Here is a 144,179-nt window from a genome sequence, read left to right on the forward strand (position 1 = left end):
AGAAAATACTCCTTCATACTTGGATATGAAGGATAGTGATATTCTACCCTGGAGATCACAAAATTTTGCAAAACCCGAGGGTTGAACCTTGACATTTTATTGCAATTCTAATACTATGATTTTCCGCCATTTAAAAAAAAATCGAAAAAAGGACTGCAAGTCAATTCTCCATACATGAAAACTGAGTGATGTTTGCAATGCAAATTTCGTTGCTTTTATATCCTGGTTAGTTTCTGAAAAAAGTAAATGTTGACGCTGTGACGTCACGTGGCTTTCTTGCATGGGTAGCCATGCAATGCAGCTTCAGTCGACATGAGTGTATTGTCCAAGACAAGCCAGTATTACACGTGTAGGTATGGGAGAAAAAATACTCTATCATATATGGATAAGAAGAAAACAGGGATGTACCGTCGAGTAGAATATCTCTCTCAGTCATTGAATATCCCTGAATATCGCGCTGTCCCCTCAATGATATTGTGTACCAGACGATTTCGGTAAATGGTAATCAATTAGAATTTCAGCGGAAAATCTAAGCGTGATTTCGTCCATGAACATCACAAAATTCTACAACAAGTCAAATGTCAACATTTTTTTATTTGACCTTAGAGTTACAAACAATTTAAACATTCAATATTCGCGTTAGTGATGCGTACATGTACCTGTAAACAAAAACATAAAAATGTTTACCAACAAATAAACAAACAGGTAAACAAAAACATCAAAATTTTTACCAACAAACAGGTAAACAAAAAACACCAAAATGTTTATTAACAAACAAACAGGTAAAAAATATCAAAATGTTTACCAACAAACAAACAGATAAAAAATATATCAAAGTATTTACCAACAAACAAACGCCTCTGGATCCTTATCACTCACCTGGATAGTGCTATGATTGTATCAAATCACCAAGTATCTACAGAATTCCGGTGATTTCGAGGAGTTATAATGGTACTAGATATAAGACCAGTTCCCATGATTCAAGGATTTAATGAACTACATCTACTGTTCGTATCGGCTTCATCCTCTTGTCACAATGGGGTCAAAGTCAATATTTTTACAAAATCGTTTTCCTAAGAATTTTTCTAAGATTGGTTACTACAGTAACCGAATACTAGTTAAGACATTTTGTATGTCTAGATATAAGGTCAGTAAACTCAAAGGCCTACTCTACATGCTGTATGAATGGAATTCTAATGGTGGAAAGTTCGCCATGACGATTCCCAGGTAGAAGGTCTTCTCAGATATGACTTTTACCATTGGAAAGGTCGGTATGGTTCTTTTAAAAAACATCATACACGGCTATACAAAGTGCCCAATTAAGGTGATACCACTCTCATTTTAAAAAAATCTGACTCAAAATTGTCCTCAACCGAGTTTTGGAAACCGACTGTGTCACATTTCCATACAATTTACCCGGTGTGTCTCTACCAAATTTTGATCTAGATCTATGAACACCAGTAAATTGCAGAAATGGTTCAAATCCCTGTAAATATATAAGCTCTAACTAATGTTCATATCCCTGTAAATTACAGGTTTTAATTATGTTGGCGATGACACTTAGAGCAACAAAAAATGTCGATTATTAAATTCGTAATTTCAATTATACACAACAGCTTCTATTTTATGGATTCCCTGCTCCAAGTTTTCATATTGATAATCAAATGTTTTTTTTCTTTTTAAATTTTAATGTTGAAGCCTTGGCCAACTTCTGTCATTCACATTAAGTTACAACATATTCTACTAATTTAATAATCCCATTTGACTTAGTATCTTAAAGTATGATTTGACATATCCTTGATATTTTAATTGAAATTAGTCTTGGTAAATGTGAATTTTGTGTCTCCTATTTGATAAAGTGTCTTCATCTTATTCCACTACAATGTATGTATGGAGTGGTCAGTCATCTTTTTCATTTTTTTTTCTAAATCTTTTAAAGATTCATTGACAACTTTATGACGACTGTGATTCAAATGAAATATCTCTAATTACCCATTTCTCCTAATGGAACTTCAGAAATACCGATTCCCTTGCACATCAGGCCTGCACCACATGGACACGCGTATACCAACTCATTGGGTGGATTCACTACGCCTCCGCCGTACCGCACCAGACAACCTGAACATTAACAAATGTCTATTCATAGACATATTTTTGTACCATAAAGATTCACACATAATTGATTCCCATTAATAAATATGTTAATTAGTCCTAATTTGATTGGCCATAGGTCACTGACCGCTGTAAGCCCCATAGTAGATTTATACGTCTTCTGATTGGTCAAGCCCCTGATTTAGCCCTTGTAAGACAAAGGGAGTCCCCACTATAGAGCCCCATCCATACAGCTTCAGACGCCATCTTTGAAAATTGAGAATATTCCTAAAAATGTCAGCATTTACATACTGTTTTAGAAGGTAGAAGAAATTTAAAACATCCCTCCAACCAACCCCGTCCTTCCAACCTTTATGTGTGAATTTATGGTTGTTTTCATTCTTATTACTATATCTTTGTATCATGCATATTGTAATCCTCATCCTTTGTTTTCGTTTAAGAATATATGTTTGTTGTGTTATTTTCGCTCAACGGCGTTATTTTCGCTCACCTTCGCTAAAATTTTTCAAGAAACTTAAAATCATATTTCCTTATAATATAAATCTAATAAAATAAACGGCTTCCCCGCTTTATCAGGGGTATGCCAAGATTTAAGAGCCATCCTATTGTTTAGTCTTTATTTCATGAAAATTTTGAGCAAACAAAGCTCGAGGTATGGACCAAGAAGCCTTACTGATTTGAATGTAAACATGTACCGCACCAGACAACCTGAACATTAAATTGTATTGAATTGTACTTTTTTGATACTCTTGAAAAAGATGGTGATAATATGGAAATGTTAAAATTTAGAAAATTGACCTTATGTACAAATTTAGAAAATGGATATTCATGAATACACTAGTACATGAAGTCAATTTTCTAAATTTTTACATTAAGTCAATTTTCTAAATTTTAGTTGTTGGCATTTGTAAAAAAAGTTTTCAACATACTCGCTTGTGCTATATGTGCCATTGGTATATCTAACATTCACTTTGTTTTCCGAACACACGAGTTATTTATTCAGTTTGACAATGCGGTATAATCTATCTGATCCCTACATGTACAGTTACCATAGAGTTTGACTTACCTGATACTTTTTGACCGTAAAGACCGTAACGGAAGTACGCACCTTTTCGTGGTTTATGCAGTTCCATAGAACAAATAATTATCGCGTTCAATCCTTAAATACATTAATTTAGCTATCTCTGCTGGGGAGTAAATTATTTGAATTATTATCGGAGTAAATAGTAAACAAGATATTTTATATCCATGTTCTACGTACCCGATCCCTGATGACCGAGCGTTTGACAATGTCCAGCTGACATGGACATCCGTTTTCCCCTTGGCGGGTTGTTGGTGACACAACATTCATCTGACCCACAGTCTTGTTGTGTATTACAGGCTTGACATGTACTAAGCTACAAAACAAGCTTGATGCAATAAATGTGTAAATGTGTCAGAATTTCAGACTCATTTTCATTGGACAGAAGTTTGAGGTTATTTTTGCATAATCTGAAAAATTTGAACATTATACTTATAAAAACGTTTTAGCGGGACATTTTAAAAGCGGCACAATCATTGGTCAAAATAAACTACTTTATAAGATATCACTGCACCATAACTGCATTTGTTTTATTGTAAAAACACGTAAATGTACGAGATTTGTGTCTTATTATTATCTCCCTTCTCACTTTCTTTTGGGTTTATGAAGTCATAGACAAAATCAGAACTTTCTTCATTGTAGTGTATCTATTGGGTTGATAAAGTCATAGTCAAAAAACGGAAGGACATTCTTCTTCATTGGTGTTTTGCTCTATGAAGAATGTCCTTTCATCTCTATACAAAAATTCATTTTTTGTCCATGACTTCATAACCCCCTCCCCCGCAATAAAAAAGTTAGTCTATGACTTCATCAACTCAAAAGATATTACAATAAAACAAATTCAGTTGTGGCACATTGATATCTTATGGCCAATTTGGCCAAGTTTGGCCAATGACTGTGCTGCTTTTTAAATATCCCGCGAAAACGTTCTATATGTATGCCATTATAATATTTGACGTGTAATTCTTTTGAACTATGCAAAATCATCCCAAAGATCTAACCAATAGAAATTAGTGTAACACATGAAATTGAAATTATTTACATAAACAAAAGAATTGTAGCAAAAGAAATCAAACTACAAGCCAAATGACAAGAAAATAATATTTGTGGAAATACCATTGAATGGACATAAACAAACGTTTGGTGTATATAGATGAGACAGTGGAAGAACAGAAAATAATGCAAACTTAAGAAGAATACTCTAAACTACTCATCGTAGGAGACTTCGACTACAAAGACATAAACGGGGATATGTGGAAAACACCAAAGGAGGCAGCAGGGAAACGCACGAATACAAATTTGTGCAATGTTTACGGAATAATTATATGCTACAAGTTATTAATAAACCTACAAGGTGGTGAGGAAATGACACCACAGACTTACTGGAACTTGTTTGTCCAACAAAGACATCTGCATCTTATCACTAGAATACCAGAGCCTATTAGGACAAAGCGACCGCGGAGTGATAGTTATAGATTTTCCATGCAACAGTAAAATGCAGAAAGTACAAATAAATGTTGTACTAAGGCGAATATGGAAAAAAAATCTCAGAAGAAATCAAGAACATCGATTGGAAAAGCAAATTGAACGAGAAAAACACTACAGTACTAATGTTAATTAGCAGACATTCATAAGGAAAATAAAAAAAAATGTATCAATTAAAATAATTCATACTGAAATAATCGTGTTTGACCGGTAAATACTGAATATGAAGAACAACCTACCGATAAAGAAAGTAGCACCAGTACTACTAAACAACACCTTGACACCATGTTGGAAGGTGTAATATGGCAACTGAATGTATTCTTATCAGGTATGTATTCCATTTGTTGTAATAGACTGACCGTTATCACTGGCATTTCTGTCTAAAGTGTCCCTGAACGGTGTCAAATATTTGGGCCATCATTCACAACGATATGCTTTCTGTAAGAGTATCGTACTGAATACCCTTGGCTAGCGAAGTTGAGTTGCCACAAACCCAGAAACAATGATATTTTTGTAAGGTGCGGCTCCGAGATCAATTTTTTTTTCAAAACCTTAGCGATAGCTCGTCTCTTAGGTTTGTGTCCAGCAACGATTTCTCAAAACGCCCACTTTATATGTAAAAACAAGTTATTTCCTGATGTGAATTGTTTCCAATTTTCGACAAAGTCCAATTTTGACATACTTTTATTTGGCTGCAAGGATGGTATCGCGTTGGGTCGTTTATACCTTTCGCTACTCAGTGTTAGTCATACTAATTAGCATGCAAATACATGAACCTAACAGAACATCAGCGGGGTTTTTTTCTGGGATCATTTCAGAGATCAAAAGGTGGAAATTGATGTTTTCATTGTCATCAATAAATTGAATACAAGAGTGGAAATTATATTATTTGCATTTTTTTTTTTTGTAAATCATGAATTTGTGAATTTCTGTTAAAAATGAAGAAGTAGGTTATAATAGTCGGGCAAAGGCCACAGTCGGTAAAATTGTGTTAATATATCCAATATAATATCTTATGAAAAATAAAATTTCCTGTCAAAATCGCTCTGCAGGCAGAGAAGTTAATTTATATTATAGGAATCCTAAAATGTCCTCCCGGCTGGCTATTTCCGTGTTGACGTTTCCACGCAGCCTCGCTTTCAAAGAATGCTTTTTCATAATTTTTTTCATAATTTTGATGGTCAAAATAGTGGACAACATAAGCAGAACTTGACCGTTGTTTTGATATGTGAGGACTTTTGGAAGGCTAATGAATGCATTAAGAGTGGGGTTTTATTTGACCAACTATTCACTTTAAACATCTGTTCTATTTTAGCATTAGAAACTATAATGATTTTGCTGAAAATATTTTACAACGTTTGATAGCTTGAGATTGATGTTTAGTGCTGAATGGTCATCTTGATATAACCTGGTTAAGAAGATTACAGGGTTACATGGACTGGATGACGGGGGTTTGAAGTGGTAAATTGGGTCACATTCAATAAATAGCATCGTTTGTCAAAAAAACATCTTCTAGTTCCTGTTTTTCAAAAGTTTTTACATGAAATAATCTAAAGCAACACATATACTGCACGTAGGATGTTAGAATTGTACCTGCTGCTAAATTGCATGATTGCAAAAGGCGACTAAGTTTGGGATGTTAATTAGGTACGTATCTTGATTATCCATAGGTAGACGTATTTCATCTAACCCACGTGACTTGAATGAAGGTCTGCCCATGGTAATCCATTTGAACATACTTAATATATTCTTTTCTTTCCACAAGCTACTGGCACAATATCAGCTTTTCAGCTTTAATTCCTGGGCTTCTTGTTTTTGACAATGGCCTTGAGCCAGATGAACCAACTGTTAGTTTTTTGTTTTGTTTCTTGTCAATACACAGGGAAATAATCATCTATTAGGCACATTAAACTTCTATTTCTTATATTGGAAATTGGCAAATAATGTATTATCAACTCAAAAAATGTGTGCCAACTTAGGCCATGTATAAATGTTTGTCTGGTCCGCTCATTCACAGACTACAAAAGTTTACATTATTCAAGTTTCATTTCCATCTTGTTCAGTAAAACAAAGAAAGGAAGGCATAAATATTTACTTTATTTTACACAGTACGTTAAATGCAACAATAACCAAATGGCAATATCGTATAACACAGAAAAGCTATCAATAAATACAGACATTTGCATCAAAAGTACATTATATCTGGCAAAAATAAATATATAAATAAAATCATGAGCGTACCTTCATGTTATCATTTCAATACCATGAAAGATTTTAAGGGTCAACACGTCAAGAAAGTTTTCAAAAGTACTTCTATATTTGAGTAGGTATATGGGTAGTATTAGTCAGATACACTGTAAAAAAGGAAAACCACAAATTAATTTTTCCCATGCTTTTGAAGATACTCCACCGCCGACAGAGCATAAATGATATTAATCATTTGAACAATAATTGGTGTTTATTCGTGTATATATATGCCTAATAAACACAAAAAATAATGTAAAATAATTTATTTCGCCTTTGGTGAATGCACAATCAGTACTTCATTCCATATAGGATAAAGTGTCACGGATTTTTTTCGGGATGCAATTAATTATTTTTCATATTTTTAACTTGAAGTAAAATTAGAAGCTCAAACTTTTCAATGGTGGTAATGGTGTAAAGTAAGGAACTTTTGTAACTGAAGAAAAATACTTAATCGTCTGCTCCTGTTTTTGATAGTAAAAAAATACCATTTGTCAGCGGTGGAGCATCTTTAAAAATATTTATCAACGGTGAAACCTGCTTTAACAATGTAACTAGTTAACATACATTCAATATATCATGTTAAGTAGTATATTTTCACACAATAATTTCTAAAACTTGAAAACTGTTAAAATAAATAAAAATGTAGAAATTGAAATATTTTTACAAAACAATGTATAGATATTCCCCAACAAGTGACTGTTGTTTATCAGGTTACATGTATTTTTCTTTCAAAATTTGAAAATTTATGAGGTTTAGTGAGAAATTTAAATATTTAGGATAAATGTAAGGTCATGTACTTGTTTACACAATAAAATTACAGTAACTCTAAAACAATTGTCATGTCAGTTTTTTTTCATGTTAAAAGTGATAAAATATAGAAACATATATCATACACACAACCTTGCACATATTTTATCTCATCTCCCTGGAATTTCATAATGGACTGGTCTAGTCTTTGATTTAGAAGAGTCTAAATGTGTCTTCAGGGGTGAATGAGTTTAAAGGAAAACAATAACAAAATAAAATAGGATTCTTCCTTAAGATATTGGTATAGTGGTACATTGTAAGCAATATTTATTTTTTAAATAACATGAAAGTAAAAATAAAAAGTAAACAAAACAAACATAGTTTTAAAATAAACAAACATTTAACAAAGAGATAAAGAGCTATCTTCAAGGCCTTCTTCAATAGTGACATAAGTTTTTGACTTATTGGCATCTAGATTGACAACTAATCTGATGAACATGAGAGTTTGAGAATCAAAAATGCCATATTAAATAATGTCAAGCAGTAACATAAGAAAAACTTTTTTAAATAACGACATCACTAAAATGAAAGTTATGATTTTTTTAACTATCTGTTAAACTGGTAAAAACAACAGTTATAAATAGTCTTATTGCAAGCATGTTTACATGTATTTACAATACTTTATAATTAATTGAAATGATTAATTCATTCACCCCTGGAGACACATTTGAAATCTTCTAATGCAAAGGTTGGCAGAGTTCACTATGAGTTTTCAGGGGTCAATGGGTTAACATTGTTTCTATACTATAAGTCAACAAATCATATACTGCATTAGAGACAAGCTTTCTAAATAAGTAAATACAATTTAAATTGAATATCATGATGTAAACACCACTGTATATAAATAAAGGCAAAACAATATGGCCACAGGCGAGATTTTGATTTCCAGATCTGTAAAATAGATTCTTTGTATAGTTATCCAAATGAACAAGGACATTTGTAGAACATAACAATTAAGAAAATATATACATTATAACTCTTTCTGTGTGGATATGAAGGATAAGGATATTCTACTTAAGGGTCACAAATGTTGTAAAACCGGAGGCTTGCCAAGAGATTTACAACATTTTGTGATTTTTATCCTTCATTTAAGCATTGATGTCACTATTATTTAACTTCATCGGGGTATGAAAGAAATTTCGTTTGCAACCTGAGTGAATCCGCGTAGCTGATTCTCACAAAAATTTGCAAACAAAACTTATTTCATAACCCGATGAAGTTAAAATAGTTACATCAATGCTTATAATTAATTTTTCATGCTTCTTGAGAACATAAAACACATTTAAACGTAAGATTTCATTGACTTTCCAATGGATTATTTTTTTCTAAATCAATACGCAACATCGACGTCTCTATTGTGACGTCATAATAACGTCAGGTTTTCGCGCCATTCTCAGATTTTTTCCTTCATAGTATTTGTCCATCAGGAAGTTGGATTTAGTATGAAAACAAATAAAAAATAATTATATCCATCTATGAAAGAGTATTTTTCTTTCATCTACCTCATATAACATTTTTTATTACAATTTTACAATTAGATCTATGAGATCCCACCATTTTGAAAAAAGTTTTAATTGAAAAATCCACATTTGCAAGTCATTCTCCATACATGAAAACTATATCAATATCTTTAACACAAATTTTGTTTCTTGTGTTCTTTATAGCAAAACCAGCATAGTTTCGGAAGATAACGTTGAAATAATGAGAAAACAGTGATTTTATTCACACAGTGACGTCATGAAGTTGTATTGCATAGGTATGGCCATGTTATACAGCGTCAGCTGACATCATGAGTGTATTTCATGGCATAAACCAGTATTACAACTATACGTATGAGAGAAATATATATATCCTGTCAGTAATTTCTAAGACACATTGGGTATTGCTGGAGTAATACAGAGATAGAGAGACAAATTCTAATAGCCCAATATGACTGGGCTGATATAAAAATAAATCAGATCATGGATTCATAGATTCTATATAACTAAACAAAAATATTGTGACATATAAAGTAAAAGAACAATGGACAGTTCTCATTCCTTAATGTCATGGATCTATAATTTCTCTAATAAAAATAATTAACATCTTATCAAATCATAATTCATTGTCTATGATATTACAATAATTAATGTCTATAACATTACACGTATATTGTCGATTAAAATGTGTTTATCATTATACAATGTTTTAGGCATTTATACAATATCTATAGCACTGTACAATGTGTCAGCCATCATACAATGTCTGTATCACTATACTCTACAATGTGTCAGCCATCATACAACGTCTGTATCACTATACTATACAATGTGTAGGTCATCATACAATGTTTGTCCCACTATACAAGGTGTCTATTCATCTCCAGCGAAGGATTCTACCATTAGCCCACTGATGAATTAGAACTCCTCCTTACGACGGAAGCTGATGAGGGGTTCCGTTTCACTGCTGCTACGCGACGCTGAAGCATGTTGTTGGCTCTGTGAGGCATTTATATTACTGGAGTCCAGGTACGAGTACTCACTCAAGTGAAACACGCTGTTCCAGTTGATCGCTCCCTGGGGCACACCCCAAAACACCAGGGCCGAAAACAACCCTTGTAATGGGTTTAAAAGGCCCTGAAACATGCAAATAAATTATTTTACAGTTACTTGCCCTTGCAGGTTGGTATTTAACATAATATTTTTTCAGAAAAACAAAAAAAACAAAATAACAAACAGTATAATTTTCATTTACAATCTAATGACATCACAAACAATACCTGTCCACAAGGCCAGATATGCACTGACACAAGTAAAAAGCATCTGTTTGTACAATTTGGAATCCGCACATGATAAGGATGCCACCAATGAAGTTATTTACATGGAAATAGCCAAATTGATCCATTTTGGCCCCAGTCCGACAAGTGGTTATGAAGAATAATGTAAATTGTTGACAGACAAACAGATGATGAACAGTTGCGGTATTGACTGTGTTAACCTTTGACATTTGGATTAGGTGAACTAAAAATGAGCCCTCCTCTCTATTATAGACATAGAGGTTCCCCAACAAGTGACTGTGTTTATCATGTTTATCAAACTCGAGTTAGTTAATTTTCAAATTTTGAAAAGACACGAGCTTTAGCGAGTGTCTTTTAAAGATTTGAAAATTAACTAACGAGAGTTTAGATAAACATGATAAACAACAGTCACGCGTTGGGGAACTTATTTATCCCATAACTTTAGCCCTATATTTATACCGTGGTGACCATTTTCTCGTCTTCATTCAGGGAAACTTACCACCATACAATGTGTAGTGATATCTTCCCGCCATAAAATATAGTGCCTTAATAGAGAGCCAATAACCTATTGTTTAATACTTTGAATAAGCAACTACCTGTTTAAACAATAAATACAATGCTATTTAAAAGAAAATGCCCTATGAAAAGTAACCCAAATTTGAGAGCCAAATCTTGAAGTTGACCAATCAGAAGCGCCGTAGACTGGAGTGTGTAAACATAAACGATAACCAACTGCTATGGAATTTATCACATGGGTTTTCCATTGTGAAACATGCATAGTTATGGGATAAATGTTCTTATACAATTAGCTGTGAAGCTTTACACTTACCATGAACACGACTGTAGTATATACGATGGAGGTGGACAAGGCAGGATTAGCCATCATGATAGAAGAGTGTATCAGATTTGGCAGCCAACTGAAAAAAAGACATCAGTTTAACTACCACAAACAAATTCCATTAATTGTATTTTTTATCCTTCTATGCTATTTTTTCTTTCCTAATTTTTATGCTCAAAGTAGATGTAATTATTGGGTTTGTACCCAGAGGGTTTTTAACATATTAAAGATGCTCCACTGCTGACAAATGGTATTTTTTCTCTAACACAAACAGGAGCAGACGAATCAGTATTTTTCTTCTGTTACAAAAATTACTTACTTTACACCATTACCACCATTGAAAAGTTTGAACTTCTAATTTTACATCAAGATAAAAATATCAAAAAATAAGTAATTGCATCCTGAAAAAATTCAGTGGCACTATGTCCTATATGGAATGAAGTACTGATTGTGCATGCACCAAAAGCAAAATATATTAATTCATATTGTTTTTGTGTTAATTAGACATATATACACAATTAAACACCACTTATTGTTCAGATAACGAGTAACGTTTATGCTCTGTCGGCGTTGGAGCATTTTTAAGAGATCCCAAATGGCAACCACTATAAAATTACCATACCTAAATCAAGAGGGTAAATGAAAGATAGATTTTTTCTCTGCTTTTTCTGTCTTTCCCTCTTCTTTTTTGAAACATCATAAATTATGTATGGGATATAAGTTGAAAACTCTATCATAGGAAAAGTTTAAATAGTCTGTGGCGCATAGAGAAGTTATAATTAGGTCAGATGGGTCCCAGTAAAAGCTAACATCATTTTAGTCCCCTATGTATACAATGATGTGTCTCCTTGTGATAGTAGTTATCTTACCAGACAGTGAAGGTGGCCATGATTAAAATGAACTTGAGGTGAATGGCATCTACAAGTTTCCTCTCTGTGGATGTGTACTGGCCATAATGCCATATCAAGGCCTTCTTGGCTGTAATATATAATTAACATATCACATGACCAACATATACCATATCAACTTATCACATGACCAACATATTATGACCAACATATCATATGATTAAAATATCACATGACCAACATATCACATGACCAACATATCATATGACCAACATATCACATGACCAACACATTATGATCAACATATCACATGACCAACATATCATATTAACATATCACATGACCAACATATCACATGACCAAACTGAACTGATTGTATTATATGTATAGAATTAATCCGTAAAAATGGATATTTTTCATGTGGATTTTTTCCACTTAATATAGTTCTATAATGATTTTTTTGTCATATGTAAGTTGATAACATAATTGTGCATGCATATTTGCAGAGATTCAAAGAAAGTGAAAATTGCCATATACCCTACTGATGACATGTCGTTGCAATGGTAATCCTGCTCAGTTCGAGAGGAATTGCAGGTTCAGACATTTGGTTTATGTGCTTGGCTGATAATTCCACTTTAGTAGTCATAAGAGATACAAACACAGTGAATATGAATATACTATTATATATGAATATATTATTATAATGTATTAATAAAAGACTGATTGATTGATTGAAGAACATGGTAACATAGTGTGACATAGGTGATGTAGCACTATACCTACCCTCCTTGGCCGACTTGTAAAAGAAGAAGGGGCTTATAATGATAACAATGAGAGCTGGACCAAGGAACACCAGGTAGTTGAGATCTCTCGTCAGCCTGTCTCTAAGTAAACACCTGTCAAATAATATAAACAAATAGATACAAGGTATATTGAATTGTTGCTAATATTTGTAGGGGTTTAAATTCGCGAAACTGAACACCTCACAAAATTGATCAAAATCATGATTTTGCATATCACAGCCTGTCGTGTAAATGCTGAAAAGGTTACAAAGATAATTAGCTAAAATAATCCCCTGCGATTATTCCGTCTTTGCATATAACAGAGTTAACTCCCTTGCAGGTAGGTATCAATTGTTACGTCATTATTTTGTGAGCGCAATTCACATTGTTTTCTCAGAAACGTGTGACGTTAGGCTCGCAAACACATGACGTCACAATCAATACCTACCTGCAAGGGCAGATAACTCTGTAATATGCAAATACAATATGTAGTAAATAAAGAAATTTTACACCCAATGGAAAACTACTATACAGTATTCAATTAGTTATTTGCTATTTGCAATGTATAATCTCTACAATTTGTTCTAATATACTTCAATTTCAACTATATATTCAATTCAAATAGAGCAGCATTTCAAAATATCTTAATTCGAATTTAAGAAGTTCCAGTGTATTTCTGTACAAAGCATTTACCTATCAATTCCATTGAAGTAGGTGATAGCAGCACCTCCAATACAAAAAGCACCAGGAAGGAACCAACCACAAAAATACTTCAATGCCAGGTTACTGAAAAACACCAAGGTTCATCAATGTAGATTACAGACAAGCAGTATTTACTAATAAGTAAACTCATAAAATAATATCAACCTCAACGAAAGATATACTTACAGTTCCTTGTTTTTTGAGACCAAAAACGCTTCCAATGCATAGAGTATGTGCCAGAAAAAATTACACAGGAAAAAGTACTGAATCCACACCTGGAAATGAAAATACACCAGGATATATACATATATTGGTCCTCTTGTTATGTGACAACCCATGGGACATACATCAAGTGGTCTTATAATAGTCAATAACAATTGCCATTGAATTCACTTTAGTGTAATCTGATATTGAAACATTAATGTATTACTAAATTCCATAAGATTTTCTACCACAATAGGCGGTGTTATTCAACTCTTAGGGTATCAAATAAACGATGCAGCTGTTGATTACCAATTTGTTTATACCACACGAGATATAAACTCTGTACGCATTCTGATTGGCTGACATGGTGAACTTTAACCGAACTACTTATTTCTCAGTGTCATGTTATCATTTGTCAAGGTCATCAATAATTGAGTGATGTCATGCTGTGCTGTGATCGCCACTTGATGTCAAAGCTGCTGTTGGATAGCGTACTTATCCTTGTTGTATTTCTATCGGCTAAAAGCGGGTATAGTTGTGGTAGAAACAGTTCACAGGACTCGTGGTTGTTGGAAAGCTCATGTTTTTTGTAACTTCAAAAAAATAACTCACTCGTGTGGAATAAATTCCATATCCAACAACCACTCATTGTGTAACCTCTATTTAATTCCTTTTTACTGGTAGATTTACTTATTCTCCCTTGAAATTTAATATTCAATGGACTTGTCTAATCATTGATTTTTTTTTTCATGGGTGACAAAAGTTAATATTAATAATTTAGGTGTACAACTACAGACAGGAATCTACATATAAAATTTCATAGAGATCACTTTACTACTTTTTAAGATACATGCATGTATAATGATCACAAACTTCAATTGTCGAAATCCAAGATGGCTGCTTGTCTGCCATCTTGTTTTCTGATCAATTCAAAAGAAGTCGACAAATTTGAGACAGATCTCTTTAGTGCTTTCCCAGAAATAGCAGTAACAAACTTCAACTATAAAATTCAAGATGGCTGCCTATTGACCACTTTGTTGTCAAATTGGCCCTTAGAAATGCAATATGCATTACTAGGGCAAGCCTGCACAAGAAACTTGAGATAGATCATTTGAGTACAGTACTCTACGTAGTACTGCAGAGTTATATGGTTACAAACTTCAACTATGAAAATCCAAGATGGCTGCCTATTGTCCATCTTGCAGTTTGATTGGTCTAAATTGCTATGATGCACAACAAGGGTACAAAGGGACCTATGCATGAAATTTCATTCAGCACTTTCTAAGAAACACCGGTGACAAACAGCAACTATCAAAATCCATGATGGCTGTCTGTCAGCTATTTTGCTAACGATCAGTCTTTAGATATGCACAACTACGGTCAAAGGGGAACCTTAAATTTCTATAAAGAAATATCTGAGAAACTGTTGTAATAAGAATCTGAAACGGATGAATGATGGATCAAAGGCAATCAGATGATGGGCTAAAAATCTAAGAAACTTTTAATTGAGGACTTACCGTAGTTATGATACAAAAAATATGTTTACCATCCAGACCAACAGAATGAGGTGAGGGGTATTCTTTAGCAAGCCATGCAACACTTCGTGCCAACAACCCTGAAATCAGTATAATATAGTAGATAAATTTGTCAGCAACCCTGAAATCAGTACAATATAGTAGATAACTTTGTCTGCAACCCTAAAATCAGTACAATATGGTAGATAATTAAATTGCAGTCACACAATACCAACAACCCTGAAATCTGTATTGAGAAAAGGGTTTATTGTGATTGAGTTCCAGTTTCTGGTTTATTATACAGTCCAGTTATAATCATATATCCTTAAATAGTAAGAAATGACGACGATTGTATTTGCCGTAAGAAGCGTACGTCCCTCTCCCTATAAATGCCCCTCCCCTCTCCTAAAAAAGAAATTGAAGTTATATAAACACCCCCTTCCCTCCATGGTTTTAACAATGTTTTACAATTATGATTGTATCCGATATCATATGAACTTCGGAGTCTTTGACAAGTGAATCATATTGCCACAAAGGAAAGAAGGCATATGCATGTTAACTGTGACAGATTAATGTGTCATGATTACAGAAAAAGTTAAAATATGGCTGATATTTTTAGAGGTTTTTTGTTTGTCCACATGTAACTTTCATTTTGGTTTCCTGATAAGCATCCCCCTTTGTTATAGATTTTAAGCACTCTGGGTGGTAATCAGGGCGAATACCGTATACTGAGGTTTCATTTAGAACAATATATTGAAACATAATTTATATGATGTGGTTGTAAGAATTAAGTCTTAAAGTTGCTCCACCGCTGACAAATGGTAATTTTTCACTATCAAAAACAGGAGCAGACGATTTAGTATTTTTCTTCAGTTACAAAAGTTACTTACTTTACACCATTACGACTGTTGAAAAGTTTGAGCTTCTAATTTTACTTCAAGTTAAAAATATGAAAAATAATTAATTGCATCCCGAAAAAATTTCGTGGCACTATATCCTATATGGAATGATGTACTGATTGCGCCTTTACCAAAGGAAAATAAATTATTTTTTATTATTTTTTTTGTGTTAATTAGACATACATATACACGATTAAACACCAATTATTGTTCAAATGATGAATATCATTTATGCTCTGTCGGCGGTGGAGCATCTTTAATCATTGAAATTATCTTTCATTTATTGAAAGACTTACCCAATGTAGCTAGCAAGTTACAGGACACTATACATCTAATGATGATGTTTAAGTTCGGTCCGGCTAACAACCGATTGGACGTGTTCCGGAATAACGACGATCCTGGGTATCCCCTTGGTAACACCAGATAACACACGCCCACAATACAAACAACACACATCACCATGGTGATGATCAACATTATCTGTCCAATCAGCATTGCATCCTCCAGTTTCTTCGAGTCTGTTTCAGAAACATTTTTTACACAACAAACGGACAAGAAATCTGGAGAAGACATCTTGATTTTTGTTTACTCCAGATGTAATTCAATGACTGGGTGACTGTCTACTGCATCTGTATTCTCATAAATAAGGTAGTATATATATCCTGCAGAAGCTACCGGTAGTGTAGCCAGGTGTATGATGCTGTTACATAACTGCAGTATTGTACATCCCTTCAGTATAGTTGTTATATACTTCTTGTTCAAGCTATCAAGAGCATCAGAAACTTAGAGAACATGTAGTTGTGCTCAACTTTGATTCTGTCGCATCACTGTTAAAAGGTTCTTAAAACTTTTATCCATCACATTGACATTTTCTTTCTTCTTATGTGTCCCATAAAAAACCTGTAAAAACAACACCAATCATAAGCTATCATTTTGAATATGCATGCCTCCTTCAAGATTTTCTAACAAAACTGAGATTTTTCTGATGACATTAACGTAAACCTTGACAGTGATGATGATGCAGATATCTACTTCGACGACAGCAATATGACTAAATGACGACAATAATTTTGGATTGTTTGACCCTGAATCCTGTTCGATCCAACTTATTTCACACCATTTTTTTCAAACTAGGGAAGGTATTATTTGCTGAAAACTTCCCCTACACATTTTAAAATATCATATCAAAAATGTTCTGGAGTTCAAATATATGACACTATTTACCAGAGGTAAATGAGATAAAATAGATAAATAAAAATAAAAATAGGGCACTAGATTTAGCTGATATATGGCTGCATTTTTAATTGACATACAGTTACATTTGGTCACCTAATTACAGGTCTGGCATGTCAGGGAATGATATTGGTTACTACTTCAATTAATATGACATCAGGTCTGGCATGTCAGGGAATGATATTGGTTACTACTTCAATTAATATGACATCAGGTCTGGCATGTCAGGGAATGATATTGGTTACTACTTCAATTAATATGACATCAGGTCTGGCATGTCAGGGAATGATATTGGTTACTACTTCAATTAACATGACATCAAAGAAGAAACAACAGAAGAATCTTTAAGTTCATGAACCTACAGACCAATTTAAAACACATTTTATCTAAATATCATACAAAAAGCATTTACATAAATTAAACATGCAATCTTTTTTTCAGTTACTGAAAAAAAAAATTTAAATTGTAGATATATAATTAATCAGCAAAAATGATGGAGAGCAGCGTAGCATATGGTCCATTCTTTAAATCCGCACCCGAAAAAGACTTAATTATTATCAAGGATTACCAGGATTGGTTTTTTTTTCAAATATATACCTCCACAAGATAGTGTACTTTGTTATTACATGTAGTTGTTCCTCTGTAAAAATCAAGAAAACAGAAACTGCCAAAAAATGTATATCACTTATGCATGTATATCACTTGCACATGTATATCGAACTAAACCTTAAGGTATGTACAGAATTTTATATGTATATCGACCTAAATAGACTGTATGTACTGTTAACTGTTATATCTATAATACATGTATATCCAGAATAAGTAGAATGTTCCCTGGTTTCGTTTTGTTTTTATCTACTATGTCAGTATGTACATTATGTAGGATAAATTGTTTAAATAATTACACGTCAATGGTTATTACATGTGCAAAATGAATTATGACTATTTTGCAAAAATTAATATCCATCAAATATATTTTGGCGTATTAAATATTTTAGAGTTTTGCCTAAAAACTCAATATTTTCTAAGAAACAGCTAGAAATGCACATAAATCATAATGATACTGCCATCCAGTTTTAAATAAAAGCTTGACAAGTCGACAGGAGAATTATTCAACATTTACCTTAATCGTGCATCATAATTGGATAACGTGTCCTTTTCTGTAATTGATTATCTCCTCACTAATTAGCTTCATCAAACGTCCTACTTCCCAAATCTTATCTAGTTTCTGTTTCCCCGTGTTCTATCTCGTGACCTCGCGGGAGTTATCTCCACTTGATTGATTTTCGGAAATTCTTTTGGGTTTTCTTTAGGAAGGCTTCTAGATTTTTCATGCCAAACCGTGCCGCACACGTTTTTGTAACGTTCACGCCATTTTCCCTTGTGGAAGCCGTATATTATCGTGGGAAAACAAAGACCGAAACACAGGTATAAAATGTTTGCATAACATTAGCATTCATGTGAATCCAACTAATAGCTGTTGATACATTTCTAAACTAAATGTTAACTTATGAGTTCACGTTTAGTTGACAAAAATACATTCGAATGACGCTACCTGTGTTTTGTTTCGGAAAATGAAAACAAGCACATATTGGAAATAACTTATATTTGCTATCCTTTAGCAATAATCGTGTTTGGTTATTGTCATTTGGGTTATTTTAACATTTTAATATGTAAATATCAGCTGTATATCCCTTGCCTTGCAATCAAAGGAAGTTAGCATGCTCCAGCAACACAACACCCCCCCCCCCATGAAAATCAACCAAGCCATTTTTTAAGTAAAACCGTAAAAGGGTTCTACAATGTATCACATATAAATAAAAAAAAAATATGTATAGAAGTTCTGAAACGCGTAATGTGGATATTGGAATGCAACAAACTGATAATGTAAATTCTTGATTCTACAGGCTACATGTAAATAATTTAGTTTGGCTTCCTAAAAAGATTTCAGAGTTAAATCGGCCCAAATTTACATAAGACCATTTCTAGCAATTAAGAACACATGAGTAGAGCAGATGATTCTCCAGGGTGTCTGAAGGCCAATTTTACTATGGATCAATTTAACCAAATACCCATAGAACTAAAATATTTTCAAATTACACAATTATTCTGTGTCAATATAACATTATGTTTTGGACAATTCCAAAGGATCACTATATTTGAAATTAGCTAGATAGCCAGTTTTAGTCTGTCATCCCAGTTCATATATATGGGAGAGACCATTTTGGTGGGGGTTCAGATCTGTTCTTTTGTAGGCCATTTTAAAACTGACAAGCTGCTTAGGCAAATTAATAAAATATTCATGTTTCCGGTAACACCCTTTAAAAATGAAGGGTTGGAAGGTAAGGATTTTTTTTTAATTTTTGAAATATTTTTTTTTCTATTCATCCTAGTTTCTTGAAAAACTGAAGAAGACTTTATATAAATAATGGATTTGATTCCCAGGGGATAATTGGTGTCTTAAATTTACAGAATTTGTACCTAAATTCCTAATTTTGTGCAAAACCAAGCAAAATTTAGGTTGTTGGTTGTTTGCTTGAGGACAAAATTGATAAAAAGTTTTTGAGTAGACACTGATTTTTAGAGGGTCAGTCAGTTTTTGTATGGCCTTATTAAAGTGGTCAAGGTCTCTGACTTTTAAACATTTTTGATTCATTCTTGAATGATCCCTTATTACAGAAACCACTCAATTTCATTACAATAGTTCTTTTAAAATTGTAATTTTTCCTCCATAAAATATACATGAATGATTTCTGTTTTCTTCAGAGTGTCCCTGACTGGAGACAGGGAACCATCATGGCGTTCCCCTACATGATAGGGCCAGGGGGTCAGCCCTTTATCATCCAACAGATCCCAATGATCCCCCAGCCAGTACTACAGACACAACCACAACAGATGCCTCCCCCTGTAGCCCCTCAACCTCAGCAGCCTAAAGTACCGGATTATATGTCGGAGGACCGCCTACAGGAAAAATGTAAGCTGTAATGAACCATCCATTTTATTAAAGCTATTTTTAGTCGGGCAAAGAAAACCAGTAAATGCGGTCAGTAGCCTTCCAAAAGTTCTTTCATATAAAAACGACTGTCCAGTTCTGCTTATGTTGTCCACTTTTGACTATTAAAAGTATGGAAAAGCTCTGTGTAAATTTAGCACAGTTCCAAAAAAAGCCGGGAGGACATGTTAGGATTCCTATAAGATAAATTAACTTCTTCGCATGCAGAGCGATTTTGACAAGAAATTTGATTTTTCTATTTCAACATAAGAAATTATACGGGATATATTGACAGTATTTTTACCGACTTTAGCCTTCCTTTGCCTGACTATTCGTCTAAAAGACTAAACACAGTATTCTTACATAATATGTAACAGGGTGCACAATTTACAATAAATTTTATACCTGCCTCTGCCAGGGATCGAACTCGGGACCTCTGGATTACTAGTCTGACGCTCATAGTGTTTCCCACAGGAAAAAAAAGGGCATGGTGCTGGGTTTTGAAAAGGGCACCTTGACCGCGATAAATAACCATCAGAGGGCACAAAGGTTATATCGACAACTTCCAATACAAGGGGAAATCTTTAAAACTATCTTGTTGTTTATTTAATTCTGGTTCAGCTTAATATCATTTAAATGCTTTAAACTCTCTGTGTTGCTAAGTAATATCAGGACATCTATTTAATTATTCTGAGTGAAAAAAATGATTTTGAAAATTGTAATCTGCAGATCATATGATCATGACTATAATTGATTCACAATAAATATCTAAATTTCATTTATATTAATTAAAATAATGGGAAAACTCAAAATGTATTCCTTTATTTCAATCCAATTACCTTTATTTTAAAATATATCTTTATTTAAATATTAAAAATACTGTATTGATTTGAATAAGATAACATGTTTCATAATAATGGACAATTAATTAAAATAATGTTCTAAATTTACAAGCACTAAATTAAGAAAATACAGATAAGCGTTAGAGTAGTATGCAAAATATTTCAATTTAATCTGATAGAGAAAAAAGTTGATTTCTTTTTAATTTGATTTATTTTAATTACTTTGCTATTAATAATTTTATTATTATTAAGATATCTTTTCTAAAAATAAATTCACACCGAAATTCTAAAAAAAAAAAATACCGTTTTCATTTGTAAAAACGTTAATATTAGTAAAATCCTGAAATTCAATACCTCCGGATCTACTATTACAATACACCCAAAATGGCGGCCATTACGATTGCAAATCTTATGACATCCATCCTATATAGATAGGCCTATTTAACATTAAAAACGTGAGTAAATCATTTACAGTTGTAAGCAGTATTTGTTTTTGAAGTAATGCTCACTAGCTGTAGTCATAAAACTTATTGAAAGGCCAGCTGATTGTTTTCTAGGCTGCCGATCGGCTGCTTGACTTCAGCTTACGTAATACACAGACCTGAATGTGACACCACAAGCCAAGGTGGAAATAGCCCAAGGCTGCTAATTAGGGCCACTGGGGTGTTGGTCAGGGGGTCAGGGAGTGGTCACACTTCTTTTGTTTACTTAATTATCAAGCCACTACCTGGTATTTTGGTAGTTTAGTAGAAGTGTACTGGGGACAAACAGGGCACGGCGTTATGTCATAGGGGCATGGCGTCAGGTAAAAAGGGCACGGCGCGGCGCCATGCTAATCGGGGCTGTGGGAAACACTAGCTCAACCGATCAAGCTAAAGAGAAGTTCTCTCTAGCCGAGCGATATATTGCGACTAGTATTGACCAGGGTTACCATTATTTACTTGGATGTGTGTAAAGGACATTATACACATGTTAGGATACAGCAAAGTCATAGATCATGATAAATGCCCAATGTATATGCACATTCTCTATCCACATATATATGCTTTGTATGATTGACTTTAAGCTTGGCTGTTTTGATACACATTTTCCTAAAAGCTCATACGTAGCCTTTTTGGATATTTCAGCTCGTAAATGGACACAACTGCAATCCAAGCGGTACAGCGAGAAGAGAAAGTTTGGTTTTGTTGATGCACAGAAAGAAGATACTCCTCCGGAAATTGTCCGAAAGATCATCCGAGATCATGGTGACATGACAAACAGAAAGTTCAGACATGACAAACGTGTTTATCTTGGGTGGGTACATTACATTACATAGCTTAGATACTGTCCAAGACTTGAGGCATATTTAAAATTGAGATTTTCTATCTTTTTAAAAGGCAAAAACAAAGGATGTAAACGTAAATTTAACACATTTTAGTGCATGTAGGAAAATGTACAATAAAATGAATTATTTTATCAAATAAAACCTGAGAAACTTGCTTTAATTGATGGAAATGAGTTTTTATGACGTCATATACAGGTTAGCTGTATGGCCTGACATCACACTTATTCTTGAATTCAGTTTTATTTCCTTTCATATCTTGTTTTTACTCTACTCAAAATCAAGATGTTGTTTGATAGACTTGTATTGTTAATATAAAGCTTTGATTGTTCAACCCCTGTTACAGAGCACTGAAGTACATGCCTCACGCTGTTCTCAAATTGATGGAGAATATGCCGATGCCTTGGGAACAGATTCGGGATGTTCATGTATTGTTCCACATCACCGGGGCCATTACATTTGTGAATGAGATTCCCTGGGCCATTGAACCAGTATACATAGCACAGTGGGGGTAAGTTTGTTGAGCCAAGAAATGGAGTTACCGTATTCGACCCAATAAGCGCCAAGGACATATGAAAAAATGAAAAATGCTTAGTAAGAAAATATTATTGCAAACCCAAACAGTTTTGGTCTTACGCCTGGACACGAAAATGAGGCCTCAAAAAGGGGAGGGGCTCTTATTGGGTCGAATACAATAATTCTTTTAAACTTGTAAGTATTTTTTGAGTGTAAGTCATTGCTATTTCTGAGGGCTTTTTAGGACCAATAATGCATTTCATTCCCTTTGTATATCATTTTAAATTTTAGTAAAATTTCCTACATTTGCAGGTTACTCCAGGGAATTCCTTTCTCAAATAACCGATTTCATTCCTAAAATAAAGTAAAAAGGCCCATTTCCAATTCAGTCAGATAAAGCCACATAAGGGTTTTGTAAATGTTCTCATTTTCTTGGCTTGTTAAAAAACATTTCCATTATGAATATTAGCTTGGCTTTATTTCATTCTATTTATTGAACTTAGGTCAATGTGGATCATGATGCGTCGAGAGAAGAGAGATCGTCGTCACTTCAAAAGAATGCGTTTCCCACCATTTGATGATGAGGAACCTCCACTGGACTATGCTGACAATATCCTTGATGTAGAGCCGCTGGAATCTATCCAGATGGAACTCGACCCAGACGAGGATAAACCGGTCATGGAATGGTTCTATGACCACAAACCACTCACAGAATCTAAGTATGTATATATCTATTGTAAAAAAGTACTGAAAAAACAAAAAATAAAATGGTGAAACCATATCTACTACATCAGGGCTTTTTTCAGCATGTTTGGGCCCGATATTTGGCCCCATTCCCCATGGCAAAATCTCTAATAATTTTCCCAATTAAAGCTAAAATTTCCCAAAATCAAAGTTTCTTAAAAATTATTCAAAAATATTGCATGTACTTAGTTGGTAAAGGCTTTAAATATTTGTGAATTGGCTTCAGAGAAGTACATAAACTACACTGGAAATAAAAAATCTTATTTGTTATGCTTTATTTCATATTTCATAATTTTCCCAATTCTTGCTTTTGGTGCACCATTTCCCCCAAATTCAAAGCCACAGACCCCATTCCCAAAGCAGTGAGAAAAAGCCTTGTACATTTATATAGCAATAAGCTGACTTTTACTGGGTCTTAGTGTCAATAAGCTGGCTGTCAGTCTATATGGTAATAAGCTGTGCATATGGCAACAAGATGATTGTTACTGAGCCTATATGGTAATAAACTGACTCACTGAATCTATACAGTAATAAGCTGACTGTTACTGAATCTATACAGCGAAAAAAGCTAACTGTTATTGAATCTAAACAACAATAAGCTGTTATTGAATCAATACAGCAATAAGCTGACTATTACTGAATCTATAAGCAATAAGCTGACTGTTACTGAATCTATATAGCAATAAGCTGACTGTTACTGAATCTATACAGCAATAAGCTGAATGTTATTGAATCTATACAGCAATAAGCTGAATGTTACTGAATCTATACAGCAATAAGCTGAATGTTATTGAATCTATACAGCAATAAACTGACTGTTACTGAATCTGTACAGAAATAAGGTGACTGTTACTGAATCTATACAGAAATAAGCTGACTGTTATTGAATCTATACAGCAATAAGCTGACTGTTACTGAATCTATACAGCAATAAGCTGAATGTTACTGATTCTGTACAGAAATAAGCTGACTGTTACTGAATCTGTACAGAAATAAGGTGACTGTTACTGAATCTGTACAGAAATAAGCTGACTGTTACTGAATCTGTATAGTAATAAGCTGACTGTTACTGATTCTGTACAGAAATAAGCTGACTGTTACTGAATCTGTACAGAAATAAGCTGACTGTTACTGAATCTGTACAGAAATAAGCTGACTGTTACTGAATCTGTACAGAAATAAGGTGACTGTTACTGAATCTGTACAGAAATAAGCTGACTGTTACTGAATCTGTACAGAAATAAGGTGACTGTTACTGAATCTGTACAGAAATAAGCTGACTGTTACTGATTCTGTACAGAAATAAGGTGACTGTTACTGAATCTGTACAGAAATAAGGTGACTGTTACTGAATCTGTACAGAAATAAGGTGACTTACTGAATCTGTACAGAAATAAGGTGACTGTTACTGAATCTGTACAGAAATAAGGTGACTGTTACTGAATCTGTACAGAAATAAGCTGACTGTTACTGAATCTGTACAGAAATAAGGTGACTGTTACTGAATCTGTACAGAAATAAGGTGACTGTTACTGAATCTGTACAGAAATAAGGTGACTGTTACTGAATCTGTACAGAAATAAGGTGACTGTTACTGAATCTGTACAGAAATAAGGTGACTGTTACTGAATCTGTACAGAAATAAGGTGACTGTTACTGAATCTATACAACAATAAGCTGAATGTTACTGAATCTGTACAGAAATAAGGTGACTGTTACTGAATCTGTACAGAAATAAGATGACTGTTACTGAATCTGTACAGAAATAAGGTGACTGTTACTGAATCTGTACAGAAATAAGGTGACTTACTGAATCTGTACAGAAATAAGGTGACTGTTACTGAATCTGTACAGAAATAAGGTGACTGTTACTGAATCTGTACAGAAATAAGCTGACTGTTACTGAATCTGTACAGAAATAAGGTGACTGTTACTGAATCTGTACAGAAATAAGGTGACTGTTACTGAATCTGTACAGCAATAAGCTTACTGTTACTGAATCTGTACAGAAATAAGGTGACTGTTACTGAATCTGTACAGAAATAAGCTGAGACTAAGCGACTGTTACTGAATCTGTACAGAAATAAGCTGACTGTTACTGAATCTGTACAGAAATAAGGTGACTGTTACTGAATCTGTACAGAAATAAGGTGACTGTTACTGAATCTGTACAGAAATAAGCTGACTGTTACTGAATCTGTACAGAAATAAGGTGACTGTTACTGAATCTGTACAGAAATAAGCTGACTGTTACTGAATCTGTACAGAAATAAGCTGACTGTTACTGAATCTGTACAGAAATAAGCTGACTGTTACTGAATCTGTACAGAAATAAGCTGACTGTTATGAATCTGTACAGAAATAAGGTGACTGTTACTGAATCTGTACAGAAATAAGGTGACTGTTACTGAATCTGTACAGAAAAAGGTGCTGTTACTGAATCTGTACAGAAATAAGGTGTCTGTTACTGAATCTGTACAGAAATAAGGTGACTGTTACTGAATCTGTACAGAAATAAGGTGACTGTTACTGAATCTATACAGAAATAAGCTGACTGTTACTGAATCTGTACAGAAATAAGGTGACTGTTACTGAATCTGTACAGAAATAAGGTGACTGTTACTGAATCTGTACAGAAATAAGGTGTCTGTTACTGAATCTGTACAGAAATAAGATGACTGTTACTGAATCTGTACAGAAATAAGCTGACTGTTACTGAATCTGTACAGAAATAAGGTGACTGTTACTGAATCTGTACAGAAATAAGGTGACTGTTACTGAATCTGTACAGAAATAAGGTGACTGTTACTGAATCTGTACAGAAATAAGGTGACTGTTACTGAATCTGTACAGAAATAAGGTGACTGTTACTGAATCTGTACAGAAATAAGGTGACTGTTACTGAATCTGTACAGAAATAAGGTGACTGTTACTGAATCTGTACAGAAATAAGCTGACTGTTACTGAATCTGTACAGAAATAAGGTGACTGTTACTGAATCTGTACAGAAATAAGCTGACTGTTACTGAATCTGTACAGAAATAAGGTGACTGTTACTGAATCTGTACAGAAATAAGGTGACTGTTACTGAATCTGTACAGAAATAAGTGACTGTTACTGAATCTGTACAGAAATAATGTGACTGTTACTGAATCTGTACAGAAATAAGGTGACTGTTACTGAATCTGTACAGAAATAAGGTGACTGTTACTGAATCTGTACAGAAATAAGGTGACTGTTACTGAATCTGTACAGAAATAAGGTGACTGTTACTGAATCTGTACAGAAATAAGCTGACTGTTACTGAATCTGTACAGAAATAAGGTGACTGTTACTGAATCTATACAGCAATAAGCTGACTGTTACTGAATCTATACAGCAATAAGCTGACTGTTACTGAATCTATACAGCAATAAGCTGACTGTTACTGAATCTATACAGCAATAAGCTGAATGTTATTGAATCTATATAGCAATAAGCTGACTGTTACTGAATCTATATAGCAATAAGCTGACTGTTACTGAATCTATATAGCAATAAGCTGACTGTTATTGAATCTATATAGCAATAAGCTGACTGTTATTGAATCAATACAGCAATAAGCTGACTGTTACTGAATCTATAGAGCAAAAAGCTGACTGTTACTGAATCTATACAGCAAAAACCTGATTTTTACTGAGTTTGTAAGGTAATAAGCCGAGAGGTATTTCTAACACTGATATGAAATTTTTTTGTAGGAGTGTGAATGGTTCTACATACCGGCGATGGGGATTGACTTTACCCGTGATGTCAGTACTGTATCGTCTTGCCAACCAGCTTCTCACAGATTTGGTGGATGATAACTACTTCTATCTGTTTGATCTCAAGTCCTTCTTCACGGCCAAGGCTCTGAACATGGCCATACCTGGAGGACCCAAGTTTGAACCTCTGGTCAAAGACAAGGAAATGCAGTATGTTACTCTTACATTTTCTTTATGGGTTAAGAATGCACATTAAATATGAGATGTGGAAAATGATGCATTTATAAGTTCGACATGAATGTGAATATTCCAATTTACAGTAGAAATGTTAATGATGTATTCTATCTAAACAATAAGGCTAAATCAATTTCAACTAAAATTTCATAACTTACAAAACTTATTCAAATAACGTATCATTTGTTTTGTATAGTCCTATCTTTTTGTATGAAAAAATGGCCATTTTGCACTTGCAGAGACGAGGATTGGAATGAGTTCAATGATATCAACAAGATCATCATCCGTCAGCCAATCAGGACAGAGTACCGTATAGCTTTTCCATACCTCTACAACAGTATGCCCTACAAAGTTCATCTGTCATGGTACGTACAAAATGTTTAAAAATCAAAATTGGCGGAAAGCTTACAAATAAAAGTATACCTTGTCAAAACCTTCAAATTCGGATCAAGTTGTCAGACTTCTTGGCCTGACAATGCAGAGATGGTGCTTAGGTGGAAATGACCACCTTAACATTATAGTAATGAATTAACACAACCGTAATAAGTTTATCGAAATGGTGTTAGTTTGAAAAAAGTACATTTGATTGGAAGTTTGGAATAAAAAATTCTGGACATGGAGAAATTGAGTATGTATTACCAAAAGTATTTTTATTTATAGTAGTGAGGGATTCTGTAGCTGTAAATTTTAAATCTTTGTTCTTATGATCATTTCAAAATAACTTTCTTCTGTGGCTACTAAATTTCGCGACTAATTTTTGAAAAAAGTTAATTTTCCCAGATTTAAAAAGAAAATTAAAAATTATCAATAGAAGGGGATATTTATATACATTCACAGAGACCTGTGATCATAAAATTTGTGTAAGTAAATCAAACGCGAAGGAAAGTTGATTTACAGTTGAGGGGGAAGGGGTACACAAATTTCCATGATACAGACTGGTGTGGTGGCTTTTCTGTCCGTGAAGTTGTGAAGAGAAATTGACAAATGCGCATTCTGTGTTGGGAAGGTACAATTACAGAAGCTGAAACTTGTCAGACATTTTATCATTTTTAGCGAAAGTGTGTATGAAGTGGCCATAGGTGAACATTTTATGGCACCGCATCTTTATCGACTGTCAAGATTCATTTGAATCAAAACTAGTCATGACAAAAATAAAGCTCTTACTGTCAGTGTAAAATTACTTTGAATGGTAGCATAGTATTACTTCCGAGACAAACGGAGGAAGTTCCTATGATCGCGACTCATACTTATTGAATGGGACTTGCCTCCTCAACAAGAACGCCATATCGAGCAATGCCTTTCAAAGTAATTGGGCACTGACAAAACATTGATTAACTAATATAAACCGCTGATGGTTTCTGTTATAGGTACCACACCCCAAATGTTGTCTACATCAAGACTGAAGATCCTGACCTACCAGCTTTCTATTTTGATCCTCTCATCAATCCTATCTCTCACAGACATACAGTCAAGGTAAGTTTCTGGTGCTCGAGAATCTCAATGATTTTCTTTAAGTTCATTCTATTATTTATCAACATGAGTATTTATCAAAAGTAAAAATGAAAAAAAAAATGTTAAGAATATGAAAGACATCTGCAAAACTGGCCTTTAATCACGATTAATCACAACGATCATAAGCTTATATAGCTAAAACAATTGTGTTGTGTTTTTGAAATGGATTAAAATTTGAATTAACCTTTACAGCTGAGCATGAATATTTGGCATTTTGACTTATAGTTAGAAAAATTACTCAGAAAATAGGTGGGGGCATTATTAGAAGAAATACAGAGTATTTGTCACTAGGTGAAGGACAAGATTATGACTTAATACTTGTTTTTCCTAGTCGGAGGTCCTGCCAGATGATGATGAGGAGTTTGAGCTACCTGACTATGTCCAGCCGTTCATGCAGGAGACACCATTATATTCTGACAATACAGCCAATGGGATCGCCCTGTTGTGGGCTCCTCGTCCTTTCAATCTGAGGTCAGGTCGTACACGTCGTGCTATGGACATTCCTCTAGTCAAAGCCTGGTAAGTAACTAGCTGTAATGTGGGTATTTCCACTAACATCAACCCTTGCTCAAGAGACTGGTGGGTGCATATGACCAAAAAAAAGTTTAAGCACATCTTTGATATTCAGGTGACCCTTAAGGCTCCTTGTGCCTGTTGTATGTACGGCTATACTTATTATACCCCCTGCAACGAAGTTAAGAAGTTAAAGGGTGGGGGGGGGTTGTCTGTCCGTTTGTCTGTAAACAAATCTTTATTTGGCAAACTCTTCCTAAACTACTTGCAGATTTTGATTAAATTTGGTACACAGAACCCTGACATGAAGGGGAGCTGAGTAAACTATATAGGGTTGTGTAATGTCCCCTATTAATGGAGTTATTACTTAGTTTGTGCAATGGGGGGTATTTGTCGTCCACTCTGGTGCACTTGTTAAATGTCTTGAGAAAAGCAAAAATGTAAAACCTGTATTTCTAATTGTCTAGGTATCGTGAACACTGTCCATCGGGTATGCCTGTCAAGGTGCGGGTGTCCTATCAGAAACTGCTCAAGTACTTTGTCCTGAATGCCCTTAAACACAAGCCTCCAAAAGCTCAGAAGAAAAGGTAAGTGATGATATTGAAATATCGGTACTTTGCAGATCTTAGAGCATTTTAAGTTATGAAAGTCTGTCCTTCTGCTGATGTAGATAATGTTTTAAACGGGCCAGTGGCCTTCTGTCCATATGTTGCTTTTCAGACACTATCTTCATTAGACATAATTGAAGTATTTAATGTTGGAAACCTCTTTCACTTGTGGAGCATGGCAATATCTTTGACATCGTTCAGTTTCAGGGTTATCAGATCAAGGTCACTATTGATATTTTCAGAAAATTATATTTAAGAAATAAGTAGTTAACAGTAATACAAGAGTGTAGACTTAAAATATATATTCAAATGGCAAACGAGTGTTATGAGATGAAAATATTGTTTTTTGTCTGACATGAAATATTTTAACTCGGTTTAGAAATAGAAAATGCTTTTATGTTGCTAGGTACCTGTTCAGATCTTTCAAGGCGACCAAGTTTTTTGAGACGACCCAGCTGGACTGGGTAGAGGTCGGACTACAAGTGTGTCGCCAGGGTTACAACATGTTGAACCTGCTCATCCATCGTAAGAATCTCAACTACCTTCATCTCGACTACAACTTCAACCTGAAGCCTGTCAAGACTCTCACGACCAAGGTAAGAACAGAACGTCGCACAATGATATTGATTATTTGAGTTGTATGATTGAGAGAATTTCATTGTCTTACACATTATATTACACATTTTAATTCAAAACTCATATTACTGTAAACCAACATGTATTCATGTGCAATTACTTTTGCGATCCAAGTAAATTTGTCAAAGTTTATCTCCACAAATTAATATCTACATCATCTATATTGATAGGAACTATCATTTAAATTGTTATATCTGGAAATATTAATCTTTGCGAACTTGTTTTGAAATGGAAATCGCAAAATTAAATAGCCACGGAAGAAAAGTTGGTTTATAGTATCCACACAAACATAAATGTCTGCCAACGTAATTTGAAAGAAATTCGGTTTAAAATACACTTCATTAATTACTGCTGTTAAATTCTTTAGGAAAGAAAGAAGTCCAGATTTGGAAATGCGTTCCACCTGTGTCGTGAGATTCTCCGTCTCACAAAGCTGATTGTGGACAGTCATGTGCAGTACCGACTTGGAAATGTGGACGCTTTTCAGGTACGCAAATATTTCATTTTTAGTGTGAGTGTTCAGAGTATATATATTCTTTTTAGTGCAAGCATACATAGTACTTGCGTATTCTTTTGAATTCGTCTTGTTGTGAGGTCTGTGTACTTCTGCAAAAATCCAACTGGGATGAAACACAGGAAGTCTGTTCCTTGTCCTGTTAAATTTCTCTCACTCTGAATGAGTATTACTATATACATCTTAAGACCAAATCATAAAAGATCATGGAATACATTTGTAATTGTTCATTAGAAACCAAAACAGTTATGTAATGTTTATTTGGAATGAATCCCCGGTATTTGATGTTAATGTAAGAATTGTTAATTGGGGAGTCACGTGTGGTTTCCATTAACCTGTGCTTATAGAGACACCATCATATTCTTCTGTTCAATTTCCTCTGGAGGGTAAATGAGAAGTATTGATATTAAAATTGCTGACCTGATCTAGAACTTATTTTGTTTACATTTCATATTTTGGTACCGGGGCTGTTCTATGGCCATCATTATTAGAATTGAGATGGTATAGTTTCTAATAGTTGTGACAGCCAGCGGAACGCTATCAGTAGTAGAATATTGAGGTGTTATAGTTTCTGATATTTGTCGTTACAGCTAGCGGACAGCCAACAGTGGTAGAATATTGAGGTGGTATAGTTTCTGATATTTTTTCATTACAGCTAGCGGACAGCCAACAGTGGTAGAATATTGAGGTGTTATAGTTTCTGATATTTTTTTGTTACAGCTAGCGGACGGCTATCAGTAGTAGAATATTGAGGTGTTATAGTTTCTGATATTTGTCGTTACAGCTAGCGGACAGCCAACAGTGGTAGAATATTGAGGTGTTATAGTTTCTGATATTTTTCGTTACAGCTAGCGGACGGCCAACAGTAGTAGAATATTGAGGTGTTATAGTTTCTGATATTTTTCGTTACAGCTAGCGGACGGCTATCAGTGGTAGAATATTGAGGTGTTATAGTTTCTGATATTTGTCGTTACAGCTAGCGGACGGCCAACAGTAGTAGAATACTGAGGTGTTATAGTTTCTGATATTTTTAGCCCACCATCATCAGATGGTGGGCTATTCAAATCGCCTTTCGTCCGTGGTCCGTCGTCCGTCCGTCCTTCCGTCCGTCCGTCCGTCCGTCCTTCCGTCCGTCCGTCCGTCCGTCCGTTAACAATTCTTGTTACCGCTATTTCTCTAAAAGTACTGAAGGGATCTTTCTCAAATTTCATATGTAGGTTCCCCTAGGACCCTAGTTGTGCATATTGTATTTTGGGACTGATCGGTCAACAAGATGGCCGCCAGGCAGCCATCTTGGATTTTGATAGTTAAAGTTTGTTACCGCTATTTCTCATAAAGTACTGAAGGGATCTTTCTCAAATTTCATATGTAGGTTCCCCTAGAACCCTAGTTGTGCATATTGCATTTTGGGACTGATCGGTCAACAAGATGGCCGACCAGCCGCCATCTTGGATTTTGATAGTTAAAGTTTGTTACGGCTAATTCTCAGAAAGTACTGAAGGGATCTTTCTCAAATTTCATATGTAGGTTCCCCTAGGACCCTAGAAGTGCATATTGCATTTTTGGGACTGATCGGTCAACAAGATGGCCGCCAGGTAGCCATCTTGGATTTTGATAGTTAAAGTTTGTTACCGCTATTTCTCAGAAAGCACTGAAGGGATCTTTCTCAAATTTCATATGTAGGTTCCCCTAGGACCCTAGTTGTGCATATTGCATTTTGGGACTGATCGGTCAACAAGATGGCCGACCAGCCGCCATCTTGGATTTTGATAGTTAAAGTTTGTTACGGCTAAATCTCAGAAAGTACTGAAGGGATCTTTCTCAAATTTCATATGTAGGTTCCCCTAGGACCCTAGTAGTGCATATTGCATTTTGGGACTGATCGGTCAACAAGATGGCCACCAGGCAGCCATCTTGGATTTTGATAGTTAAAGTTTGTTACCGCTATTTCTCATAAAGTATTGAAGGGATCTTTCTCAAATTTCATATGTAGGTTCCCGTAGGACCCTAGTTGTGCATATTGCATTTTGGGACTGATCGGTCAACAAGATGGCCGACCAGCCGCCATCTTGGATTTTGATAGTTAAAGTTTGTTACCGCTATTTCTCAGAAAGCACTGAAGGGATCTTTCTCAAATTTCATATGTAGGTTCCCCTAGGACCCCAGTTGTGCATATTGCATTTTGGGACTGATCGGTCAACAAGATGGCCGACCGGTGGCCATCTTGGATTTTGATAGTTAAAGTTTGTTACCGCTATTTCTCAGAAAGTATTGAAGGGATTGTTCTCAAATATCATATGTATGTTCCTCTAGGACCCTAGTTCTGCCTATTGCATTTTGCGACCACCATCTTGGATTTTGATAGTTTAAAGTTTGAAAAGCAGAAAAAAGAATTGTAAGTTTGAAAAGCAGAGAAAAGATCCCTCTTTCATTTGTCAGACATAGATCAATCTTTGGTGGGCGCCAAGATCCCTCTGGGATCTCTTGTTCGTTACAGCTAGCGGACGGCCAACAGTAGTAGAATATTGAGGTGTTATAGTTTCTGATATTTTTTCGTTACAGCTAGCGGACAGCCAACAGTGGTAGAATATTGAGGTGTTATAGTTTCTGATATTTTTTCGTTACAGCTAGCGGACAGCCAACAGTGGTAGAATATTGAGGTGTTATAGTTTCTGATATTTTTTCGTTACAGCTAGCGGATGGCTATCAGTAGTAGAATATTGAGGTGTTATAGTTTCTGATATTTGTCGTTACAGCTAGCGGACCGCCAACTGTGGTAGAATATTGAGGTGTTATAGTTTCTGATATTTTTTCGTTACAGCTAGCGGATGGCTATCAGTAGTAGAATATTGAGGTGTTATAATTTCTGATATTAGTCGTTACAGCTAGCGGACAGCAAACAGTGGTAGAATATTGAGGTGTTATAGTTTCCGATATTTTTCGTTACAGCTAGCGGACGGCTCAGTAGTAGAATATTGAGGTGTTATAGTTTCTAATATTTGTCATTACAGCTAGCGGACAGCCAACAGTGGTAGAATATTGAGGTGGTATAGTTTCTGATATTTTTTCGTTACAGCTAGCAGATGGCTATCAGTAGTAGAATATTGAGTTGTTATAGTTTCTGATATTAGTCGTTACAGCTAGCGGACAGCCAACAGTGGTAGAATATTGAGGTGTTATAGTTTCTGATATTTTTCGTTACAGCTAGCGGACGGCTCAGTAGTAGAATATTGAGGTGTTATAGTTTCTGATATTTGTCATTACAGCTAGCGGACAGCCAACAGTGGTAGAATATTGAGGTGGTATAGTTTCTGATATTTTTTCGTTACAGCTAGCAGACGGCCAACAGTGGTAGAGTATTGAGGTGTTATAGTTTCTGATATTTTTTCGTTACAGCTAGCGGACGGCTCAGTAGTAGAATATTGAGGTGTTATAGTTTCTGATATTTTTCGTTACAGCTAGCGGACAGCCAACAGTGGTAGAATATTGAGGTGTTATAGTTTCTGATATTTTTCGTTACAGCTAGCGGACGGTCAACAGTATGTGTTTGCCCATGTGGGTCAGCTGACTGGCATGTACCGATACAAATACAAACTGATGAGACAGATTCGTATGTGTAAGGACATCAAACATGTCATCTACTACAGATTTAACACAGTGAGTACTAACATATCGGGTATTGTCAACAACAATTTCTGAAAATTATGAAATTTTATATGTATCATAATTATTATACTGATAAATTAAGAATTATACAGATGAATCAAGAATTATCCTGACAAATCATGAATTATACTGACGAATTAAGAATTATACTGAAAATTAAAAATTATACGGATAAATCAAAAATGATACTGACAAATCAGGATTTATAGTGATAAATCAAGAATTATACTGATAAATATAAAATCATACTGACAAATAAAAAATTATACTGACAAATCAAGAATTATACTGATCTTTACTGACTATTTTGAAAATTGAATTGATTTGATGATTTAATATGTGTTTTTAGGGACCAGTGGGTAAGGGTCCTGGCTGTGGTATCTGGGCACCAGGCTGGAGGGTGTGGTTGTTCTTCATGCGAGGAATCACTCCTTTGTTGGAGCGTTGGCTTGGTAACCTGTTGTCACGACAATTTGAGGGCCGACATTCCAAGGGTGTGGCCAAGACTGTCACTAAGCAGAGAGTGGAGAGTCATTTTGATTTGGAACTCCGAGCAGCTGTGAGTACAAAAGACTTAAAAGTACCTTTCCGTCTTAGTGGGCTGGCCTGTACAACACACATGCATAGATTTAGTCCACAATCACTATCCCAATTGTCGAAAACAATTCTTATTAATTGAAAAGTAAATTGGAGTAAAGCAGAGAAAAGATTCATCTTTCATTTGATCAATAAAGATCTGTCATTGGTGTGTGTCCAGATCCCAGAATCAAGATCCATCTGGGATCTCGCATGAAGCTATGATAGATAAGTAATTGATGAGATGTATGTATATGAAAATTTGAGTAGACTGTGAATTAATTAATTACTAATAATTAGCTTTAAGTACTTGTGCAATTTTTGAAAAATACTATATGACATTGTTTATTGTGTCAATGAAGCAAGAATGGGAAAAACTCATGGTTCCAACCAACCAGATTGAAGATTTGTTTAAACTCTACATTTTTTGGTGCTATTCAGGTGATGCACGATATTCTAGACATGATGCCTGAGGGAATCAAGCAGAACAAAGCCAGGACAATCCTACAGCACTTGAGTGAGGCCTGGAGATGCTGGAAGGCTAACATCCCATGGAAGGTAACTAATAAATGCTAACATTTAGGGTAAATCTACAGTCAAACCTGTCTACAACAACCACCCAAGTAACACAGGGAAACTGGGTCTTTATAGACAGATGGTCTTTATACACAAGTTGGATTGTGTTGAAATTGGTCATTTGGGACATTAAGCAGGTGTTCTTTTTACAGAGGTGATTGTTAAGGCAGGTTTACCCTAAGCAGGTGTTCTTTTTACAGAGGTGATTGTTAAGGCAGGTTTACCCATGGTTTTTTTTTCATGTAAAAAACAAACAAATTTGAAGTGATAGATTTTCTAAATTTCAAGTGCATGCAAAACGTTTTTCATGTGTGAAAATAATTAACATACAATTATGGTGTGTTACATCCAAATGTTTGTATTATTGTGAAATTTTAATTTAGAATTCTTCATTGACAGGTTCCTGGTCTGCCAATCCCCATTGAGAACATGATTCTGCGGTATGTGAAGGCCAAGGCTGATTGGTGGACGAACACGGCCCATTACAACCGTGAACGAATCAGGCGAGGCGCTACAGTAAGTACTAGCATATAAATCATAGCTCTTGTTAAAGATAAAGCAGATGCATAGGTCTAAATTTCAAAAAAGAGGTATGCATATAAGGAAGGAAGCTCTAAGAAGTCTTGTGTAACAAGTTGTCCCATTATTTTGTCTTTAGGTGGACAAGACTGTGTGTAAGAAGAACTTGGGTCGCCTGACACGACTGTATCTGAAGGCCGAGCAGGAGAGACAACACAACTACCTGAAGGACGGACCCTACATCACGGCCGAGGAAGCTGTGGCCATCTACACTACCACTGTTCACTGGCTGGAGAGTCGCCGCTTCTCGCCCATTCCATTCCCGCCTCTCTCCTACAAACACGACACCAAGCTTCTCATTCTGGCATTGGAGAGGCTGAAGGAAGCTTACAGGTAAGGTGTTTCTGTCTGCTGTAGATAATATCACTATACCAATTATATTGACACTTGCTTAAGCAGTCTACCTAAAAAGTTGTAATTGTGAAAGCCATATTTATAGACAATGTTGGGGCTAGCCAACACATTTATAGGGATATTCAACAGGTTATCTGGTTAAAAATAGACTTCTGTATTGTCTGATGTTTTTTCTACAGTGTGAAGAGTCGACTGAACCAGTCACAAAGAGAGGAACTTGGACTTATAGAACAGGCGTATGACAATCCTCACGAAGCATTGTCTCGTATCAAACGTCATCTACTTACTCAGCGAGCATTCAAGGAGGTAAGTACAATACTCAAGAAACTGTAGAAAGATTCCTACTAATTAGTGCTTGTTGGGAAGATATGTATTCCTGTATGTTATAGGTGTAAGGACCTGTTGCATTTATGGACCTTTGTTGAAGGTCGGTATTGAGTTTATGGACTTTTGTCGTAGGTCGATATTGAGTGTTTATGGACCTTTGTTGTAGGTCGATATTGAGTGTTTATGGACCTTTGTTGTAGGTCGATATTGAGTGTTTATGGACCTTTGTTTTAGGTTGGTATTGAGTTCATGGACCTGTACAGTCACCTCATCCCTGTATATGATGTTGAGCCACTGGAGAAGATCACTGATGCCTACTTAGACCAGTACTTGTGGTACGAGGCTGATAAACGTCGTCTGTTCCCGCCCTGGATCAAACCAGCCGACTCTGAACCACCACCACTTCTTACCTACAAATGGTGTCAGGGTGAGTATCAATATTACATCAATATCACATAGAGATATACAGGATAGGTGAAGTATAACAGTGGTTAACTCATACACCCCTGAAATTTCATAATGGACTGGTCTAGACTTTGATTTAGGATTGTCTAAATGCATCTTCAGGGTTGAAATAGTTAACAAAGTAGGTACTGTGTGTATGTGATTAGAAATGACTTTCAGAACTTAAATGCTATGTTTCATTAAATAATGTAGGATTCTTTAATATTAAAGTGTCATTGTTTGTAAACAAACAAATGACTCTACAAAATCATAAGATTCATCCTTCATCTAATATCAAAGTAGTATTTGTGTCAGAAATTTTTTTTTGAAAAATATATTAGATAAATGTTTGTAAGTCAATATTTATTTATTTCTGGTGTCTAGGAATCAACAACCTGCAGGATGTCTGGGACACCAGTGAAGGCGAGTGTAATGTCATGATGGAGTCCCACTACGAGAAGATGTACGAAAAGATAGATCTGACATTACTCAACAGATTGTTACGTCTGATTGTCGACCACAACATTGCTGATTACATGACGGCTAAAAACAATGTGGTCATCAACTATAAGGTAGGCTTTTAAACAAGCAAGCATTGCCAGGGTTTTTGTTAACTTTCAAAGTAAACTTTTCGTCAAAATTTGTCCAATAAAAAAATTTCGTACAATGATGAAACGATTCGTTTCTTTATGAAAGGCCAAAACATGAATGTCCGTCCAGTATTTAACCCCACACAAGCTTGTAGAGGACAAAATGTTTATAACAGTAATTTTATTCCCAGTCGCTGTTCCTTTAAAATATCTGTAATATGTGTATCAAACTATGCCTATAATGAAGTGATTTCATTGGTTCTAGATCTCAGAGGTTGTTATAACCATGTTTTTCTGTATGTCGGAGCAAATGTTAGATGTTACATGTTATACCTCGGCCATTGTTATATAAACTTGCATATTTTACAGGATATGAACCACACTAACGCCTATGGTATAATCCGAGGACTCCAGTTTGCTTCCTTCATCGTACAGTATTATGGCCTAGTACTGGACCTGTTGGTGCTGGGTCTACATCGGGCTAGTGAGATGGCTGGCCCACCCCAGCTACCTAACGACTTTCTCACCTTCCAGGTAAAGTAATCTTGTGTAATGACAGTGGATCTCTTTGATTCACCAGGTTCCGGTTTTCTTCCACCCAAAGACCCCTCACGCCTTTACTTCCAGGCCATCAGAGTGTTTTTAACTGATTTTGAATTTGTAAGTGCTGGTTATAATTGCTATACTGTATAGAATTAATGCAATAATATTTTTGTACAATGTCTGCCATGGAATGAACTAAAACATCATTACCTCTAAAATATGTTTACAATTAAATTCTGTTGTGTCTTAGGATGTAAATACAGAGGCTGCTCATCCCATACGACTGTACTCACGCTACATTGACAGAATACATATATTCTTCAGGTAAGTCTGGACTCTGCTTATTATACTGGTATCCTTGTTTTTCCAAAATTCTTTTCGATGTCTTCTCATTAACCAAGAGGCCAAGAACCGTGATAGTGGGACTGTAGTTTGCCAAGAATTTCTGTCTGAGACTAGAACTACACAGTCAAAATATTAGTAGGATGATAGCCAAATAAACTTATTTTCAACAAGTATCCTATAACTAAGACAATAAAAAAGACATTGCCTCTATTTAGATGTTAAACCAATCTGGTTGCACAGCTTGAGAAACACCACTTTATCTTTGGCCAGATTTAGTGATTAATTTTAATGAATTACACTTTACTTTTGTCAGGTTTAGTGATAAATATTGATAAACAACGCTTTATTCTTGACAGGTTTTCCGCCGAGGAAGCTCGTGACCTGATCCAGAGATACCTCACTGAACATCCCGACCCCAACAATGAAAACATTGTGGGATACAACAACAAAAAGTGCTGGCCGCGAGACTCCAGAATGAGGCTTATGAAACACGATGTTAACTTGTAAGTCAATTTTGAGTTATTATTGATAGTACTGTTTAATTGGCAATAATATTTCTTTTAAAATGCTTCCAATACAGATACATTAGGTTCACTCTTAATGATTCAATAAACAATGAGATGTAGTTATAGTAGAAAAAAGAAGTTAGTGTAGTTATTTTGCATTTAATCTCAGATTGGTAAATATTCAGAAATTGAAAGAACAAAATACTCGGGAAAAAGATGCAACTTTCTTTTGTGTGGGATTCACAAATTTGGCGATCCAAATAAATTTGCAAAAGTTTATATATCCGCAAGTTAATGTCTGCATTACTTATATGGATATGAATTTCCATTCAAGTTTTAAAATCTTAAATGTTAATCTTTACAAACTTATTTTGAAATGGAAATCGCAAAATTTTGCAGTGGCAAAAGAAAATCAGTTTACATTAACAAGCGATCTAAGACAACTGTAGCTTACTCAGGGTTGCTATGACGACTCCGATCATTTTATTGTTATAGAGGGCGTGCTGTGTTCTGGGACATAAAGAACCGTTTGCCGAGATCAGTAACGACTATCTTGTGGGATAACAGCTTTGTATCAGTGTACAGTAAAGACAACCCCAACCTTCTGTTCAACATGTCTGGGTTTGAGTGTCGTATCCTACCCAAGTGTCGTACAACACATGAGGAATTCACACACAGAGATGGAGTCTGGAATCTCCAGAATGAGGTCAGCTTACTGCACATAAAGATCCACTAGTGACTCAAGCTCTTATTATTGCAATGTTTGGGTAGACGCTTAAGTTTTGCCTCTAAAAGCTATACTGTAATTGTGGAGATTTTTTTTTGAGGGGGGGGGAACCTTCCCGCATATTATAAAAATCCATAAGAGTTGCCGCTCTTGATTTCTGCTTGATCGAGATTCTTACACTGTATGACTATAGAATCTGAATACACATCATAAGATCATACGCCTATGGCTGTCATTAATTAATTTTATTACGCCTTCATATTCTGATCATTTTGACATGTTTTGTCATCACACAACTGACGCAAGACAGGTCATCGGTCTTTTGTTTCCTTTTATCTAATAATCAGATTTTGAAGCAGGGGGAAAGTCTTCACCTTTTGTTTACTCATCAAGGTTTTGTCTTGGTTTATCAGATGGTGGGTTATCTAAATCACCTGTTGTCCATTTTCTTTCCCTAAACATAATTTTCTAGAAGAAGTCTTTATTTATGATTGATTGTACTGTAGGTGACGAAGGAGAGGACAGCTCAATGTTTCCTGAGAGTGGACGATGAATCTATGTCTCGTTTCCACAACCGTGTGCGTCAGATTCTCATGGCATCGGGATCGACAACATTCACAAAGATTGTCAACAAATGGAATACAGCACTTATTGGTTTAATGACTTATTTCCGTGAGGCCGTTGTCAACACTCAAGAGTTACTGGACCTTCTTGTTAAATGTGAAAACAAAATCCAAACTCGTATTAAGATTGGACTGAACTCTAAAATGCCCAGTCGTTTCCCCCCTGTGGTATTTTATACACCTAAAGAGCTCGGAGGACTGGGGATGTTGTCCATGGGTCACGTACTCATCCCACAGTCAGATCTCCGATGGTCAAAACAGACAGATGTTGGCATTACTCATTTCCGTTCTGGTATGAGTCATGATGAAGATCAGCTTATTCCTAATTTATACAGGTAAATCCTTTACTGCTTATTCCTGATTTATACAGGTAAATCCTTACGGCTTATTTAATTATGATTTATACAGGTAAATCCTTAATATTGCTTATTCCTAATTTATACAGGTAAATCCTTACTGCTTATTTAATTATGATGTAAAAGTGTTAGATGGAAAATTCTTCAAGTACAAGCAAAAAATTAAAAAGTTTCATGTCCATGGTATCAGAGTTTCAGGAAGTAAGTATGTGAGCACTTAATATCTTACAGGTATATTTCCAAATTTACAAACAAAATCGCTTGTTTGCTCTAACTTTAAAATCCTGAAATCTGATGGACAAAAAATCAAACTGGAATGGCCTTATTCTAAATTTATAAATGCAATTTCTTTAATATGGCTTCAAAATCATGCTATGCTAGCAACAACCATCTGACAGATTCCATTAATTAACGAGTGCTTGACTATGTTTGAACACATGTGATAGATTTCATTAATTAGAGAACATTTGTTTGAACAGATATGTGATGCCATGGGAGAGTGAATTTATCGACTCCCAGAGAGTGTGGGCCGAGTACACGCTGAAAAGACAAGAGGCCAACGCACAAAACAGGTTAGTTTATCTTAAAATACTTAGTAGTTAGTTCCTTTGTTGTTTTATCAGGACCAAAAATATGAATTGTGAAAATTTGATCTTGTGCTCCGAAGTAATTATTATAATTTTGATGCAAAGGTTGGACTTCTATTATATGGAATATTCATCTTAAATCCAGCTGCATCTGAAAACAAATTTCATAATATAGTAAGAAACTTGGTGACACCCTGGTGAATATACCCCACGACTAGAGAAAATTTCTCTTTAGCTCGATCGGTTGAGCATCAGACTAGTAATTCAAAAGTCTCGAGTTCAATCCCTGACGGAGACAGTGATTAAATCTGGGTAAAATCCTACACTCTGCTACAAACTGAAGTTTGTCTGTTGTAGACGTTTGACATTGGAGGATTTGGAGGACAGTTGGGACCGTGGTATTCCCCGAATCAATACCTTATTCCAGAAGGATCGACACACACTGGCTTACGACAAGGGCTGGCGGGTTCGAACAGAATTTAAAGCCTTCCAGGTATGGTCTTAAATACAAACAAAAATATTGCACAACAGATGCTACATGCTTGGAAAGCTTGGAAATTGTTTTAAGAAAGAAAAAAACTTATATCACATAATCTTGCTGCCACACAGTGACTTTTCCTATGCAATAAATTTTACCGGGTACATTAATTAGTGTAATTTTCATTGCCTGTATATATGTAGGAAATCCCTTTTGATGTCATGGTATAAACAATATCAGGAAACACTTTAGGATACTATTAATACTAGGCAGGCAGCTTCACCAGTTAATGTAGACCTACTTAGCTCCATGGATGATTAAATTTAGAATATATATTGTAACCAATTAGATTTCTTGAAAATACACCACCACAAAAAAAATGTTTGAATTGCAAAGCTAACACATGTACAGTTTTTACACTGTAAATTGCAAATTTGAATCGCTGTTACAAAAATGTTAGGCATGAAAACAAGTTGCCACGGTTATTTGGTGAAAAGAATGTTGGCTATCTACAGGTCTTACAAACAAAAACATACCAAGTTGTTGCTTCTGTCTCTTCATAGATATATTTCTCCTTTCTAGGTCCTGAAGCAGAATCCTTTCTGGTGGACACATCAGCGACATGACGGTAAATTGTGGAACTTGAACAATTACCGGACGGACATGATTCAGGCCCTCGGCGGTGTTGAGGGAATTCTGGAGCACACTCTCTTCAAAGGCACTTACTTCCCTACCTGGGAAGGTCTTTTCTGGTACGTACTGAGAAAGGACACATTATGTTACCCATATCTGTCTATACTTGTTCTATCAAGTTTGACATCATACAACATTTGAAAAGGTGGAAGAAATGGGAAGAAATATGAATATGGGCAATTATTATAAGGGAATACTTTTTGAGAATATCAAGAGGCCTGATATGCAAAATGTTTTTGCATGATTAAGCGCTTAGTTCTTTGAACTCTGTCAGAAGAGAGCTTTTCTGCTTTCAAATAGCTCTTGTTTTAAAAACAGAAAATTATTTCATAAAACTTCAAAATTGTTGTTTGTTATTAAAAGTATGGAATAAGTCAGTGATTACTGGGTATACATCTTGTAGTGAGTTAAATGAGAACTGCAAAACATTTATTATTCATTGTCTGTGTGATTGTTATGTAAGCAGAAATCTATTTGACTATGTTACTGGTTATCTTGGTGAATGTATTTATGATTTATTTGTTACAGGGAGAAAGCCAGTGGATTCGAGGAGTCAATGAAGTACAAGAAATTAACAAATGCCCAAAGATCTGGTCTGAACCAAATTCCAAATCGTCGCTTCACACTTTGGTGGTCTCCAACTATCAACAGGGCTAATGTAAGAGACATCCTGATTTACATGCTAGATGTCATTCCTACATGTGGTGTTAAATGAAATAGAAACTGTCTGAAGGATTATTCATTCAATATCCTTACTAATGAAGAAGAAATTTACACTTGCAAGAAATTAGTAGTACAAGGAAATACAGTCAATCCTGTCCATAAAGACCACCTAAAGGATGGAGAAAAAATAATATTTATAGCGAAGATATTTTTAAACCTTGCAAATTGTGTTTAAATTGACCATTTTGGATCCTCAGAAACTGGACTTATTAAGCAGGTGGTCTTTATACAGAGGTTGTCACTAAGACATGTTTTACTGTATATATATTTTTAAATCTTTGATCATCTGTATGTAATCTTTTCTTCATCAGGTGTACGTAGGTTTCCAGGTACAGTTAGATTTGACCGGAATCTTCATGCACGGAAAGATCCCCACTCTGAAGATCTCATTGATCCAGATCTTCCGTGCCCATTTGTGGCAGAAGATCCACGAGAGCGTCGTCATGGATCTTTGTCAGGTAACCATCACTGCATAAATCGAATAGAATTTCAAGGTTATACAACGTTATACATAAATCTTGGAAAAATTTAAAATTGTGTAAATGATACTCATGTATAGTATTGTTTTATAATAGGTAAATTTTCAGTCTGGAAATGACCTTGTATTTTCTTTTGACCTTGAACTTTATTTTCCTTCCTATTTTCTGATGGATTCAGATATCAACTCTTTCACCCTTGAAATTTAATAATGGGCTGGTCTAGTCTTTGATTTAGACGAGCCTAAGTGCATTTTCAGGGGTGATTGAGTTAAGAGCCAACTTTTGAGAAATGCTTTTAAGTTTTGTCTTTTAGGTCCTATTACTTGACCCATTAAATAATAGAAATTGTACATCTTCTCAATTAAGCATAATCATCTGCTAATTGTCATGCTTGCTATAATCGAAATACTATAGCGATTTCTTCTGATTGAACAATATTTATTCTAAACAAGTCATGTCAGATGTGATGTGAAACATCATAATATGACCTTTTTAAAACCTAGAGGGAAGGTTTTTCATATCAGTCGAGATATTTCTTCCATTTGCTGATAGGATCAATCACATCCCTGATACTCTATGTCTATGACTGATTTTCTGTGTTTGTTTCCAGGTATTTGACCAGGAGCTGGACGCCCTGGAAATCGAGACAGTACAGAAAGAGACCATACATCCGCGCAAGTCCTACAAGATGAACAGTTCCTGTGCTGACATCCTCCTGTTCGCAGCTTACAAGTGGAACATGTCCAAACCGTCACTCCTAGCAGACTCTAAGTACGTAACTTTTACATGCTCATCTTACCCAATTCTTGAGGTTAGCTAGCACAATAATTTTGTAACGACTTAATGCTTGGATCTTAAAAGTGTATACTTTCCATAAAGTCTAAACTTCGATAATATACATATATAGAATTATATATTTATTATATGTTTTACATATTTAAAGTGAATAGTCGGGCAAAGGAAACCAGTCTAAATGCGTTCTTTGGCCTTCCAAAAGTCATTGTATACCATAATGATGGTCAAGTTCTGCTTACGGTGTCCAGTTTTGACCATTGAAATTTTGGGGAAGCCCCGTGTAAATTTAGCACAGTTCTAAATATAAATTCTCCAAACTCTTTGAAAACGAGGCTGCGTGGAAATGTCAACATGGACATGTGTTTCTCAGTCGTGTCGGTTTCGTTTCGTGTGATAAACCACTAATGCGGTATGCAAATTGTTGTTTTGAGATGATACATTTGATGCAAATGAAGTATTCTTACATTAATGACAATGCTTTGTAATCATTTTTCGATAAAAGCATCTTGTACATGGAAATCGACACAAATATTCGGCCGATGCAGAGATGGGGCCCCGGCAAGGGGCAATTATTGCAGCATAGCATTCGTCGTATTTTACATCAACCGAATCATGAAGGTTCAATACAAATAATCGTAACATAATTTCCCATTTAAAACCACACGAAAACGTTCCATAGAACGTCCGTGCATGTAGCTGTCAAAGATGTGAAAATAAATTAGCTCATACATAGATATTTTACAAGTACAATATATGTGTTCAATTATTCGTGTAGTTTTTTTGCAGAGATATTTAATTAAATTATCTATGTCTCTGGTTGGTTTTTTTTTTTGTAAACAATATTTGAGTTCTGGAGAGAGATGACATGAATGTCCAGCTGGAAGGAAAGAAACTTTTATGATGTATATGTATCGTACAATGTATATATGTAAACGTACATTCCATGTAGCTGCTATAGAATTACAACTAGGAAATTCTCTCAAACATTGATAGTATTTAATTCTTCACATTCATGTAGGCCTATGCTGTGAGAATTAACACATCATATATATTTCCAGAAAACATATAGGCCTACATGTATGTTACTTTCCTTTTCTGTTGTTTCCTGTTCTTTTTTGTGCTCTGGAGAAAAAGATGATTGGGTTGAAGAAAAGTAATTAATTAAGAGAAATGTGTACCACAGTACTTTGTCTGTAGCCGAGGGGTTCTATACTGTTTTAATAGTCCAGTAATTAATAATTAAATTGAAAATTTCAAAATTAAGATGAAATTGTAAATTCCATTTTTGAATGAAGTGGTTCCCCTCCTTTGAGAGTACAGTGTGTATACCCTTTTTGGTTTTTAGGAATAATACCTGAATAGGAACCTGAAATAACATGACAATCAATCAGGTATGTTTGTGTTGGGGGGTGGGGGTGGGGGCTAAAATACAGAAGAATCATGAGGTTGGGAAGTTGTAACTTGAGTGGGGGGTTGAAATATAGAAGAAATAGCTACAGATAACTGGAAGTGGAAGGGTGCTTTATCATTGATCTGGTCATTGTATATTTGGGGTTTACATGGCTTTTTTTTTTGGTTATTTAGTCTCATTGATTTTGGAGCAACTTTGAATCCATATGGTACTGTATATCTTTCTTTTTTCCATGTGAAGCTATTTCTTCTGTATTTCACCCTCTGCCCAAGTCACAACTTCCCAATAGGTACCACTTTTTTGTTTAGAACTCAAATCAAAGACAGATGTACATAGTACTACATACTACATTTTAGTCTATGTGTTTGTAATCACTGTTACTACAGTATTAATACATAAATGGTCTATGTACAAGTTACACATAGACAATAAATGTGAAATTTGGTTCAGACAAAAAGATTTTTAACATTTCAGATAACTTGCTAGTTTTATGGTTTTATTTATATGTTGAGTCTACTCTCTTGTAAAGTGGAATTTAGATATCCTAAGACAATGTTATCTATATTGCTATATGTAAAAAAAAATCCTTATATTTTAAAAGTAATTGAAAAGCTATCTCACAAGCCCTGACAAACAAATGGGCAGGCATATGGATGCAAGAATTATAATCACTGGATCTAGAGGACTAATATAAACAAATATTTCTACAAAGTTAAACAATGAAAAAGTATTGCATCATAATTTTATTTAATGATTACAATTGAAAGGAACATTTAATAAATTAATACTGTTTAAATGTTCTGTTCATGATCTTCTAGGTCCATATTGGAAAAGTTTACTTTCAAGAGCACTCAAATCAACATTCTTCAGTCTTCATATGATGCTAATTGTATGTATATGTATACATACACTTGTATACAGGTCCAAGGGATGAACTTTCTGTATTCATGTCACTATGCATGCATGGTGCCTGAAAAAAAGAACCAGCAATTTTTTATATCTGTTGAATATGACAAAAATTGAAATGATCAATTTCAAATATATATAAATGAATAAATGTAGGTTCATTCTACAGGTTTTTTTTTATTTTAGAGAAAACATTTTATAAGTTGTGAATGTGTCACTGATGCATTTGATAGAATCAAATATTGTTTCAAAAAAGATACAAAATTCATTATCTATAGTTCCAACAAAAATTCAGAATAATTATAAATGATACATGGCTGCAGTACATTTCAACTCTGTAAAGTTTGTCATATACACATGAACCAGGTACAGTTGTAATAAATATACAAACACTATTTATTATTATGACCAGAAATAATATTGTATGTGTCCTCCAAATATATCTAAAGAACAAGCTAAAACCTACATGTACATATGTATATGTGTATATCAGAACATATACAATACAATTTTACCAATTAACCTACAATGTAAATCCTATATACAATGTATGTGTATAACACTACCAGAACATGTACAGAACAAAAATTTACAAATTAAAAATCTATAAATATAAACATCAGAACTGTATGAATTGACCGGTAGCATACAGGGCATTCATTACCCCTAAAGAGGCCCCACTAAAGAACCGCTATTTACCCCAGGGTTACGTTTTACGCGATTGGGGAACAGGTATGAAACATGTGACCATATGTGACCACTCATTTATGAAAAAATACTGCTAGGGACTATTTACATAATGATCAAAATACGAAGACTCACTCACTATCAGCTGAGCAGGGAGTACCGGGTAGTAGGCCTAGGTACGTACAGTAGCGGTTCGGAGCCGCGTGCTCGTTTGAACTGTTCTCTTCACTATAACAAGTTGTATTAACACTCTCCATGCGTCGTAATGTTTACCGAGTCAGTTGTTGGGATTGTCGCTGCTCCATTGCCTTTCCTTTCGCATTTTAGGTGAGTCAGTTGGTTGTTTTGGCGGAAACATTTTGGTTCAAAACTACGGTAGCCATGTTTTGTTTATACGGAGAGTGGTGGGTGTTGCGCATGCGTTAAGATTGAACTGCACTCTTAGCCGTCCGGGAGGACTTTTAGGATTCCCATAGATATTATTATTTTCTTCGCATGTACAGCGATTTTGACGGAAAGTTTTATTTTTCTAATTCATAAGAAATTATACCGGATATATTAATACCATTTTTACCGATTTTACAGTCACTTGCCCGACTATTCGCTTTAATGAGTGTTCATTTTTGGTGTCGAGTCTATACTTTTACTTTGAGCCAACTCCAACTGTGCATGAAAGAGTTGCTTTTCCTATTAAATTACTATTACTGTGATAGAGTTATACGAACCTTTTACAAATCAAATAATAAAGTATACCTGTCAGTGCTATCACTCTCCATATCAAATGTACGTTATATAGAGTATTGAATTTCAATACAGAGTTTGTTGTCACATGCCTGGGAGTTTCTTTCGTGTGTGATGCAACGAAACTCGGTGTTTGGTGAAGTAAATTGGTTTTGTGTTGTAGAGATGTGATGGACAACACTACTACACAGAAGTACTGGCTAGATATACAACTCCGTTGGGGAGACTACGACTCGCATGACATAGAACGCTACACCCGAGCGAAGTTCCTCGACTACACCACAGACAACATGAGTATCTATCCCTCTCCCACTGGTCTGCTCATAGGTATCGACTTGGCTTATAACCTACACAGGTAAGGAACTCGGTAATCAGCTAATTGAATCTTCGGTTGTCTCTTTAGTTAGCTGGAGACCAGGACTGAACATTTAACATCCTTGTCAATCACACATGTTGCACACAGACGATAAGTGCTGGAATTTTGGGTCAGTGTTGGAAAATTTCGTACTAGATTTTTGCAAAAAAGTTTGAATTTACCTTTTATTGTATTATACTTTTAAAGTTACATAAAATGTCACCTTGATGCCTGGAGTGCAGGAGCTATCTATGTAGGTTTTCAATATGAAAATATTGCATAACTAATGTTAAATTATATTAATTAAGTGCTTGAAAAATGCTGGAAATGTGTTTGAATTTTTGCTATGAAAAATATGTACCAAACATGTCACAAGGTTAACGTAATATAGATTCATATTTAGATTTTTCATCATCTTCCATAGTTGATCACCACAAGTACTCACTTTCTGGTACTAATTTGTACTACCTATGTATGTTGTAATATGGTTTCTGTGTTATATATTTCAGTGCCTATGGTAACTGGTTCCCTGGCTGTAAGCCTCTGATTCAGTCGGCAATGGCCAAGATTATGAAGGCCAACCCTGCATTGTATGTATTGAGAGAACGCATCAGGAAAGGTCTACAGCTGTACTCATCCGAGCCTACTGAACCTTATCTATCTTCTCAGAACTATGGCGAGCTCTTCTCCAATCAGATCATCTGGTTTGTGGACGACACAAATGTCTACAGGGTCACTATCCACAAGGTGAGTTCTCATTCAATGTCACAGAATACTCAGAGGTCATATTTCATAGGTCAGAGTGCACATTTTAAGGAGAAGTTTAGAGGTCAAATTTTACTGTGTGGTTGGAGGTCATATTTAAAAGGACATCCTCGTCAATGTAAGACAGATGTCACATTTCATAGAGGTCAAAGTTTACTGAGTAGTTGGAGGTCATATTTAACAGAAGGTCAGCAATCATATTTGTTAGTGTTGCAATGCATAGGTCATTAAAGGTCAAAGCTTTACATTACATAGGTTAGAGGTCATAATTTACCAGCGATCCGAGGTTACCTTTCACAGCAGGTCAAATGACATTAGATAAGGTCATAGGTCATATTCCATAAATATGAACATAGATTATATTTCACAGATAATTATGTAAAGTAGAAATATGGAAAGTCATTGATATAGATGAATAATGAAATTTGAAATTTGATCTAATACAAACTATTTAATTGTTGCATCATGATCGGAGAGTTTCAGATATGAAGGTAGCATTTGTCTTTATTATTGCAGACGTTTGAGGGAAATCTGACTACCAAGCCCATCAACGGTGCCATCTTCATCTTCAACCCTCGTACTGGTCAGCTTTTCCTGAAGATCATCCACACGTCTGTGTGGGCTGGTCAGAAACGTCTCGGACAGGTACGGCTGTATGATCTTCTCACAGAAATCTATACTCTTTTACATTTGGTCCCCTTCCTTATAGTATCATATTTGATCCCCATCTCTGTAAGTGACCCCCCTTTTAGGCATGAATTGCTCTTGCATGAAATTAAATGCAGACTAAAAATTTGGCTTTATTTTACTGTTTTCTTTTGCAAATTAATTTATGACTTACTATGTGAATAATTTATGAAAGGCTAGTACAAATTTTGTTTATTAAGAGCCCCCTTATTTGTTTCAATTTGTCAAGAACAATACTATATAAAAAAGAAATGACGATAGAACTTAGATTCTAAGAAATATTAGCTTAAGTGAATTCAAATTAATTATATGAATTTTCTACATAAAATAGTATAATTAATTAAACAGTTGGCCAAATGGAAGACAGCAGAAGAAGTGGCCGCTTTGATCCGTTCCCTGCCAGTGGAGGAACAACCCAAACAGATCATTGTCACCAGGAAAGGAATGTTGGATCCTCTCGAGGTGCATCTCCTCGACTTCCCCAACATCGTCATCAAGGGCAGTGAACTCCAACTTCCATTCCAGGCCTGTCTCAAGGTAATATCTAAATTCATTGACAATGTAGTTATATCAATTAGGTAGACCAGTTGAGAGAAAGAAAATGAAAGAAACTGTGAAACTTAACCAACAGTAAATCAATACAACTAAGTCTGGTTATAGCAAAATAATGTTTGATACAGTTATCTCTGTAGAATGAACATGGATACCATGTTTTAAATTCTTTGTAGCTATGCTGTTTATGAAAAAGAAATAGTATTACACTATAAACACATTGTCTTTTATGGAGATGTGTAACACAATCTACTGTCAACCTGTGTATAAAGATCATCTAAAGCTCGAGGAAAAAATGGTCTTTATAGCCAAGTAGTCTTTATACACAGGTAACATTGTGCTATTATTGGCTATTGAGACCCAAAGAAAGTGGTCTTATTAGCTGGTGGTCTTAATACAGAGGTTTTCACTAAGGCAGATTTCACTGTTCTTTTGTAGGTGGAAAAGTTTGGCGACCTGATCCTGAAGGCGACTGAGCCACAGATGGTCCTGTTTAATCTCTACGACGACTGGCTCAAAACCATTTCATCATACACGGTATGTTTATCACATTATCTCCTTCCTTAGACCTTTATTGTGTGTCATGACATTTTCTTTCAATGGATGTGTGTGACATTGATACTTGTTGGTAAAATGGAGTTGAAGGCAAAAAGGAGTTGTTGGTAAAATGGAGTTGTAGGTAAAATGGAGTTGTCGTTCTGGACCTTGATTTTGCCCGAACTTTCTAGAAATTAATATAAATGTGTTTCTTATATTCCAAAAATATAATGTGGTAAAGTAAATGAATTCTATTGATCCATTGAATAAGTTACACTATCAAGTGTCCCATTATAAAATGATTGACGAGTAATGGGTGAAATCATGGAATTACTTTCTTATATAAGTCTGCAAATGTGAGGGAAATATTATATATGTTTATAGGCCTTCTCTCGTTTGATCTTGATCTTGCGAGCGTTGCACGTCAACAATGACAGGACAAAGATCGTACTAAAACCTGATAAAACAACAATAACGGAACAACATCATATCTGGCCGACACTTTCTGACGAGGAGTGGATGAAAATAGAAATGCAGCTCAAGGATCTTATCCTGGCTGACTACGGCAAGAAAAATAAGTAAGTTGATCTCCTTGCCGACTATGGCAAGCTTTATAAGTTTGTTTTGTCCATTTTCAATAACAGAAATGAAAATGTTCGTCCTGTTGGTAGCGTAAAGATTATTTTAGCTAGAAAAAAAGTGAAATCCTCCCTGCAGACTTAGTGCCTTCAATATAAAGGCAGAATCATGTTAGAGACATCTGTGTAAATGTTTCATTGTCAGTTTGTGATATAAACTTATCCATCCCTGAAAATTCATAATGGATTAGACTAGCCTTTGATTTAGAAGAGCCTTATTGTGTCTGTAGGGTTGAATAAGAAAAACTTGTTTATTTCAATGTCAATGTGTGACTCTTACTCATTCACCCCTGAAATTTCATAATGGACTGGTCTAGTCTTTGATTAAAAAGAGTCTAAATGTGTCATCAGGGGTGGATGAGTTAAAACTTTTCATTTTTTATATATGTCATTAACTTTATTCATTTCAGCGTCAATGTGGCATCCCTAACACAGTCAGAAATCCGTGACATCATTCTTGGTATGGAGATATCCGCCCCATCAGCTCAACGTCAACAAATCGCAGAGATTGAGAAACAAACCAAAGAACAATCCCAGCTCACAGCAACCACCACAAGAACTGTAAACAAACATGGTGATGAAATCATCACCTCGACCACCAGTAACTACGAGACATCGACGTTTGCCTCTAAGACAGAGTGGCGAGTTCGTGCTATCTCCGCGACCAATTTGCATCTGCGTACAAACCATATCTATGTGTCATCAGATGATATCAAGGAGACTGGGTATACTTACATCTTACCCAAGAATGTCCTCAAAAAGTTCATCATTATCTCCGATCTCAGAGCTCAGGTATAACTTATTCTATTATATCAGATTTATAACATGTTGAAAAAAATCTGATTGTTCTTGTTTCAGAAAGCCATGTTAATATGACAAAGATGATATATTTGAGATTAATATATCATTAGAATCCATGTAATTTGACAAATTCATGTACCATGTGAATGTTTGTGTTGGACTAAGGCTTCGATTGGTGATGAAATGACGTCGAAAGATGACCTCCCGCGCTAACGTCATTTCAGCAGGAAGATTGCAAAAAGTGACGTTCCATCACCACTGGAAATACTAGTCCCACACAAACATAACCAGGTATTATGTGGTACGTGAATTAGATTGAAGGCTGAATGGTGAATTTATGAATTCACAACACAATCTGTCTGTATTATGTAATGTTGATAAAGTTTGAATTGAGTTGTGGTATTGTAGATCTTTAGAAATAGATCTTTGAGAATATTGTGCTGTGATATCGGGTATGGTTAGCCAAGGTGTTTGAATACAGAAGAGTTTCTGAGGAACATTTTGTATATTTCTGATTAATTCCAGATTGCCGGCTACCTGTATGGAGTTAGTCCCCCTGACAACCCTCAAGTGAAGGAGATTAGATGTATTGTGCTTCCACCACAGTGGGGAACTCACCAGACCGTCCATCTGCCTAACATCCTTCCCGAGTCAGAGTACCTCAAGGTACGTAGTAACAAAGCAGTGTATACTTGTGTAGATGTACATGCTGGGTCTTTTTTGCTGACATTTTGGTTGCCATGGTAACCAGGTCCTAATAACTAATTCCTTAACAAAAGAATGCCCTCAGGGAAGCAATATGGAAGTTCTGTATGTTTTCTGTTCAAAAATTTTGCTTTCCAGGTAAAATTGATAAAACATTAATATTTTTTAAACTTTATATTATTTCAAGGTACTTTGGACATAAATGAATCATTTAAAAGTTCATACCTGATAAGTTTTGTGAAATTAATTAATCTGAGCAACTCTGTCATTGCATATTATGGAATTATCTCCCTTATAGGTAGGTGTTCATTGTGACATCATTATTTTGTGAGCAAAACTTTTTTTTTCCTGGAAAGAATGATGTTAAGCTCGTAAACACATGACATCATAATCAATACCTACTCACAAGGGCAGATAACTCTGTAATATAAAATACAGAATAAAGATTACTGGCTGCTAATCTGATGTAAGAATAGACAAACTATATTCAATGTGTTTACAGGAGATGGAGCCCCTGGGTTGGATCCATACCCAGCCTAACGAGTTACCACAGCTGTCGCCACAGGACATCACTACACACGCTAAGGTGATGGCGGACAATCCGGCTTGGGACGGCGAGAAAACCGTCATTATAACCTGCAGCTTTACACCAGGCTCATGTTCACTGACGGCCTACAAACTCACTCCCACCGGATGTGAATGGGGTCGTCAGAACACTGACACCGGCAACAACCCCAAGGGTTATCTCCCCTCCCACTATGAACGTGTGCAGATGCTTCTGTCTGATCGATTCCTTGGATTCTTCATGACACCATCGCAGAGCTCCTGGAATTACAATTTCATGGGTAAGGGTTAATTAACTAGAATGAAACAATCACAGAACTGATGGAATTAAATCTTCATGGATAAGGGCTAACAATTTACTTAAAATATTTTAGCTTAAAGTTCAAATTCTTGTAATAAGCAATGGTAGGGAAACAAATTGTGTTGCCTAAAGATTTAACTCAATCTTTCCTCATATTTCATAATGGACTGGTCTAGTCTTTGATTTAGAAGAGCTTAAATGTGTCTTTAGGGGTGAATATGCTAAATGTCTGTTTCAAGTATTAAACCAATCCCTTTCTTGACATTCTCCAGGTGTTCGTCACGACCCCAACATGAAGTATGAATTACAGTTATCAAACCCCAAGGAATTTTACCACGAGGTTCATCGTCCATCTCACTTCCTCAATTTCTCCTCGATGGAAGAAGGGGAGCTTGGCAGTTCTGATCGAGAGGATTTATTTATGTGAGAACACAGAGGATATTTATAGTCATTGTGAGACAGACGGAAGATGTGTTTATGTGGACAGTCCATATTTGTGTGGTCATTGACTCATTGTGACCTGTTGAATTCACACAAAGAACCAAATAAGATTGAAATTATAACGAACTCATCCAAACTATTTATAAGAGAAAACTTGGATGTTGACAACTTTACATTGATCAATATATATAGATATGTGTGTTTTTACAACCTATTAGTATCCTCTCACAGGAATCTGAAATATTCACACATTTGTACAACTGTATCCTTGTGCAGGAAATAGTAGCTTTCATATTCTGTGAATGTAATGCAAACTTAATACATTGTATAGTATTCAAAATCTTTTAGAAATTTTGTCATATATAGATTTTGATTATATGAAAATTGTATATTAAAATCTTAAGATTTTGTCATCATGTTGAAGAGTGGATGAGTGATTAGAATGTTTAATTTCATTTAATGAAAGAATTTTGTGTGTGTATCATTATGTGTGTAAGTAGAAACTTAATTACTACTCTCTGTAAATAATTTATATGTAAATACTATTTCAAAAGTCAGAATTTCCTTCAAAGTCAGATGACGATATAATCACCATCACAAAACATTCGATCCTTGAGGAGCAGAAATTGTTCCTCTGATTACTGTAAACTAATTTTCTTTTGTGGCTACTACATTTCACAATTTTCATTTTTTTTTAAACTTGCAAAGATTTACAACAATGTTAAATTAAATGACAATTCTTATCAGTATAAATGATGTAGATATCAGTTTGTGAAGAGAAACATTTTCAAATTTACTTTGATTGTGAACTTTGCGAAAATTTCACACACAAAAGGAAGTTGGTAGATGTATGTGTAAAGAACCTGAGAATGTGTTTGTTGGGTCTTCTTCAGTCAGTATGATCTTTGGGATCAGTGAAATGGATCAAAGCAAGTGACAAGAATTCGGATATTTTTGTTTGTATCAATATAAAATTTCATTAACTAAAGGTGATAACTTTTTTTGATTCATGCTATGGTCACAATTTTGTTTTGTAAATATTTCTTTGGAAATCATGTCATTTACTTGTAGAATTCATAATACCATTTCCATCTGGTTCATTAAAACAGAATCACTTCAGTACATCAGCTCTTTGTTGTATTTTTTTTCTTCCTCTGGGAAAAGGGAACAGAATTAGTATAAACTCCGACTCTTTCCCGGGGGCAGGAGTGGCGGAGACCAATAGGGGAAATAGAGGTAAATTCTTCAAATTGCCACTAGTCATAAAGTTCTGCATGAAGTGTAACAAAATTTAGCTTAAAGCATTCTTCCGGAAAAGGCAGTAGAGTTTGTATAAATAAAGCTCTGACCCAAGGAAGCAGGAGGGATGGGGCCCAATAGGGGGAAATAGATGAAATTACTTTACATCGCTATATGTCATGAAGTTTTGTATGGATTGTAACCAAATTTGGTTCGAAACATCCTTGGAGCAAATGGACCGAAGTTTGTTTAAATCTTGGCTCTGACCCCTTGGCACTAAAGGGGTGGCGGCTAAAAAGAATCCCTATCCGGTCCTAAAGATGCTACCCTCCAAGGTTAAATTCCGGCCAGTGGTTTCCAAGAAGTTGATTCATATATGAATTGCTGATGGACGAAAGGATGCTTGATGCCATGGTATGACTTTAAACCAGTGAATTAACACAACAAATAAGAAAAGTTTTATCAGTTTTATTTGTCTATGTTGATCACAACTTGTGAGATATTTGTTTAAAGAAACATGTCAATATATTAAAATGATATTTAATATATCATCACTCTCATTTTAATCACCACTACAGAACTGTGAACATGTGTACACCCAGAAATCAGCCATCTCTTGTAGAAGCTTAAATTAAAACTTGGACGGATAAACGCTACTTAATCACAGAAAGGTCATACCCTGTATAGATATGATGTTCAACTCAATGAGCAAAGGTATCTTCATGGTTATTTTTAAAAAAAATCAGAAGATTTGAATTGAATAATAATTTCCTTATAAATTGAATAAAACCTTATAATACTAGACATATTTCGCTTCTAAGCAACACTGACTGGATTATGCTTCTGAAAATCTGTTTCAAAATATTTCTATATTTAAAACTAAAAAAAAAAAAATAACAACTTAAGAGATTCAATATATTTTGGCAATGATTTTTTTTTGACTATTACATAGTCATTTTGATTTGGGATTCTGAAATGGATCAATATTGCATTTAATTGGTTAATTCTTCCTTTCATTCACACACAAGACCCTGACCATCTATAAAAGAGTTATTTCTCATCATTAAGTACAAAAACAACATTCAATGTCATTTACACAAAACATTACATACTTCATACTAAGCGTTTAAGATTTCCAAGCACAGAATACCTTAAACATTTAATTGTTAAATATCAAGCACTTTGAAGATATGAACTGCCTGTCACCCCCTAAAACACAATGAGCCCCACCCACCCTGTCCCCAATCCCTCCTAGGATCTAGAAAAAACAGCCCCTGTCCCTCTCTCCTGTCCAACATAATAAGCTACAGTTCATCGGTGTCATTCTAATGTAAAATCAGCTCTGTGAGATAGTTTTCACCGTATCACTATGGCTTAATATTGCTGAGATCAAATCAGAGAAATTTTGACAGGATTTAGAGACACATCAAATTTGTTCAGAGGGCTCTACATACCTTTACTGAATGTATCTATATTCTTCTGTAGCCTTCAAATGATTTTTGGGGTAAAAATATTTGTTCTTTGTCCAACAAAAGAATATAAAACTCAATTTCCTGTTTTATAAATGTGTACAATAAAAACAATAACAGTTTCTTCACAATAAACATTTCCTATTAAACAAAAGCAGGAATTCAATAAAACAGATGTATGATTCATGAAGATCTCATTTCAAAAATAAATTTGATATTTGTTTACATTTCTGGTGAATAGTTCAAATAATCTGTACATATAAACATGGAAAACTTACAGAAGAGGTTTTTGTTTAAAATAAAGTAAATTAAATTAAAGTACCGTATCAGTCTTTTCTAAACACACATATCACAGTATAAAAGTATAAAGAAAACATTGATATAAAACATTCTAGACAGTAATTATCTGTAAAGTTATCACACTAACATACCACAGGTAAACAAACAACTTACATCGCATTCTATACATGTAAACAAACGACACACTGAATTGCACAGAAACACATTGACCTAGAAAACCAGGAAGGAATACTGGATGGCCTTAATATATATTTCAAATCTCATCAAATGACAAATGCCAAAATCTGAGTTTACAACCCCTAATTTGAACAATCTTGGAAGCTAGTAAAACCAACTTTCTTTTGCGCACATGATTTATTTACACGAATTTCTTGATCCAAGTAATTCTGTGAATGTTCATCTCCGCAAATTAATATATAAACATCAATAACATTATAAGGAATTTCCATTCAATCTTTAAATCTGTGGATGTCAATCTTCACAAACTTTTTAAAATGGAAATCACAAAAATTTAGTAGCTGCAACAGAAAGTTGGTGTACAGTACTAAATGCAAATTTCAATTACAAAGATCTTTAAAACTGTATATCAAACACTTTAAGACAATTTTATGTAAACTAATTAAAGTTTCTATTTGAAATCCCAAAATTGAAAATCATGATTCAATCTGCTTTGCATAAAACTCAAATGTACATATATTGTGAGATACAAACAAAGTCAGAGTATATTGGTTGTGAATAATTTTACATCTTTTTTGAAGATATTTTGATCTATTAACCTAAATTTGTTCTGAAGTTTGTGAGAACAAATAAACCTGTGCCATTTTCTTTGTTTATCATTACACACACTAGGAATACATCTCAAGTATGATGTAAGTTATGAACACCACAATCACATGAAGAACATTGACGCTAACCAATCAGAATTCTTAATCTAAAAGTAAATTAAAAGACCCCTTTAAAAGGACCAACCAGATTCATCCAACTAATTCTGAAAGCCAATCACAAGACTTCTACTTATGGTGACAAACTGACCAATCAGAATCCTCTATCTATTGCTAAAAGCTAGGTAATCACAAAATATAAACAAAACATAATCTAATTTCAAACAAAATTAAATTTGTTATCATCAAAAAACTAGCAATATGAAAAAAATGTTGCCAAAATGTTTATATAATGTAAACATTAGAGTAACATACCAAAAAAACAAAAGATATTTTAACAAATTTTAGCTATATTCACCAGGTTGTTTTGAATTCTGGAAAGAACTGGAATCCATTTTTTTTTAAATTACAAATAGGACTAGTTAGTTTTTATGTGTCATGACAAAATCAAAATTCCAAATGGTATTTATATGATTAAGGTAAAAAATGTCAAAACAATACCAATCTATTTTCTTTCTTCCTATACAAGTTGGGAAAGTTTTTTTTTTCAAATGAAAGTGGAACTTCGATCCTCAAAAGTTCATTATTTTTGAAATTTACACGTCTAGTGACACTAGGCAAAATTAAACTTGTGAACAAGAAGTGTGGAAATTTGTGGCACTAACAATTAAAAGTTCATTGCAACATCAATTATACTCGCGGCTATGTGAATGTTGAGCCCACTTTGTGGATTCGGCCCCCGACACCTGATCCACGGCGAGGATTTCCCTGGTTTTCGTCCTGCCGTGTTTTGTGGTTGTTAGCTGCGGTGGAGGGACGGGAAGCTTACGTAGATAAACCTGTCGACCAGCACCCGCCTCCTCACGACTCCCTGACGACCTGATTGGAGGGAGAGGGTGACGAACATTACCTTTTATTTGGACATCAGAGTCTATTTCATCACTTAAGCGTAAAAATGGCTTCGCCAATTCAATTGGCGAATCTGATCGTGAAGAACTTGTTGATTTTCCAGAACTTGTTCTAACAGCTCGTTTTCCAAGTTCCTCGGGATCCACACTTGGCTTGCTGTGACGAATAATCCCGCGACGAGCACGGCCCGAGTACTGATCTCGAGACGGAGGTACTGGCACAATGTGTCCATCTGCAATAACCGTCTTTGTCACTGGCGTTGACTCCAGCTGAAGACGCTTTAGTTTGTGAAGTTCAGATGTCAGGTAAGCAATTTGATTTGATTTTGATTCGAGCTCTGCCTTATATTGATCAACTTCTTGTGTCTTTTTACGAGCTTCATCAAGGTGTTTCATTTTTTGTTTTTTAGCCAATAACTCAATATCTCGAACCACTTTGTCTTTTCTTTCTAGCTCCTTCTCTAATTTTGTATGAAGCTGCGATTTCTCTTCCACTTCTTTCTGTAGTTCCTGTACTTTTGTAGATGTAGCACCTGTAATGATAAGAAATTCCTTTAGCATTCCGAACACAAATACTGATACAGAATGTCATAAAGATGTGCTAACACTTTTAGGCTCCATGCACCAATTAACTTGAGTTGATATCAACGAGGATAATGTGAGCATCAAACAAGAGGCCCATAGAGCCTTTATCACCCACCTGGTTAATTCAGTAAATGTGACAATAACTCGATCACTTCACATAATAAACATTTATCTGACTTAGAATCTTGCAATTATGAATTCAATTAACAAGAAGCTGTCTGTTTCATTAATTAACAAAACTCTGTGGTCAGACAAGCCATTTATACAATTTTGAATTCTCACACAATATGGATGATACTTAATAAACTTGAGTGAAGATGCTATTTAAGTAATTTATGATATCAATCTACTGTACATTGAGCCTGTTAAGTTGCCCTCAAATATCACTTGAAATTACTGTTGAGAATTAGTTAAAGTTTTATGATCAATCATCAGTTTTGTGTATTAAAACCAAGAGATGATCGATTAAAATTGATTACATCACTTGCGTCCCACTGAAGACAGCGTACGTTTTTCAAGAAAAGAAAACTGTACAAACTTTCTTCTATGCGTGTTGAAATGTTCTCAGGTCGCTTAATTGTTTTCACAAATAAAATCATACTCCTCTGAACATTTACATTGCAACATAGTGCTTATAGATATGCTCTACAATTTGTTTCGACGCTTGATATTTGAAATTGTATGAGCGACAACACACAACATTAACATATTTCTTGCATGTTTTACTGATCGGCTGATTATGCACTACTTTCGTTTGTCGTGATGTCGGACTATTTCGACGAAATTTCATTACAGATTTCTTACTTGATTGTTGGTCAAACACCTCAAACCAACAATACTTGATAAACTTGATTAATCGCAACACCACTACTTGAAATACATACCAGTGTCATCTATGCCAAGACCTTGCATGTTTATCTGGAACGTTAAATCTGAAACAAACAAAAATCAAAACTGTAAACGATCATTAATTGTGAAGCGCAAAACACAACCACATTAAGTTCCCTCGTAAAGAAGTTTTAAGCATACCATAGTAACATTACTGATATGAGGATGGTGGGCTTAAAATTATGTCTTTGAATGTTACGTGATATTTTACATGCTAGCTAATCTTCGAAATGGGTCATAAAGAACATATATATTATGTCCTTTTCAACCAACCAAATCCTTTTGATATTGATACAACAGAAGAGGATTTTAAGAAATAATTAACATATATATTTCCCTAAAGGGCTCTCCCCTTGTTTTCTGTTTCTCAAGAATTTTTTGTCGATTACATGACAGCATAATCCCTCTGCTGTGACACTTTGAGTTAGCTACAAAAAAAAAAAAAAAAATTTTGTGTACTGCAGATTAAAATTGTTTTACCGACCTGAACACTTTTTCTGTAAATTTCTGATTTCTTCATGTAAAGCTTTTAACGTATTGGCATGCTCCTGTTGCATAAAGAGTATGGCACTCTCCATGTTACGCTTGTGGACAGCACTTTCTGTGGCCATGGTTGGTACTTTGGCAGTTTCTGTTGTACAATGCTTGATCTACAAAACATACAGAAGGGCAATGTTAACGTTATGTCATTACATACTTTTATAAGTGTTTGTGGATTTCAGGATTGGTTTGATTTTCAGACACCAAGTACCTCAATTCTGAGAATTTGGAAGTTCTTGCCAGGTTTGAGACTGTGTCTGGCCATGCATTTATCCGCTCCTCTTTACTGCAGTGATAGAATCAGTTCTATTTGAATATTTCTTAATTTTCAAATTCATGTGAATGCCACAACTATTTGTTTATGTTCTCTTGTATTTTTGCAAATCAAGAGTCTTTTCAAACCAGAAGAGGATTCACAATGTCTTTAAATTTTTGTGGAAGGCCCGAAATGAAAAAATTTCCTAAGCAATTAGAGTGACTGTCCTTCATCCATCCAAAAAACAGCAATTTCGCAAAAATTGCACAAAACTGTACAGGTGAGTTCTCAATTTTAAATCAATTTGATCATGTACATATCATCCACATGTAACTCTCACTTTTTGTCACATACAGCTATATCTTGAACCCCTTAGTGTTTGGTTTAATTAGGTTAATGTCATATAATGACGGGTTTGTTGGTGGAGGAAAGCTGAAGTACCCAGAGAAAAACCAACAACCTGCAGACAGTACCTGACAACTGCCCTACATGGGATTCAAACTCGCAACCAAGACGTAAAGGTTTTGTTGCAATACCTTTGGACACCCTCAATTCTGTGGCATTTCGGTCTTGTCAAAATTTAAGATTTTTCTTGTAATAATTGATGTCACAACATGCCTCATAATTTTTTCTTAATTTGGTGAAAAATACCACCTAGAATTATTTTCTTCAGAATTAGAATTTTGGAAAAATATGAATAATCTACTAAAAGATGCAAAGCGATGAAAAAGGAGCCCGAAACTCAACTGCAGCTTATTGTGGGGGAAAAACAAGGAGATTTTGTGGGGTGTTATGAAAAGTTATCAAATTCTAAGTGACTCCTGGGGTATCCAGAATAGCTGACAGGTATGCTGTAAACATATTTATGCGTGCCTCATGCTGGCTTGAGGAATTGTCAAGTATAATGAAGTGTCACAGCGATGTATATATGTCAGCATGGGAATCTGAATAGTGTACACTGTTTTTGGGACCTTGATCAGATGGCTTGAGCTACATAATATAATAACAAATTAAATGTTCTATTTTTTCGGGAAGTGATTAAATATCATCTTTCATGTAAATCAACAATTTATATGCTTGTCCTACAATTGTTTTGTAAAAGACTTTCTGTCTTACACCGCATATACCAGGCATGTCCGCAATGAAGATTTCAACTCGACTAGGCCTAGTTCGAACTCTGTGTTTTTACTGAAGTTTAATTTTGGAAATTCGAGCTGGTCCATCAATCCGTTTATTGACGAACTAGCCTAAACTGTGACAATTAGGTACGGTATCGTACTATTCCGTTCTTAACGATATCAATACTTTGTCGAAATTTCGATACTATTCGAAGTTATTACCTAAAAATATCGATCATTGTAAACAATGAAAATTACAAGACCGTCAAACTAGCAGTGAACTGGGAAAAAAATAATGCATTGTCACGGATTACAATAATTCCGAAAATGACATGCTTACCACACAAATATATAGCTTAATTAGTACATTTCCGAGAAATTTCCAACTACCAGCCTATAAGTCATGCTGTTAGAAGGCCCGACTAAAATATTTTTCTTGCATCACTGTCAGTTGCGGTCGATGGTAGATTTCCTTCGCTACAGGAATGCCAAAGGATCATGGGTAATTTGTTTATTTCCTTGAAATAAAAAAACCCAACTATATTCTTATATTTTCAAGTAAAATTATCTCTAGACCTACATAAGACAGATTTTATTATTTCTACAGTGTACTTGATGAAATGGGATATCTAATACATAAATTCACGATTCTCGAAGATATGAGAATTTACAGTGTATGTTTTCGGAGCTTCTCGGAATCTTTTATCATTTTTAGGCATAACTCCCGAGAACAGATACTAATCTGTCAACATGGCGTCGTCCGCTACAGATTTCGTTATCGTCTGGGAATGGATGAATGAATATGGACGATGGAAGCCTTACATGCCACATGTTACACAATATATTGAATCTAATAAGTCACAGAGTACCACATTGAATCTAGGTGCCATCGACGGAATGCTTAAATATGTATTCTATTGATTTTATTGCCATGTGCCAGATTCGCCTAGGCACAGGTAAGTACACACTGTCTTACGTTACAGTAACATACAATGTATGTATGTAGGAAATGTGTCTTGTAATATTAATGTAAAGTAGAAATATTCAAAGTACAAAATCAGAACTCTTCGTATCCGTTGTGATGTAGTTCAAATTTTTTAACAGGAGAGATAAGGGGGGGGGGGGGGGGTGGGTTAGCTAGAGAGTTGCTGGTGAGGGTGTGTAGGGCTGGGTAAGGGGGGGGGGGGGGATGGGTGGATGTGTGTGTGTGTGTGTGTGGGGGGGGGGGGGGGGTGTTGAGGGGCCTGTAGGGACTAGGGATCTTCTTGGGATATAACAACGCCGTTGATGCTAACGATTGTGGAACTGGAAGGGGTTATTAGACTGGGGAAATCACAACTTGCATAATATAATTCAGGCAAAGTCTATAATTAGGGCACAGCACAAAGCAAGAGATATTCATTGAATATGTATTTCTTTCTGTTTTGCTTATTGCATGCATTTAATTACAAAAAAAACATATCTTAGATACCCAGTATTGTATGCCGTGGAACATATCTACTTTCACTTCATTGATAGGGAAGGCCACGCGCCGTGCGCTATACGTGCATTTGTTTAATAAATGATGCATCAAAAAAACAAGACACAAATGGTTTTTGAGATGGACACCGGTTTCTAAACATGCTGATGAAAGTTTGTTTTTTATTGGTTCCCCGCCTGCTGATTTGTCCAATGTATACAGAGGTTACATGACATATATTACAAACCATGTCTGCTGAATGAGCCTGCAAACAGACAGATGACTGACACAATCAAAATACCTCAACTTGTGTATAGTCAGATATGCAAACTTACATATTTTGACAGAAAAATGTTGGTACCTTTATTATGGTAAGGAGTTGCATTGTTAGCAGGTATTTTTGAAATACAGGTATATATCAGTATGAAAATGTATACATATCTTATATACGGTAAATGCCAAGAAATAAATGTTCATTCATGTAGAATACATATGTAAAAAAAAAAAAAAAAAAAATCTGATGATAAACTTTCTAGAGTTTTCATCTAAGACCTGAAGAGCCCAGCAAAGGTAAAAGTGCTAAAATTTTGTCATCCGAATTTATTAATAATTAGAAAGAGAATACATGTACATGGTTAGTATATTACAATATAAAGTTTATTTTGGTGCGAGACTTTAAAAAACATCGAGATGTTGTCTGATCATCTTATGGAATGGAGTGATAATAAGGATTTGTATTTTACTTCGATTGAGTAGTCCATTAAACATGGAAAAAAATAACACGAATCATATTTACAGATGAAGTATTTTGTATTGATGTTTATCTGGCAGTAGCTTTTGATCAGTGAGGCAGTAAAATAGGATAAAGACATTAAAATTAAATTATAACGAACCTTTGGGGATTAACAAATGACTTTGTTATAAGCATACTTCGTAATAGACCCATTGCAGACATATTATAGTAAACTAATTGACGGAACTGAAAATTACTATGATATAACTATGAATTTGTTGTAAGTGTGTTCGTTATAAATTTTTTTGACTGTATATATATAACTTATGCTCCTGGTAGTGTTTGAGACTGATATTGGTTTTAACAGGAACACCTCGTCCTGTCCGACGGATGCTGTATCCACCCGACTCACCATGGGGGAGAGGTTCACTTTGGCAGTGGGAGGGCGATACAGCAGGAGAATGGCACACTTATGATGCTGATGTGGCCAGAGTCATTGACGACTTCTTCCTACAGCAAGGACGATCAAATATACTGGACCTCACACAGTCCACACTCAATCTACCGTATCAAGTAAACTTCGGCAATATGACTCAACAAAGAATTGGAACTGGACGACAGAGAAATATACGACGTGAAAAACTAACTATACCATATCCAAGAATATCTACGGGATTGTCTGGTCAAATGGTCAGTGGCCATGGTGGTCAGCCTATTGGACTGACCAATAACTTAATGGGACAAACTGCTGTGAGTCTTGTTGGAGGGTCAAATTCAGCAAAACAACCTAGACTATCGTTGGGGTATGGAGGTGCTACGTCTCAGCTTAATCTGCCAACCACTGTTGCTGCGGCAAACTTCTCCCAGAGTTATAACGGACTTTCCTCAGCGACCACCACTGTGTCAGTTTCCACGACAGTACCATCATCCATTCAGTTCTCTGGACCACTGACAAGAAAGAGACTACATTCTAGCCTTGTAAACAATAGCAATTCCAATCTGTTGATTTCATCCATGCATCCATCAAATTCAGTTGGACAGAATAATGTCAGTCAGTCTTTAGCGCCAGGAGGTGCTGGAAATTCTTCGTCTCTCGGGCCGCTCCCTCTACCCCCAATGCCACCCACGTCTTTTGCTAATCCCAATATGTGGATGCCTAATGTGATAAATGTCCATCCCACGGGATATCCGGCCATGTATCCCGGGATGTCTGCTCCATCTACCAGCCAAACAACGCCGACCTACACAGGACTGTTAGTATATACAATATATAGTGCTGTAAATTGGTATATTTTGGCGTCAGGAAATGTTGGCATTGTTTGTATCAAAGTGTGGTGGTTAAATTTTGGTGCATTTAAATTTGGCATTTTCCCATGCTGTGCTAAGTTTGGCATATAATTTGATTGAAATGAAAAAATTCTGAAGATTTATTTTGTCTATATATATACATATAGATCACGCTCAACGAATGAAAAAGCCAAAATGAAATAGTTTTGAAGCCATATGATGATACATTATGAAAATAATTTGTCTTCATATAAAAGTGATTTAATTGTCACATATCTAATGACATGCATGTTTGTTACAAAAGAAAGGCTCGCACAATCAACAATTTTTTAAACGTGATCTAGTAATTTATCCGATAAGAGTTTGTGTTCACTTGCATACATTTAAATGGACATGTTGAATGTGCCATGTAGAATGTATCTTGATCGTTATTTTATACAACAAATAACAAATTTGGAATTTTGTAAGTGAATCTTTCCTTTAGGAATCACCTTCTGTTTAGTCAAGTTATTTTTCATGGGGTGCTTTTTTGTGTATCTTTTTGATAGTTTGGAATTATGAATAAAATTTACAGTTCTGACACAGTAATACTTTGAGGAGAGTCGCTGAACGTACATGTGTGGGCTTTGTTATATAATATATACCATAGGAATATCATCGATGATTTCATTTTTGTCAACTTATTGTTAAAACATTGCTTTAGAAATCACTAAAAAAATTATTTGAAGATTTCATTTGGTTTCTATATTATAAATGTAGACTCACGCAACAATGAAAAAAGCCAGTGGTGATAGAATAATAGTTTTGAAATGGTATAATTGATACATTATGAAATATTCTGTCTTCAGTGTAAAAGTGATTTTGATAAATAGTCACATATCTATTGACAATACATATGTTTGTACAAGAGAAAGGCTCGCACAATCAACAATTTTAACTTGATCGAGTAATTTATCCGAGAGTTTGTGTTCACTTGCATATTAAATGGCATGTAGATGTATTGATCGTTATATACAACAAATAAATAAGTAGCCAAATTTTTGTTGTGTTGAATTTTGGCACTTTCATGCTCAAACGCCAAATAAAGCCATATATGACCACAATCCAAAATAAATTTACAGTTCAGATACAGTGACTTTTACCAATCGCTCACTACTGTATAGTCATGTTGAATTATTGCCTGGCCCCGGGGGGTCGATATTTTCATGATTTCATAAGGAAATCACAAAATTGTCCACAAAATCTTAAGAAATGGTTGACCATATATATCCTGAAAATAAAATCAGGGTGGAAAAGTCTTTAAAAACCTAGAAATTTATATTTACATTTTTTAGATGTAAATTTGTGAAAAATTTTGACCTCAAAAAATAACCAGTTATGGTATCTCAATGTCTTTTATGGTTTACTCGATATATGTAGATGGTTGTATTGATGTTTTATGCATTGCATGTAGTAGTGTAGATCATAAACATTTTGTGTACTCTTTTTTCGATAGTTTTTGGAACTTTGAGAAAATAAATATCATGAAAAGAAATACTTGAGGTTAGTCGATGTAACGACAATAGTGGCTATGTTATATAAAACCATGGAAACAACGATTATTTCATTTTATAGTCAATAAAAGTAAAACAAGCTTAGAGAAAAATTTCTCTAAATTAAAAGATTTCAGCAAGTATCTAGGGTGCTTTGGCTTTCCAGTGGTGAAGAATCGATTATAGAGTTGAAAAAAATCAGAAAGTCTGCCTTCTCTGATAATAGTAATTAGACTTTTGATTATTTCAAGGTGGCATTAATTGATTATGAATGTTTTAGATCTAAATGTAAGAGTGTTTACATCACGAGTGGGATATGTAAGGCCACCTATGACACCAGAAGGACTTGTCCTACAGTAAGGTAGATATTAGATAACTATGACACCAGAAGGACTTGTCCTACAGTAAGGTAGATAACAGATAACTATGATAATGACCTGAAGGACTTGTCCTTACAGTAAGGTAGATATTAGATAACTATGACACCAGAAGGACTTGTCCTACAGTAAGGTAGATTTTAGATAACTATGACAACCCAGAAGGACTTGTCCCACCAGTAAGGTTGATATTAGATAACTATGACCACCAGAAGGACTTGTCCTACAGTAAGGTAGATATTAGATAACTATGACACCAGAAGGACTTGTCCTACAGTAAGGTAGATATTAGATAACTATGACACCAGAAGGACTTGTCCTACGAGTAAGGTTGATATTAGATAACTATGACACCAGAAGGACTTGTCCTACAGTAAGGTAGATATTAGATAACTATGACACCAGAAGGACTTGTCCTACAGTAAGGTAGATATTAGATAACTATGACACCAGAAGGACATGTCCTACAGTAAGGTAGATATAGATAACTATGACACCAGAAGGACTTGTCCTACAGTAAGGTGGATATAAGATAACTATGACACCAGAAGGGACTTGTCCTACAGTAAGGTGGATATTCAGATAACTATGACACCAGAAGGACTTGTCCTACAGTAAGGTAGATATTAGGATAACTATGACACCAGAAGGACTTGTCCTACAGTAAGGTAGATATTAGATAACTATGACACCAGAAGGACTTGTCCTACAGTAAAGGTAGATATTAGATAACTATGACACCAGAAGGACTTGTCCTACAGTAAGGTAGATATTAGATAACTATGACACCAGAAGGGACTTGTCCTACAGTAAGGTATGATATTAGGATAAACTATGACACCAGAAGGACTTGTCCTACAGTAAGGTAGATATTAGATAACTATGACACCAGAAGGACTTGTCCTACAGTAAGGTAGTGATATTAGATAACTATGGCACCAGAAGGACTTGTCCTACAGTAAGGTAGATATTAGATAAACTATAACACCAGAAGGGACTTGTCCTACAGTAAGGTAGATATTAGATAACTATGACACCAGAAGGACTTGTCCTACAGTAAGGTAGATATTAGGATAACTATGACACCAGAAGGACTTGTCCTACAGTAAGGTAGATATTAGATAACTATGACACCAGAAGGACTTGTCCTACAGTAAGGTAGATATTAGATAACTATGACACCAGAAGGACTTGTCCTACAGTAAGGTAGATATTAGATAACTATGACACCAGAAGGACTTTGTCCTACAGTAAGGTAGATATTAGATAACTATGACACCAGAAGGACTTGTCCTACAGTAAGGTAGATATTAGATAACTATGACACCAGAAGGACTTGTCCTACAGTAAGGTAGATATTAGATAACTATGACACCAGAAGGACTTGTCCTACAGTAAGGTAGATATTAGATAACTATGACACCAGAAGGACTTGTCCTACAGTAAGGTAGATATTAGATAACTATGACACCAGAAGGACTTGTCCTACAGTAAGGTAGATATTAGATAACTATGGACACCAGAAGGACTTGTCCTACAGTAAGGTAGATATTAGATAACTATGACACCAGAAGGACTTGTCCTACAGTAGAGGTAGATATTAGATAACTATGACACCAGAAGGACTTGTCCTACAGTAAGGTAGATATTAGATAACTATGACACCAGAAGGACTTGTCCTACAGTAAGGTAGATATTAGATAACTATGACACCAGAAGGACTTGTCCTACAGTAAGGTAGATATTAGATAACTATGACACCAGAAGGACTTGTCCTACAGTAAGGTAGATATTAGATAACTATGACACCAGAAGGACTTGTCCTACAGTAAGGTAGATATTAGATAACTATGACACCAGAAGGACTTGTCCTACAGTAAGGTAGATATTAGATAACTATGACACCAGAAGGACTTGTCCTACAGTAAGGTAGATATTAGATAACTATGACACCAGAAGGACTTGTCCTACAGTAAGGTAGATATTAGATAACTATGACACCAGAAGGACTTGTCCTACAGTAAGGTAGATATACAGATAACTATGACACCAGAAGGACTTGTCCTACAGTAAGGTAGATATTAGATAACTATGACACCAGAAGGACTTGTCCTACAGTAAGGTAGATATTAGATAACTATGACACCAGAAGGACTTGTCCTACAGTAAGGTAGATATTAGATAACTATGACACCAGAAGGACTTGTCCTACAGTAAGGTAGATATTAGATAACTATGACACCAGAAGGACTTGTCCTACAGTAAGGTAGATATTAGATAACTATGACACCAGAAGGACTTGTCCTACAGTAAGGTAGATATACAGATAACTATGACACCAGAAGGACTTGTCCTACAGTAAGGTAGATATTAGATAACTATGACACCAGAAGGACTTGTCCTACAGTAAGGTGGATATTAGATAACTATGACACCAGAAGGACTTGTCCTACAGTAAGGTAGATATTAGATAACTATGACAACAGAAGGACTTGTCCTACAGTAAGGTAGATATTAGATAACTATGACATCAGAAGGACTTGTCCTACAGTAAGGTAGATATTAGATAACTATGACATCAGAAGGACTTGTCCTACAGTAAGGTAGATATTAGATAACTATGACACCAGAAGGACTTGTCCTACAGTAAGGTAGATATTAGATAACTATGACACCAGAAGGACTTGTCCTACAGTAAGGTAGATATTAGGATAACTATGACACCAGAAGGACTTGTCCTACAGTAAGGTAGATATTAGATAACTATGACACCAGAAGGACTTGTCCTACAGTAAGGTAGATATTAGATAACTATGACACCAGAAGGACTTGTCCTACAGTAAGGTAGATATTATGATAACTATGACACCAGAAGGACTTGTCCTACAGTAAGGTAGATATTAGATAACTATGACACCAGAAGGACTTGTCCTACAGTAAGGTAGATAATAGATATTAAAAATTACAAACACCAGAAGGACTTGTCCTACAGTAAGGTAGATATTAGATAACTATGACACCAGAAGGACTTGTCCTACAGTAAGGTAGATATTAGATAACTATGACACCAGAAGGACTTGTCCTACAGTAAGGTAGATATTAGATAACTATGACACCAGAAGGACTTGTCCTACAGTAAGGTAGATATTAGATAACTATGACACCAGAAGGACTTGTCCTACAGTAAGGTAGATATTAGATAACTATGACACCAGAAGGACTTGTCCTACAGTAAGGTAGATATTAGATAACTATGACACCAGAAGGACTTGTCCTACAGTAAGGTAGATATTAGATAACTATGACACCAGAAGGACTTGTCCTACAGTAAGGTAGATATTAGATAACTATGACACCAGAAGGACTTGTCCTACAGTAAGGTAGATATTAGGATAACTATGACACCAGAAGGACTTGTCCTACAGTAAGGTAGATATTAGATAACTATGACACCAGAAGGACTTGTCCTACAGTAAGGTAGATATTAGATAACTATGACACCAGAAGGACTTGTCCTACAGTAAGGTAGATATTAGATAACTATGACACCAGAAGGACTTGTCCTACAGTAAGGTAGATATTAGATAACTATGACATCAGAAGGACTTGTCCTACAGTAAGGTAGATATTAGATAACTATGACACCAGAAGGACTTGTCCTACAGTAAGGTAGATATTAGATAAACTATGACACCAGAAGGACTTGTCCTACAGTAAGGTATTGATATAATAGATAAACTATGGACACCAGAAGGACTTGTCCTACAGTAAGGTAGATATTAGATAACTATGACACCAGAAGGACTTGTCCTACAGTAAGGTAGATATTAGATAACTATTGACTCCAGAAGGACTTGTCCTACAGTAAGGTAGTAGATATTAGATAACTATGACACACCAGAAGGACTTGTCCTACAGTAAGGTAGATATATTAGGATAACTATGACTACCAGAAGGATATTAGATAACTATTGTCCTACAGTAAGGTAGATATTAGATAAAACTATGACACCAGGTAAGGACTTGTCCTACAGTAAGGTAGATATTAGGATAACTAATGACACCAGAAGGACTTGTCCTACAGTAAGGTAGATATTAGATAACTATGACACCAGAAGGACTTGTCCTACAGTAAGGTAGATATTAGATAACTATGACACCAGAAGGACTTGTCCTACAGTAAGGTAGATATTAGATAACTATGACACCAGAAGGACTTGTCCTACAGTAAGGTAGATATTTAGATAACTATGACACCAGAAGGACTTGTCCTACAGTAAGGTAGATATTAGATAACTATGACACCAGAAGGACTTGTCCTACAGTAAGGTAGATATTAGATAACTATGACATCAGAAGGACTTGTCCTACAGTAAGGTAGATATTAGATAACTATGACACCAGAAGGACTTGTCCTACAGTAAGGTAGATATTAGATAACTATGACACCAGAAGGACTTGTCCTACAGTAAGGTAGATATTAGATAACTATGACATCAGAAGGACTTGTCCTACAGTAAGGTAGATATTAGATAACTATGACATCAGAAGGACTTGTCCTACAGTAAGGTAGATATTAGATAACTATGACACCAGAAGGACTTGTCCTACAGTAAGGTAGATATTAGATAACTATATCAGAAGGACTTGTCCTACAGTAAGGGATATTAGATAACTATGACACCAGAAGGACTTGTCCTACAGTAAGGTAGATATTAGATAACTATGACACCAGAAGGACTTGTCCTACAGTAAGGTAGATATTAGATAACTATGACACCAGAAGGACTTGTCCCTACAGTAAGGTAGATATTAGATATAACTATGACACCAGAAGGACTTGTCCTACAGTAAGGTAGATATTAGATAACTATGGCACCAGAAGGACTTGTCCTACAGAGATAGGATAACTTGTCCTACAGTAAGGTAGATATTAGATAACTATGACACCAGAAGGACTTGTCCTACAGTAAGGTATGAGATATATTAGATAACTATGACACCAGAAGGACTTGTCCTACAGTAAGGTAGATATTAGATAACTATGACATCAGAAGGACTTGTCCTACAGTAAGGTAGATATTAGATAACTATGACATCAGAAGGACTTGTCCTACAGTAAGGTAGATATTAGATAACTAATTGACACCAGAAGGACTTGTGTCCTACAGTAAGGTAGATATTAGATAACTATGGCACCAGAAGGACTTGTCCTACAGTAAGGTAGATATTAGATAACTATGACACCAGAAGGACCTGTCCTACAGTAAGGTAGGATATTAGATAACTATGACACCAGAAGGACTTGTCCTACAGTAAGGGATATTAGCATAAACTATAACACCAGAAGGACCTTTGTCCTAACAGCAAGGTAGGATATTAAGATAACTAGTGACAGAGACAGCAGAAGGGCTTGTCCAACAGTATAGGGGATATTGAATATATAATTGATAAGAATTTCTGGTCATGGAGTTTCTGCAGAATTTTAAAGAACCAATTCTGGTCGAAGAACAATCTTCTAGGGAAAGCCAGGGCGAACAGAGTTTTGTATTATATCTTCATTGGGTCCATATCAGGGGGACACAGGAAGATGTTTTTCCTTTCACTTGTCCTACTCCAGTTGATATCAGAGGCCCAATGGGGTGGACTCCTGGATATTATTATAACTATGTGACAGCAGAAGTGGCTGGTTGACATGCCTGTAGTAATAAATACACTGCTGCAACTATTTATTCTACCATTCTGGTATAGATTGATGGGAAGATGAGATGAGATGCTGTGTATTCCGTGATGAGCTCTTTTGTTACAATGAAAATTGTATGATTTCCTCTGAATATTGAATCTTAATGTCTGAGGATGTACAGGTAAGATTTTGGGGTATACTATATATAAAGTCTTCTGTGAGATAACAATGATACTAATAAATACAAGCTTTTTCATTAATTATCAAACAAATAGGAGATGTCAGAGAATTTCTATCACAAAGGCAGCTAGTTTTCTATAGTACTTCTTCAAGTTGTATAGGAACAATATTGCAAATACTCAAGAGGAACATGAACCATTATGACATCTCAAAACACCACCATTGAGGACATTGTACAACAGTGACCATAGGACATATCAACATGTGACAAGGACATGTTCACATTGGACATAGGACATATCAACATTGTGACATTGATCACAGAATACATGTCAACATTGTGACAGAGGACATATCAACCAATGTTACAGAGGACATATCAACATTGTCACAGATGGACATTATCAACATTGTGACAGAGGACATATCAACATTGTGACAGAGGATAGACAATTGAGACAGCGAGGACATTTATCAACATTGTGACAGAGGACATAATCAACATTGTGACAGTAAGACATATCAACATTGTGGACAGGAGGACATATCAACATTGTGGACAGAGGACATATCAACATTGTGACCAGAGACACATCCAACATTGTGACAGAGGACAATATCAACATTGTGACAGAGGCGACATATCAACATTGGTTGACAGAGGACATATCAACATTGTCACAGGAGGACATATCAAACATTGTGACATACATTTGTCACATAGACATTATCAACATTGTGGACAGAGGACATATCAACATTGTGACAGAGGACATATCAACATCGTACAGAGTGACATATCAACATTGTGACAGAGGACATATCAAAATTGTGACAGAGGACATATCAACATTGTGACAGAAGACATATCAACATTGTGACAGAAGACATATCAACATTGTGACAGAAGACATATCAACATTGTGACAGAGGACATATCAACATTGTGACAGAGGACATATCAACATTGTCACAGAGGACATATCAACCAACATTGTGACAGAGGACATATCAACATTGTGACAACAGGACATATCAACATTGTGACAACAGGACATATCAACATTGTGACAGAGGACATATCAACATTGTGACAACAGGACATATCAACATTGTGACAGAGGACATATCAAACATTGTGACAACAGGACATATCAACATTGTGACAGAGGACATATCAACATTGTGACAACAGGACATATCAACATTGTGACAACAGGACATATCAACATTGTGACAGAGGACATATCAACATTGTGACAACAGGACATATCAACATTGTGACATATCAACATTGTCACAGGACATATCAACATTGGACAACAGGGACATATCAACATTGTGACAGAGGACATTGTGACACAGAGGACATATCAACATTGTGACAGAGGACATATCAACATTGTGACAACAGGACATATCAACATTGTGACAGAGGACATATCAACATTTGTGACAACAGGACATATCAACATTGTGACAGAGGACATATCAACATTGTGACAATCAACATTGTGACAGAGGACATATCAACATTGTGACAGAGGACATATCAACATTGTGACAGAGGACATATCAACATTGTGACAGAGGACATATCAACATTGTGACAGAGGACATATCAACATTGTGACAACAGGACATATCAACATTGTGACAGAGGACATATCAACATTGTGACAGAGGACATATCAACATTGTGACAGAGGACATATCAACATTGTGACAGAGGACATATCAACATTGTGACAGAGGACATATCAACATTGTGACAGAGGACATATCAACATTGTGACAGAGGACATATCAACATTGTGACAGAGGACATATCAACATTGTGACAGAGGACATATCAACATTGTGACAGAGGACATATCAACATTGTGACAGAGGACATATCAACATTGTGACAGAGGACATATCAACATTGTGACAGAGGACATATCAACATTGTGACAGAGGACATATCAACATTGTGACAAGGACATATCAACATTGTGACAGAGGACATATCAACATTGTGACAGAGGACATATCAACATTGTGACAAAGGACATATCAACATTGTGACAGAGGACATATCAACATTGTGACAGAGGACATATCAACATTGTGACAGAGGACATATCAACATTGTGACAGAGGACATATCAACATTGTGACAGAGGACATATCAACATTTGTGACAGAGGACATATCAACATTGTGACAGAGGACATATCAACATTGTGACAGAAGACATATCAACATTGTGACAGAGGACATATCAACATTGTGACAGAGGACATATCAACATTGTGACAGAAGACATATCAACATTGTGACAGAAGACATACCAACATTGTGACAGAGGACATATCAACATTGTGACAGAGGACATATCAACATTGTGACATTTACAGAGGACATATCAACATTGTGACAGAGGACATATCAACATTGTGACAGAGGACATATCAACATTGTGACAGAGGACATATCAACATTGTGACAGAGGACATATCAACATTGTGACAGAGGACATATCAACATTGTGACAGAGGACATATCAACATTGTGACAGAGGACATATCAACATTGTGACAGAGGACATATCAACATTGTGACAGAGGACATATCAACATTGTGACAGAGGACATATCAACATTGTGACAGAGGACATATCAACATTGTGACAGAGGACATATCAACATTGTGACAGAGGACATATCAACATTGTGACAGAGGACATATCAACATTGTGACAGAGGACATATCAACATTGTGACAGAGGACATATCAACATTGTGACAGAGGACATATCAACATTGTGACAGAGAGGACATATCAACATTGTGACAGAGGACATATCAACATTGTGACAGAGGACATATCAACATTGTGACAGAGGACATATCAACATTGTGACAGAGGACATATCAACATTGTGACAGAGGACATATCAACATTGTGACAGAGGACATATCAAGACATTGTGTGACAGAGGACATATCAACATTGTGACAGAGGACATATACAACATTGTGACAGAGGACATTCAACATTGTGACAGAGGACATATCAACATTGTGACAGAGGACATATCAACATTGTGACAGAGGACATATCAACATTGTGACAGAGGACATATCAACATTGTGACAAGATACATGAAGGACATATCAACATTGTGACAGAGGACATATCAACATTGTGACAGAGGACATATCAACATTGTGACAGAGGACATATCAACATTGTGACAGAGGACATATCAACATTGTGACAGAGGACATATCAACATTGTGACAGAGGACATATCAACATTGTGACAGAGGACATATCAACATTGTGACAGGACATATCAACATTGTGACAGAGGACATATCAACATTGTGACAGAGGACATATCAACATTGTGACAGAGGACATATCAACATTGTGACAGAGGACATATCAACATTGTGACATAGGACATATCAACATTGTGACAGATTGGACACAGGACATATCAACATTGTGACAGAGGACATATCAACATTGTGACAGAGGACATATCAACATTGTGACAGAGGACATATCAACATTGTGACAGAGGACATATCAACATTGTGACAGAAGACATATCAACATTGTGACAGAGGACATATCAACATTGTGACAGAGGACATATCAACATTGTGACAGAGGACATATCAACATTGTGACAGAGGACATATCAACATTGTGACAGAGGACATATCAACATTGTGACAGAGGACATATCAACATTGTGACAGAAGACAGAGGACATATCAACATTGTGACAGAGGACATATCAACATTGTGACAGAGGACATATCAACATTGTGACAGAGGACATATCAACATTGTGACAGAGGACATATCAACATTGTGACAGAGGACATATCAACATTGTGACAGAAGACATATCAACATTGTGACAGAGGACATATCAACATTGTGACAGAAGACATATCAACATTGTGACAGAAGACATATCAACATTGTGACAGAGGACATATCAACATTGTGACAGAGGACATATCAACATTGTGACAGAGGACATATCAACATTGTGACAGAGGACATATCAACATTGTGACAGAGGACAGACAAATTGATGGAGAACATATTCATCGTCACATCAATGTACTGTTCGGAATTCTACAATTGTAATGTTGCTAATGTGATAGAAGCTTGTGCCAGGAGAATACAGCCTAGCTATGCCTGCCAAACTGTTTAGTGATGTGGTCTGACTCAGAAAAACAATCAATATCTCCGACCCAAACACTGACACTGGTAAAATATAACATGGCGCTTTACATAATGTAGTGGCTTCATATTCCAATGGCGGAGTAACAATGATTCTTGCTGTACAATGGATGGTCACTTTAATATTCTAGAGATTGACACACACCTCAGAATTACTGATCGTGGTTTTAAACGTGATACTTCTCTTCTGTGAGAGGGATTCTGCTTATGATCAACTGTGGATATTGTAGTTAAAGTATCTCAGTATTGGTAGACCTTGTACCTTGCTGGATGTTTTTAGTATTCATGTAAAAATTTGATAGCAGTTTAGAGAAATGTTGTACATTTTGTAATGTCTTATTGGGGGGAAAAAACCCTGAGATATTTTGACTTATCGTAAACCCTGTGGATATACTAACTATGGGATGATAAAAGTGATTGTAATTTTATCTATGATATTCAACAAAAATCATGTAACCATGACATTTGAGAAATCTGTGAGGATACAGCCGTGTGGTGGAATATGTATTCTGTAATTCTGTTGTGAATTCTGTTTGGATTAAAAACACCAATGCAGAACTTCATTACACGACAGTACAAACGCCTGTAAGTGTATTACATGAACGTTTACATTTATCTGAACTTAGTTTTCTACTAGTATAGAGATCTGAAATGTAAATTTGGTTGAAGCTAAAAAATTACAGATAAAATTTTATTACCGGTATTAGGTCACCTAAGATGAAGCCTCATGGCCACCTATGCTAAATGCCTTTTATCCATTGTCGTCCGTCTTCCATCGTCTGTCATGCGACTTTAAACAATTTACATTTTCGACTTCTTCTCCAAAACCACTGAAGCGATTTCATTGAAATTTTGCACAAACCTTCTAAAGCATAATGCCAATCAAAATTGTGAATTATGTGACCCCCACTCCCCAGGGGGGTAAAAGGGGTAAAATTGACTAAATTTTAAAAAATCTTCTCCACTTACAGATGTGGTAGAATCAAATACTGTTCATGGATAGAAAGGTCTCAAGGTCTTCTACAAATTTTGAATTAGATGACCTCTAGTTTCTCCCTAGGGAGGGGGTCAAGTTTACTAAAGTTTATATTGAAAAAACACTTTATGAACATTATTTGCTTAGTTTTAATAGGAAATTAGTCAAACTAAATTAGAATTATTAATCTGAGATAGCATTTTAACATCTTATCAATATTGGTCCAGGCTGACCCCAAGGGGCCAGAGGGGAGGGGCCAAAAAGGGTCAAAATGGCTAAAATTTAAAAAAATCTTTCTTCTGAATTCATAGATTTTCATAAATAAAAATTCAAATTTATAAAATCATTGACTGACTTCAAGGGCCTGATGTGCCAATATATAGTGTTTAGATATAATTATATGTCTTTGTTTCATTCTGTTTCCGAACACAGGTGACTGTTAAGGCCCATGGGCCTCTTTGGCAAAAGGCCATTTTGCTAGAATTGTTCTGACTATTTCTCAGGGGTCCATTTTAGATTTTCACAATAGATGTTTTTTATTTGTAATGATGTTTGTAGTTTCATTTTGGGTATCAAATGTTTAAAAGGAACATTTTCATATAAACAACTTATTCCCTGAGGCTAAGCAAAGAATATCTTAATATATGTATGACTGGTAACATCTCTATTGTGCTATTAGTTGGGCTGACCCCACTTGGGCTTAAGAGGCAGGACCAAAAGGGGTCACACTGTATCGACCTATTCATGTGTATAAAAACTTCATGTGCTATTCCTTTAATCAAGAAGTTTTTATATAAATGAATGACTGTATAACAAGGTATTGATACATCTGCTTATAGTAATTGGAATTTTTGTCATTCTTATTGAATAAAACAGGTAAGAGTTATAAGCCCTCTTGTCATATTTATTACATAAACCAGGTGATGAATACAAGCCCTATGGGCCTCTTGTTTTACAGATTGCCAATCCCGGGGAACTTATTCAACAAGTCTCGGAGTGGGAGCCGTATCAGCCCTGTGGTGTCGAGTAAGTGGACAGAAAATTCTGAAGTACATGTATTAAAGTGTCAAAGTTGTTGATCTTTTATCAAATTATTATTAATAAAATTGAAAACAATACCACTTTAATTTCTATTGCTTTTGAAAAAAGATACTTTTTACACAAGTTTGTTAAAAGCACTTGCCTCTTTGTATTTTACCTATTGGGCCTGACCCTCCTATTTCTGGGATCTTACATTTCATTTCAAACCAGTTCTTCTTCCCCCAAGGAAGTGCCTTTCAATCTCCAAAGGATATATCTGGCCCATTTGGTTTAAATCTATTTGGTACTTTTTGACAAGTAGTGATTTTCTAATACAGGTGCAACCAGTATACTAGCCTCGCCAGCCGTTCCACTTCTGCTCTCCTCCACTTCTGGTACATCATCAGATCCACCGGCGGAAGGGCGTATACCTAATAATGTCCCCAAGGCTTCCAAGAAACAAAACTCTACAGGTAGCAACAATATGCGCTCACATTTTTTCTCATGTTTTCATGGCCTGTCATAAAATGGATGGGGCATGATAATTGTGTTATAAATTAAAGGAGTGTACAAGTGTTAATATTTGCTTGGGTTTTACTAAATTCACGGATTCATCCAAATTTTAATACCTTGTTTATCAAAATCATGGTTTTACATGTTATGGCCTAATGTATCAATGACACTTGAGAAGGCTGCAAATAAAGCCCTGAGAATCAGCTCCAAACAGTAAACCGCAAAATTTTACATTTACGAAATTTAATAAGTAAACAGCATCCATTTAGTCATGTCATGTCTTGATTTCACATTGGATTAGGCTAGTAAACAGTGCTAACTTACTGAAACATACTGTCTTTTAACAGAGAGGTTACCAGGTAATCAATTTATCCTAAATATACATACCTATTCGACCCAATAAGCGCCCATGACACTTAAAAATCATAAACAAATAAGGGGGCGCTTATTAAAACCAAATTTGGACTAGCGTTTCATAAAATTACTGCATAAAGTAAACATTAAATCAATTTGTCAGAGAAATCAATAAAGAACCTGACACACTTTGCTCATTTTCAATCTGCATTTTATTTGAAGTAAGTGAAATAAAGGCTTAAAGATGAGGTTGGGGGGATGGGGTGGGGGGTGGGGGGTTGGGTTGACTCTTTTATAATTACTCATTATAGATAAAAAGATACATCGAGGATAAGGGAAAACGGATAAAGGAACAGTAATGTAAATGAAGAAAACACTTTTCATCAACGTGAATAAAATTTGTCCTTTAGATCAACCATTATTACTATTCAGTCTTAAAAACTACGAAATTATTATACAAGTGTGTAAAAGTCCATGCAAATCACAAATAAAATACCAACTGTTTTCAATTGTTCCCAAATGGACTTTTTGATAGATCTAGAAAAACCCAAATATATGAACCTATTCATAATAGAACAGAGGAGGCCCAGATAATTAAATTCAAAGAACGACAAAAGTAGATTGTAAAAACAAACGAAAACGAAGCATAGAGTCATCACGCGTGCGCAAAAAGTAATATCATAGACGTAAGATTAGGGATAGAGTACTTATGGGATCTGATCTATTGTGGTTGTTAGCATTTACTTGATGATTATCTAAAATTGATATACATGTACATACACATGTAATGATTTGATGTATTACAGACAAGTCTGGATTGGAAGTGTTGGAGAAATATACTACAGTAATAGGCACACCACCAGAGGAAGAGGTACGCTAACTAATAAAAACTAGTGGAGTATTTGTTGTGAGAGTATTTACAACAATACACATGTATATACATATCACTTATAGACACTTAAAGATGCTCCACCGCTGACAAATGGTATTTTATCTCTATCAAAAAAAGGAAGGAGACGAATTAGTATTTGTCTTCATTTACAAAAGTTCTTACTTTACACCATTACCATCATTAATGCGGTAAGTGTGAGCTTTAATTATCTTACTTCAGGATAAAAATATAAAAAAATAATTAATTGCGCCCCGAAAAAATTCCATGGCCTTTATGGAATGACGCACTGATTGCACAATCACTAAAAGCAAAATGAATTATTTTATATATTTTTTGTGTTAATAAGACACATATACAGTTGTTATTCAAATGAATGGTATCATTTGTGCTCTGTCGGCAATGGAGCATCTTTAATTCAATGAGTGATTAGAGCCCAAATTCTCTAATAATAAATTATCAACTATTAACTACTGTAATGATTTCATATTGATTATGCATTCAAAATAATTATATATTAGATATATTTTTATATATAAATTATACAATGAACTTTAATTACTTCATATTTAGAAATAATGTAAAGCTCATAACTAAGACAACCAAAACATATATTTAATAAATATTTAAAATGAAATATGTATTGTTTGCAGGGTATGAAAATTGAGCACAAATATACAGAACAACATTTTTACCATTGTTTTTAGGATTGCTGTATTTGCTGTGATAAGCTGACAGCACCCTCTGGATATGGAGAAGGACAGAAGGAAGCTACCATTGTGTTCCAGCTCAGCAAATGTTCTCATATGTTTCACAAACTCTGTATCAACGCTATGTACGAGAGTGGTGCCAAGGTAAGGGAAGTAACTCTGTATCAATGCTATGAACGAGTGGTGCCAAGGTAAGGGAAGTAACTCTGTATCAATGCTATGTATGAGAGTGGTGCCAAGGTAAGGGAAGTAACTCTGTATCAACGCTATGTACGAGAGTGGTGCCAAAGGTAAGGGAAGTAACGCTGTATCAATGCTATGTAAGAGAGTGGTGCCAAAGTAAGGGAAGTAACTCTGTATCAATGCTATGTACGAGAGTGGTGCCAAGGTAAGGGAAGTAATTTTGTATCAATGCTATGTACGAGAGTGGTGCCAAGGTAAGGGAAGTAACTCTGTATCAATGCTATGTACGAGAGTGGTGCCAAGGTAAGGGAAGTAACTCTGTATCAATGTTATGTATGAGAGTGGTGCCAAGGTAAGGGAAGTAATTCTTTGTATCAATGCAATGTATACGAGAGTGGTGCCAAGGTAAGGGAAATAACTCTGTATCAACGCTATTTATGAGAGTTGTGCCAAGGTAAGGGAAGTAACTCTGTATCAATGCTTTTGTATGTACGAGAGTGGTGCCAAGGTAAGGGAAGTAACTGAGAGATGTGGTGTCAAGGTTCTCTAAGTAACTCTGTATCTACTATGTATGCGAGTTATGAAATGTAAGGGAAATTAACTATGTATCAATCACTTGTATGGTGTGTGTAAGTAACTATGTATCAAAGTAGTTGTTATTTTTCGGGTCGATCCAAGTCAAAAAAATCCAAAGATTTGCTGTCACACCCTATGAGGTGCCATCTTGAAAAAACTTTTTAAACTTATTCTCAAGAACAGGAGGGTTAATGGGTATTTGGAATGTAAACTTGCAATGCTATTGATCCTGAGTGGTGCCATGGTAACAAAGAAGCATAATTTAATTTTTCGGGTCGAATCCGAAATGTGCCAAGATGGCCGCATCATCATGCTTGTCATCTTGAAAAACACATTTTAAACTTTTCTCAAGGTACGGTGCGAAGTAACTTTTGGCTGAAACTTGTATGAAATGATCCTGAAGTAATTCTGATCAAATGTTGGCAGCCAAGGTCGAATCCGTAAATCAAGATACCAAGCCACAAGCGTTTTCTTGAAAACACAATTTGTGAAGAAAGTTCTCAAAGTAAATTTCATGTACCTTTGTATTGAGATTTGAAATTGAATGTTGGTGCCAATGTAAGGGAAGTAACTTTTCTGTATCAAATGCTTTGTACGAGAGATGGTGCCAAGTGTAAGGGAGTAAAATCAGAATTCAATGCTTGTACGAGAGGGTGAAGGTAAGGGAAGTAATCTGTATCGAAAATGTACAAGATGGTGCCATGCCATCTTGAAAAACATCTGTTTTGAACTTGTACGCAAGTTCGAGTTCTAAGGTAAGGGAAGGTATCTGAAACTATGCTGATGTATGGTGCCAAAGTAAGGGAAGTGATCCTGAATGGTATGAGAGTGGTGCCAAGGTAAGGGAAGTTAATTCTGTATCAATGCTTTGTACGAGATGGTGCCAAGCCGAAATGGTGAAAACACATTTTGAAATGTAAGGTAAGTAAGTAGGTTCTGTATCAATGCTTTGGCGAAACTTGCATGTGGTGCCAATGTAAGGGAAAAATTCTAATGCACATGTACGAGAGTGGTGCCAAGGTAAGGTATCTGTATCTTTAGTGATGTGAAAACTAGTGAGTGCCAAGTTAATGTACTTCCAACATTTTAGCAAGTTGTGCTCAAAGAAGTAACTCTGTATCAACGCTATGTATGAGAATGGTGCTGAAATTGAAATGGAAACTATTTATCTCTATCACATGGTAGCAGAGAAAACAAGGTCGATCTAAATCCAAGCGCATGGCCTTTAGGGAATAAGCATTTCTGCCATTTTGAAAACAACTTTTTTGAAATTACAATCAATTTTTATGACATGCATTGTGAAGTGGTAACAAAAAAAAAATGCCTGAAAAATTGCATAATAAATGATTGAAAAAAGAACATGTACTCAATTTTTTTCTTAAGACCTACCTGTAAATGTGCACTATCAAATGGCAAAATAAAATTGACATTTCATAGGTGAATATGGATTTTTTTATATTTTTGCCTAAAAGCCGAATGGCCATTTTTTTCAAGGTATTCCGGAAAATATCCGGATAAAATTTGTAACCCATTTTTAAAATGAAAATATCCTGAAATGGTCAAACCCTCGCTATACCATATATAATCTGCATTTAATTTTTGATTGCAAAGGTCCCCACTTAATAACTCTGTTATCAAACCTAAAGTAACGAGATATGTGCCAAGGTCAGTGGAATTTAATACTCTATCGAATGCAAATGTTACGTGATATTGCTGCCAAAGTAAGGGGAGGAAAACTGTTGAAACAACTGCTATGTACTGAGAGTGGTGCCAAGGTAAGGGAAGTAATTCTGTATCAACAGCTATGTACGAGAGTGGTGTCAAGGTAAGGAAGTAACTCTGTATCAATGCTAATGTACGAGAGTGTGTGCCAAGGTAAGGGAAGTAATTCTGTATCAATGCTATGTATGAGAGTGGTAGCCAAGGTAAGGGAAGTAACTCTGTATCAATGCTATGTACGAGAGTGGTGCCAAGGTAAGGGAAGTAATTCTGTATCAATGCTAATGTACGAGAGTGGTGCCAAGGTAAGGGAAGTAACTCTGTATCAATGCACTATGTACGAGAGTGGTGCCAAAGGTAAGGGAAGATAACTCTGTATCAATGCTATGTACGAGAGTGGTGCCAAGGTAAGGGAAGTAATTCTGTATCAATGCTATGTACGAGAGTGGTGCCAAGGTAAGGGAAGTAACTCTGTATCAATGCTATGTATGAGAGTGGTGCCAAGGTAAGGGAAGTAATTCTGTATCAATGCTATGTACGAGAGTGGTGCCAAGGTAAGGGAAGTAACTCTGTATCAATGCTATGTACGAGAGTTGTGCCAAGGTAAGGGAAGTAACTCTGTATCAATGCTATGTACGAGAGTGGTGCCAAGGTAAGGGAAGTAACTCTGTATCAATGCTATGTACGAGAGTGGTGCCAAGGTAAGGGAAGTAACTCTGTATCAATGCTATGTACGAGAGTGGTGCCAAGGTAAGGGAAGTAACTCTGTATCAATGCCTTTGAACGAGAGTGGTGCCAAGGTAAGGGAAGTAACTCTGTATCAATGCTATGTATGAGAGTGGTGTGCCAAGGTAAGGGAAGTAACTCTGTATCAACGAGCTATGTACGAGAGTGGTGCCAAGGTAAGGGAAGTAACTCTGTATCAATGCTATGTATGAGAGTGGTGCCAAGGTAAGGGAAGTAACTCTGTATCAACGCTATGTACGAGAGTTGTGCCAAGGTAAGGGAAGTAATTCTGTATCAATGCTATGTACGAGAGTGGTGCCAAGGTAAGGGAAGTAACTCTGTATCAATGCTATGTACGAGAGTGGTGCCAAGGTAAGGGAAGTAATTCTGTATCAATGCTATGTACGAGAGTGGTGCCAAGGTAAGGGAAGTAATTCTGTATCAATGCTATGGAGAGTGGTGCCAAGGTAAGGGAAGTAACTCTGTATCAATGCTATGTACGAGAGTGGTGCCAAGGTAAGGGAAGTAATTCTGTATCAATGCTATGTACGAGAGTGGTGCCAAGGTAAGGGAAGTAATTCTGTATCAATGCTATGTACGAGAGTGGTGCCAAGGTAAGGGAAGTAACTCTGTATCAATGCTATGTACGAGAGTGGTGCCAAGGTAAGGGAAGTAACTCTGTATCAATGCTAATGTACGAGAGTGGTGCCAAGGTAAGGGAAGTAACTCTGTATCAATGCTATGTATGAGAGTGGTGCCAAGGTAAGGGAAGTAACTCTGTATCAATGCTATGTACGAGAGTGGTGCCAAGGTAAGGGAAGTAACTCTGTATCAATGCTATGTACGAGAGTGGTGCCAAGGTAAGGGAAGTAATTCTGTATCAATGCTATGTACGAGAGTGGTGCCAAGGTAAGGGAAGTAACTCTGTATCAATGCTATGTACGAAGAGTGGTGCCAAGGTAAGGGAAGTAACTCTGTATCGATCAATGCTTATGTACGAGAGTGGTGCCAAGGTAAGGGAAGTAACTCTGTATCAATGCTATGTACGTAAGGTAAGAGAAGTAACTCTGTATGCAAGGTAAAGTAAGGGAAGTAATTCTGCATCAACTCTAGATTTGTGTATCAATGCCTTAGAAATAGCTATAGTCATTTAAATGAGAGCACAACTTTTGCAATTACAATTTGGAGCCAAGGCTGAATAAGGGAAGTAATTGCATAATATCAATTTTTAGCCCAAAATTGCAGTAAAATCGTGTACTCAATTTTTTTCTTAAGACCTACTCTTAAATTGAGCACTTCTATCACAATGGCAAAATAAGCCAATTTATTTCATAGGTCGAATAGGTGGATATTTTCAAATATTTTTTGCCTAAACCCGCGCCATGGATTTTCCTTCTCAAGTAAAGCTACAATTTCCGGTCAAGTAACGCACTTTCCGAGAGAGCCCAGAATTGTAATCTCTAACCATTTGGTTATGTTTAATTTGAAAAAAATGAACTGTTATATCATAAAACCCTCCATATTGGATGTACCAATTTCAGAATATATGTTGATTTTTAATTGTTTTATGCATGGCTCATCAAACAGTGGCTTCCCCACTACTTAATAAAAATATAGACCGGGCCAAGGCTGTTCTTCTCTGGTTTGCTACCTAAGTAGCGAGAATGGTGCCAAGGGTAAGAAGGAAGTAACTTCTGTATCAACACTATGTACGAGAGTGGTGTTCAAGGTAAGGAAAGTAACTCTGTATCAATGCTATGTATGAAGTGGTGCCAAGGTAAAGGGAAGTAACTTCTGTATCAACACTATGTACGAGAATGGTGTCAAGGTAAGGCTAAGTGTAACTCTGTATCAATGCTATGTATGAGAGTGGTTGCCAAGGTAAGGGAAGTAATTCTGTATCAACACTATGTACGAGAGTGGTGTCAAGGTAAGCTAAGTAACTCTGTATCAATGCTAAGTAATGAGAGTGGTGCCAAGGTAAGGGAAGTAATTCTGTATCAACACTATTTAAGAGAGTGTCCCAAGGTAAGGGAAGTAACTCTGTATCAATGCTATGTACGAGAGTGGTGCCAAGGTAAGGGAAATAACTCTGTATCAATGCTATGTATGAGAGTGGTGCCAAGGTAAGGGAAGTAACTCTGTATCAATGCTATGTACGAGAGTGGTGCCAAGGTAAGGGAAGTAATTCTGTATCAATGCTATGTACGAGAGTGGTGCCAAGGTAAGGGAAGTAACTCTGTATCAATGCTATGTACGAGAGTGGTGCCAAGGTAAGGGAAGTAACTCTGTATCAACGCTATTTACGAGAGTGGTGCCAAGGTAAGGGAAAGTAACTCTGTATCAACACTATGTACTGAGAGTGGTGTCAAGGTAAGCTGAATAAGTAACTCTGTATCAATTGCCACGTACGAGAGTGGTGCCAAGGTAAGGGAAGTAATTCTGTATCAATGCAATGTACGAGAGTGGTGCCAAGGTAAGGGAAGTAACTCTGTATCAACACTATGTACGAGACAGCAGTGTCAAGGTAAAGTAGCTAAGTAACTCTGTATCAATGCACGTACGAGAGTGGTGCCAAGGTAAGGGAAGTAACTTTGTATCAATGCTTTGTATGAGAGAGTGGTTGCCAAGGTAAGGGAAGTAATTCTGTATCAATGCTATGTACGAGAGTGGTGTCAAGGTAAGCTATGTAACTCTGTATCAATGCTTTGTATGAGAGTGGTGCCAAGGTAAGGGAAGTAACTCTGTATCAATGCAAAGTGTACGAGAGTGGTGCCAAGGTAAGCTATGTAACTCTGTATCAAATGCTTTGTATGAGAGTGGTGTGCCAAGGTAAGGGAAGTAATTCTGTATCAATGCTATGTATGAGAGTTTTGCCAAGGTAAAAGGGAAGTAACTCTGTATCAACGCTACCGTACAATAGTGGTGCCAAGGTAAGGGAGGTCATTCTGTATCACACTATGTTCCTAGTATTTATGGATTCAACAGTGTATTGTGAGTGGAAAAAAAGGAATTGAGATGGTTATAAACTCACCCGATCCCATGGATTTAAAACAATTTTCTTTTTAACATGTATTGCCTTTAACATCAGCATTGTATTCCATATTATATGAACTTGGACACTAAGGTTAAAAGGCATAGGCATATCTACTGTAAACAGATTAATGTATCATGAGTACAGAAAGAGTTCTAATATGGCTGACCTTTTTTGTCCACAACTTACATTTTAGTTTATTATTCAGTGACCCCATTTGTTACAATTTTTAAGGGCCCTGGGCGGTAATTAAGGCATATAGGTATAATCTGAAGAGACTTCCTGAATATTATAACAGGTACATTGAAGATAAATTCCTTTTTATTGATGTTAAAATACTTTTCTATGTCAGTTGATAGTATATCATTAATACACACTATTTCTGTACTCATTCCTTGTTAAACATTTCAACAGAATGGCTGTGTGCAGTGTCCAACATGCAAGACAATATACGGTGAGAAGCATGGGAACTGTCCGCGTGGTGTGATGGAGTTCCATCGTCTCCCTCAGTCCCTCCCTGGGTACACAGACTGTAACACAATACGCATCCTCTACCATATACCCCCCGGGGTACAGGGACCAGACAATCCCCACCCTGGGAAACGCTACTCCACTCGAGGGTTTCCGAGAGTTGGTTTCCTGCCAGACAATGAGAAGGGACGCAAGGTGAGAATAGATAGCCATTATTGATGTGGATGAATAATGATTACAGACTAAAACAAAAACGAATAAATATGGTACACTGAGTACAAAGTTGATTGATTAATGCTACAACAGCAACCTTAATATTACATAAATATTTAGTTTTCAAGTTGTATACTGGATATCTTTGATAAAGTGTTTATTTTTCGCGTTTTGCATATGTGTAAAACAGTTTGCAAACGTTGTTATTTTCACAATAGATACACTTTAAGATCTTTACAATTAAAGTTCGTACATGTACCAGGTACATAGTATTACCCACAGGGGAAATTTTCACGGTTAAGAGATCTATGGTAATTAGCAAAAATCCCCCCCCCCCCCCTAGTAAATTTATACATTTAAAGTGATGTTATAAATATTAAAATTAATTCATTTTTCGTCCATTAAGCTCTAAACTTGCAAAAGAAATTTAGATGTTGGGTGATATTGTATTTGACAGATACTGAATCTCTTGATCGTGGCCTGGAAGCGAAGACTGACGTTCACTATCGGTACTTCAACCACAACAGGAGAAAGTGATACAGTTACATGGAATGAGATTCATCATAAAACTGAACTCGGAACAAACTATTCCGGACATGGATATCCCGATCCGAACTATCTGGAAAATGTTCTAATGGAATTAGCTGTGCATGGAGTCACGGAAAATGATTTGTGATAGATTGTCCAAAAGCTATGAAGCAACAGACAAAATGAAGTGAAAAAATATGCCATACCATGGAATCTGGCGTCCGTCTGTCAAAAATTCACTACATTTAATTCATTTAAGGATTGATTGTCAATTTTGTTGCTTGCATTGACTGATGAAGAAAGTTAATAAAATGCAAATGAAATATGAAATTCATGGCAAAGGGCAGGGCAAAAGGGGTTGTTTAGGTCATATTGTTCTAGACGACTTCTCATCGGAAAATTTCATATCACTAATTTTTTGCATGTAGCATCCTTATAGGGATTACAGCCATGCTACCCCAACTGAGAACGACGCATGTATATAAACCCCTACTGCTCTACCGCTGATTTGTATCGATGTATTGAATGAGTGTACTGTAGCCGTGTTATTTATAGACTCGAGTCGCCAAATCCACAGGTAAATTGGTACCGGATATGCTATGCTCGGGCCTCCCATCCAGCTTAACGAAACTAAATGGCTAGTTAGCTTAACTGATCTATATATCATCAACAATGCGTCTGTATCTACTTAAAAACAAACCAAATATTCTTCAAATTGCATCAACATTCACTTGACTAGTATTTCTTTATTTTAGATATTTTAACAAATCTTCATATTTCTAGTAAAATTGCATATGAAACTCCTTATAGATCTAGCAATGCTCATTACGTAGGGAACCGCCATAACATGTCCTGGCTGCAGGCCGTGCGCAAAAAGTCAAAACACGTGGGATTTATAGGACGAGTCCTAAACTGTCCTATATTAAGGATTTTTAATAAGTGGTTTGTAATATTATTACAGCAAAACTGACAAGCTACAAGGTTAGTGACATTTTTAACCGTACTGTTATATAATTAGCCATCAGCTTGGATCTGGTGCCGTACAGGTAGTGAGTTTAATCACAATGTGATATCACAATATTGCAAGCCAACGTATTTGCTATCTGATTGCTCTCTAAAGTTTGTTAATGATCTCAATCACACTTATAACTTATTGTGGCAATTTTAAGTAACTAGATTATAATATTTTCAAATAGTTCTGATAACTATTCATGTGTAATATCTCCAGACATTGACATGTGTACGGAGTACGGCGGACTGCCAGTGTTTTTGACATGTTCTGCAAGATATATTTCACTGTTTCAGTTACGGTGGCCAATAAAAGAAAACAAACACAGTGCAATTATATTATGTTATTTCTTCTAAATACAACACTTGTTTGTGCAAGTTGTCAAGCATTTATTGTGAATGTTTTGCGATGAAATTACCACCTTTATAACATTTAATTTGTGGTTCCCCGGACATCGTTTTCCCCAAAATTTGAATGCGCAAAATATACTGATAGTAGATTTGTTTCAGCATGTTCAGCCCTAAGAAAAAACACATGTGCAAAGTACACTGGTGTGTAAGTAACACAAGTTTTTACAGTATTTGTAACAATTACGATTGTGTTTGGTACAGCTAATGTAGCCAGAGCGCCCTCGATTTACCTGTGGATTGGCGACAGTACTCGAGTCTATAAATAACTATAGCTTCACTCATTCATTACATTGATACAAGTCAGCGGTAGAGCGGTAGGGGTTTATATACACGCGTCCTTCTCAGTTGGGGTAGCACGGCTGTAAAAACTGTAAAATTGGTTTTGTTGATCCTCAGGGGTCAGAGGGGCAGAGTTAATTTGGCTGAACTTCTTTGAACCATACCAACGGTTATCATGTGCGTCATATGTATATCAACTCGATATGCTTTAAATTTTCTTTAGAATGAGAAAACTTATGTTTCATTGAATTAACAATTGCAATACACGATGTTGTGTCAGGTTCTTAGCCACGTAAGTGTTTGTAATATAAAATATAAATTATTGTCTTATTTTACTTAATTAAGTAGGTGAACGATACAGGCCCTCTGGGCATCTTGTATTGCAGAATGAAAGGATTAAGAAATGGTGAATGAATGCTATTCTGAAAGGAGAAATTGACTTAGAATGAAAGATATTGCTGACGCACAGAACTAGGTGTTTAAGATAAACGTTTAGTTTTATGAATGATGTGTATTCAAACTTTTAGATCTGAAATAATTTGTAAAGAAGCAATAACTTTACAAACACAATATTAAAAGCTTCGGAAAAGTTTACAACATGATCTATACTGGTATCACCACAATATTGTCATTACATGTATAATATCTTCATAAGACTTCATTGTGTTCATGGTGGATAATATGAAATTTGTAAGGGTCAGGATGACCTATAGTCATTGTTCTACCAGTACCATTTACCTGACATTGATCAATCCGATCAACTGTTGATAGTGTTCGGGTCAATTAAAATTTGAAAATTCAATTTAAAAAATAAACCTTGTTTTACCAATACATCAAGCATTCTGTAAATTTTATACCACTAGAGCTGGTCTCTGTTTTACACTAAAACATTAAATCATTAAGTGTGTTTTCACATCCTTTTAATGTTGTGTAAATTGATAATTATCTGGTGCTTAAACAATACGCAACACTGCAATTAATTGTTTACAATCTCTTACTACATTTAACACAAATCATTTATGTAATTTTTCTCTTTTATTTAAATTTTTTTTTGGACAAAAAATTTGACAAAAACACTTGAAGATAACAGCTATATATGTCCTCATCCCCAGGGGACTGTCAGCTGTACATGTCCTCGTCCCCAGGGGACTGTCAGCTGTACATGTCCTCGTCCCCAGGGGACTGTCAGCTGTACATGTCCTCGTCCCCAGGGGACTGTCGGCTGTACATGTCCTCATCCCCAGGGGACTGTCGGCTGTACATGTCCTCATCCCCAGGGGACTGTCAGCTGTACATGTCCTCATCCCCAGGGGACTGTCAGCTGTACATGTCCTCATCCTCAGGGGACTGTCAGCTGTACATGTCCTCATCCCCAGGGATGTCAGCTGTACATGTCCTCATCCCAGGGGACTGTCGGCTGTACATGTCCTCATCCCCAGGGGGCTGTCAGCTGTACATGTCCTCATCCCCAGGGGACTGTCAGCTGTACATGTCCTCATCCCCAGGGGACTGTCGGCTGTACATGTCCTCATCCCCAGGGGGCTGTCAGCTGTACATGTCCTCATCCCCAGGGACTGTCAGCTGTACATGTCCTCATCCCCAGGGGACTGTCAGCTGTACATGTCCTCATCCCCAGGGGACTGTCAGCTGTACATGTCCTCATCCCCAGGGGACTGTCAGCTGTACATGTCCTCATCCCCAGGGGACTGTCAGCTGTACATGTCCTCATCCCCAGGGGACTGTCAGCTGTACATGTCCTCATCCCCAGGGGACTGTCGGCTGTACATGTCCTCATCCCCAGGGGACTGTCAGCTGTACATGTCCTCATCCCCAGGGGGACTGTCAGCTGTACATGTCCTCATCCCCAGGGGACTGTCAGCTGTATATGTCCTCATCCCAGGGGACTGTCAGCTGTACATGTCCTCATCCTCAGGGGGCTGTCAGCTGTATATGTCCTCATCCTCAGGGGACTGTCAGCTGTACATGTCCTCATCCCCAGGGGGCTGTCAGCTGTAATGTCCTCATCCTCAGGGGACTGTCGCTGTACATGTCCTCATCCCCAGGGGACTGTCAGCTGTACATGTCCTCATCCCCAGGGGACTGTCAGCTGTACATGTCCTCATCCCCAGGGGACTGTCAGCTGTACATGTCCTCATCCTCAGGGGACTGTCAGCTGTACATGTCCTCATCCTCAGGGGACTGTCAGCTGTATATGTCCTCATCCTCAGGGGCTGTCAGCTGTACATGTCCTCATCCTCAGGGACTGTCAGCTGTACATGTCCTCATCCCAGGGGACTGTCAGCTGTACATGTCCTCATCCCCAGGGGGCTGTCAGCTGTACATGTCCTCATCCCCAGGGGACTGTCAGCTGTACATGTCCTCATCCCCAGGGGACTGTCAGCTGTACATGTCCTCATCCCCAGGGGACTGTCAGCTGTACTGTCCTCATCCCAGGGGACTGTCCCCAGGGGACTGTCAGCTGTACATGTCCTCATCCCCAGGGGACTGTCAGCTGTACATGTCCTCATCCCCAGGGGACTGTCGGCTGTACATGTCCTCATCCCCAGGGGGCTGTCAGCTGTATATGTCCTCGTCCCCAGGGGACTGTCAGCTGTACATGTCCTCGTCCCCAGGAGACTGTCAGCTGTACATTCCTCAGGACATGTCAGCTGTCAGCTGTCCTCATCCCAGGGGTGTCGCTTATGTCTCATCCCCAGGGGCTGTACATGTCCTCATCCCGACTGCGGCGTAGGTGGTGTATCTCATCCCAGGACTGTCGCTGTACATGTCCTCATCCCCAGGGGACTGTCAGCTGTACATGTCCTCATGTTACATGTCCTCATCCCAGGGCTGTCAGCTGTACATGTCCTCATCCCAGGGCTGTCATGTCCTCATCCAGGGACTGTCAGCTGTACATGTCCTCATCCCCAAGGGACTGTCGGCTGTACATGTCCTCATCCCCAGGGGACTGTCGGCTGTACATGTCCTCATCCCCAGGGGACTGTCGGCTGTACATGTCCTCATCCCCAAGGGGACTGTCGGCTGTACATGTCCTCATCCCCAGGGGACTGTCAGCTGTACATGTCCTCATCCTCAGGGGAATGTCGGCTGTACATGTCCTCGTCCCCAGGAGACTGTCAGCTGTACATGTCCTCATCCCCAGGAGACTGTCGGCTGTACATGTCCTCATCCCCAGGGGACTGTCAGCTGTACATGTCCTCATCCCCAGGGGACTGTCAGCTGTACATGTCCTCATCCCCAGGGGACTGTCAGCTGTACATGTCCTCGTCCCCAGGAGACTGTCAGCTGTACATGTCCTCATCCCCAGGGAATGTCAGCTGTACATGTCCTCATCCCCAGGGGACTGTCAGCTGTACATGTCCTCATCCCCAGGGGACTGTCAGCTGTACATGTCCTCATCCCCAGGGGACTGTCAGCTGTACATGTCCTCATCCCCAGGGGACTGTTGGCTCATATATGTCGTGAGTAGTTGTCAGTAGTTGTCATGCCCTGATGATAATACTTAAGTTTTGTTTACTTTATCACATATTAGCATGTGGCTAGAAATTTGTGTGGATGTAAAGCTCACAAAGTTATGGTAGCCAGGTAGCCATTCTGTAGAAAATCATTAAATCTAATGTTCTCCAGGTGGATCTTTCATGGCCATCCTGCTATTGAAATCATTCCTGTTAATGCTATTTCCGATACAGTATGGAGATTTTCTTAAATCGTATGCAGTACATGGTTATACATTTCAACTTGGTTAATACGAAGCAGTGTCTTTTGATGACCATATTCAATGTAATTTGTTGGTAACAAACAAAATGATTTTTTACCAGTATGTATGCATGTAAACTCAAATATCCAGATAATTTGAAGTATTACCATGCCAGACAAAGTTAACAAAGTTTGACTGTTGACTGTTTATCAATTGAATTCTTTGGTTTCGAAGCAGAGAAAAGGTTTAGAGTAAAAAAGACCTCGCCAACAAATTTGGTTTCTTGTTGAACAAGGTGTACGCAATCATTAATATATGGATGACTTTATTAAAAGAAGATCTGTCTAATACTGCTATTTTGTTTTCACTCTTTCCATATTAATTATCGTGGGCCTCAGGAGCAACTTATTTACCAGTGCGACTTATATGTGTACAAAATACTGAAAAAAATCATAAAGCCGTTGTGGCTTATACACAGTTGTGACTTATTGTCCAGAAAATACAATATAAGACCCAAGTGTTGTTAATTTTTTCGGGTTGTTCCAAAATCCAACATGGCCACCATGACACCATCTTGACAGACATTTAAAAATTCTTCTTCGATTCCACTTGTGCTGAAAAATGAATTGGCAGGAAGGGCAGAGTAAGTTTTTTTTTTTTTTTTTTTTAACATTTTTTTTAACATTGCAAACAAAATTAGCCTCTCCAAAATCCAAGATGTGCGCCAAAGTCACTATGTTGAAAACAAGGTTGTAAGACGACAGTTTTTCTTGGTCAAACCTCATCCTCTAATGAGCAAAAAGACCCCCTGAATGAGTCTATATATATGTGTATACAGAACTAGATATATGTACGTGGTGTACGAGGAATCGATCAACCATCTTACTGTAAACGTACTTATTTTAGCACAGTCAAATTTTAGCAGAAATGCAAAAAAATTTTTTAAAAAAAATGTAAATTATGAGGTATTACTGTGAATGTAAATAAGCACAATTCATTGGTTCAATACCGGCAATCCATTTTACAAAACTTAGCACTGTTCATAATTTAGCGCTTCAAAGTAGGCATGTAAAGCATGAAAATAAAACCACTACTAATATAAGTATGTTTACAGTATAATTTACCGACTAAATAATGGGGTAAAAATCATAAACTATTGTCCACACATAATTCTTTATTTAATGGTTCTGTTTGTTCGAAGAGCATGTAAAACTATTCCAGTAGCGACAGAAACATTAAGAGAGCCAATCAGCGACTGTTTGTGTGGTGAGAACTCTGGTAACTTGACAATCTGGGTACAATGCTCCAATACACCATCCTTCAGTCCTCTGTGTTCATTACCTTAAACAGTAAACCAACATACTGTTAAACCTATCAAAAGATCCAATATAGCAATATTATTCCCAAGGGCAACAACTCTGTTAAATACAATCAAATAAGAATGATTTTCTAACTTGCCTGAAATCTTACTAATAATAAACTGAATACAACGTTTCATTAAGCTCTGTTGATATTTAAACTTATCATTAGAGGTTATCGTGTTCACCAGGAAAAGTCAATGGACAATTGTCCACACACGATGGACAACAGACTTTCATAATAGGTGACCTAAAATTGTCGTTTAAGCCTCCAAAAAGTTGGCATTTCAAATTATTCATGTATTGTGTAAGATCTTCTAAACGAATTCAAGTACCAACAAAATCATAAAATTTTATGATACACAAAAATTGGCCCCAATGAAATAAATGATTTCACAGTACCAGTATCTGATAGGTGTAAAATACAATAGTAAACAAAACATAACAACGATAAATGAGGTTGGCGTGGTTACTGTACCAGTAAATAATACATACCAACAATAAGTAAGGTTGGCGTGGTTACCACACAATCCTCCACGGCCACAGTATCTGGTCCTGTTGCCGTGCCGATAACCTGTCCTACATTAGTCTTCCAGTCCTACAAAGAAATACACAACTTTCACTTAAGTCTTCTCAGGTGACCTAACCTCCTCCTAATTACTTAGAAACATTATACAAAATGTAAAGGACTCAAATTGTCAAAATTCAACATTGCCACCTGCCGGCAATATTTATTTCAGATCAGTCAAATATGTAATGCAATATTCTCTAATAAGGGTGACCCTATATTTTTGCCATTTCTTTTCAATGCATTTATACAAATTTTGTAGTGATTCCGTCTTAATAACCAGTGATTTATGAAGAAGTTGATTGGACAGACGGATATGTAACGGCATGGCATCTCATTTTGTGTACTAGCAAGAAAGACATTGTCAGCCTTTGATTGATCTTAATAAAAAAGTTTTTTCTTCTTCTGTTTCAAATTGTTACTAATGTTTGACCAGTAGAGTTGGCATTAAAAGGATACTTCAGTAGCACAAACCTGAAGGAATTGTAGGGTTGCAGTATTGTTTTTTAAATAAAAGAATTTCATCAGTTCCATCGCCCCAGAGCTGGCCTTGCTTACCATAGGACTGGCAGTAGCACTAAAATACAAGAATATCAATCTGACTGGGTTATCTCATTCATCCCTCAACACACATTTAGACTCTTCTTAATCAAAGACTAGACCAGTTCATTATGAAATTTTAGGGATTAGTGAGTTAAATTTGATTGCTGTAATACTATCTGACTTGGGTTATCTCATTCATCCCTGAAGACAAAGTTAAGCTCTTCTAACGATGACAAATGATAGATGTCAATGCCATTTTACAGCCTTTTTGACTCTAGTAAAATCTAAATAAATATGAGCAACTTCTCAAAAACTAAGAAATAGACTGAAAGAAAACTTTTTTAAGTTAAATTGTTTTTTTGATTATTTTAACGTCCTATTACATGTAACAGCCAGGGTCATGTAAGGACGGCCTCCCATGTATGCAGTGTGTAGCGTGTTTGAAGTGCAAGGTGTGTGGTTTGGGAGACTGCGGTATGTTCTTGTTGTGTCTTCTTGTATAGTGGAACTGTTGCCCTTTTTATAGTGCTACATCACTGAAGCATGACGCCGAAGACACCAAGCAACACACCCCACCCGGTCACATGTTTGCGGAACGCTAAGCAGGAGCAGAAACTACCACTATTATAGACTTTGGTGTGTCTTGACATACTCACCAGTGTTTACTTGGGAGGACCATGGTGTCCACTCCAAAGTAGTAAGAGGACCGGATGATAGCGCCCATGTTCATTGGGTCCTGGTAATCATAAAGCCACAAGTCAGCACATATCACAATACTTATAAAGGGTCACACATTGAACTTGCTCACCCCTGAAGACACATTTAGTCTCTTGTAAATAAAAGACTAGACCAGTCCATTATGCAACTTCAGGGGTGAAAGTGTTAAAGAAACATGAACAATAACCGAAAAGTTCTTTTCAATTACCTTAAACTTAATTGATTTCTTATATGTCCTTAATGACTTTTTGAAAAAATCTATAAAAAAAAATGTCTTACCACAACTTCAAAGGGCAGCAGCCATATTGGAGGAGGATCTACAACAGCAGTCCTGTGACATACAAAGTTATACAGTATATCGCCAAAGGTCACATGATACTGCCACAATCCTATCATTGTAAGGTCACCTGACATTGTCATAATCCTATCATTATAAGGTCACATGACACTGCCATAATCCTATCATTATAAGGTCACATGACACTTCCTATCATTATAAGGTCACATGACACTCCAATAATCCTTTCATTATAAGGTCACATGACACTGTCACAATCCTATCATTATAAGGTCACATGACACTCCCTATCATTATAAGGTCACATTACACTGTCACAATCCTATTATTATAAGGTCACATGACATTGCCACAATCCTATCATTATACTGTGAAATCATTAATTTTAGTGGGGGTTTAATTTTCGTGGATTTCGGTATTTTGACCAAACTCAACGAATTTACATCCCTACGAAAATATATATACCTATACCAATGTCATGTAAGTTTATGCGTTCATACATTGTAGGATGATTAATACCTCACTGCATAAGGTCTATTTCGGGGACAAGCATGACAAGTTCAAAGTTGGAAAATATTGTTCAAACAAAGAAAGTTTTCAGAATTTCATAGACTTCATCTACATGTACCAACAAATAATTGATTGAATATATCATGAATCTATCAATGTGACACGATAATTGTTTGTTGGACACATCTGTAAAAACACTGGCTGAGTACCGACTCTAGCCACCGAGTAGCTTGTGATTGTTACTGTGTTGTGTGAGAGAGCTTAGTTCTGTTTGAGCGATCACACAGTACAGGTGACAGTGCACGTGTTGACTGTGTATTTTAACAGTAATGTGTAAGGTCTTCTCCACCAATTTAAGTGCCAACGAAATTGTAAAATTTTAGAATCCACGAAAATTGAGCCCAACGAAAATAAATGATTTCACAGTAAGGTCACATGACATTGCCATAATCCTATCATTATAAGGTCACATGACATTGTAACAATCCTATCATTATAAGGTCACATGACACTTCCTATCATTATAAGGTCACATGACACTGTCACAATCCTATTATTATAAGGTCACATGACACTGCCACAATACTATCAATATATGGTCACATGACACTGTCACAATCCTATTATTATAAGGTCACATGACACTGCCACAATACTATCAATATATGGTCACATGACACTGCCACAATCCTATCATTATAAGGTCACATGACACAATCCTATCATCATAAAGTCACATGATACAGATGCAACATTGATGAGAGAGAAGGAAACTTACCGCAGATCATCTGGTGACAAGTTTGGAATGTCTATCGGATCCACATCCATACAGATTCCCTATCAACATTAAATAAAAACTTGTTAGGACAAAACTTACCGCAGATCATCTGGTGACAAGTTTGGAATGTCTATCGGATCCACATCCATACAGATTCCCTATCAACATTAAATAAAAACTTGTTACATTGTATCTAACAATTATTGAAGAAAAATGTTTCAGAAATGTTAACATAAACTCACATTTAACACGGAAGCGACAGATGTAGAATGTTACCTGATGTGGTCGGCCTAAACACAGCTGGTCTAGATGTATCCTGGACACTTCTTCCACAGGAATGTTGGCGTCCTCGGCCAAACCCAAAATATCTACATCCAAGGATAGTTTATGTCTCTGTTGGATGAAAAGTTTATGACAATGTCTTCGTCTGTGAGATAAAGCTATGCTGACAGGGTGATATCCAAACAATATCTCTCCCATTATAGGGTACTTCTGATTGCTGTATCTGCAAGTGAAAAGAAATCGTCAGTGAAACTGACATTTATCGACCTATGTAGTTACTACCTACTACTGTAATGTAAACATTGTTCAATTTTTATAATATGATTCGATATCATTTCTGTTGCATTGATCACAAAAAGTCAACAGCTACCGGTAATTAGAATTGTCCTGAGTGGACGACTAATACCACCCTCTGCACAAATTTAGTAATAACTCCATTCATAGGGGACATTGCAGAACCCTATATAGTTTATTCAACTCCACTTTATGTCAGGGTACTGTGTACCAAATTTTATCAAAATCCGTCCAGTAGTTAAGGAGGAGTTTGCCGGACAAAGTTGTTTCTACACACAGATGGACAGACAGACAATCATGATTTGTGTGATTTGCATTCACAGAAATCACAACGTAAAGTTTTGTCATGACATTGTCTGATCTTTTATCCTCAAAACAATGATTATGAGTATATTGCATTGATGATAATAATAAGTCTAAAGATAAATAAGCCTTCAATTATGTTTTCCCTACCTCCAGTTGAAAGAATAAAAAAAAAAGACTATGTGCATCCATTACATGATTTTGGCCACGTGAGCTTACATAGCAAAGTTAACTAAGCAGTAAAAAGATAAATCAGTCTGCAACTTTACGCACTAGTCCGATGCCCATGACTTGTAATTATAATTTTACAGTTGGACTAGTGCTAATTGTAATGAACTAATCTGATTGGACTAGTGGCTCCCAACCCGATTAAAATGATGAATATTATACTTAAAAAAGTGGTGATAAATTGCATTTTTCAACACATTTTGAGTTCAGTCTGTATGATATTATTTCAGTCTGGATTCATCAATTTATGAAAATTTGCATTCAGGAATGCATCCAGACTGTAATTTGGGTCAAATTGTAAACTGATCATGACTGAAGTGCTGAAGCAAAACGGCTGTATATTTAATTTGGACTAGTAATTAAAATAGTCGGACTAGTAAAAGTTTGGGGTTTACTAGTCCAAATGACCAGCAGAGTAAAAAATTAACGTCACAGACTGGATTAATATACTCACTGAACCCCAAATCTCTTTCCAGAACCCAGGGCAGGTTTAGTTTGCTTCTTATTGATTTGGACGTGTTTTTTATGGACAGATTTTGCATCATCCATGTTATGATTCTTTGAAATGTATTTTTTATTTTCTGTTTTATATTTTCTTCTTGAAGTCTTTTCATCATCACTAGATTCACAAATATTGTCAGAATGTTGTACTTTGATGAATATTTTTTCTCCAAGTATTTCACAGTCTCTGCTTTCTCGAGTTTGATTTTCCGTGTTTAACGGCAGGCCATTAGGAGATGAGTTTTTTACTTTGTCATCTGTGCTTTCTTCTCCACTGAATTCTTGGGATGCTACAATATGGCAGTTTGCAGGAGAATCACAGACGGATATCATCCCTCTGAAGAGATGGCAATATAGTCGTCTGGTCAACACTGCCATCGTGATACTTCTACCTACAAAACAGAGCAAACATTTTCAAGGCAATTTCAATTCGAGCAATACAAGTAGACTGCTATACCTTTCACATGGAAAGATTGAAAATTTTTAGCATTGAATTAATATCCTCAGTTCATTTATTTGAGAAATTTTTCATTTTTTTCTTCTTTAATTTTCGAGTACCTTAATTTACAGTACATGTACTAAAGGATATTTGTTAAATTACAAATCTAAATCATATCATTAGAATTTACTTAAAACTTTTCAATGTTTCAGGCATCATGATACGTGTATTTTACTACAAAACTAAAACCGTTTGCATTTGGTCTACCATAATTTGTTGTACATTGCTCATGTGCTGGAGCAAAAAATCTTTAAAAAATATGTCAGTTACATATTTTAAATATTTAAAATAAACTGAAAACAGCATGTCAATATATATTGCTGATCATGAGTTACCCTCTGTCCATAACAATGAAATTATACTAAAATGATTTTCTTGCATATGAATAACAGTTGACTGTTAATATAACTGCACACCATACTTGTATATCAAAGGTATCAGCATATGATTACTAGGGAATAATTTACCTGACAGTTATCTAGGATTTATTTTACAAAATCATATAAAAAGGTAAAACTATGCTTCCCATGTGCTATACCCCAAGTATAGGAAAATCAAATATGCAGGAATTTAAGGAAGATTTCTGCAGGTGACCTTTGGATACATACACATACAAGGACTCAGTCAGTTGTGTCTGAAAAATTTCAATCCCATCCAACGAATGAAGAGACAGATGACAAACACAATCAAGGTGCTTGGTAGTAAAAGCAGATAGTAAACAACATCGCTTGTCTCAAAACTCTCTTCCAAACTGTCAATCATATCAGCTGTCTGAAATAGAAATATTTAAAGTGAGTTTACAACACCACACAAACACATTTTTCAGTACAATCTTTGTTAACGGTGCAGATTCGTTTCGCTGTGTTGTTATTTGACGTTTCTACTAATGTGCTGTATATACATATGAATCCTGGGCTGACTAATACATTTCCTCTTTCTCTGTCACATATGTTTCCTGTTATTGTAATTTTGAGATTCCATAACGACATGGGATTGAAGTAGATTTACTGTCAATTATAATCTTATGTTGATTATGTAACAGGAGCGAGACGGGCCCAGTTTGTATATACTGTAGCAACAAACTACATCCGGTTCCCTACCTGTGTGTTTCAACCCAGGTTCGTAGCTATAGGGTTTATGCTTGACTTTTGTCGGTGAAGGAAAACTAGACAAATACTTGCAACACATAAAAATATTTATTTATAAGGACATATTACAAATTAAAGGGACAATTCACTCAGGCTAATTCTTTTACATAACCAAGAAGCAAAATATGGCATAAATGTATTGTTCTACATTTCTTATGAAACATGTAACATAAAATATTAACAAATTCAACGTCATTGTTTAGTATTTTAATTAATATCTTTGAAATATCAAATCGTTGATCAATACGATTAAGCAGGTACAATATGGACGCTGTACACATACCCAAGCAAAAGTAATGCAGGTTACACTGAGAAGGTGATAAAATGATTTTTAGGCAAGGCAATTCACCTAATAAGGTAAACACACTACTGTCAGAACGATTTGAGCAGTTCTAGACAAACAACAGACAGGCGCTTGATACAATGATATATTATACATGACAGCTACAAGTGGACAAGCTTACAGCTAGCACAAGACCACGACACCATATATATTCCCATAAAACACAAACTATTTACAAGCCCTGCTACAATTATGACGTCATGAAAATCAGGTCAAATATGTCACAATCACTGGAAGGTTGCAAAGGTTGGACTGTTCGACAGTAAATTGTACGTTACCCATATCGTATTGGGATCTCGAAATGAGGACATATTAGTACAACGGCTTGAAACTTATGTAAGATGTTTTGTTTTATGAAATATATGTATATTTTATTTCTTTTAATTGCCATCACATTTTGCATTCCCATTTGAATTTGGCGGCCCCGGAATATTGACTGAGTCCATCATCGGTGACGGTGACCACGGCCATTTTTGATTATAAGGTTTGACTGATTCGACTAAGTTGTAGAATTAAAGACGGACCTGGTGATTTTATATTGTTTTCAGACGAGCCTTGACAAAGCCCTCACAGGCCCGTATCAAAAACAGTTGGTCCAGTTGTTCTGTCAGAATAAATGAAACGGCCCAGGTACCTCAGCCGGTAGAGTGTTCGGCTAGTGTTTGGAGGTCCTAGGTTCGAATCCCAGTCTGGCTGCTACATTTTCTACTCTCATGAAGAAATATTAAAAGCATGCAATTTTGAAAAGGTAGATTTTCTAGTGGGTCTTTAAAAATATGTTTATGTTTTATAAGCAGGGCTAAAGACTACTGTAGCATAAAAGAAAACAAAATACGCACTGTCACAGCACAGTCACAAGTGACATTAGGACTGGGAGTACTGGGCCGTTTTCGTTTATTAGGAACAATCGGTTCAACCATTGAAATTAGTTGAAGTCATTATTTCAAGTATAAATCCTGACAGACCTGCATTTTTTTATACATGCCTGTAAGGGCCTTTTCAAGGCTCATCTGAAAACAATGTAAAATCACCAGTTCCGTCCGGTCACACTAAAATACGAACAACTAGGTCCAACCACAGGAGTTTGACGTTCTGTCAATAATATATAGAATACATATATAAAAAATACCCCTATATACTATATAAAAACACTGTTTTTATATAGTATATAGGGATATTTTTAATATATGTATGCTATATATTATTGACAGACGTCAAACTCCTGTGGTCCAACCAGTCAAACCGTATAATCGAAAACGGCCCTGTACTGTACGCCTAGACCTAACACGAAGCCGACACTGCAGGCCGCGCACTGAAGTTTGAGTTTCTGTCAATAATATATAGACCTAATATCACCTATATACCATATATTGACAGAACGTCAAATTCTTAAGATCTCTGAATGCAATATTTACCGAACCATGTGCACCGGAAACTGTCGTCTGTTTTTCTTGTAATTTATGCTGCCGCTTATAACATAAAAAATAAATTTTCACAATGATCGTATATTCGCGTGATAATAATGCATTATTAATTTTTTCATTTGTTTACATAATGTTTAGAGTAAATAAACTCTACCTCCTATGAATTCGTGTGTTTTAAAGAATCTGGATAATTATTATTTTTATCGATTTAAGGGGCTAATCATAATGACAGATAAACATGGAGAAGCTGAAATCTACCACAGAATCCGGAGGTCGCACATAGAAGTAAGTCTCTTACTCTTTTCCTTCCTCTTTCCGTTTATCATTTATTGGTTGATGTTAATTTAACAGACGATGAACATGATAGTACTAGTTAGATAGCTTTAATTTAGCCACTTTAGCATAAAATACACTGTGATAAAATGTTATACTAATAGGAAAAGTGGGTCATTCTGTCTTCTGACAGGTTTTATTGAGTCTAAGCTTATATGCAATGTTTGTACCTCATTAACAAAATTAAGAGATAAATGATAAAACTCTTCAAAAGACTTTAGAAATACAAAATATAGTTAAAGAACAAATATAATTATCAAAAAATACTTCACACAGTAAAAAGCTGCAGCATAAACATATTGTTACCTGATCACTCTGTATAGTAGCTGCAATATTGTAGCTCAAAAGACTTTTTGACAGAAAATGGTGTTGTCTTTAGAGCTACAATTGGTGCCTATTACTGCTAATGGAGCAAAGTAATGACTACGCAAACCATTATTAAACGTTTGTTTGCATTTTTATCGTACTTGTTTGATATCGCTTACCTACTAGGCAATAAAACTGAACCACATAAAATATCTAATTCTCATCGAGGCATTATTTTTTTACATAATACATATGAAGGTCTTTCTGAAGGGAATCTATACGGCAAGTCCACAAATTGTGAATTTGACACCTTGTGAGCGGTACGGTAGATATTAAGGATGGTAGTTATGTTTGTTTTGGACAAAAATAATATTTAAATGCATGTATACGCATAAAATAATTGGAAACATACAAAAAAGTATAGAAAACTATGCCCAAGTGATTTTCGGAGGCAGTGCTCCACTGCGACACATAGGGACCAATTCGTACCCGGCCGAAAGGTATAGTAGGCCGGGTACGTATATTCATTCTATCTGTATAGAAATGCAAATGAAGTATATTCCATTAAGAATTTTATAAGTGAGATGGATTTGTCACTCTGGGTTTTGGGCGAATACATCGCGAGTGCGTTTGCGTTTGTGTTTGTGCATTGACCATGATGTTTGGCGACTACTAATTTTCCTTTGCTCTCCGCTGGCGCAACGTTAACCCATTTGCTTACATTTTTAGAATACACCATCATTTTATGAGATGTCGTATTTTTTTAATGAAAATTCATGACATTTCTTCTAAATCTCAGGTCCTCAAAACAAGGGGTAGGCATCATGAAATTTATTAAGCTTTACATTAGTGTTTAATTTGACTAGATAAGACAAATAATTGCTGAGAAAAAATGGTTTTTATTCGGCGTTATTAGGCGTCTCGCATGGACTGTTAAGTATTCTAATGAGACAGTGACAAATCATTTCATAAACATATTATTACCTGAAAGTCCACTGTTTAAAAAATGTTACTTAATTATAATTAATGATCAAATTCCTCAGAAACTATTGACTGTTGACTATATAATTTTTATTAGAGGAACTTTTGCATGTGCTTTAACAATATGGACGTCATAAATATTGATGCTCCAGATTTCCATGGACACTGATGCATGTTTGTAATATCAGTATACTGAACTATACTTATAATGAAGTCATTCAATTGGTACCCAGATGTTTGTTATAAACATATATATATATTACAGTACTCTGTAGGCCTAGTTGTTTCATAAGCCTTATCAGTCAAAACTGTTTTCAACACTGATCATTTGACATAATTTGTGCTGATCATACATGTGTTTTATATTATATTTGATATATTTGGTCTTATTATACAGTTATCTCATGCTTTATCAGTCAACGGTCAAAACTGTCTGAGGTATGAAATTGTATAATACCACAAAAGTTGCAACTTCTTGATTTGGACAAGCAACTTCTGTTCCAGTTAAACAATTTAAAATATATATGTACAGCTGGACGTATTGATATGTATGCATGCATCTAGGCCTAGACAGTGATTTTGTCCTTAGCTATCACCTAGCCACCCGTCGTACCTATAACATGTTCTGCATCCTGCGGTATTGTCCAACACTACCTCATTCTCCGACCAGTGGCTTGTACTCATGTACGTATACAGACGCCTTACTGTTGTCATGGTGACAACCCCTGGCATGACTACCAGTATCCTACTCTGAGACACCTTACTGTTGTCCTGGTGACAACTTCTGGCACGACTACCAGTGTCCTACTCCAAGGCACCTTACTGTTGTCATGGTGACAACTCTTGGACAACTACCAGTGTACTACTCCAAGACACTTTACTGTTGTCATGGTGACAACTCCTGGCACGACTACCAGTGTCCTACTCCAAGGCACCTTACTGTTGTCATGGTGACATCTCTTGGGACAACTACCAGTGTACTACTCCAAGACACTTTACTGTTGTCATGGTGACAACTTCCTGGCACGACTACCAGTGTCCTACTCCAAGGCACCTTACTGTTGTCATGGTGACAACCCCTGACATGACTACCAGTGTCCTACTCAAAGGCACCTTACTGTTGTCATAGTGACAACCCCTGGCATGACTACCAGTGTCCTACTCCAAGGCACCTTACTGTTGTCATGGTGACAACCCCTGGCATGACTACCAGTGTCCTACTCTGAGACACCTTACTGTTGTCATAGTGACAACCCCTGACATGACTACCAGTGTCCTACTCTGAGACACCTTACAGTTGTCCTGGTGACAACCCCTGGCATGACTACCAATGTCCTACTCTGAGGCACCTTACTGTTGTCATAGTGACAACCCCTCGCATGACTACCGATGTCCTACTTCTAGACACATTACTGTTGTCCTGGTGACAACCCCTGGCATGACTACCAATGTCCTACTCTGAGGCACATTACTGTTGTCCTGGTGACAACCCCTGACATGACTACCAATGTCCTACTTCTAGACACATTACTGTTGTCCTGGTGACAACCCCTGGCATGACTACCAATGTCCTACTCTGAGACACCTTACAGTTGTCATGGTGACAACCCCTGACATGACTACCAATGTCCTACTCTGAGGCACCTTACTGTTGTCATAGTGACAACCCCTGGCATGACTACCAATGTCCTACTCTGAGGCACCTTACTGTTGTCATAGTGACAACCCCTGGCATGACTACCAGTGTCCTACTCTGAGACACCTTACTGTTGTCATAGTGACAACCCCTGGCATGACTACTAATGTCCTACTTCTAGAAACATTACAGTTGTACTGGTGACAGCCCCTGACATGACTACCAATGTCCTACTCTGAGGCACCTTACTGTTGTCATAGTGACAACCCCTGGCATGACTACCAATGTCCTACTTCTAGACAAATTACTGTTGTACTGGTGACAACCCCTGACATGACTACCAGTGTCCTACTCTGAGGCACCTTACAGTTGTCATAGTGACAACCCCTGGCATGACTACCAATGTCCTACTACTAAACACCTTACTGTTGTCCTGGTGACAACCCCTGACATGACTACCAATGTCCTACTCTGAGGCACCTTACTGTTGTCATAGTGACAACCCCTGGCATTACTACCAATGTCCTACTTCTAAACACCTTACTGTTGTCCTGGTGACAACCCCTGACATGACTACCAATGTCCTACTTCTAGACACATTACAGTTGTCCTGGTGACAACCCCTGACATGACTACTAATGTCCTACTCTGAGGCACCTTACTGTTGTCATAGTGACAACCCCTAGCATGACTACCAATGTCCTACTTCTAGACACATTACAGTTGTCCTGGTGACAACCCCTGACATGACTACCAATGTCCTACTCTGAGGCACCTTACTGTTGTCATAGTGACAACCCCTGGCATGACTTTCAATGTCCTACTCTGAGGCACATTATTGTTGTCCTGGTGACAACCCCTGGCATGACTACCAATGTCCTACTCTGAGGCACCTTACTGTTGTCATAGTGACAACCCCTGACATGACTACCAGTGTCCTACTCTGAGACACCTTACTGTTGTCCTGGTGACAACCTCTGGCACGACTACCAGTGTCCTACTACGAGACACCTTACTGTTGTCCTGGTGACAACCCCTGGCACGACTACCAGTGTCCTACTCCGAGGCACATTATTGTTGTCCTGGTGACAACCTCTGGCATAACTAACAATGTCCTACTCTGAGACACCTTAAAGTTGTCCTGGTGACAACCCCTGACATCACTACCAGTGTCCTACTCCGAGGCACATTATTGTTGTCCTGGTGACAACCCCTGGCATAACTAACAATGTCCTACTCTGAGACACCTTAAAGTTGTCCTGGTGACAACCCCTGACATGACTACCAGTAACCTACTCGGAGACACCTTACAGTTGTCCTGGTGACAACTCATTGCATGACTACCAGTATCCTACTCCAAGGCACATTGCCGTTGTTTTGGTGACAACTCCTGGGACAACTACCAGTGTCCTACTCCGAGACACCTTACTGTTGTCCTGGTGACAACCCATGGCATGACTACCAGTATCCTACTTCGAGGCACATTGCCGTTGTCCTGGTGACAACTCCTGGGACAACTACCAGTGTCCTACTCCGAGACACCTTTCTGTTGTCCTGGTTACAATCGCTGGCATGACTACTAGTGTCTTACTCTGAGACACCTTACTGTTGTCATGGTGACAACTCTTGGACAACTACCAGTGTACTACTCCAAGACACTTTACTGTTGTCATGGTGACAACTCCTGGCACGACTACCAGTGTCCTACTCCAAGGCACCTTACTGTTGTCATGGTGACAACTCTTGGACAACTACCAGTGTACTACTCCAAGACACTTTACTGTTGTCATGGTGACAACTCCTGGCACGACTACCAGTGTCCTACTCCAAGGCACCTTACTGTTGTCATGGTGACATGTCATGGGACAACTACCAGTGTACTACTCCAAGACACTTTACTGTTGTCATGGTGACAACTTCCTGGCACGACTACCAGTGTCCTACTCCAAGGCACCTTACTGTTGTCCTGGTGACAACCCCTGACATGACTACCAGTGTCCTACTCCAAGGCACCTTACTGTTGTCATAGTGACAACCCCTGGCATGACTACCAGTGTCCTACTCCAAGGCACCTTACTGTTGTCATGGTGACAACCCCTGGCATGACTACAAGTGTCCTACTCTGAGACACCTTACTGTTGTCATAGTGACAACCCCTGACATGACTACCAGTGTCCTACTCTGAGACACCTTACAGTTGTCCTGGTGACAACCCCTGGCATGACTACCAATGTCCTACTCTGAGGCACCTTACTGTTGTCATAGTGACAACCCCTGGCATGACTACCAATGTCCTACTTCTAGACACATTACTGTTGTCCTGGTGACAACCCCTGGCATGACTACCAATGTCCTACTCTGAGGCACCTTACTGTTGTCATAGTGACAACCCCTGGCATGACTACCAATGTCCTACTTCTAGACACATTACTGTTGTCCTGGTGACAACCCCTGGCATGACTACCAATGTCCTACTCTGAGACACCTTACAGTTGTCCTGGTGACAACCCCTGACATGACTACCAATGTCCTACTCTGAGGCACCTTACTGTTGTCAAAGTGACAACCCCTAGCATGACTACCAATGTCCTACTTCTAGACACATTACTGTTGTACTGGTGACAACCCCTGACATGACTACCAATGTCCTACTCTGAGGCACCTTACTGTTGTCATAGTGACAACCCCTGGCATGACTACCAATGTCCTACTTCTAGACACATTACAGTTGTCCTGGTGACAACCCCTGACATGACTACCAATGTCCTACTCTGAGGCACCTTACTGTTGTCATAGTGACAACCCCTGACATGACTACCAGTGTCCTACTCTGAGACACCTTACTGTTGTCCTGGTGACAACCCCTGGCACGACTACCAGTGTCCTACTACGAGACACCTTACTGTTGTCCTGGTGACAACCCCTGGCACGACTACCAGTGTCCTACTCCGAGGCACATTATTGTTGTCCTGGTGACAACCCCTGGCATAACTAACAATGTCCTACTCTGAGACACCTGAATGTTGTCCTGGTGACAACCCCTGACATGACTACCAGTAACCTACTCGGAGACACCTTACAGTTGTCCTGGTGACAACTCATTGCATGACTACCAGTATCCTACTCCAAGGCACATTGCCGTTGTCTTGGTGACAACTCCTGGGACAACTACCAGTGTCCTACTCCGAGACACCTTACTGTTGTCCTGGTGACAACCCATGGCATGACTACCAGTATCCTACTTCGAGGCACATTGCCGTTGTCCTGGTGACAACTCCTGGGACAACTACCAGTGTCCTACTCCGAGACACCTTTCTGTTGTCCTGGTGACAACCAATGGCATGACTGCCAGTGTCCTACTCCGAGACACCTTACTGTTGTCCTGGTTACAATCGCTGGCATGACTACTAGGGTCTTACTCTGAGACACCTTACTGTTGTCATAGTGACAACCCCTGGCATGACTACCAGTGTCCTCCTCCGAGGTACATTACCGCTGTCCTGGTGACATCTCTTGGGACAACTACCAGTGTCCTACTCCAAGACATGGTGACAACATCTGGCATGACTACCAGTGTCATACTTTGAGACAACCTTACTGTTGTCCTTGTGACAACCGCTGGCATGACTACAAGTGTCGTACTCCGGGACACCTTACTGTTGTCATCGTGACAACCCTTGGCATGACTTCAAGTGTCCTACTCTGAGACACCTTACTGTTGTCCTGGTGACAACTCTTGGCATATGACTACCAGTGTCCTACTCCGAGACACCTTACTGTTGTCCTGGTGACAACCCCTGGCATATGACTACCACTGTCCTATTCCGAGACACCTTACTGTTGTCCTGGTGACAACTGCTGGCATAACTATCAGTGTCCTATTCCGAGACACCTTACCACTCTCACAGTGATACCAGAGTTACCCCTAGGGTTGTTTCAAACATACACATATTTAGCTATAAAGACAGAAAAAAAAATTCATATAGCATATAAAAAGATACACATGTAACAGCTTTAGAGTCATAAAATTTTAATCCTACAAGTTGTTTTAAAGATTCATATATACAGCTTTAGCTACAGGTTAAACATTAACCCAAGGGGTTGTTTCAAAGATACAGGTATACATAGCTATAGAGACAGGGAAAACATTAACTCTAGGAGTTGTATCAAAGATACATGTGTATATAGCTATAGAGACAGGGAAAACATTAACCCTAGGAGTTGTATCAAAGATACATGTATATATAGCTATAAAGATGTAGGGAAAATTAACCCTAGGAGTTGTATCAAAGATACATGTGTATATAGCTATAGAGACAGAGAAAACATTAACACTAGGAGTTGTATCAAAGATACATGTATATATAGCTATAAAGATGTATGGAAAATTAACCCTAGGAATCATATCAAAGATACATGTATATAAAGCTATAGAGACAGGAAAAAAATTAACCCTAGCTTTAGTGACAGCTGGGAAAATATAAACCCTAGAGGTTTCAAAGAAGAACATGCATTTAGGATTAGTTTAAATTAAATGTTATGGTATAGAAGATATGCTAGATTTAAAATGTGTTGAGTGATGAGAGCTTACACTCGTACCAAATCAGAGTGTTAATCAATAGAAACATGCGAGACGGAGGCCAGTAAGTTTTCATTGATAGTAAAGCTTGTATTGATCTGGGCAAGAAAATATCAGTGTATGTTAATCAGGTAGGCAGCAGAGCCAGGGTTCTATATTGCAGCATCACAAGGCTGCAGCAGCAAGAGCTAAGGTTTTTCTATAGGAAAGCATATATAGCAGGGGATATGGCTGTAAATTGACGATGAGGCGGCTCAAATACATCGGGTAGGCACTTGTTTCACTGATTTCTGTCATTATTAGCTATTTATAGATTGGTCAGTGACTGTCTCCATTTGTCATTTCCAATATCACTGTCCAGATGTTACTTAATTAATGTATTATCTGGCCACTCATGTAAACATGTTCATGTATATGTTTACATGTGTATGTTGTGTATGTTAACATGTATGTTGTGTATGTTTTTGAAGTATATGTGTACATATATATATGCTGTGATGTGTATGTTTACATATGTGCTAAGATGTGTATGTTTACATGTGCTGTGATGTGTATGTTTACATGTGCTGTGATGTGTATGTTTACATGTGTACTGTGATGTGTATGTTTACATGTTTATTCTGTGTTGTGTATGTTTACATGTGTGTTGTGATGTGTATGTTTACATATGTGCTATGATGTGTATGTTTACATGTGTACTGTGATGTGTATGTTTACATGTTTATTCTGTCTTGTGTATGTTTACATGTGTGTTGTGATGTGTATGTTTACATGTGTATGTTTACATGTGTTGTAATGTGTATGTTGACATGTGTATGTTTACATGTGTGTTTGGTATGTGTATGTTTACATATTTATTCTGTGTTGTGTATGTTTACATGTGTGTTGTGATGTGTATGTTTACATGTGTTGTAATGTGTATGTTGACATGTGTATGTTGTGATGTGTATGTTTACATGTGTGTTGTGATGTGTATGTTTACATGTGTATGTTTACATGTGTATGTTTACATTTGCTGTGATGTGTATATATATGTTTACTTGTGTGCTGTGCTGTAAACATACACATGTAACCATGTGTTTACATATGTATTCTGTGATGTGTGTGTTTACATATGTATTCTGTGATGTGCGTGTTTACATGTGTATTCTGTGATGTGTATGTTTACATGTGTATGTTTACATGTATGCTGTACATGTGATGTGTATGTTTACATGTGTGTTGTGATGTGTATATTTACATGTGTGTTTGTGATGTGTATGTTTACATGTATGCTGTACATGTGATGTGTATGTTTACATGTGTGTTGTGATGTGTATGTTTACAATGTGTTTGTGATGTGTATGTTTACATGTGTGTTGTAATGTGTATGTTTACATGTGTGTTGTGATGTGTATGTTTACATGTGTGTTGTGATGTGTATGTTTACATGTGTGTTGTGATGTGTATGTTTACATGTGTGTTGTGATGTGTATGTTTACATGTGTGTTGTGATGTGTATGTTTACATGTGTGTTTGTGATGTGTATGTTTACATGTGTGTTGTGATGTGTATGTGTACATGTGTGTTTGGTATGTGTATGTTTACATGTGTGCTGTGATGTGTATTTTTACATGTGTGCTGTGATGTGTATTTTTACATGTGCATGTTTACATTTGCATTCTGTGATGTGTGTGTTTACATGTGTATGTTTTGATGTGTATGTTTACATATATGCTGTGATATGTATGTTACTGGTGTCAAATATTAGGCTAAAATCTCCAAACAACTTTTGCAAATTACTTAAGAATTATATGAGATGCCTATAGACCTGATTTTGGACATGTAGCATGCTGGATGAAGCACTTTCAAGTTTGTTCACTTGAATGACCTTGACCTACTTTCAAGGTCACAATGGTCAAATATATCAGAAACTTATAACTTATACTGAAGAGTTCCTAGTGCACAATGTTTTAATTGTTAGTCGAAGAAAAAGGTGATGAACATTTTCAGCCTATTCCATTCCTTTGTATTGTAGTTTGTTTTCGTCTACTGTATTCTTTGACCATGTTATATTGTACCAATAAGTCAGATCACTGATAAGGCCCATTAGGCCTCTTGTTGCATTGTGTAATGCCTTCAGTGTTGTTCAATTTCTGTTTTCAAAAATTTTGATTTCAACATTCTTCTCAGCCTGTAATGCTAAGTGGGTTGAGTACAGATAATTCCGTTGGACATACATTTTATTTGTGTTCACTGCATGTACAGTGGGAGTTGTAGCTATACCATTATTACCATCTCCTTCACATGATGAATGAGTTTTCTGTATTATTACATGCCGATGTGTTTATTCAAGATGGTATACATATTAGCCCACATTTGGCTGTAAGAGGCTATAGCGGGGAATTATTTCGAGAGTTTAACAATTTTGTCATTTTTTTCTGGAAGTCAGCCATCGACACTAATGTAAGACCGGGGGTCGAGGCAATGTAAGACCAAGGGTTGAGGCCTCTAAAAATCTTCATGCCCCCCCCCCCACCCTCCCTGATTTTGTGTTGCAGATGAGTCCACTGGGCCACTGATTTTTTGCCAGTTTATATAATTTTGATGATTTTTCTGTAATATGTTATCATATCTTTCATTTATTTGTTAAAATAAACTCGTGTTTGGATAATGTTCTTTGACTAAAAATAACCAATCAGATTCAAAATAGTTTAGTATGCAGATTTTGGGCCCCGATAAATTTCCCAGGGCCCTCGTTTTCTTTCTTGAGGGAGACCGGTGGTCTCCATTTTCAATTAAGTGAGTATCTAAGCCTGGAAGTAAATTAGTGAATTAAATTGTTGCAGAAAAGAAAAGATAGTTTTAAGCCGCATCAAATATCTAGCTAATGGCCATATCACTGTCTACATAAGAAGATTGGTGGATACCTACTGATAGGATCTGCTTTCTTTTAATAGCTGTGGCCATGAAGTACATGCCATATTTTTATTAGTGATACAGGAAAGCTATAGATCCAAGGGAAAATACTGACCAGTGGTCAGAATTGGACATAACAGAAAATTAACTGAGGTGGAAAGTTGATATTGTTAGTGACCTGAACCACCAGGCCAAAACCATCAAGAGTTAGAGAGTTAATATTGGAATGTCAGACACATTAACCACTAGGCCAAAACTACTAATAAACAGAGAGTTAATATTGGAACTTCAGACACCTTAACCACTAGGCCAAAACCACTAATAGATGTAGAGTTAATATTGGAATTTCAGACATCTTAACCACTAATCCAAAACCATCAAGAGTTAGAGAGTTAATATTGGAATGTCAGACACATTTACCACTAGGCTAAAAAACACTAATAGACAGAGAGTTAATATTGGAACTTCAGACACCTTAACCACTAGGCCAAAACCATCAATAGTTAGAGAGTAAATATTGGAATGTAAGACACATTAACCACTAGGCTAAAAACGACTAATAGACAGAGAGTTAATATTGGAATTTCAGACACCTTAACCTCTCTGCCATAATTAATGATAATGATCAATGAAGATAGCATGTTGGACACTTTGACCATTTGGTCTCAATGCCCCTGCAGAGATATGATTTTTAGCACACTTATAATAGTATATTAAAGCACAGCAACATTTTTATCCACAAAAACCTGTTGTAAGCATTAACACTTGTTGACCTTGTTGACCTAAGAACTAAATGAATTTTGACCTTTGACCTAGACAGGTGATACATCAATGCAAACAACTGTAACTTGGACGTAATGGGTTGGTAAATACAAAATAAACACTGTATAATTACCAGTATCTATGTTATGTCTATAGGTACATACCATACTCGACCCAATAAGCGCCCTTGTCCCTATAAGCGCCCCTCCTCCTTTTTAAGGCCTCAATGTCAATTGCCTGGGCATAAATAAAGACCAAAACTACACAAAACTTTATATGTTTGCAATGATTTTGTCTTATTAAGCCTCTTTTCATTTTTTAGCTCACCTGGCCCGAAGGGCCGGTGAGCTTATGTCATGGCGCGGCGTCCGTCGTCCGTCGTCCGTCTCGTCCGTCCGTCGTCCGTCCGTCAACATTTCTTTTAAATCGCTACTAGTAATAGAGTTCTGCATGGATTGTAACCAAATTTGGCCACAAACATCCTTGGGGGAAGGGGAACAGAACTTGTATAAAGTTTGGCTCTGACCCCCCGGGGGCAGGAGGGGCGGGGCCCAATAGGGGAAATAGAGGTAAATCCTATAAATCGCTACTTGTCCTAGAGTTCTGCATGGATTGTAACCAAATTTGGCCACAAACATCCTTGGGGGAAGGGGAACAGAACTTGTATAAAGTTTGGTTCTGACCCCCCGGGGGCAGGAGGGGCGGGGCCCAATAGGGGAAATAGAGGTAAATCCTATAAATCGCTACCGTATTTTCCGGACAATAAGTCGCACCTGTGTACAAGCCGCAGAGGCCTTTTTTACGATTTTTTCAGGTTTTGTACACACATAAGACGCACCGTTACATAAGCCGCAACCAAAAGTTAGGCCCATGCACCCACGCAACCCTCTGTGTATACGATTGATCTCTAATGAAGCACGGTAATGCTTATCGATCGATTAGAATCACGAAAACTGTCTGTAAACTTGTTCTGTAAATGTATAACAAATAAAACTCACAATGATGTAAATATCTTTAGCAAAATTGATTTGGTCATGTTTCTGTTCGTTGTTTACTCTGCCATTACGTAAGACTTCTTGTGTGTAAACAAACATGGCGGCCGTACGAATTCACGCTTACTCTCTCTCATATTTCAACATGCCGGTTAAAATACTTTCCTCAATATGCATACGATTTTCTTTTATATCTATTTTGATATACTTCGCGTATTAATTATATTGATGTGTATAGGATTACTTTATTATCAAGACTATCATTAACCTAAAATTGACTTCGTTTAGAGTGTTCTCTCTCAACTTGCCATCCCATGATGCAATTTACCGAAGCCTTATTTTTGTAAACTTCCGGATATGATTTCGTGGTGTTTGCCGCTGCAGAGATCGATTAAATGATGTTTTATACGACTGTTTGGTGCTTTTTAACATCGCTATAATGTTCTATATTACATGTAATTCACACTATAAACTTGACTGCCGATTATTTCATTGAAGTCACAGCGACAGGATTCTGAGAAATACACATGTTGACCGTGTGTAACACGTGTGCAAGTTATATTTAGCAGTCATTCAGAAGATTGTTTTTTCCCTGTCTGCGGACATTTCTTTCACTCAAATAATACTAAATAATATATTTAACTTATTGTTTGATATTTGATGGTTTTTGACGTTTTAGTTATTATTTTCTTGGTAACGATCCTGCAGCAAATCGATAGCGAAATCAGTCCGCCATTGTGTTGTGACTGTAAACAACCACGCTTCAGTCGGCCGATTTTCCATGAATTAAACAATTTTACGATTGAACATGTATCTGGTACGTTATTATTTTTATCTTTATTATATTTTCATCACATATTATATCGTTTAAACACTTTTACAGTGATATTTTCGATGTATAACTTTACTAAACCGCTATTGTGTTGCGCTAGTAAACAAACACGTTTCAGTCGGCGGATTTTCCTTGAATTAAACAATTTTACGAATGAATATGCATCTGATATGTAATCATTTTCATCGTTAATATATTTTCATTGCATATTTTATCTTTTAAACACTTTTACAGTGATTTGTTCGATGTATAACTTTACAAAACTGGCGAGTAAAACTTACGATTTTCACATGTGAATCACGACGTAATAATGCCAAAACATCGTCAGATTTTGGTTTTCGTCCACAGATAAGTCGCACTGGTGTATATGCCGCACTCCCGATTTTCAGGGAAAAAAGTAGCGGCTTATACTCCGGAAAATACGGTACTTGTCCTAGAGTTCTTCATGGATTGTAACCAAATTTGGCCACAAACATCCTTGGGGGTAGGGGAAAAGAACTTGTATAAAGTTAAGCTCTGACCCCCTGGGGGCATGAGGGGCGGGCCCAATAGGGGAAATAGAGGTAAATCCTATAAATCGCTACTTGTCCTAGAGTTCTGCATGGATTGTAACCAAATTTGGCCACAAACATCCTTGGGGGAAGGGGAACAGAACTTGTATAAAGTTTGGCTCTGAGCCCCCGGGGGCAGGAGGGGCGGGGGCCCAATAGGGGAAATAGAGGTAAATCCTATAAACCGCTACTTGTCCTAGAGTTCTGCATGGATTGTGACCAAAATTTGGCCACAAACATCTTGCGGAGAAGGGGAACAGAACTTGTATAAAGTTTGGCTCTGACCCCCCGAGGGCAGGAGGGGCGGGGCCCAATAGGGGAAATAGAGGTAAATCCTATAAATCGCTACTTGTCCTAGAGTTCTGCATGGATTGTAACCAAATTTGGCCACAAACATCCTTTGGGGAAGGGGAACAGAACTTGTATAAAGTTAGGCTCTGACCCCCCGGGGGCAGGAGGGGCGGGGCCCAATAGGGGAAATAGAGGTAAATCCTATAAATCGCTACTTGTCCTAGAGTTCTGCATGGATTGTAACCAAATTTGGCCACAAACATCCTTGGGGGAAGGGGAACAGAACTTGTATAAAGTTTGGCTCTGACCCCCCGGGGGCAGGAGGGGCGGGGCCCAATAGGGGAAATAGAGGTAAATCCTATAAATCGCTACTTGTCCTAGAGTTCTGCATGGATTGTAACCAAATTTGGCCACAAACATCCTTGGGGGAAGGGGAACAGAACTTGTATAAAGTTTGGCTCTGACCCCCCGTGGGCAGGAGGGGCGGGGCCCAATAGGGGAAATAGAGGTAAATCCTATAAATCGCTACTTGTCCTAGAGTTCTGCATGGATTGTAACCAAATTTGGCCACAAACATCCTTGGGGGAAGGGGAACAGAACTTGTATAAAGTTTGGCTCTGACTCCCCGGGGGCAGGAGGGGCGGGGCCCAATAGGGGAAATAGAGGTAAATCCTATAAATCGCTACTTGTCCTAGAGTTCTGCATGGATTGTAACCAAATTTGGCCACAAACATCCTTGGGGGAAGGGGAACAGAACTTGTATAAAGTTTGGCTCTGACCCCCCGGGGGCAGGAGGGGCGGGGCCCAATAGGGGAAATAGAGGTAAATCCTATAAATCGCTACTTGTCCTAGAGTTCTGCATGGATTGTAACCAAATTTGGCCACAAACATCCTTGGGGGAAGGGGAACAGAACTTGTATAAAGTTAGGCTCTGACCCCCCGGGGGCAGGAGGGGCGGGGCCCAATAGGGGAAATAGAGGTAAATCCTATAAATCGCTACTTGTCCTAGAGTTCTGCATGGATTGTAACCAAATTTGGCCACAAACATCCTTGGGGGAAGGGGAACAGAACTTGTATAAAGTTTGGCTCTGACCCCCCCGGGGGCAGGAGGGGCGGGGCCCAATAGGGGAAATAGAGGTAAATCCTATAAATCGCTACTTGTCCTAGAGTTCTGCATGGATTGTAACCAAATTTGGCCACAAACATCCTTGGGGGAAGGGGAACAGAACTTGTATAAAGTTTGGCTCTGACCCCCCCCCCCCCCCCCGGGGGCAGGAGGGGCGGGGGCCCAATAGGGGGAAATAGAGGTAAATCCTATAAATCGCTACTTGTCCTAGAGTTCTGCATGGATTGTAACCAAATTTGGCCACAAACATCCTTGGGGGAAGGGGAACAGAACTTGTATAAAGTTTGGCTCTGACCCCCGGGGGCAGGAGGGGCGGGGCCCAATAGGGGAAATAGAGGTAAATCCTATAAATCGCTACTTGTCCTAGAGTTCTGCATGGATTGTAACCAAATTTGGCCACAAACATCCTTGGGGGAAGGGGAACAGAACTTGTATAAAGTTTGGCTCTGACCCCCTGGGGGCAGGAGGGGCGGGGCCCAATAGGGGAAATAGAGGTAAATCCTATAAATCGCTACTTGTCCTAGAGTTCTGCATGGATTGTAACCAAATTTGGCCACAAACATCCTTGGGGGAAGGGGAACAGAACTTCTAAAGTTTGGCTCTGACCCCCTGGGGGCAGGAGGGGCGGGGCCCAATAGGGGAAATAGAGGTAAATCCTATAAATCGCTATTTGTCCTAGAGTTCTGCATGGATTGTGACCAAATTTCGCCGCAAACATCCTTGGGGGAAGGGGAACAGAACTTCTATAAATGTTGGCTCTGACCCCCCGGGGGTAGGATGGGTAGGGCCCAGTAGGTGAATTAGAGGTAAATATTCGAATTCCTTCAGAATAGAAACAATGAACCTGTATTTAGAACATTACTTGGCATAACAAACCAGGTGAGCGATACAGGCCCTCTGGGCCTCTTGTTCAATTTTTCAAACGTCCTGGGCACTTATTGAGTCGAATACGGTAACTGGTATTTTCTGCTTTTGGATGATAATTAGAGTATGTAACTACTACGTAAACATTTATTATAAAATTAACTTTATGAAAGAATTTCATGGTAAATTAAATATCTTTTAATGAATGTGTATGATTTTGAGGGAATCACAAAACAAGCATTTATTGGAATATTTACTTAAAAATGACCAATCGTCCACACTGTGTAAAGTCCAGATAAAAATTCTGGTCTGAGAAAATAAACATTTAAGCAAATACTGCTGGAAAGTGGTAACATGAACATTTTCTGATGCTTTTAGCACATGATTGGTATCGCGGAGGAGATTTAAGTCAAGGCTAGGTCAGAATGTTTACACCTACACTCTATATATATATGGTATATGGATATTTTGTTTTTGACTGCAAAATTGAAAGTTCTACAAACTACTGTCGGTTAAACCTGCCTTAGTGACCACCTAAGTGTCTATATCAAGGTTTGCATTGACGCCGTTCCTGTATCCTTTTTAAGCATAGAGAACCAAAAGGACCCCACCTTTTTTCTAAAACTCCATTACAATATTACATTAGGGGACCCCATTTTGTCTGAGGAGGACCCCATTTATGGAACACTCAGGGTAAAGCCTGCTCTCTATAACGACTGCCTGCTTAATATGACCACTTTTATATTTTACTAAATGACCAATTACACAATTTAACCTGTGTATAAAGCCCACCTGTCTATATATAAACACCAATTTCCTCTGTATGCTGGGTGGTCTTATAGAGGGTTTTATTAGTTTAGCATCATATTAACAGCTAGGGTCATGTAAAGACAGGGGCCGCGGTGGCCGAGTGGTTAAGATGTCCCGACATATTACCACAAGCCCTCCACCTCTGGGATGCGGGTTCGAATCCTATGTGGGGCAGTTGCCAGGTACTGACCGCTGGCCGGTGGTTTTTCTCCGGGTACTCCGGCTTTCCTCCACCAACAAACCTGGCACGTCCTTACATGACCCTGGCTGTTAATAGGACGTAAAACTAAACAAACCAAACGAAATGTAAAGACATGCGCCGGAGTACCCAGAGAAAAAACACCGACCACACAGCTGCCAGTACCTGGTCTTTATAGACAAGATTGACTATAAATCTTATTTTATTTATTGACTTGACTAAATCTTTATTTGTTTTTCTTCAAATTTGCTCAGTTTTCATCAAAAAACCTTTGAGATGATACACATCTTGTATGTGTAATAATACAAAAGATTAATGTTGTGTTCCTAAACAACTCTATGTACTTCCCCAGACAGTTCAGGTAATAGTGTGGTACATATATCTTTAATCATTTCTTTTTTTAAGATATTAATAAATTTATAACTTATATTCCAAAATAATGTGCATTAAAATAAACAGGGTTCATGCTGCTAAACTGCTGACAGCTCTGATGATTAATGATACACAGCAAGTACAAAATTACTAATTATTTTGAAACTCATTCACCCCCCAAATTCCACAATAGACTGCTCTAGTCTTTGATTTTGAAGAGTCTAAATGTGTCTTTAGGGATGAGTTAATTTGATCACATGAATCTTGTAATCATTATTTATTATAAAATTGTGTATAATGTTGAATGCAAGAAAGTCTATGATACCCCATCAGTGTTCTGTTTTAATTACATCAAATCATTTAGAAAGAAAATTGCAAAAGTTAGGCATGGGTTTTGGTTTTATTAGTTTAACCTCGTATTAGCAGCCAGGGTCATGTAAGGACATGCCTGGTTTATTGGTGGAGGAAAGCCGGAGTACCCAGAGAAAAACCACCAACCAGCGATCAGTACCTGGCAACTGACCCACATGGGATTCAAACTCGCGACCCAGAGAGGGAGGGCCTGTGGTATATTATATGTCGACACATGTACATCTTAATCACTCGGCCACTGCGGCTACCCCAAAAAAAAAGTTCTGCAAAAAAATCTCTTTTTTAAGGGAGAAATATAAAAAAGTGATGTTTTATGTGAGAATAGTCTGCTCCATGGTCTAATACTATTTAATATCTGTTACAGACAGATAAGAGTTTTAGTCATGTAATATTGTCCGCGTGCTACATAAATACCTGCTGAAGATTTAACTTAATAATGTCACGATACGAAAGTTATTGTTACTGTTGAAACGTTGAAGTGAACGTGTAGTCAGCTAGATACTGTGTAGGGGGTAAATTTTGTGGGTAGTTTATTTTCACTATAGTCGCGTTTTCACAGAAATCCGCGGATTCTTTACACCATGCAGTGAAATATACCTTAGAACTATCCAATTGTTTAACCTGCACTCTGTATAGGAAGCTGCAAAATATTGACTGCGGATTTTAAAGTGCTATATATATATATATACTGTGAAATCCTTTATTTTCTTGGTGGTTTTATTTTCATGGATTTCTTTCTTGACACTTAAGCAACAAATTGACATGCCCACGAATATTGATCTTTTTAATGAATGTGTATACAAATGTCAGGTAGGTTTAAGCGTTCATAGGATGATCACACAGGTCAGGTGACCATGTCATGTTATTATGTACATGTAATTACTGTAAGGTCTTCTCCACTTATTCAAGTGCCAACAAAATTGTATAATTTTGTAATTTACGAAAATTGATCCCAACAAAAAAATAAATGATTTCACAGAAGTACTGTGGTGATTTGAGCTAATTTAAAGTTTCCAAGCAAGACAACTTTTTTTTCGTCATGAGTGCTTGTTTATTCGTGGTAAATGTTGAGCATGTTCAAGATTGTGTTTTATTGTTTCTTGCAGAAAAATCTATCAAAAATAGTTTTAAAAAAAGGCAATATTTTCAAATTCACTTAACTTATGCATATTTTTGATGGTTACCGTGGTAACTAGGACTCTAACAAAAGAAAACTTCCATCATAGATATGTTAGTGATGTATTACACACTTTAAACACAAGATGTTAATTACTTATATTGTAATTATCACTTCGTTAAAAATTTATGAATTTGATGGCCAATAACGGCCCATACCATACTTTCCTTTACAATGGTAGATTTCGACATCATTGAACTTATGTAAGAGTTTATGAAGCTCTATCTAAAGACATATCATTTGAATATTGATCACAACAATGTTATAAGTTTACATTTTCAGGGCTTTTTTTCAGCCTGATTTTGGGCCGAATTTCGGCCCCATTCCCCATGCAAATCCTCTTAATTTTTCCCATTTCAAGCCTTAAATTTCCCAAAATCAAAGTTTAATGAATACTTTCCAAAAACATTGCATGTACTTAGTTGGCTAAGGCTTTAAATATATGTGAATTGGCTTCAGAAAAGTACATAAACTACACTGGAAATAAAAAGTCTTATTTGTTTTGCTTTATTTCATATTTCATTATTTTTCCCAAATCTTGGGCCACAGGCCCCATTCCCAAAGGAGTGAGAAAAAGCTCTGATTTTACTTACATCACAGATGACATGACTGTACTGATATAAGTAATATAACATACTCTACAGAAATATACGTGTATTGATTTTTTTTCCATTCTCTATTTCACAGGTACGCTGATTGAAAACAGCAGACTACAAGCTCATAAAGAACATTGTCATTAGTGGGGATTGTGACAGATCAGAGAATTTAACATGGACAACATTTTTCTCTACTGCTCTAGCTATACAAGATAAGGTAGGTACATCACCTTAGGTGATATAGATAGAATCTTTTGATTAAAAATCAAGATTTAATTTGAGAGTGTATATTGCAATAATGAATAGAGTGTTCAGATGTAAAATACAGACAATATATTCTACCATGACAGGGATTTTAATAAAACAAAAATCTAAAAAAATTAAAAATATTTACAATGAATCAAACTTTCCATATTTAACCCTGTAAGTGCATAGGGGCGCTTATAAATTGAAATAAAATGAAGCGGTGCTTTAACGAACCAAATTTGAACTAATCATTTACAAAGTTATTACACTAAGTAAACTATTAATCAATTTGCAAAATAAATCAAATAGAGAAACTTACACAGTTTGTATAATTCATTCTGTATTTATGTCAAACTAAATGCTTATAGGGATGGGAGAGCTTATATTTATGGTGTTGAATATGTTAATTTTATATATCACATCATGATGCAATAAGGCTAGATGTGTTAATTGGTTTGGCCTGTCAGACTGTGTTCAATACATATTGGCTTATATCTATGTAAGTAACTAATATTTGATGACTTGGCAAATCATAAACCAAGGACACCTTGGTCAATATATCTGAACTGTGATCTGCAGGTGTCAAGGAAGATGCTGGAAAATCATAGTAATGTACATACGCAGTAAAAGTGTGTTCCAAATGACTGTATTTGGAACTTGATGTTGGCAGATATATTAATTATTCATAGCAATATTCTGTAGATCTCTTTTGGAACTATGCAGTCAGATATTGGCATTGCTTAATGTCTGCCAAGAAATCCTGGCAAATAAAGACTTTTTATAGGTTATTACTCACCTGAGACATGCTAGCTAACAAAAAAGGTTCTAAAACATTGATGATTCTTTTATTGTTTCGGTACATGTATCTCAATTTTTAGGTCACTAAGACAAAGTCTCAAGTGACCTATTCTAATCGCCTTTTGTCCGTCGTCGTGTGTTGTCCATCGTCCGTCTGTTGTCCGTCGCATGTTCGTAAACAATTTACATTTTCGACTTCTTCTCAAAAACTGCTGAAGCAATTTCAGTGAAACTTTGCAGAAACCTTCTAAGGCTTAAGGCCAATCAAAATTGTGAATTATTTAACCCCCACCTCCCAGGGGACTGTGGGAAGGGCCAAAAGGGGTAAAATTGACTAGAATTTCAAAAATCTTCTTCTCCACTCACAGATGTGGTAAAATCAAATACTCTTCATAGATAGAAAGGTCTCATGGCCATCTACTGAAATTGTGAATTATATGACCCTGGGGTCTCAGGTTTCCCCCTGGGGATGAGGTTAAGTTTACTGTAGTTTATATAGTGAAAACACATTTTGGAGCATTATTTGGTCATTTATAATAGGAAATTAGTCAAATGTTGTCAGAATTATCTCTATGCGATGGCAATTGAATTCTAATATCAAATTTTCCATGACTGACGCCCAGGGGTCTTAGGGCGGGGCCAAAAGGGGTCAAAAAGGCTAAAACATCAAAAATCTTCTTCTGAAATTCTGGAACTGGTAGAATCAAATACTCATTATAGATCGAAAGGTCTTAAGGTCCTTTACAAAATTGTGTATATGACCCTGGGGTCTCATGTTTCCCCCTAAGGACGGGGTCAAATTACTAATAATTTATATAACAAATACACATTTATGAACATTATTTGCTTTGTTTTCATAGGAAATTAGTCAAACTGGGTTAGAATTATTAGCCTGAAATAGCATTTTAACGCCATATCCATATTGGTCCTGGCTGACCCCTAGGGACCAGAGGGGCGGGGCCAAAATGGGTCAAAATGGCTAAAATTTCAAAAATCTTCTTCTGAATTCACAGGTTTGATGAAACCAAATAATCTTCATAGATTAAAAACTGAAATTTATAAAATCACTGACACTGACTGACTTCTAGTTTGGTTTTGTTGTTTAATGTTGGCAAAGCAAATTGGAATTTAAAGCATAAGGTTTGGTAACATAATACCCTTACTATCAAAATTAAAAACAAAAAATAAAAATTCTAATACGAAGGTTCAACTTTAAAGTTTATTCTAATTCGTGAATACTTTTTACAGATTTAAACCAACTTTGCAATGCTCTTTCTGTATCAGCACTCAGGTGACCGTCAAGGCCTCTTGCATTTTTTGGGCCTCTTGTTAACTCACCTGGCCTAAAAGGATCAGGTAAGCTCATGCCATGGCATGGGGGATCCGAGTTATAAGGTTCTCACAGTGTCCATCCAGCTGTCTAACTTTGTCCAGACTCGGACGTCGACACTTCATATTTGGTGTTTCGATGCACCTAGCCGCATAAAAAAACCAAAAAGCTGAATCAGACTCTCTGAATGAGTTATCATACTTTTTTCAGAGGTAACTTAGGGCCTGCATCGAGATGCAGTTGTCCTATAGTAATCAGGTTATCCATATGTCTGTTGGTTTTTCCATGGGACTCTACCTGACACATCAATATTCTAGTTCATTGAGGCGAGGGTAACCTTATAGGGGCCATGGTGGCCGAGTGGTTAAAGTGTCCCAACATATTAACACACACCCACAACCTCTGAGGTCGGAGTTGGAATCCCATGTGAGGATGTTGCCTGGTACTAATCAGTGGTTTTTCTACAACTTTCTTCCACCAACATGTGGCAAGTTCTTACATGACCTTGGCTGTTGATAGAACGTTAAACTAATAAAACCCATGCAACCTTCATGGCACATATAAAGGATTGGGACTAAAATTATTTGAATTTGCTCGTTAGTGGATAAACTAATGAATGAATGAACTATCAATAAATGAATAAAAAAAATGGATGAATTAATAACTAAATAAAAAGAGTGATGAAATACAAATATAAATTGGTGAACAAACTTGTCAAAAAAGAAGGAAACATCCGGTAATGAATTGATAATTGATATGACTGACTGAATGAAAGAATAAAACTTTAATCAACTTCCTGAATGAAACAACTGATATACCTTGATTAAAAATAACAATGAATAAAACTATAATAAATAGTATTATAGAAGATATCATTTTCAAAAACATATTTTGACTGAATGAATGAATGAAAGTTTAATCAACTTCCTGAACGAAACAATTGATATTTTCGGTTAAAAAAATGGATGAATGAATCAATAAATAAATGGTGTGATTGTAAAAGATATCATTTTCAACAGCATATCATGTATATCAATATCAATATTACAGATGTATGTTATTTTCAGAATGTGAAATCTGATGGACATAACTAATATAGAGGAGCCATCATGGCTGCTGTAATGAAGTGAAGTTCAGTGACAACATGGTCTAAATCTACAGAAGTATCGTGGAACCTACTAAACCACAACCATGTTGATCAAGGAATATCGCATTGGTCTGCCGATGAGTGTGGACGAGTATCGGATAGCCCAACTTTACATGATACAGGTAAGTCTCACATTCTAGCTATGTTGATCAAGGAATATCGTGATACAGGTAAGACTCAGCTTCTAGCTATGTTGATCAAGGAATATCGTGATACAGGTAAGTCTCACATTCTGGCTATGTTGATCAAGGAATATCGTGATACAGGTAAGACTCAGCTTCTAGCTATGTTGATCAAGGAATATCCTGATATAGGTGAGACCCACATTCTGGCTATGTTGATCAAGGAATATCTTGATACAGGTAAGACTCACATTCTAGCTATGTTGATCAAGCATTATCATGATACAGGTAAGTCTCACATTCTGGCTATGTTAATCAAGGAATATCGTGATACAGGTAAGTCTCACATTCTAGCTATGTTGATCAAGCATTATCGTGATACAGGTAAGTCTCACATTCTAGCTATGTTGATCAAAGAATATCGTGATACAGGTAAGACTCACATTCTAGCTATGTTGATCAGGGAATATCATGATACAGGTAAGACTCACATTCTAGCTATGTTGATCAAGGAATATCGTGATACAGGTAAGACTCACATTCTAGCTATGTTGATCAAGGAATATCGTGATACAGGTTAGACTCATAGTCTAGCTATGTTGATCAAGGAATATCGTGATACAGGTGAGACTCATAGTCTAGCTATGTTGATCAGGGAATATCATGATACAGGTGAGACTCATATTCTAGCTATGTTGATCAAGAAATATCGTGATACAGGTGAGACTCATAGTCTAGCTATGTTGATCAGGGAATATCGTGATACAGGTAAGACTCACATTCTAGCTATGTTGATCAAAGAATATTGTGATACAGGTAAGACTCACATTCTAGCTATGTTGATCAGGGAATATCATGATACAGGTGAGACTCACATTCTAGCTATGTTGATCAAAGAATATCGTGATACAGGTAAGTCTCACATTCTAGCTATGTTGATCAAGCATTATCGTGATACAGGTAAGACTCACATTCTAGCTATGTTGATCAAAGAATATCGTGATACAGGAAAGACTCACATTCTAGCTATGTTGATAAAGCATTATCGTGATACAGGTAAGATTCACATTCTAGCTATGTTGATCAAAGAATATCGTGATACAGGTAAGACTCACATTCTAGTTATGTTGATCAGGGAATATCATGATACAGGTAAGACTCACATTCTAGCTATGTTGATCAAGGAATATCGTGATACAGGTAAGACTCACATTCTAGCTAACACAGGTAAGACTCACATTCTAGCTATGTTGATCAAAGAATATCATGATACAGGTAAGTCTCACATTCTGGCTATGTTGATATAGGAATATCATGATACAGGTAAGTCTCACATTCTGGCTATGTTGATATAGGAATATCATGATACAGGTAAGACTCACATTCTAGCTATGTTGATCAGGGAATATCGTGCTACAGGTGAGACTCACATTCTAGCTATGTTGATCAAGGAATATCGTGATACAGGTGAGACTCATAGTCTAGCTATGTTGATCAAGGAATATCGTGATACAGGTGAGACTCATAGTCTAGCTATGTTGATCAGGGAATATCGTGATACAGGTGAGACTCATATTCTAGCTATGTTGATCAAGGAATATCTATACAGGTGAGACTCATAGTCTAGCTATGTTGATCAGGGAATATCGTGATACAGGTAAGACTCACATTCTAGCTATGTTGATCAAAGAATATCGTGATACAGGTAAGACTCATATTCTAGCTATGTTGATCAGGGAATATCATGATACAGGTGAGACTCACATTCTAGCTATGTTGATCAAAGAATATCGTGATACAGGTAAGTCTCACATTCTAGCTATGTTGATCAAGGAATATCGTGTAACAGGTAAGATTCAAATTCTAGCTATGTTGATCAGGGAAAATCGTGATACAGGTAAGTCTCACATTCTGGCTATGTTGATCAAGGAATATCGTGATACAGGTAAGACTCACATTCTGGCTATGTTGACCAAGGAATATCGTGATACAGGTAAGTCTCACATTCTGGCTATGTTGACCAAGGAATATCATGATACAGGTAAGTCTCACATTCTAGCTATGTTGATCAAGGAATATTGTCATACAGGTTAGTCTCACATTCTGGCTATGTTGATCAAGGAATATCCTGATATAGGTGAGACCCACATTCTGGCTATGTTGATCAAGGAATATAGTGATACAGGTAAGTCTCACATTCTGGCTATGTTGATCAAGGAATATCATGATACATGTAAGACTCACATTCTGGCTATGTTGATCAAGGAATATTGTGATACAGGTAAGACTCATAGTCTAGCTATGTTGATCAAGGAATATTGTGATACAGGTAAGACTCACATTCTAGCTATGTTGATCAAGGAATATCGCATTGGTCTGCCAATGACTGGGTGAATATCGAATAGCCCAGCTTTACATGATACAGGTGAGGCATTCTAGCTTTATAGATGGATATTCAATGCCATGTTTTGCATTATTTAAACTATTAAAGTTTTCATTACATGCTTACAAAGTGACAAATACTGTATTTCCAGATAAAATCATTTATTTATTACCTCACCTTTCAAAGAGAGGGGGCTTATGGAATCACTCTGGCTTCGGTGTCGGTGTCAGCATTCACCCTGCCATTGCCATGATCAAGTTATAGTGCAAGTGTTGAAATACAGTAATTCATAACAACAGATATTGATTTCTACATTGATATAGGATTACAAGTGTTGTGATGGTTATGAGCAATCATTCTAAGTAAAAAAAAAAATGTTGGATTTTAAAAAATTTCCAGAGGCCCAAAGGGCCAAAATGTATTTTCATGATTAAGCTGTTAAGTGTTGCCTGAGGCGAGCATTAGTGTTCTCAAACAGCTCATGTTTATTTCTTTGAAAGACTATTTGATTTGCACCCAAATGTTTCTAGCTTACATGTTAAATTGTATAAAAAACATTTTTATTTTCAGAAAAAAAGTCGAGAAGAAAGCCATGGCGAGGGAAGTGGTGTAGAAATCCTGACGAATGAACCCTACACCGATGGTCCAGGCGGAGATGGTCAATATACCTACAAAATATACCACATAGGCAGTCACTTACCAGGTAAATATACCACATAGGCAGTCACTTACCAGGTAAATATACCACATAGGCAGTCACTTACCAGGTAAATATACCACATAGGCAGTCACTTACCAGGTAAATATACCACATAGGCAGTCACTTACCAGGTAAATATACCACATAGGCAGTCACTTACCTGGTAAATATACCACATAGGCAGTCACTTACCAGGTAAATATACCACATAGGCAGTCACTTACCAGGTAAATATACCACATAGGCAGTCACTTACCAGGTAAATATACCACATAGGCAGTCACTTACCAGGTAAATATACCACATAGGCAGTCACTTACCTGGTAAATATACCACATAGGCAGTCACTTACCAGGTAAATATACCACATAGGCAGCAGTCACTTACCAGGTAAATATACCACATAGGCAGTCACTTACCAGGTAAATATACCACATAGGCAGTCACTTACCAGGTAAATATACCACATAGGCAGTCACTTACCAGGTAAATATACCACATAGGCAGTCACTTACCAGGTAAATATACCACATAGGCAGTCACTTACCAGGTAAATATACCACATAGGCAGTCACTTACCAGGTAAATATACCACATAGGCAGTCACTTACCAGGTAAATATACCACATAGGCAGTCACTTACCAGGTAAATATACCACATAGGCAGTCACTTACCAGGTAAATATACCACATAGGCAGTCACTTACCAGGTAAATATACCACATAGGCAGTCACTTACCAGGTAAATATACCACATAGGCAGTCACTTACCAGGTAAATATACCACATAGGCAGTCACTTACCAGGTAAATATACCACATAGGCAGTCACTTACCAGGTAAATATACCACATAGGCAGTCACTTACCAGGTAAATATACCACATAGGCAGTCACTTACCAGGTAAATATACCACATAGGCAGTCACTTACCAGGTAAATATACCACATAGGCAGTCACTTACCAGGTAAATATACCACATAGACAGTCACTTACCAGGTAAATATACCACATAGACAGTCACTTACCAGGTAAATATACCACATAGGCAGTCACTTACCAGGTAAATATACCACATAGGCAGTCACTTACCAGGTAAATATACCACATAGACAGTCACTTACCAGGTAAATATACCACATAGACAGTCACTTACCAGGTAAATATACCACATAGACAGTCACTTACCAGGTAAATATACCACATAGGCAGTCACTTACCAGGTAAATATACCACATAGGCAGTCACTTACCAGGTAAATATATCACATAGGCAGTCACTTACCAGGTAAATATACCACATAGACAGTCACTTACCAGGTAAATATACCACATAGGCAGTCACTTACTAGGTAAATATACCACATTGACAGTCAATTACCAGGTAAATATACCACATAGACAGTCACTTACCAGGTAAATATACCACATAGGCAGTCACTTACCAGGTAAAATATATCACATAGGCAGTCACTTACCAGGTAAATGTACCACATAGACAGTCACTTACCAGGTAAATATACCACATAGACAGTCACTTACCAGGTAAATATACCACATAGGCAGTCACTTACCAGGTAAATATACCACATAGGCAGTCACTTACCAGGTAAATATACCACATAGGCAGTCACTTACCAGGTAAATGTATCACATAGGCAGTCACTTACCAGGTAAATATACCACATAGGCAGTCACTTACCAGGTAAATATACCACATAGACAGTCACTTACCAGGTAAATATACCACATAGGCAGTCACTTACCAGGTAAATATACCACATAGGCAGTCACTTACCAGGTAAATATACCACATAGGCAGTCACTTACCAGGTAAATATACCACATAGGCAGTCACTTACCAGGTAAATATACCACATAGGCAGTCACTTACCAGGTAAATATACCACATAGGCAGTCACTTACCAGGTAAATATACCACATAGACAGTCACTTACCAGGTAAATATACCACATAGACAGTCACCTACCAGGTAAATATACCACATAGGCAGTCACTTACCAGGTAAATATACCACATAGGCAGTCACTTACCAGGTAAATATACCACATAGACAGTCACTTACCAGGTAAATATACCACATAGGCAGTCACTTACCAGGTAAATATACCACATAGACAGTCACTTACCAGGTAAATATACCACATAGACAGTCACTTACCAGGTAAATATACCACATAGACAGTCACTTACCAGGTAAATATACCACATAGACAGTCACTTACCAGGTAAATATACCACATAGGCAGTCACTTACCAGGTAAATATACCACATAGACAGTCACTTACCAGGTAAATATACCACATAGACAGTCACTTACCAGGTAAATATACCACATAGACAGTCACTTACCAGGTAAATATACCACATAGACAGTCACTTACCAGGTAAATATACCACATAGGCAGTCACTTACCAGGTAAATATACCACATAGACAGTCACTTACCAGGTAAATATACCACATAGGCAGTCACTTACCAGGTAAATATACCACATAGGCAGTCACTTACCAGGTAAATATACCACATAGACAGTCACTTACCAGGTAAATATACCACATAGACAGTCACTTACCAGGTAAATATACCACATAGACAGTCACTTACCAGGTAAATATACCACATAGACAGTCACTTACCAGGTAAATATACCACATAGGCAGTCACTTACCAGGTAAATATACCACATAGGCAGTCACTTACCAGGTAAATATACCACATATACAGTCACTTACCAGGTAAATATACCACATAGACAGTCACTTACCAGGTAAATATACCACATAGGCAGTCACTTACCAGGTAAATATACCACATAGGCAGTCACTTACCAGGTAAATATACCACATAGGCAGTCACTTACCAGGTAAATATACCACATAGACAGTCACTTACCAGGTAAATATACCACATAGGCAGTCACTTACCAGGTAAATATACCACATATACAGTCACTTACCAGGTAAATATACCACATAGGCAGTCACTTACCAGGTAAATATACCACATAGACAGTCACTTACCAGGTAAATATACCACATACACAGTCACTTACCAGGTAAATATACCACATAGACAGTTCTTACCAGGTAAATATACCACATAGGCAGTCACTTACCAGGTAAATATACCACATAGACAGTCACTTACCAGGTAAATATACCACATAGGCAGTCACTTACCAGGTAAATATACCACATAGACAGTCACTTACCAGGTAAATATACCACATAGACAGTCACTTACCAGGTAAATATACCACATAGGCAGTCACTTGCCAGGTAAATATACCACATAGGCAGTCACTTACCAGGCTAGATGTTTTGCGGCCTCTCATGCAAAGTATTTTACTCGATGATACCTTAGGGTCAAACCAACTTTCATAGTGTGCAATTTGCTTTTGCGAATTTCGCCATTCAAGTAAATTCGCAAAAGTTATATCTCAGCGAATTAATATCTACATCATCTATATTGATTGGAATTATTATTCAATTGTTTAATCTGCAAATAATTATCTTCGCAAACTTGTTTTGAAATGGAAATCCGGAAATTTATTAGCCGTGAAAGACAGTGTATTTACAGTAGGTCAGGAAATTAAATCACACACATTTAAAGAATGTCATTTTACAGTATCCAAAACCTGCCATATTGTTTTCAGGATGGTTTCGTGCCATTTTACCCAAGTCTGCCCTGATGGTAGAAGAGGAAGCATGGAACGCCTACCCCTACACAAAGACCCGATACAGATGTCCATTTGTAGAAAAATTTCTACTGGAGATAGAGACAAAATACTTAAACGATGGTGGAAGTCAGGAAAATGTGTTCGGCATGTCACCAACAGAGATTAAACAACGACAGTTAGGTATGCTTGGTACTATTAGATTTGTCATTTATTTGTTACTTTCATACATTATTTAAATTCACATATCTAATCGCATTAAAAAATTTCAAAACTTTAACGTAGTGAAAATGTTTCAGTTGTAGGTATTAAAATGCATACAAAAAAAAAGCAAAACCATGTTTTTAGTTCATTACATTTTATGAAAAAGTCTTTAATAGGCGTTTAATTGAATGAAAAATCATTAGGCATACAAACACAAATATTAAGTCATTCACCACTGAAATTCCAAAATGGACTATTCCAACCTTTGGTTTAGAAGAATCTAAATGCATCATCAGGGGGTGAATAGGTAAAAATTTGAATTACAGTATGATTTGTTCATTGCAGACTTCATAGACCTGGTAAAGGATCAGCTTCCTAGTAGTGACTATAAAAAGGAGGAGGACCCTAAACTGTACAGGTCGTCCAAGACGGGGCGTGGCCCACTGACTGACAGCTGGTGGGAGGAGTATAGCAAAGAGACAAAGGTCAAAGGGTCAGATAAAGCTATAATGACCGCCTACAAACTGTGCAGGGTGGAGTTCCGCTACTGGGGCATGCAGAACAAAATTGAGAGATTTATACATGACATTGGTAGGTGTATATAGATACTGGGGCACGCAGAACAAAATTGAAAAATTTATACATGACATTGGTAGGTGTATATAGATACTGGGCCATTCAGAATAAAATTGTGAGCTTGATACATGACATTGGTAGGTGTATATAGATACTGGGGCATGTAGAACAAATTTGAGAGATTTGTACATGACATTGGTAGGTGTATATAGATACTGGGGCATGCAGAACAAAATTGAGAGATTTATACATGACATTGGTAGGTGTATATAGATACTGGAAAATGCAGAACAAAATTGAGAGATTTATACATGACATTGGTAGGTGTATATAGATACTGGGCCATGCAGAACAAAATTGAGAGATTTATACATGACATTGGCAGGTGTATGTAGATAGATTCTCCAGTCAGTGTTAATTTTATATAGCATACATTGAAACCTCTTTAACTCGACCTGCAGATAACTCGATTAATAGTTCGAGGAATACAGGGTACTCGAGTTATCAGATGTCGATCATCGACAGTCATAAACTTTTATCTATCAATCAGTAAATGATGCTTTTCAAAGTCTACAAAAAAATTTAGGAAATATAATTCCTCACGAATAACTTCCAAACAATAAATAGTGAAATGTATACACCCATGAAATATAACAACTATAAATTAAAGGAAAGTTGTTTCATGGGGATTGAAAGTAACATTTGCTATTTAGTCTTATTGTGTGACAAATTATTTTGTAAAAGCTTGATAAACATTGTAGGTCTGCGGAAAACAATGCTCCGTGCTCACAGACAAGCATGGTGCTGGCAGGATGAATGGTTCGGTCTCAAACTCAGTGACATTCGACAACTCGAACTGGAAACACAACTAGCTCTTGCCGCGAAAATGGCTACTACTTCAAACCACAACGAAGAGGATGAACCACACGAAGAAAGCCAAAATGAGATTGAAATAAGTCTTAATGTCAGACCGAAAATGCCTGTTTCCGCCTCGAACCAGGAGATTGGATCTGGGAAACATTACAGCGATGTAGAGGAAGTCATCAATCCCATTCCTCACAGACAGTCCTTCTCTAACTCCACAAGGTCAAGGTCACAAGGTAATTGTACATTAAAGGTTAAATAAAGGTCAAAGGTTATTCATATGTCAGGTCAGATAAGGCTAAGGTCACAAAAAAATTCTTTCAAGGTAATTTCATGTTATCACTAATTTTGGTGAAAGTTCAAGGTTAAAAGTTCAGTTATATTTTAGTTAAAGGCTTAATTTCTTGAACATTTCTTTACATAAAAGAATTCCTTTAAAATTCTCCATAGGAATGCATAAATGTTTTAAGGAAGGCTATTAACTTAAGATTCTTTTCCTTAACTTCTATTTTACTTTTCTATGAGGAATTCTAAGTTAAGGAATTTCTTAAAGTTAAGGAAAATTAATTTAATTAAGGATAATGTCATAACAGATGAAATGATGGATAATGTCATAATAGATAAATGCTGGATAATGTCATAACAGATAGAATACTGGGTAATGTAATAACTGATGAAATGCTGGATAATATCATATCAGATAAATGCTGGATAATGTCATGAAATATAAAATGTTGAATACTTTCATAACAGATAAAATATTTGATAATGTCATACACAGTGTAACCAATAAATTACAGGGTAATGTCATAACAGATAAGATACTGGATAATGTTATAACAGATAAATGCTGGATAATGTCATATCATATAAAATGCTGGATAATGTCATAACAGATGAAATTTTGGATATTGTCATAACAGATAAATGCTGGATAATGTCATATCATATAAAATGCTGGATAATGTCATAACAGATGGAATTTTGGATAATGTCATGACAGATAAATGCTGGATAATAATGTCATATCATATGAAATGCTGGATAATGTCATAACAGATAAAATGTTGGGTAATGTCATATCATATAAAATGCTGGATAATATTATAACTGATAAAATGCTGGATAACGTCATAACAGATAAAATACTGAATGTCATGACAGATAAAATGTTGGATGAATGTCATAACAGATAAAATACTGGACAATGTCATTACAAATAAAATGTTGGATGAATGTCATAACAGACTTAAATAAATGGCTTTATTTTCAGGCACAAATAGTAGAGATATATCTGCATCACGGATATTTGAAAGTTTAGAACGACTTCAGGAATCTAGTTCGGAGTCTGAGGACGAGTTCTACGATGCTAAAGGTAGGAATATAAGATGTTTGTTATACTTAAATTATTCCAGGTACTTCAACAAGAAATGTAAAGGTAACTTTCATCAGAAATTCTTAATATTGTATATCTAAGATGGTAGAATAAAAAAGGCAAGATACCAGAATATTACATTTCTATTATTTATACCTATAGTTAAAGCAAACCATCTGATGGACTATACAAATGGTATTTAGTCTGTTGTCTGCCCATCTGAATGAATGTCTTGAATCGTAATTAATGTTTAGAAGAAGTTGCTGTTCTCCATTGGTGTATTAAAAGAATGATTTTGTTGTGCATTGTTTGCTACAAATTAGAGAAAAATAAAACTTAGAAATGTATATCAGAATTTGAAATTCTCAATAACTCAGAAAATATTGTTAATTACAATCATATATTTTGATTGTATCGCACAGTTGCAAAATTTATTTCTAATACAGAGAAAGAAAACAATATCAAAAATAAGTAGTTCATCACAGTTCTTCATTGGACTTGTTAATCTCAGTGGGGCGCCACGAATCCTTAAGGATTGAATTAAATGTGATGTAGTGTATGAATTATTGTGAATTGTGTATATAATCAGTAATTTCATGCCTCGTATTTTGGGTTCCTTTAACTCTGCTTGTATTGTTGTGGTATTCACAATCTTTGCATGTTTGTTGTGAAATTTAACACTTTAATATTCTTTTCTAGTCTCAAAGACAAATTGATATATTTAAAAAATGAAATCTGTGTTATTAAAAGGATTTTTTTCCATCTTTAAACATCAGTGTTTTGTTTCATATATAGGAATATTAAAATAAGAGTAATCTAATGGTCAGGATAGATTTTTTTTTATTTTTTTTTTTTTTTGTCCTAGAAACAGCATTTGTTATTTTTGTGATAAATTGTCAACCTGATTGACTAGCACTGGTAACTGATTGGCTAATATCAGTAATTAACTGTTCAAAGCTGATTGGCTAGTACAAGTAATTAACTGTTCAAAGTTGATTGGCTAGAACCAGTAATCAACTGTTCGAAGTTGATTGGCTAGTACCAGTAATTAACTGTTCAAAGTTGATGGGCTAGTACCAATAATTGTTAAATGCTGATTGGCTAGTACCAGTAACTGTTCAATGCTGATTGGCTAGTACCAGTAATTGTTCAATGCTGATTGGCTAGTACCAGTAATTGTTCAATGCTGATTGGCTAGTACCAGTAATTGTTCAATGCTGATTGGCTAGTACCAGTAATTGTTCAATGCTGATTGGCTAGTACCAGTAATTGTTCAATGCTGATTGGCTAGTACCAGTAATTGTTCAATGCTGATTGGCTAGTACCAGTAATTGTTCAATGCTGATTGGCTAGTACCAGTAAATGTTCAATGCTGATTGGCTAGTACCAGTAATTGTTCAATGCTGATTGGCTAGTACCAGTAATTGTTCAATGCTGATTGGCTAGCTAGTACCAGTAATAAACTGTACCCAGTATTATTTTGACCCTTTTTTCACAAAATCAATCAATTGAGAACTGTATGAATAAAAATCAATTTGTCATATATTTCTTCCTTTATGTATAAGCGGAATCTTGTTCCTTGTCATTGTGTGTACATCTATCCCTATATTATTCCAGAGTTAGATATAATTCATATCCCGCATTTTACACACATCATTTCCTTATATAATATGTACTTTGTGTATAGGTCCATGAACTAAATTCTGTATAGATTAAAAAACTTTATCTAAAAAAACTTTGATAATTCATATACTTAAATTAGAAGTTCTGCATACATTTCATATATTATATCCCACGCACTTTCAAATTGGAATAAAGTTATATCATCCCAGGATCCCAAATTTTTAACAAGTTATAAAGGTTACACAACAAGTGGTTGTTGGATATGGAATTTATTTTACGCACGTGAGTTATTTTTTCAAAGCTTACTAAAGATACAACTTTTTTTTTTTTGAGGCAAATGTAACTTCAAAGTGTGAAATAAATTTCATATCCAGCAACCATGACTAGTGATACCTAGCTGTTAATATCATTATTAAATCATCTATCAGCATCCAGCCTAAAGTACATCATATATCTACCGAAATCTTTGAATGGTCCTCCTAAGGCAAGACATATTGCTGACAGAATAACAATTATGAACATTTTGAGTCAATATCTTATGCTACGGATGAGAACGCAGATTTCAACACTGTCCCACATCTGGTTATCGATTATTGATGCGTTAACATATTTGTGACGCGGCACTAAGAAAAAGTGGTTCAGGTAAAAGTTCAATATCTCAACCAATCTAAAGACTGGAAGGTCGTATTTCACTATTGTAATACAAATTATCTATGCAACTAATCTAAAGACTGGAAGGTCGTATTTCTCTAGTGTAATACAAATTATCTATGCAACAACCAAACGCATTTATCCAATGGCCCAAGAGTTGAATAAACTGATGTACATGTATTGTGGTAGAAAATGTTCAATTTGTCTCAGGATCTATATCTAAAACTCTAGATAAATTATCAACTTTTCATTCCTAGGGTAGATGTTTATGTTGGTCCTTTGTCTAATGTCTACATTTCTTCACTTGGGCTTTAGATGTAGACTAAGCTATGGCTGAGCTAAAGCCATAAGATTCGTGTTTTCACCTTTCTATTATTTGATTTAAAACCAGATGCCAGTTTTTGTGACTCTGAGTTTTCATCTGACTCCGAGTCAGACACAGATGTGGAAACGGAGGAGGAACGTAAGTAACAACCAATTTGATTGGTCAGGGCCTAGACCAATGAAAATAAGACACGGAATTGAATGAAGATTATAACAACCATTGTATATATACCTGTCAATAACAATTCCCTTTATTTTATTATCTCCTTCCTATCTTTGTCTTTTTTTCTTTTCTTTTCCCTATCTTTTATACCTAGCACTCTTACTTACACTGGTTGTGTTGGAACCCAAAAAATTCAACATTCTTATCCTAAATTCATTGATTTTTCAATTTAAAAGTTGCATATTTTATATATTATGCATTTCCTTTCAGATTGAGAAAGTAGTTCTGTATTTGTAAATAGAGAGAAAGGTTTCATCAAAATTTATTAATACATTATCTAAACATTAATGTTAGATAATTGTTAGATTTTGATTTTTTTTTTTTTTTTTTTTTTTTTTTGTTATTGAAAATTACAAATTTGTTCATTCCTTTATAGCCAACCTCATGGAAACTATCGGGATGAAATTAACTAACCTGCTTGTTGTTATTTTGTTTTATTCACTACATTAACATGTTTATCATTAATTTACTCTAATTGATGATTATATTCCTGCCTTTCCAAACTATAGGAAAATACTAATGCACTGTATAGCAAACTAACAAAGCTATTTCATTTAAGACCTATATAAATGGTGGCTTGTGTCATAATTATCAGGAACATGTAAATATTTATTTTATAAACCCACTCTAGTTCCACCAAGGTCATATTGTGATGTTCAATATGACAGCTATGGACACTTTTTGAGATTACAACATGACCGCACAATCATGATTTCCCTAAAACAATATCCATTTTAAACTTGTGGAATTGAGCTGAAACTTACCTGGAATGATTCCGACATGGTCCTGTCCAATTGTCTTGATCAAAAATGATTCATGCTGATCGTTAGTGTTCGTAATTTCTGCATCGTCATTCATGGATCCAATGATAACACTTGTAGTCCACTATACTTAATCTTTATTTGTTTTCATACTATATCCAATTTTTTGATTGGCAGATCCTTTTTCTTCATATACTGTAAAGAAAAAAATCCCAGAATGGCGCGAAAACCCGACGTTATCATGACATCACAATAGAGACATCAACGTTGCATATTGATTTATAAAAGATAATCCATTGGAAAATCAATGGAATCATACGTTAAAACATATTTTATGTTAACAAATTGTCTGAAAAATTAATTATAGGCATTGATGTAATAATTTTCAACTTCATGGGGTTATGAAATAAATTTTGAATGAATGAGTTGTATTTTGCATACGAATGTACATTTTAGCTATATGTATAGGATGTGCTCAAAGTTGTGAAGTTCCTTAACAGGCCTCTTGTTCATTTTTATAAGGGGATACTACACATACAATTATACCATGTACTAAGCAAATATGTAAATCATACATTTACCACATATGAAATACACTGACATGCAGCTACAAAAAAAATGGAAACAATCCATAAATTTCTATATACATGTAAATAGCTTATCTAAAGAAAGACCAAGGTAAACATTTCGTGTAAATCTCTTTTGTAAAAATGTCCAGTATCATCTAATTGCATTTATTTTCAGGTGTATACTATAGTGTAGATTACATATTTTAGCACACTTTGTGCTTTAAGCTTAGAGGTAAAATATTCCTGCTCTGCAAGTTGATTATTAACCATATATATGTGTATATGATCTTAATGAGTATTCATTTCATATGAGAATTTGTGAAACATTTCTTAA

General features: G+C 36.5%; 7 protein-coding genes across 12 annotated transcripts in view; 3 read left to right on the forward strand and 4 right to left on the reverse strand.

Moving 5' to 3' along the window:
• Positions 1-574: 574 nt before the first annotated feature.
• Positions 575-5,043, reverse strand: LOC138331333 (uncharacterized). The gene is made up of 4 exons (XM_069278875.1): positions 4,918-5,043; positions 3,374-3,509; positions 1,993-2,118; positions 575-659 (listed from the first exon to the last, which is right to left on the reverse strand). The coding sequence occupies exons 1-4, from the start codon at positions 5,017-5,019 to the stop codon at positions 640-642; spliced, it is 384 nt and encodes a 127-aa protein (XP_069134976.1). The 5' UTR covers positions 5,020-5,043; the 3' UTR covers positions 575-639.
• A 1,712-nt stretch (positions 5,044-6,755) lies between these two features.
• Positions 6,756-18,792, reverse strand: LOC138331334 (G-protein coupled receptor 143-like). The gene is made up of 9 exons (XM_069278876.1): positions 18,652-18,792; positions 16,592-17,195; positions 15,400-15,497; positions 13,865-13,953; positions 13,670-13,762; positions 12,978-13,090; positions 12,216-12,324; positions 11,338-11,425; positions 6,756-10,347 (listed from the first exon to the last, which is right to left on the reverse strand). The coding sequence occupies exons 2-9, from the start codon at positions 16,866-16,868 to the stop codon at positions 10,129-10,131; spliced, it is 1,086 nt and encodes a 361-aa protein (XP_069134977.1). The 5' UTR covers positions 16,869-17,195; positions 18,652-18,792; the 3' UTR covers positions 6,756-10,128.
• A 54-nt stretch (positions 18,793-18,846) lies between these two features.
• LOC138331336 (pre-mRNA-processing-splicing factor 8) lies at positions 18,847-56,888 on the forward strand. Its single transcript, XM_069278878.1, has 41 exons — positions 18,847-18,956; positions 20,295-20,502; positions 22,490-22,658; positions 23,033-23,197; positions 23,706-23,921; positions 27,684-27,896; positions 28,160-28,285; positions 29,288-29,393; positions 29,764-29,951; positions 30,413-30,532; positions 30,960-31,149; positions 31,557-31,676; positions 35,226-35,360; positions 35,719-35,928; positions 36,387-36,503; positions 36,921-37,037; positions 37,180-37,433; positions 37,634-37,760; positions 38,016-38,208; positions 38,610-38,797; positions 39,185-39,349; positions 39,609-39,682; positions 40,060-40,206; positions 40,705-40,915; positions 41,443-41,894; positions 42,395-42,487; positions 42,860-42,995; positions 43,563-43,732; positions 44,202-44,331; positions 44,708-44,854; positions 45,486-45,646; positions 49,579-49,770; positions 50,280-50,517; positions 51,052-51,180; positions 51,571-51,759; positions 52,213-52,311; positions 52,696-52,889; positions 53,360-53,741; positions 54,276-54,416; positions 54,958-55,300; positions 55,593-56,888. The coding sequence occupies exons 1-41, from the start codon at positions 18,861-18,863 to the stop codon at positions 55,745-55,747; spliced, it is 7,206 nt and encodes a 2,401-aa protein (XP_069134979.1). The 5' UTR covers positions 18,847-18,860; the 3' UTR covers positions 55,748-56,888.
• A 564-nt stretch (positions 56,889-57,452) lies between these two features.
• Positions 57,453-64,433, reverse strand: LOC138331337 (coiled-coil domain-containing protein 92-like). Its single transcript, XM_069278879.1, has 4 exons — positions 64,286-64,433; positions 62,516-62,681; positions 62,028-62,075; positions 57,453-61,091 (listed from the first exon to the last, which is right to left on the reverse strand). Exons 2-4 carry the CDS (start codon positions 62,640-62,642, stop codon positions 60,337-60,339), a joined length of 930 nt encoding a protein of 309 aa, XP_069134980.1. The 5' UTR covers positions 62,643-62,681; positions 64,286-64,433; the 3' UTR covers positions 57,453-60,336.
• A 243-nt stretch (positions 64,434-64,676) lies between these two features.
• On the forward strand, positions 64,677-94,361 carry LOC138331338 (E3 ubiquitin-protein ligase DTX4-like). Its single transcript, XM_069278881.1, is given in 9 exon segments — positions 64,677-64,845; positions 64,847-64,901; positions 66,505-67,390; positions 81,385-81,452; positions 81,785-81,919; positions 83,120-83,184; positions 83,910-84,056; positions 90,565-90,816; positions 91,292-94,361. Coding segments are annotated over 9 exon segments (1,977 nt in total). The 5' UTR covers positions 64,677-64,695; the 3' UTR covers positions 91,511-94,361.
• A 3,573-nt stretch (positions 94,362-97,934) lies between these two features.
• On the reverse strand, positions 97,935-106,617 carry LOC138331339 (23S rRNA (guanosine-2'-O-)-methyltransferase RlmB-like). 2 transcript variants are annotated; one of them, XM_069278882.1, is made up of 10 exons: positions 106,564-106,617; positions 104,262-104,428; positions 103,112-103,546; positions 101,827-102,055; positions 101,551-101,609; positions 100,244-100,295; positions 99,904-99,983; positions 99,179-99,281; positions 98,632-98,734; positions 97,935-98,119 (listed from the first exon to the last, which is right to left on the reverse strand). In XM_069278882.1, exons 2-10 carry the CDS (start codon positions 104,267-104,269, stop codon positions 97,953-97,955), a joined length of 1,236 nt encoding a protein of 411 aa, XP_069134983.1. In that variant the 5' UTR covers positions 104,270-104,428; positions 106,564-106,617; the 3' UTR covers positions 97,935-97,952. The 2 variants fall into 2 exon arrangements, with proteins under 2 accessions (XP_069134983.1, XP_069134984.1); XM_069278883.1 differs by lacking the exon at positions 101,551-101,609 and adding an exon at positions 101,650-101,708.
• Positions 106,618-106,779: 162 nt separating this feature from the next.
• Positions 106,780-144,179, forward strand: part of LOC138331340 (protein retinal degeneration B-like) — a 57,774-nt gene continuing 20,374 nt past the window's right edge. Inside the window, exons 1-9 of one of the 5 annotated variants that reach the window (XM_069278884.1) lie at positions 106,780-106,857; positions 126,341-126,466; positions 129,691-129,892; positions 132,846-132,978; positions 136,655-136,858; positions 137,225-137,470; positions 138,217-138,555; positions 139,593-139,694; positions 142,360-142,431. In XM_069278884.1, coding sequence (XP_069134985.1) covers positions 129,815-129,892; positions 132,846-132,978; positions 136,655-136,858; positions 137,225-137,470; positions 138,217-138,555; positions 139,593-139,694; positions 142,360-142,431 — 1,174 coding nt within the window. In that variant the 5' untranslated portion in view covers positions 106,780-106,857; positions 126,341-126,466; positions 129,691-129,814. Of the gene's footprint in view, positions 106,858-126,340; positions 126,467-129,690; positions 129,893-132,845; positions 132,979-136,654; positions 136,859-137,224; positions 137,471-137,674; positions 137,715-137,745; positions 137,776-137,804; positions 137,837-138,216; positions 138,556-139,592; positions 139,695-142,359; positions 142,432-144,179 lie in introns of those variants that run through there. The other 4 variants (XM_069278885.1, XM_069278886.1, XM_069278888.1 and 1 more) reach the window with 4 other exon arrangements.

Source organism: Argopecten irradians, chromosome 9, assembly GCF_041381155.1.
Source record: "Argopecten irradians isolate NY chromosome 9, Ai_NY, whole genome shotgun sequence".
In the NCBI taxonomy this organism is placed as follows: Eukaryota; Metazoa; Mollusca; class Bivalvia; order Pectinida; family Pectinidae; genus Argopecten; species Argopecten irradians.

Bases quoted from the DNA above. Each gene is read 5' to 3' on its own strand.
- LOC138331339 (XM_069278882.1), bottom strand. The intron at 98,735-99,178 runs GTTTGTGCTACT...ATTTCTTTGTAG, and splicing joins CAACCCTACAATTCCTTCAG to GACTGGAAGACTAATGTAGG. The intron at 98,120-98,631 runs GTATGTATTATT...TTACTGTTTAAG, and splicing joins GCCAACCTTACTTATTGTTG to GTAATGAACACAGAGGACTG.
- LOC138331334 (XM_069278876.1), bottom strand. From the start codon at position 16,868: ATGTCTTCTCCAGATTTCTTGTCCGTTTGTTGTGTAAAAAATGTTTCT. The intron at 13,954-15,399 runs GTAAGTCCTCAA...TTTCATTTCCAG, and splicing joins TTTTTTGTATCATAACTACG to GTGTGGATTCAGTACTTTTT. The intron at 11,426-12,215 runs GTAAGATAACTA...TCTTTTTTTCAG, and splicing joins ATGGCCACCTTCACTGTCTG to TTGGCTGCCAAATCTGATAC.
- LOC138331336 (XM_069278878.1), top strand. From the start codon at position 18,861: ATGCCAAACCGTGCCGCACACGTTTTTGTAACGTTCACGCCATTTTCC. The intron at 27,897-28,159 runs GTATGTTACTCT...TTGCACTTGCAG, and splicing joins GTCAAAGACAAGGAAATGCA to AGACGAGGATTGGAATGAGT. The intron at 38,798-39,184 runs GTAGGCTTTTAA...CATATTTTACAG, and splicing joins ATGTGGTCATCAACTATAAG to GATATGAACCACACTAACGC.
- LOC138331337 (XM_069278879.1), bottom strand. From the start codon at position 62,642: ATGGCCACAGAAAGTGCTGTCCACAAGCGTAACATGGAGAGTGCCATA. The intron at 62,076-62,515 runs GTCGGTAAAACA...TGTTTGTTTCAG, and splicing joins TTTACAGAAAAAGTGTTCAG to ATTTAACGTTCCAGATAAAC. The intron at 61,092-62,027 runs GTATGTATTTCA...TTATCATTACAG, and splicing joins TCTTGGCATAGATGACACTG to GTGCTACATCTACAAAAGTA.
- LOC138331333 (XM_069278875.1), bottom strand. From the start codon at position 5,019: ATGGAATACATACCTGATAAGAATACATTCAGTTGCCATATTACACCT. The intron at 2,119-3,373 runs GTACGTAGAACA...GTTAATGTTCAG, and splicing joins GCTCGGTCATCAGGGATCGG to GTTGTCTGGTGCGGTACGGC. The intron at 660-1,992 runs GTAATTAGAGAT...TTTTGTTTACAG, and splicing joins AGTTCCATTAGGAGAAATGG to GTACATGTACGCATCACTAA.